The sequence below is a fragment of the Aplidium turbinatum genome, chromosome 1, assembly GCF_918807975.1.
Source record: "Aplidium turbinatum chromosome 1, kaAplTurb1.1, whole genome shotgun sequence".
Lineage (NCBI taxonomy): Eukaryota > Metazoa > Chordata > Ascidiacea > Aplousobranchia > Polyclinidae > Aplidium > Aplidium turbinatum.
This window is the reverse complement of record NC_137472.1, coordinates 8,932,281-9,076,459: the sequence shown is the minus strand read 5'-3', so window position 1 is coordinate 9,076,459 and position 144,179 is coordinate 8,932,281. Positions and strand designations below refer to the sequence as shown.

At 37.9% G+C, this 144,179-nt stretch overlaps 4 protein-coding genes across 4 annotated transcripts in view; 3 read left to right on the top strand and 1 right to left on the bottom strand.

The window, feature by feature from the left end:
* Window positions 1–14,178, bottom strand: part of LOC145773036 (beta-1,4-galactosyltransferase 4-like) — a 14,864-nt gene extending 686 nt beyond the window's left edge. The window contains exons 1-9 of the mRNA XM_082584779.1: window positions 14,077–14,178; window positions 13,426–13,710; window positions 12,084–12,203; window positions 11,155–11,271; window positions 6,646–6,856; window positions 5,802–5,952; window positions 4,556–4,676; window positions 3,580–3,682; window positions 1–1,119 (exon numbers count right to left, since the gene is read on the bottom strand). The exon at window positions 1–1,119 is cut by the window's left edge and continues 686 nt beyond it. Of these exons, the coding sequence (XP_082440905.1) occupies window positions 1,058–1,119; window positions 3,580–3,682; window positions 4,556–4,676; window positions 5,802–5,952; window positions 6,646–6,856; window positions 11,155–11,271; window positions 12,084–12,203; window positions 13,426–13,710; window positions 14,077–14,178 (1,272 nt within the window). The 3' untranslated portion in view covers window positions 1–1,057. The remainder of the gene's footprint in view (window positions 1,120–3,579; window positions 3,683–4,555; window positions 4,677–5,801; window positions 5,953–6,645; window positions 6,857–11,154; window positions 11,272–12,083; window positions 12,204–13,425; window positions 13,711–14,076) is intronic.
* A 28,944-nt stretch (window positions 14,179–43,122) lies between these two features.
* On the top strand, window positions 43,123–65,305 carry LOC145772243 (beta-1,4-galactosyltransferase 2-like). Its single transcript, XM_082584101.1, has 8 exons — window positions 43,123–43,326; window positions 48,745–49,191; window positions 49,704–49,826; window positions 51,983–52,099; window positions 59,261–59,471; window positions 59,771–59,921; window positions 61,116–61,236; window positions 62,888–65,305. The coding sequence occupies exons 1-8, from the start codon at window positions 43,186–43,188 to the stop codon at window positions 62,966–62,968; spliced, it is 1,392 nt and encodes a 463-aa protein (XP_082440227.1). The 5' UTR covers window positions 43,123–43,185; the 3' UTR covers window positions 62,969–65,305.
* Window positions 65,306–68,723: 3,418 nt separating this feature from the next.
* On the top strand, window positions 68,724–69,685 carry LOC145778560 (uncharacterized). The gene is made up of 2 exons (XM_082590073.1): window positions 68,724–69,165; window positions 69,313–69,685. The coding sequence occupies exons 1-2, from the start codon at window positions 68,912–68,914 to the stop codon at window positions 69,683–69,685; spliced, it is 627 nt and encodes a 208-aa protein (XP_082446199.1). The 5' UTR covers window positions 68,724–68,911.
* A 15,993-nt stretch (window positions 69,686–85,678) lies between these two features.
* Window positions 85,679–137,297, top strand: LOC145780702 (uncharacterized). The gene is made up of 8 exons (XM_082592324.1): window positions 85,679–85,882; window positions 110,168–110,345; window positions 110,687–110,845; window positions 128,852–129,016; window positions 131,088–131,237; window positions 134,114–134,242; window positions 135,052–135,192; window positions 136,868–137,297. Exons 1-8 carry the CDS (start codon window positions 85,742–85,744, stop codon window positions 136,945–136,947), a joined length of 1,143 nt encoding a protein of 380 aa, XP_082448450.1. The 5' UTR covers window positions 85,679–85,741; the 3' UTR covers window positions 136,948–137,297.
* Window positions 137,298–144,179: the final 6,882 nt, after the last annotated feature.

Here is a 144,179-nt window from a genome sequence, read left to right as displayed (position 1 = left end):
AATCCAAGCAACGTTGATTACAAATGTGTTAAAATTGAACTACCTTACGCCTCAAGCGACGTTGGCTGAATAGACTTTCACAAGAGTAACCTAATGAAGAGTGTGCTACAATGTCCCACACAGTGGGTATAACAAAAATGACAGAAGATTTTTGTACTCAACATTAACTCGTTTAGCGATTTGTATAGGGTCATCCTTCTGCTTTTGTTATCACACTTTCTTGCAATTTGCAGAGCATTGACAAAAAGGGTATAGCCTACGGTTTAAACTAAAATATTCAATCAATCATAATTAGAGCAAAAATACTGTTGAAAACATTCAGAACAAAGTGTCAACTGGGATAGTTTCAGGAACATTTGCACAACTCAAACATCAGTGAAAAGCGAAAGTTGAAATTACGGTGGCTGCTGGCATCGCAGATATTGTTAAAAGTGTCTTCCAGTGAAGGCAATATCGAACATAAATAGAACAATATAATTATAGGCTACCACAAGCAGTGAAATGAAGTTCGTCGCGGATTGGTTGATTATTTCTTGACTATTTCTAAATTTGAAGTCCATAGACAGATAACATCATTACAAGATTGAATTGCATAATTCAAAAAATAATTCAATCTTATAAAGCTGTTGTCAATTATCTGTTTAAGATTTTCAAAAACTATCTCTCTACCAAAGCTATACTATTTCTAAATTTAGGCAATGTACTCCATAACAGCCTACACTTAGGATAAATTAATTTAAAACAAACATAAACGTCTATGGTAGCCTACTGTCTGTACAACCATGACAAACTTACAATTAATAGCTTAATCCCTCTCCCTTTTAAAAATTGTTTTCTTATGCCACTGATGCAGTTATTACAGGCTTTGCAAGTCACAATTATTCTAGTTACAAAATGATTAAATAATTATGGTGCTTTACTTGAACAGATTCGTTAATGTGATCATTGATCAAGATTGTTTTTTCAAGATGTTGCAAAGATATATTGTCTTTTATAATTATTCTTCATCTTGGGTTGCTCTTGACAAGAAAATCCTTTAGCTTGGTATTGCTACACTTCATGGCTGGATGGTATTGAAGATCATTGATTTAAGTGCCTTGCTTAAACCTGGCCCCAAAACTGTCAATCACAAATATATAAATAAATAAATGTTAACCCAAAGAAATCAATAAAATCAACAATCTCTCTTGACAGTCCATTACCCATTTGTTATGCCACATGATAAACAATTAGTAGTTTGGCAAACAACATTGGAAAATAAATCAAGTTTAGCCTATTACAGTGAGACTGGTAAAATGAAAATTACATGAAGCTTTGAAAGTGTTTCCCTCAGCTTGATCAAGAAATGCATAGCCCAGTTGTGAGAGCACTGGTACGGCATTCAAAAGAGCGCAGGTTCGACACCGCACTTGAGCATGCGACTGTACCTTTAACAGGACACATTAAAGGCATGTCTGAATCTTGACTTCAGTTTAAAATCAAACACCTAACACTTCTAGAAAAATTGATTCTAATTTGATCAAATAGTTTACAATGTACACGTCTTAGTAAAAACAACACTATTGAGACTAAAGTGCACAAGAGGAAAATAAGGTTAAATTTGATAATGGTTTTTAAAGGGGAAATCCTTTTCATGCTATTTGCTTCTTTGGACCACTCTTTTAAATTGTTTAATTTCTCTTCAAATTCGTTGCCCCCTTTTTTTCTACAAATATTGTTTAAATCAAGAGTCTTAAACATGCGCCCCGCATGCTGCCCGAGAGAGCTTTTGGTGCGGTCGGCGATGCATTTTTAAACTTTGAAATAACTAACAATTACAGTAGATACTTTTTTTTCTATAGATTTAGAAAGGTAAAATGCATTGTAAAATTGCTCAAAAAATCTGAAAATGCCCATCAAACCTCACACGACTTTTTAGCACTACTGTCACGCCATTTTATCGCTTTCGAAAAACTCGTATTGTGACATCGCAATCACGTCGCCTATGCACTTATTGTGTGGCTATCGCAACAGTAACCTGTGTATTTGCTGAAGTCAGTTCTTCAACGGTTTAGTTTTTTACGCGCTTTTGAAAGTTGATTGCTAGACTTTTACTCTCCAGGTCTATCGTTTCGTTTGCGTTCTTTTTTGTTTTTTCTTCGTTTTTTTGCGTTTTTTGCCTTCGTACCAAAGGTAAAGAGGGAGTTTTGGAATATTTAGGAGCCAAAGTCTAGGTTTTCGGCCGGAGTCTGAAATTCTTGGCAAAGCAGGAGCAGGATTGGAGCTGGACTCTGATTTTTACCAGTTAGCTTAGATACTGAACATGCAAATATTTACACCTTGGGCTACTTGGCGCGGTTGTTATTTTTGTGAAGGTATGCTACTTCTATTACTTTATTTTCCAAGAAGTAATCCTTTTTCATTTAAAAATATGCTTTTCGTTTTATGACAGTGGATAGGAAAGGTATAAGTGTTATACGTAGAAGGCTGTAAACAATCTGGATGGTGGTTTATGCTTTGTGTTTGGAGTCAGATTGGAGTTTGGTGTCAATATTCTCAAACATTTGGAGCAGAAGTGGAGTGGCTGACTTCGGAGTCGGAGTGGAGCAGGAGTCCAAAAAACCTGACTCCGTTTCGTATTTTCTCCGTTTTCGTGTTTTCCATCTCTTTGCTTTTACTACTCTTTCTTGTGATCTAACTTTGTTGGTGTGTTTTTACTGCCTTTTTATTACGTTTTAACTTTGTTATTTTGTTTATTGACTTCTCATTGTCTAGGCCTATTGCGGCCCTCGGAAAAATTTACAAGTGTTCATTTGAGTTTGAGACCCTTGGTTTAAATGTTGTAATTATAGGTTAAAAATTATTTGTAACTTTGTTTGGAAGTTTGAAATAGTTTTGTTGAAACAACCTGCCTGAGCTTACCGCTTCGGCAGTTTGAGTACTTTGGCAAGATGGGTGAAAGTACCCAAATGTGTTCCTTGCGTATCACAAATAATAAAATTATTACGCTGCATAGCAATAAGGCATTCTTGTTTACTGCGGAAGCCACTTTAACCTGAAGAAATTCAGCTAATTAAAAAAAAAAAAAAAATCAGCTAATCAAACCCATGTCATGGAAATGACTGCTTTCTAGTCCTAACCCTTACGCCAACCAGCTGACAGAGAATCCATCACTTGATTTGCTTTATATAATCTTCTTTTCGCCATTTATCACGTCACGAAAAACGTAGCTTATGATTGGTTCGAAGATTCAGTAGCAACTAGCAATAGCTGTATTTTTTCTTGTTGAAGTGGCTACCGTTTACTACACTGATGAGACTTTCAGGTCGAAACGGTGGCGTCCTGTCTGCAGTTATATTAATAGTTATATGCTTAAAGCACTGAAGATGAAGACAGCATAGTTTTCGAAACGTTTGCTAAAGATGAGTCATTATCTACATTTTAGGCTCTTTATTTTTTTATTAGATATTGTTACTGATACATACTGTATTTATTATAATACAAGTGAGCATAGTTCACATCTAATTATGTCATAATAATTTATCATTTTAATACACTGTAGTAAAATGGTTGAAAACTATTGAAACATTGCAAAGTTACTTTTTAAATTAGAGGAATCTTGAGTTGGAATCATCGATGATGAAGGAGCCAGAACGTCAACTGTGATGTTAGTGTACAGTCTGTTCCTTTCTTTTGAAATACGCTTCAAAACCCCCACGGAGGTAAAAATAGCATTAGTACAATGGAAAAATATTTAAATAAAGATCAAAAAGTTAGGTCTCTAAGGGTTGTGTTTTTTTTTCAGCGTGATAATTTACAGAAATCGACAGATTGTTGGATCAGAAAAAGAAAGTTGTTGCGCTTGACAAGCAAACGCCTCATGCCGTAAAGCAACGCTTTTTAACTTTCACAAAGTGAAAAATAATTGGTGGAAATTTGATCAAAGAAATGCTTTTAGAAGGTAGAAAATTGAGATTAAAAGTTAAATTTCAAATCATATGTTGTTAGATCGGCATCTATGTTCATTTGAGAACATGCTACTTGAAAAAATTATAAACATTTCGGTCTAATAGTAGCTTTGAGCACAGTGATGTAAACAAGCCCAACAACTGGTTGGAAAACACTTTATTTCATTTTTATCTTTTTGTATCACTTCTTTCAAAACAGTTTTTGTAAAATAGCCAGATAACAAAGAGCCTTACAACATCAGTTTGTATATAATAATGTACATTTTACACATTTTTTTATATCCACGGCACATAAGTGTTTCTGCAAGCAATTTATAAGACATAAAAAGTTATCAGATTTGGATGAACCAACATAGCATCATTTACTGATTAAGCCGATCAGCAGATTAAACAAATTATTTCGATTTTTCATGCACTACCCGTAATCCTCAGATTGGAATTGCCTATTATTAATCTACCGATTAACTTAAAACAAACTGATGCTTAACTAACTAATGAAACAATTACAGTATCTTAAAAGTTGTTCCGCTGTTGATGCACCTAACCCATGACCAAACCCTTACAGTACTAGCTTAGACATGCTGATAACGAGAAACTTAATAAATCACCTTATATTTTAAAGTGTTCAAGCCGTCAACTGTTGTGCTGTTAAAACGTTCAAGAAGATGATCATAACGTTCCGGGTTTCGTTCATTTCCTTTGTCTCTTTCGTGGAAAATCATGAAGTATCTGAAATATGATTGTTGAATTAAAGTTTCCAAACTGTACGATTTATGCAGTAGTTGAAAGTTTAGATACAAGTGAAAAGGACAACTATCAAGTCCAACTTTGAATCTACCATCAAGCATACTATGACAACTAAAAACGATGATACAAAATCACTTCACTCTTGCAGGTCCAAACCCAATCACCGGCAACAAGGATGATAGCGGTAGACAAATTATCTTTTTATATTCATTGAAATTGAAATTAACGCTCTTTAAACTAACTGCCCTATTTCGTTTGCCGTTTATTTTTCCTTCTAGTATAGTTGTCTTTGAATGGAATTATTGCGCATCATGTGGCAAAAATATTTCAATTATCTTGATTTAATTGTTTGTAGAATTTCCATGTTGGTTTGTATTCTGGATAGTACATTTTATTCTTACATGAAATTCCACGGCAAACGAAATAGGGGCAGACCACCAAGAATTTGGACTAATGATATTGAAGACTGGTCAGGACTTAATTACAAAACTGCAGTAAAAAAAATCTCACAACAGAGAAACTTGGCGTCTCATTGCCTCCAACCCTCGACGAGAGGAAGGAACTTAATGATGATGAAACTAACTGCCAAATACCAAACTAAAGGAAAATAACTTTGTTTGTCCTATGCTTCTATTTGAGAGGCAGAAAGGTCGTGGCGTTTCTTCATCGCTTAACCGCCTTTTTACACAACTTCAAGCAAATGCAATCGCAAATTAGGCTTAGCGGGATTTTGGTTTAAAGTTTTAAACACATTTTTTCTGTCCGAAGATATAGATTTAATCAACTAATCGACTACACTTATCGCAGTTAGGAAGTAAATTTAATGAAACAAAAACAAAAAGAATGCACACGTTATGACTTGGAAGTATATGAAAGAAGTAAATTTAGGCTATCTATAGAAAGTCGAACATACGTAAACAAAAACACACCCTTAAAACTTCAAACCAGTTACCATGATGCCGCTATTGAAGGACACATCATTGTAAGCAAGACAGTAGTTGGGTATTGCTGAAATTATCGTCATTTTCGTTAGAGCCTTCAGAGCTCTTGGTTGATATGATAGTCTATAAATTAAAGTTCAGTAGTGCATTTAACATATCCAGCTACCTTGCAATTTCTGCTGGGTATCTCGTTGGCATTTTTTTAATCTTGCGCACTCGCAGTAGAAGCTCGTCGTCTTCACCTCCCCAACCCCAAAATGTATTTGAAAACCCATTTATTTCCTGGAATTGTTTTGTGGTAAATTCCGTCACCCCCCCTGCAAAGGTATTAAATCCATATTATTATTTAAATTCTTACCATGGAGACTAATTGCAATCAGTACAATGATGCACCATAGTGCAGGGCAAATGAAAATCTGAATCACGGTCTGCTTTGTAAAGAACTGAGATCAACGCATGTCTATGATAGATACAAACACATAACACGAACTATCATTATCAAGATGCAAATTACTTAAAGAAATAAATGATAATTTGGTGGCACAGTGGTTTTATGAAAAATCATCTGAGGCAGAACTAAACTATACGTAATCCTAATTTTAACCTAAGACATTTTGTTGTAACACAAATGACAACCAATTGGAACTAACATATGTAAACAAATTTTCTAGTTGAGGTTGCATCAAAAAAACAACCATATTGAAATACACTTTGACGCAAAACTCTTTCGTCTTGTTTTTATTTCTTTTGAGATTAAATTCAATCTTGTAAAATTTTTAGGGACATCTTTATGTTTCACGGTGAACATTACAACAATTCAAGCAGCGTGGCTCGATGACTGTGTGTCTTTTCGCTGCTTCCAGCTGTCTGCTATGTTGCATCTGAGTTTGAAAGACAATGTAAGTTCCCGTGATGAGCACAAAATAAAAACATGATTACAAAAATCATTATTATTATTACAGATAATATTCTATTGTGGTTACCAATAAACACTGTTTTACTACACCCACCAAAGTACTGCTCGTATGTGATGGTGTAGTTGTGCTTCTGCACTGCTGATACAAGATGAAGAGGTTCAGGCAAGCACTGGTACATGGCGTGATCGTTTTCAAGCATCATATCAACGTCATGCAGTACGACACAGTCGTAGTCGTAATCTTTCTTCATTTCAGTAAATCCAATATTGATAAGTTTGCCTCGATTAAAAGTACTGTTTCCAGCCTACCATAAGAAAAATTACGTTAAAATATTTTTACTGTTGGTTGAGGTTACGTTGCTGATCAAATGGTGATACCATTATAAAACGATTGCTGTATAACTTTGAGTGCCCTTGTGCACTGTGCAGTAGGGTGGCTCGTTTTTGAACTTTTTTTTTAAATTCTCTCGGGGTAGTGGGGAAATGGTGCCAATGAGTGAGAAAACGCTCATGACAAAATTTGAGATTCGTAAAAAATTGTCTTCAGCCTCCTCATTGGGCCCAAAAATTGAAAAATGGGGTCAAAAACGCATTTTTTTCAAAAGTATTTTAGTTTGGGTAGATACAATATTGTTTAGATATATCTAATTAGCCTAAGAAAAAAATTGGAGTAATTTGAACTATTCCTTCAGCTTCCTCACAGCTTTTGAAAATTTCCATTTTGCTGAAAATTTCGCATTTTTGTGGGTGGTTACATGATACATATTTGCGTTAGACGTTTTGCCAGCTAAAAAACGTCATTGTATTTCTCTTTATAGACCTGCCCTGAGCTGTTGCGTCATTTTTTAATGAAATTGGGTTAATTTGGTAGGAAAAAGTGACGTCTTTTATTTGAATTTACGTCACTGACGAAGTTTGTAGTTATGTAACCACAAACAAAAATGCAAAATTTTCAGCAAAATGGACATTTTCAGAAGCTGTGAGGAAGCTGAAGGAATAGTTCAAATGACATCAATTTTTTTTCTTAGGTTATTTAGATATATCTAAACAATATTGTATCTACCCAAACTAAAAATATATTTGAAACAAAATTTCGTTTTGACCCCATTTTTCGATTTTTGGGCCCCATGAGGAGGCTGAAAACAATTTTTTACGAATCTCAAATTTTGTCATGATTGTTTTCTCACTAATCGGCACCATTTCCCCACTACCCCGAGAAAATTAAAAAAAAAATAATTCAAAAACGAGCCACCCTACTGTGCAGTAGGGAGGGCCGTCGGAAACAGATCGCTTAGCAACTCGAGTTTCTTAGGAGGTTTGTCGAGTAAATGACGAAATCGAAAACCATTTTTTAATTGAACGCCAGGAAGACGGCGCACAACACGGACCTAATCGGTAAATCACCCCATTTCAGGGATATTGCCAGGGTTGCCATACCGTCCTTAACTCTAAGATTTGTCCTTTTGAAGAACTCTATCTTAGAAAATATTACTGTCCTTATTGCTAAGAAATGTCCTTCTTTTTGATTTGAGTCCTTATTTTCAACAATTAGTGAATAAACTTAGTGGAATGACAGCCAAATCCCTACTACAGTAAAAGTAAACCTAGACCTGAGTTGTCGTGAGATGCACATAGTATTTTTTTACGAACGATGAGTTGCTGGAACACATTGTTTCTGGCAAACAATATGGCATGTGATATATAATGGCTCGTATAAATGCTGAGATTTGTTCAAAAACGTTTGTTTTATTTTGTATGAAAATTTATTTTTTCTGTTGTCGTTATTTTGGGGTCCATGTCGATGGCAACCCTGGATATTGCAGTGGCGTATACGCCGCACACCCATCACACATGGTTGATTCATCAATCATCGTACAGTTAAACATGCAAGTAGGCTACTTGGTAGCCTATATAAATGGTGAAGGCAGGGTATACAAGTAGCCTAAGTATACTTGGTAGCCTATATAAAAGGTGATGGCAGGATATACAAGTAAGTAGGCTTCTTGGTAGCCTATATAAAAGGTGAAGGTTTGGTATGCAAGTAACTAGGCTCTCGGCAGCCTATAAAAAAGGTGAAGGCATGGTATGTAAGTAAGTAGGCTACTTGATAGCCTACATAAAAGGTGAAGGCATGGTATGCAAGTAAGTAGGCTACTTAGTAGCCTATATAAATGATGAAGGCATGGTATACAAGTACGGTAGCCTAAGTACTTAGTAGCCTACATAAAAGGTGATGGAAGGGTATGCAAGTAGGCCTAAGTAGGCTGCTTGGTAGCTTACATAAAAGGTGAAGGCATGTTATGCAAGTAAGTAGGCTTCTTAATACCCTATATAAATGGTGAAGGCATGGTATGTAAGTAAGTAGGCTACTTGGTAGCAGCCTATATAAATGATTAAGGCATGGTATGCAAGTAACCTATAAGTACTTGGTAGCCTATATAAAAGGTGATGGCAGGGTAGCCTATGCAAGTAAGTAGGCTACTTGGTAGCCTATATAAAAGGTGAAGGCATGTTATGCAAGTAAGTAGGCTTCTTGATACCCTATATAAATAGTGAAGGCATGGTATGTAAATAAGTAGGCCACTTGGTGACCTATATAAATGGTGAAGGCATGGTATGCAAGTAGCCTAAGTACTTGGTAGCCTATATAAAAGGTGATGGCAGGGTATGCAAGTAAGTAGGCTACTTGGTAGCCTATATAAAAAAGGTAAAAGCATGGTATGCAAGTAAGTAGGCTACTTGGTAGCCTATATAAAAGGTGAAGGCATGGAATGTAAGTAAGTAGGCCACTTGGTAGCCTATATAAATGGTAAAGGCATGGTAGGCTGTGCAAGTAGGCTACTTAGTAGCCTATTTAAAAGGTGAAGGCATGGTATGTAAATAAGTAGGCCACTTGGTGGCCTATATAAATGGTGAAGGCATGGTATGCAAGTAGCATAAGTACTTGGTAGCGCATATAAAAGGTGATGACAGGGTAGCCTATGCAAGTAAGTAGGCTACTTGGTAGCCTATATAAAAGGCGAAGGCATGATATGCACGTAAGTCGGTTTCTTGGTAGCCTATATAAAAGATGAAGGCACGGTATGTAAGTAAGTAGGCTACTTAGTAGCCTATAGGGCCTATAAAAAGTGAAGTCAGGGTATATGGACGACACAGGTATCAGATAAGTATCAGTGCTCAGTGAAGGCAGAACAGATAGGGTGTTACCCTACTGACTGAAGCAAGTACCATAATTGGGTTCTGTTTCAATGAAACATATAATCATAACAGTGAAGTGAAGGGATATTTAAAACACAATTCGCAATTTATTACAGGTATTCAGGACAGTAATTCGTAATAGTGCTAGTGGTAGCCTACCAGTCGTATTTTACGTTGATTGATTGAACGCAAATAATGACAACATACTCGTTGATCCGGTGGAGTCGGCAGAAACTCACTGAGCCCCCGATTCTACGCGATTTCAGCATCCAACAGCTCACAGAGCTTTTCGTCGAGACTGATGTTCCTACATCGATTGACAGTTTTCCATGCTGCGCACAAGCAGTTGAGCGCGCAGTCAAACTCGCCACCGAAGTGAGCGATGAAGTCATCGGCCATTGTAGACATGAACTTATTCTGACGCGAACTGCTGCTCGTTCACAGCGCCCACGTTTTAGTCAAAGAAAGATTACGTTCTGTGATTGTTTTTGACTGTTTACGTCGTTTTGTGTATTTTTTATTTTTTTAATTAGGCTACTTTTTTTTTGGAAAATTTTTTTTATTTTTTTATTTGGGTGATATTAATTTTTTTTGTGCGGCGTCTTCCCGCGGCCCGATCTAAAAAAGGTTTTCAGATTATTTGTTTGTGACCTAAACCTCCTATCTGAGCCGAGTTGCTAAGGGATTTGACAAAAAAAGTGCATTGACGGCCCTCCCTACTGTGCAGCCTTATTAGATAATAAAAAACTTTCAAGACAAGACATTTTCTTACCAGCTTCCTCCATTCTTAAAAGAATATGATAATTTCGCTTTCATTTTAAAACAAAGCTAAAATTATAAATTTCAATGCTTTATTTTTGTTACAAAAACTCTTTTTACATTTATTTACGTTTGATTTCAAAATGCTGTGCAAGCATTAATAGTATAATCTAAACAATAAATTGTATAATACTACAAAAAATGCTCAACGCCAAGCAAAAAGCCAAGCAGAGCAAATTATATCAAATATAGTTACTACTCTCTAAAATCTCTACAGCCTGCTTCACCAAAGGAAGATCATCAGAAGGTCTTTTTTCAAATAAAATAATTATTTCTATTTGAATAAGGACCTTCTGATGATCCCCCTTTTAAGAGGAAACAGGCTGTAGACTAGGTTTTAGAGAGTAGTAACTATACTGTATTTGAATGTAAGAATATAATTTATGTAAGTTCGAGAATCGAGTTATCATTCATTGAAACTACTGTAAATCATCATTTCAACCTGAAAGATTACCTGGAAGATTACGCATATTTTATTTTACCACAATCAACTTCATTAATTCCATAAGTCAGATAGCATATTATTGCACAAAATCATCAAAAATAACGCAACAACACGCATGACATGTCGAATTTGATGACGTACTTGATTGATGATGTAGATCCTGTAGTCAAGCTGCTGCCTTTGAAGAATTGGATGCATATGATATAGGAAATAATACAAATGAATGTCCCGATTCCGAAATGGAATTAAAATCGCCACCTGTACATAAACATGCTGAAGTGTAATAGATATGTGCCAATGTATTTAGGCGGATGCTACCAACACCTGCTAATGTGTGTAAGTGCGCATGTATGTATAAATCACTTAAATTAATGAAATCAAATAAATCAATTAATGAAACTTTTGCGGCATCATATAATAAATCATCATATAAATATTCCATGATGTCGTAAAAGTTTCATTAGTATCAATATAAAATTTCAGAAAAAACCAAACGAAAGATTTCGTAGAGCTTATCCGATGGTCTCCTAATCTTGATTGACGAAACGTTTCAACACCAGGAACAAAGTATTCCTAACGCTGACAATGCCAATCAAAGAGCTTGATGGGCTTTAATACGAGTAAGATTTGGATACTGCAGATACTCGGATACTGCCTTAGACGTTTTCAAAGTCCTACAAACAATTTCCTTAAATAACACAAAAAAATAAATAAAAATTAAAGCTTTAAGATTGAAAAGAAATAAACTTAAAAAGAATTACAGCAATACAATTAAGTATTCAACTTGCTAAATAATAAAATAAAAGACGATGTTTACGTTTATTTTTGCTAATGTAGTTTTCAATTGCTGCTGTGTTTTTTTTTTTTCTGTTGTGTTAAATCAGTCCTGTTTAGCAAAGGGTAATATGTAATAGTAGCCACCATATTTCAACACTGCTTTTACTGGACAGGACATATCTTGCAGATGAACTCTATAAAGTTTCTTCAAATAACGTTTTATGGAGAATTGAAGACAGGAAAAATATCTATACTGCACCACACATATGCTAACATTGTCATCTCAAACGTACCTTCCACTTCGATTTGCATTTTTTTGGTTTAAAGTGGCCGCCATCTGATACCAAAGGGTTAGCATTTTCTGTGTCTTTCAGAGTAGGAGTCTCATCGGGCATAAGAAAATCCTTTCGTCCCTGATAATTGTTTTGTAGATTGACCAATTGTATTTGTCTTACACATTCTGTCATTGTCAGTTTGTTCTTAATTTTGACATTTGTAAAATGAGAAAGCTGCTACTGTATTTCAGCAAACAAAGTTTTTTGCAACCAAGTTGTGCAAAATGTCGTTATGATGCATTTGAATGGAAGACAGTAGAGTATTTGCAAGGGTGGGTTTATGGAGATTAAAACCGTATCTAGCTTGATATCTTAAATTATTTTAAATATTTTGTTGTTTATACGATAAAATTTTACATTGGTTGTCTATTTTTTTCGTTATCGCAATCTACTGTACTGTATTTATGTTTTGCCTAATTTGACTAATGAATGATATCTTGCTTGCTGTGCAGGTTATGCCACATGATGGAATAAATAGAAGATAGAATAGAATGAAAAGAATAGAATGAAAGATTTCGAGATGGAAAATTGAAAATGGCAAGGATAGAAAGGGATGAAAGATTTAGATAACGGATATTGCATTTCCATTTTTCCGTCGGAAAGTAAGAGGTAAACCATTTCAACTAGCAGTTCATTGTATGTTAAATTGCCAGAAATCTACGTGATAAAAACGTAATCAACATAACAAATTTCTGCGTGCCTACTGTAGGAATGTGACGTGTTTACATTAACATCGATAAGTTAGGTTACGTTTCTTCGGGCCAGGGATTTATAGAATTACAAGATGACCAACTTCGCTGCGATATCCGACAAGTGGAGGTGAAAGTGCAGCCAGATATTTTTTATTTTTTAGAAAAAAATTTACCAAATTATTTTTAGAAAAAATGTTACCATTTTTTTACCAAACAGCAACGTCGACTATATTTCCTAGGCAATCATGTAGTAATCACTATTTAATACAATTATAAAGTAGTCGTACATTCTGTAACTGATTATAATTATTGGCCTACATTACTTTTTTGCGGAGTAACACCAGGTTATTTCAGTTCCAAATTAATGTAGCCTTATACAAATTGTTCAAAACTTCGTTCATATACATTTTCTGCCTACGCCAATAACGGACACATGCAAAGCACACGTATGTGTCGTATAATCTATGACCCATATAAATTTTTAAGACGTTATGCCGTATCTCATTGAATAATCTTATGCTCTATAATCTATTTTGGCTTCAGCATGTTATGATTATCATCCTCATCTCTAAAAATCATCATCATTATTATTATATTTGTGTACTCACCAACAATTTAGATTTATGGGAGCAAGGAGGCAACTTGGTCTGTTTAGGTCTTGCAGCAACTTTCGATGTGACCCTTTGGAGTTTCTTAGTGGACGTTGGAACATGTTGGTTGCTCTTTGTTATTGTCAATGAGCTTTTAGTCTTGTAAATGTTTTCTGTATCTTCTTCAAAAGATTCACTTACGTAATCTAATACAGAACGTCCTTGCTCAACCTCAGCGATCTCAGAACGTGGAACAATATTTTTGAGCTGGTGGTTCCAATTTTCTTCCACCATAGATTTTATCTGAAATTAAATTAATTTAACTATCATACAGCTGTTACCGAAATTATTTGTATTTTAATAGGATGATTGTTAAGGCTGATAAGATACGTTTGTTTAATGTACATGCAAGTTGTTCGTTGTCGTGTGAGCCTGTATTGATACTAGCCAAAGCTAAGGTATTATAAAACACGGCAACCGGCCATCGGATCCACACCAATGGACATATGGAGAGAGATTGAAACAAATTTGAGATTTACTCTCATACTTCTTATTTTTAATCTTTATATTTCAGTGGAACTTTCTTCACATAACCAATCAATAAGTAAAAACTAAAAAGCAATTATCAACTAAAAATGATACGTAAATGGTAAATGCAATATAACTTACCCAGATCCCACTTAAAAAGCTCATGCATCCAAATGATATTAATAGAAAAATTCGGTTCCGGTGCAGGGCTTTTCTAACATTGCACAAGCTCGCTAGTCCCATCTTTATCATAAACTGTTTCTTATAACTTGGACATGAAATGCATCAGAAATACTAAAAATATTGCATTTTTTGAATGCTGCACAAATAATGATCATTATTTTAAAACTCAACAACTTACAATTCAACGTCTTTACACGTTGAGTCAACGTAAAAGATGATAGATTTCTCTGTCTAGGCTATGGTCCCATCTAGGTTACCATAAACCACCTATCAAAATGTTTTCTAGTCTGAATTCCCCTTCAAAACTGAATAACCTGTCAATTAATATAAACATGACATTTCTTCTGCTTTGCTAAACGAAAAGTCATATAGAAATTGTCAGATTTATATTTCTTTCAGTTCGTTGTAATTTAAGGGCTGTGAAACAAATACATTATAAAATATTACTAAAGAGCTGAGTGATTTTTTTCACTTCACTTCTTTCTCGGCCACTTAGGAGCTTATTCCGAGCAACTCGAAGCACGGTTTTATGAACAAACTGCAAGTCCCATACACTTGGCAAACTATTATTGCGTACATACCAAAATCTGAACTTGTTGTACTTGCTCCAGTAACTTAATATAATGGTTGTTCAATGTTAAACAGATGCATGCAGAATCCACCATCCAAAACTGTATGATGAAAGTTGAAAGCAATTAAGCAATCAACGAATTTCCAGAAAACAACATGGTTTCTTTTTACATTACGTGAATGTGTGCAGACGTTCAAAGAAAAAGACGAATCTTGCTACTTGTGTTACATTGCTTCTCTTGCTAGCTCTTGACCGAGTGGTTTCGCCTTTGGCTTTGGAGCTGGTAAATCTGAGTTCAATTCCAGATCTGGTCGGTCCAAAGGCTTTTAAAACTGTACCGATTGTGTTCTTTCATGCACAAGGCAGTGAGAATAAGTTGGGTGATAATGTGATTGGGCTCAAGGGGCTGTGGAGAGGTAAAACCTTTCACAGACTGATTCGCAAAACAAAGCCTCTTGTAGGCTATGTTACTGATTCTTACAACCCAGGCGAAAGAACATGCTGAAGGGAACCCCAGCCTCTGTGTAGCAAGACCGTCCCAGCTAAAAACTGCGCGAGGAGAGCCTGCTATGTTAACCTGGGCAAAATAAAAAGTAAAGATGGTGAATTTTTTGGCAGAAAGATGAGGTATAAAAGTGATGGAAAGAATATATACTAAAACTATACAAAAACAAAGATCCTATCGGTAATGTAAAGTTTAAAACCGATACAGAGCCATAACTACTGCCAAGTGAAGTAAAATATGCTCTAAAAATTACTAAAAATAAAAAAGTCCTAGATTTGATGATATGCTCATCGAACTGTTGAGAAATATTGGAGAAAACGCAGCGAAAATTATTCATAAATTTTGTTTCAAAATATGGGAGAGCAACATTTGGCCAGATGATTGGGTAAAATCAATTTGTTTCCTTATCAAACAAAAGCGATATAACGGAATGCAGCAACAACACAACAATTGCCTTAATTAGTCATGTAAGCAAAGATTTCCATGGGAAAATGTGTTAGACAGGGATGCATAGTAATAACTATGCATCCCTGGTAATAACTGTAGGCATAGTATAGGCATAGACGGGTAATAACTGTCACCATATCTTTTCAATCTGTATATTGAACTCATAATGAGAAAAGTATTATACAATTTTGATGGCTCTGTGAAACTTAAGGAAAATAGTAACCAATTTTCGATATGCTGACGACATAGTGCTGGTCGGTGGAAGTCTAACGGAACCACAAGAACTTTTGAATAGGGTCAAGTCAAGAAGTAAAGAATATGGTTTACAATTACATTACACAAAAACAAACGTGATGGCTATAAGTAAAACAAAAGAAATTTGTCCAAGCTTCCAATTGTTGGTATATATTGGTGGAAATGCTGTTGAAAATGTAAGTAGTTTCCGCAATTTGGGCGGTGCCAAAACAGATAGGCTAGTTACGATGAAAGCACATAAATTAGAAGGCGAATTGCAATGGTAAAAACAGCTGTGACATCACTTAAAACGGTGTGGAAACAGGTAAACAGTTGGTAAGAACACAACGTTAAAATTAGTGTGAACCCCTTTCTTGTCCGCCCCGATAGCTCAGTTGGTTAGCCCGTGACTTCTGAAACGAATAAGCTTCAAGATCATGCGGTGCTGGTTCGACTCTCGGGGTGTGCGCTTGAGCAACGCATGTTAAGGACTGCTCTTCATTCAACGGCATCTCATGAATGGAATAATTTTATGCAATAAGACTTCAACAATCGGAAACTTCACTCTGTCAATCTTGGTGACCAGGCCTACGTCAGTGATTCAAAGCCTCTACAAGTATGCAAAACTTCCAGGATTAAGCTCTGCAAGAAGCTTTCCCAGTCCGAGGATAAAGATTCAATCAATCAATTCTAGCTGGTAGTTATAGATTTAGATTAAGCGGGAAGGTTGACGGGAAGGAAAGGAAGCCTTCGTGTCTACTTTCAGGCATGCCTTTAAGTGGGTAGCCACTTTAACAAGTCGAAATTCTGCCATTGCGGATGACTACAGTGCAATCGTCAACCAATCAGAACATGTTATAAGAGGCTACCGTCCAATTGTGATCCTTCTAGTACTCAGAGTTAATGCTTGTTTTGAACTTTATTTGGTAATTACAGAAGAAAAAGAGCAATAGCAGTGGTTGGAATCGAACCCTCGTCAATGAATTGACTACTTTCGAGCCCTAACCCTAACCTCTAAGCCAACCAGTTGACAGAAAATCCATCACTTAATTTGCTTTGTATCCTGTTTTTTTCGCCCTTTTTACGTCACGGAAAACGCAGCTTATGATTGGTTGGCGGTGTCATTCTAGTCATTTGCAGTGGCAGAAATTTGCCTTGTTAAAGTGGCTACCCTTTACGTGTCCTACTAAAGACACACACGCATGCGCTTCAGTGGTGTCGAACTGACGCCCTTTCGATTGCCGTTCCAGCGCTCTCACCACTCGGCTGTGCAGCCCACAATCTATCAGTAAGAATCACTGAATAAAATAATCAGGTTTGGGAACAAGTAACATTGATTTATAACTTTCTGTGTCGTGATTGTGGCTTTGCCAGTATTCCTATTTTCACTTTGAATGAGAATACTGACGAAGTCGTCATTATGGTAATAGTTCTACAGTGTTAATAAATGTACCGGTATCTATTATTACTGGACTGCTTCTTTTACCTCTTTAATGGAAAAAACTGTATCATTGAGTTATTTTAGAAGTTCTCGAACCTAACTGATTTTGTTTACATTTCATGATTGCCTTTACTAATTTTATTGGTTTGGTTGAATCGCCCAACATATGGATTCTATTAAAACTTATGATTTGCAATTCTGCGACATCCAGACGCCAGAACAAAGGTTTAAAAACATAAAAATCACTTTATTACTTTTTCTCATGAACATGAGAGTTAGTCATGTACATGAACTATCAAGCTGCTTCTAACCTTCTAAAGATAACACCTCCAACCATGCTCTGACACAGATTACATACAAAGCTTGTTCAGCACGTCTGTAGCTACCCTGTTGCGTAGTGGTTCAAGCCAAACTACTGAGCTAGTTCAACTTGTTTTAAAGTTAGAAAAAGTCAGTCGCCTTAGGCGTCTATTACAGCTTTACGCTTTGAGTTGTTTCCAGTCTACATATCACCGATTAAAAAAGTAGACCGTGCAAGTCAAGCTAATACGTGAAATATACAGTACAAGCTGATATGTGAAATAGTGATATTGTGGTTTTTACATTGTACTTTGTAGGAATGAGCCAAATCGAAATGGTTTTGTCGTTTCTGCAATTGTTTCTTATCATCTCATATGGTTAGTTTTTGTTATGTTTATGTAAATATTTTTTGCACCAAGCTCAAAACTCGAAAGTCCGATACCCGGAGGTTACTCCTTGCAGGCATATAACTTGCCTTCTATACAAAATCGACTTTGTTATCTTACTAACTACAAGTACACCCGCTTCGGGACCCGTCCACACACCCAAATACTGAGCAGACACGCCATGCTTACATGGAAGTTATCTATCAGGGAGGAGCAGGATTTACGACGGACTTCTCCCGCACTGGAAATGTTTTCGAAATTATTATTATTGCGTCATTGCATTATTGTGAATATAATGGCTTTATCTACACAAAGATTATCGCTTTATAATTAAAAAAACTTGAAAGTGTGTAAGCTTAGTTCAAAAAACACTTTGTGATAATCAAATTATGGTAAAACACAAAAACAGGATGTAGGTGTAGGCCTAAAGCAAGTTATAAAAAGTACGAAGTTACGCAATAAATGAAGTTTTATAAAAATGGTGACTTAAATTTTACAAGGCTAAAGAAAACAACGTTCTGTATTTGATGATCCTGTCTAAGGTAGTGTGAGCATAAGACAATTAAACAAGCATTTTGTGATTTTTACAACAATAATTTTTTCTTTTGTCAAAAATGCAAAACAATTAATAGTTTTTCTATGAAATAGTCACAAACAACTTTTTAACTGCCACGCTTTTTTCGGTGCACTTTCCAGAATTTGCCTTGAGGAAGGCTTTGATTTTAAGCTGCTGTCTTTTGAGCACACTGACAGCTAGAAAAAAATATCAAAACATGAAAGTTCTTGTACTTTTAGCGATCTTTTAAAATATGTTGTCAAGTGTAAATATGTAAATGGAATAATTCCCTGGCAACAACACTTCAACAATCGGAAAACTTCACTCTGCCAATCTCAGTAAGTGGCCCTGCGTCAAGAGCCTCTACAAGTAAGCGAAACTACCAGGAATAACCTATCAAGGCTTTGTCAGTCCGAGGATAAAGATTCAAAACCAAACCAACCAAGTGTCGCCAAGTTGTAACTATTTTGTGAGTCGTGCAAGGCCTGGTGCGTTGCGCTTGAAATGGCTTTGCCGTAGTAGGATTTCTTTGTGGGGTTCTGTTTTCCTGCCTTGCTCTTCTTTGCTATGAGCTAAACGCATTAAGACGTGTTCCCCTCACGACCATCAGCACTCTTGAGAACGCACCATGGCCGATCTTCATTGCAAGTGTCTATTTATACAAATCTTAAAAATATAAGCGAAGGCTATATTGGCTAATAAAGCTCTTGCCTAAATACATGTTGCTGTTTTTGTATTTTTATATAACATTTTATTTTTTTTCTATCTTAAATTTTTTTGAATGTGTTGAGACCGTGCCAAATTGTTTTCAAATTAAGAACTTATTTTAGTCACAAGCACGTTTTGACGTTTGCGTTTTGTCGATTTTACCTTTTTCTCTATCTTTGCTTTGTTGACGTGTATTTTTTTGCTGTGATGGATCGAAATAAAAACAATTGAACTAAACTGATGTTTACAAATTTTATGTACCTTTTCTTAAACATATTTTAAATGACTAAAATTTCTGACAAACTACAAAATTTTGCGTTTTTTTTAATAACTGACGCAGGGCCGGTTACCGAGATCGACAGATTGAAGGTTCCGATTATTGAAGTGTTGTTGCCGAGAAATTATTCCATTTATTAGGTGCCGTTGAATGGAGAGCAGTCCTTAGAATGTGTTGCTTAAGCGCACACTCCGAGAGTCGAACCAGTGCCACTTGATATTGAAGCTTTTTCGTTCACGAAGTCACACGCTAACCAACTGAGTTATTTATCGTTAATGCAAAAAGAATCGTTGGCCATAGCAGAAAGTGGGCGCACAATGACGCAGAATTAGCGAGAGGTCGTCTTCCTCATTCAGTTAAAGTTCCTGTTCTTATAAAACCAATCAGACAGAACTAACAAAAAGTACCAGATAGAAACAATCGTTTCTTTGAATTGAAAAACAGAGTAGATAGCTTTAAATATGAAGTTAAGAGGACAACTGCCATTCAATTAGCATAAAAAAAGAATATAAATCAAAAAAATAAATTTTTGAAAAATTAATTCACTGAATAGTAACATGGGGAAGATTAGGCCTATACTAGTAAAAGGTTACCAGTTAGCAGTTAACTATGGTTACTTAACAGCTATGCGTTTTTTGTTTTGGGCAGCTAGACATGAAGTTAATTTTGAAGTAAATTCTGCATAACATAACGGTGGGCACTTATAAAAGTAGGTGAGTAAAATTCTCTTCATCAACCGTTGGTTGTTGGAAAGAAAATCGTAAGTCTTTCACTTCCTATACAACTCGTAAAGTCTTTCACTTCCTATACTGATCCACCAGCTTAGGTTGCGAGGACCTGGCTGGGGAGTTTAGGTACCTGCGGAAGAAGAATGAGACTGAAAGTTCTATGCGACTCTACCGCAAAATTTAGAAAGGCAGAACGGTCCAGGGAGAAAGGCTTAGCTTTCTGCAACGCAGAAAGGTCAGACCACATCGGATCGAGCAGCTCCTCGTGTGGGGTAGCTAGAACCGACAGTACTTTGATAGCCGGGAAGTGCCTACGTCCCCACCAAACAGGTACGTTTGACTACTATACCCGGTCTGCCAGGATGCAGATAAACTTATGCTCTCCTACGAATAAAAGAAGCTAGATTTGTTACATTTCGTGAACTTCCGAGGATAACCCTTAATTTTTGTCGGTCTGATTGCAACCAACTTTTTTACAAAGCTTCATTACAATTTTTTAAACGCTTTAGCAAAGAAACAACCTATGTTTGCGGTTATTTGACGTTATGTTTCATGATGTTTCATAATGCTGCGCTTTGAATGTTTTAATCACGTAATCGTTTTAATCTCGTAAGCGTTCATAATTGCCTTACCTTAATTTCGTTCATCACAATTACAGTACATTACATATGAGAGCTTGCAAATGACGTGATTTTAACTATTTTTCATCTTCGCTTTGAAGTACTGCCATAATTATTATTACAATACAAGTCCTAAACACACCTAAAGCATACACCTAAAGATCATAAAGGTTTATCCACATTATTTGTACAATGTTTCTTGCTCAACCAACATAGAAATATCAATCTCACAAAATAACTAATGTAGTGTTGTTGATTAAAACTGCAGATCTTTTGGTTCTAGGCATAGGCTATAGAACATCACGATTTGAAATACCATATGTCAACGCATGTTTGTTCTTTTCCCCGTATACAATAGGTAATGCGGGCTGATCGCGTTTAAGTTAGGAAACTGTCTGTAGCCTATGCAATTGCATATGGACGTAAAATTATAGATCGGTTAGTATGTAGGATTTAATTAAGTTAATTATATAAAAGTTTTGTTAATTTTTTATCGGTTTGGTTGCAGCCATGCTTTTTTCATAAAGCTGTTTGCTTGCAGGAAATTGAAGATTTCGTTGTACTGTGATGAGTCTTTTAAGCAGGGGATTGGTTTTAATTTATTGTAAGGCAAATGATCAAAGGGTTGGTTATAATTATTGTAATCCACAACTTGTCCAAAAATCTTAATTAATACTGCATTTAATCATCTTGAACAGTAATAAATAGGCTACTTCATTTTATCATCTTTTCGGTTAATCTTCGTTTCGGTTTATGTTGGTTTCGGTATACCTTTATTTTACCAGGTCTCCGTTTCGCTGTAATAGTGGTTTCAACTAAACTTTTATACTAACGTTTGATAATAGCTTGGTCAAAACGACGTAACTTTAGGCTTATCATATAGGAATACATTTACGATTTTTGTTTTATGATGCTTATTACAACTAAACCACTCTATGATAATAACATGATGATACAAATCAAAACACAACCTCTCAATTAAGACAAAGAACCTCCTGCCTTAGTATTGTTCAGTTTAGATCTGTGTAGCATATCAGGTTCATAATTTAGCTAAGCATTTGTTTGATAAAGATCATTGAAACAGTGGTTTTAGGTAATCATTGATGGTAATTTTGATAAATGTAACTAACTTGGAAATTAAATTTGTTTAAAACAATGTAACTTTTGTCATTTGTGTTTGCATAAATAAGTTTTACGTTTGTTATTGCTAATAACAGCTATACCTTGTTGTCTTTTATGGAACGAGAACACCCAAGTGAACAGCTATGAAACAAATTGTTGCAACACATAATCACACTTGGTTTAAATACAGGTTTAAACTTTATAATTATGAAACTTGAAGGTCGTGATGCTTTGTTGTAGTTTCTTTAAAACTTGTAAAAAAAATACATAAAATTTGCTAAACTATTTTTCAGTTCGTGAATTATGGAACATAAAGTATGTAGTTAGTTAATAATATTTTTTTACTCTTGGTTTGTGCAATAAAAACTTTTGTTAAAATTATTGTTCAGTTTGTAAACGGATTAGTATTTTGTTTTCTTATTTCCAACAGATAATACATCTGCTTGTCTATTTTTTATATGTTGCACAATTCAGTTTGTAAAGGTTTAGCATAGAAAATCAAGATGAGGTATTTCCAACAACTTAAAGCGTTCTTATGATTTGCAAACTCTTAAATTGCTTTTTTTTATAATCTTAATCTAAAAATCATAAAACACTTTGGATGCGTCACATGAGACTTTTAAATGATAACACCGTTTACTTAAGGTTTCACCTTCGTTCTGTTGTGAATGTTTTATTATTGAGCTGTTGGATCCGTGATCGATCCCATGCTTCCATTTGTAAGAAGTATTAGTTGTCTTGTTAACACTGGGATCACAAGTACTTTTTTCACATTTTCTACCCCTGTTGTTTTTGTTAAACACACGCATGGTTTACTTTGTAGATGCTAACATTTTTATACTGGTAGTTTTATGAAGCATATTAGAATATATTACAATTCATCCGTAAAGATAATGATTACCTCAAACTTGCTGTTTTAAAATAACAACACAATACTTTTTGAATCGTGGTAAGTTGTATTGCATAAATCAGTTTTAAAGCTGTTTTATTAAAAACGTCTTTGTTTGGCTACAAACGTCTTTGTTTGGCTACATCTCCGTTGCATTTAGCAAACGCCAGAACCACTGCACGAGATTTGTACCTTCAAGTTACGTTCTTCAGTTTCACAAAGCTCGCTGCATAAACTGCTTGTATATTATATCTAACCTAATAAGAAACCTCTAACAGATATACCAAACTATTTTACTACATTGAAAGATGTTTTCTAGCAACCCATTGTTTTACACGTTCTATATACCTCTAACTTTATGTAATAATTTTTCCACATCTACTTATGAAGCATGCAGGCAGGTCTTGGAAACGAAAATTAATTTATGCCTGTCCTAATACATTGCCTTGCATCCAAACTACAAAATTTATCTGTTACACTGATTGATTCGTATAAAAACGAACCCATATTTCCCTAATTCCTATCAAATTCGTATAACGAAAGGTATAATACAACTTAATTGGATGACACCCTTTAATAAACTTCTAGCAACGCCTGTTTAAATAGCTGAGGCACATTCTACAGCATATAATTTCATGATCACTAGTTTTCATAGTCGGTTTATGACTTAAACGTCTTTGTTTTATCGTAGTCAAAACATTTTTTTTAAATAAAATTACAATAAACTGTTTTATGTTATTTAAAGCAGACCTAATATAACATTTTAGGTGGGTCATGCGTACTGAGCACTTGTTTATACCAAGCTAGATTGATCGAGTGATTTAAAGTGTTGGTCTTAAGTACCAACGGACTAGCGTCCACGTGGGTTCGAATCCCCTATGTAGTATTTCGATTTTGAGTTATTTTTTAACGCATAATTCAGTTTATTTTGTTTCTTTAACATCACTCCAGTTGCTTGTACACACCGTTGTGATTTTTTTTGAGTTATAACAAGATTCACTTTTTCACAAAAAAAGCTTAGAAATCTAAAAATTTATAATAAGTCATCTTTTGTTTGCTCAGATTCCAACATAAAGGGATAAAAAATCTCTTTACCTTTGATCTATTTTGCTATTTTCTGACCAGCATTCAGGTTTTGACAACACTTTTGCAACAACTTATTAAGTTTTTATGTGTGTTCTAGCTACAATCTACTCTTCACGAGTTCACTTATAATAAAAATGGCGGATAAAAATAAAGAAACTCAACTTAGAATTGTATAACCTTCGTGATTTGCGATAAGTTTGTACAAAATATCATTTTTGAAACTGAAGCAAAGTTAAGCACATATAACAATAACATTTTACTTGTTTGTATACAACTATACCAAAACTATTAATTATTTCCAGTCATATAACACCATCCATTCTGTTAGAATCAATTGTCGGCTGCATAGCCGAGTGGTGAGAACACTGGAACGGCAATCGAAAGGGCGCCGGTTCGACACCACTCAAGAGCATGCGGCTGTGTCTGTGGCAGGACACTTGAAGGCATGCCTGAAGGTGGACACGAAGATTGGCTTCCTTGCCTTCCCGTCCACTTAATCTAAATCTTCAACCACCGGGTGTAAGCCTGGATACGACAAACAAAATGTACCTTTTTTTTTAACAAGTCTGAACGCGTTTTATATGAGATTAGCAGGTTTATGTTAAATCGATCACAACAACGTTTCAAGTTGATTTTGTGACAATTGAGGTTTTTGTGTAGTTTTCGGTAAATGTTTATTTATTTACCTCATGCATAAGTACATTTTTTTTCATTTCACCATGTTATTGTTTGGTAAATTTTTGTAAATATTAGGACACTTAAAGGCATGCCTGAAGGTGGACAAGAAGATTGGCTTCCTTGCCTTCCCGTCCACTTAGTCTAAATATTTAACCACCTGGTGTAAGCCTGGATACGACAAACATATTAAATGACCCACGTGTATCAACCACAAACCAAACCAGTTGCAATAATTTTGTTTAACAACATTAAAAAACTTTGCGTTCGTAGATTTTAATAATTTTTCGGTTTGTAATCGACTTTACCGGTTTGTTTACCATCAACTTACGTTTAAACATAAGAAAATTACCTAAGCATTCTACTTGGTTACATAGCACTATAGCTTTTACGTGTGATTGTTTCTTGTAACAACTACAATCCAATGACGCCAATTTATTCAACAGAACCATTAACTGAAGATTTGTTTAGCATTATCCACAACTATTTCTATTGTCTTTTCACCATTGAACCAGTTCCTTAGACTTTCTTTTGTTGTATGTTATGTATTGTTTCATTCTTAAAAATATGTTATTTGAGAAATTTTCCACTTTTATGCTTATCCTCATCTCAAACAGATTGCTTGTGAAGACTGTATATTTTACTAGTTTCCGTATTTTAGTAAAGATTTCCATGTTTCATTTAACTCTTTTATCTTGCTCCTACATCTAAACCTATCGTTTGGCTTCTCTTGAACTGTCTTTTAGTCACATGTTCCTGGTGCTTCATCTTTATTACTCTAGTATCTCACTTAGAATGCTTTGGTTTGTGGTTAGTCCATGTAATACTGACATATGCACTAGTTTTTACTAGTTTGTACTAGTTTTTACTTTCAGGCAGTAGATTCATCCTCTTCATCTTCACTTGATTTACAATGCAACTACTCTAATTTCTTCCAAACACAACTTCTTTAGTTTTTCTCTAATCTTACTGGATCCAAACTTAATAAGTTTACCAACTAGTCTTTCTGTCTTTGCATATCCATAGTATTTTATCACCACTATTGTGTTTTTTTACAGATATTAACCCAAAGGTAAAGCCTTAATTTTGTGTAACATTTTCAAAATAGCGTTGAACAATTTTTTAAGATATTTACAAAATATCATCAAATTGTGTTTAAACCTAAAAACAAGAATAAAAAATGTAAGGTACCCGGCCCTAATATGGCCCTTTTTGATTTTGTCGCAAATTGATCATGAAATGAAAAAGCGAGTACCAATGTGTGTTTTATTGTGTTTTAGTATCTTTAAAGCACTTCTTTAGAATGATTTTAATAACATATTGAACACAGTTTTAAAATTATAGTTGATTTGCTAATTACTTATGATTGGGCCTTAAAAGGGCACTATTGCTGTAATAAGTCCAGCCTTCTAAACTCAATTTTTTTAACCATAAATTGCGGGAAAAAAACAATACACAGCATCAATACGGCGAAAAATCCCCAAAACAATTTAGTTACCATAGTTTATTACAAAAATAAATGTTAGACTTCACGTAGTTAGTTCATGTAAGTTCTTTTCCAATCATTCGTAAGTTCGCGCAAACAAGGTTTTTTTCAATCACAAGTTCAAATAAAAAAATTTAGAGAAATTCCTTTTCAACGTTAAAACTTTTACATATCACAATCAGGGCATACAAATTCGTCATCATCTTTTGTTAAACCAACACAGTCTTCATGGTTGCCTACCATATTTTGCAACTTTCACGTTGCCTCATGTCGGAGACTGTATTTTCTAAACATACTGGACAACACCAATCTCCTACACTTGGACGTCTTTGCATATTTACCGTTTTTCCCTTTCGCTTTTCCTTTTCTCTCCCTTTTCCATACGTGTCAAACAGAGACTTCGATACAGTTGTTTCTCGATAATTAATGCTCCTTTTTCTTTGCCCCCTCGCTTCTTGCTTAGGGTATTTGCTGACGGTGTAGCCATAATGCTATGACATGGTGTCCACCAAGCAAAGGTAGTCAAAAAAACAACATGTTCAAAAGAAACATATTATAACTACGTTATCCTACAAAATTATAGCTATTTATGTTATTAACACATAAATTATAAAATATATTATACATATTTAAATAAAATATAGTATTATATAATTAAAGTAACTTGCATTCTTCTGGTGACTGTTTACTAGGTTACCTCCTGATGTTAAAGATGATAACTAGCTTTTTGATTTTCCGACGCATCTTTAACATCAGAAGGTAACCTAGTAAATAGTCACCAGAAGAACGCAAGTTAGCCTACTTTAATTATCAAATGCCTGGTAAACAGTCTCACTCTGTTTTTATATAGTATTATATGTTATATCTATTCTAGTTTTTTTTCTTTTGTAAACATGTTGTTTTGTTGACTACCTTAGCTTGGTGATTGATAAATTGTCGTTAGTGTAACATCAATCACAAATACGTTAGTACACGCCAATAGAACAAATCTAGTGGAAGAACTATGCCATTGATAGACAAGCATTCGGGAAGTTTTTGTACATGTCTTAAAAACAAATCGTTCGAGTGTATTTGCAAAATGAAATTAACATTTAGCGGGAAAAGCACGAGAGCTTTGATATAATGCACTGAATATCTGAAGACTTGTTGTTAAATTGATTAAGTTTAAATTTTATAAGAGGAGAAGGACTCTATGGAGGAAATCTATTAAAGCAATCAATAATGAGCAATGTTCAAATGGGGAAGTATCGATTTAGTGCAGGTGGAAAGAACACAGATGTTGTAATAGTTCAAAGATAAAATATCCTGAACATGCAAGAAACAAAGTTGTTCAGGAGGAATAAAACAACAAATTTAGATGGAGAGGAGATGTAGGGTTCTTAGCTTCTATGTCCTCTTTTAGTGTAGGGTTTTGCCTAACTTACTGTCGTAATTTGTTTATAAAAATAAAAAACATATTTTAAAAGAATATTGAGAGACTCTAAGTCTCTAATTAAAAGGATAATTTAGGCTTCAGGCTGTCTAGTCTAGGGGTATGACTTCCTACAAAAAAGCAAACGAATTAAATAGAATGAATCATTTTTTATTAAATCAAAGTTACAAATTTGCTATTCGGGAATTGAAAATTGTCTTGGGAATTGTCTTCGTTGTTCCAACGTTTGGCGTGAGCGAGTTGGATAGTGCGGAGTTTTTCTGCAAAGGAATCGAGTGTAATTAAGTTTGCTAGCCCAAGTAATTGATTACTATCGTCTGACATTTCCTCATTTCTGTTTTCTTCCAACAGATGTTGTGGGAGTCCGGCTGCTTTTAATCGGTCAATTGATACCGAATCAGATTTACCGTTTATTGCTAAAACGAAATACTTTGATTTTTTTTTCTAATACAAAATAGGGTCTTCTATACGGCGATACTGACGTCCCTGCCTGCAGGTCGGTTCGTACAAAAACGTGCGTGGACTGCCAAAGTGCATTGTCGATGTATGGTTTCCTTGACGTGTTATGGTGGCGTGTCGCAGTGTACCTTAAATTTGACATAATTTGCGATAGTTCAGCGGCATAATCTGATTCATTGTGTGATGGCGCTATTTCCTCAAAAAATTCACCTGGCAGCCTTAATTGTGTGCCGTACAGCATTTCTGCTGACGAACAATTTAGGTCCTCTTTCACAGAAGACCTGATGCCTAGCAGATTTAAGGCTAGATGGGGAAACCAATTAGGGGTGCCTGAGCATGCTTTTAAGGAGGCTTTTAGTTGCCTATGGAATCTTTCTACCATGCCATTCGCAATTGGGTGGTGGGCGCAAGTTGTTGAATTTTTCGCTCCTAGTTTTTTACACATTTCTTGCCACACGTGAGATGTGAATTGTGCGCCTCGGTCCGTTGTTACTATGGCAGGGCATCCATAACGGGCGACCCAGCCCAAGAGGAAATGATCAGTAACTGTAGAGGCTTGTATGTCTCTTAGAGGTATTGCTTCGACGAAGCGGGAAAATCTGCAAATGCATGTTAATAAATAGCGGTAGCCATGGCTTTCGGGAAGAGGGCCGACGATATCTACATGTACGTGCTGGAATCGTTCTTTCGGCTGCTCAAACCTTTGAAGTGGTGCTACATTGTGACGCGTTATTTTAGAGCGTTGACAAGGGATGCAGGAGTTGCATCGCAGCTTGACGAAATTGCTCAGTCAGGCCATATAAATCGACGAGATATCAAGTCTTTGGTTGCTTGAAATCCTGGGTGCGACAAGTTATGATAAATGTCAAAAACAAGCTGTCGGTGATGCATTGGTACAAGTGGGCGGAAGTTTCCTAAACTGACGTCACCTTTTAGTACAACATTGGTGCCTGATAACGCCCTGTCTTCTATCACCATGTTGTTATGCGACTTGTTGAGAAGTTGACTTATAGAGGGGTCTGTGAGTTGGTCCTTTGCCATTTCTACATAGTTAAGCTCTCCCTCTGGTAATTGAAGTGAGTTAATCTCTATGCGTGATAGTAGGTCAGCGACGTGATTGTCTTCGCCTGGAAGTTATTTAATCTCAGAAGCGAATTGGGAAATAAAAGCATAATGGCGGACTTGTCTCGGGGTCATTGTGTTTGGCGGTCTGTGGAATCCAAACGTTAGGGGTTTGTGATCAGTAAAAATTGTAACTGATCTGCTCTCGACATTATTTTGAAAATATTTAACGGCGAGGTAAATGGCCAACAGTTTGCGGTCATACGTAGTGTAGCGCTTTTGTGCGGGAGATAGATTTTTGCTAAAATATCCGAGGGGTTCGCATACCCCGGCTTCATTTACTTGCTGTAATACAGCGCCAACGGCGACGTTAGAAGCGTCGGTGTTTAGTTTTAGTTCAGCGCCGTGGATTGGATGGGATAGAGCCGTAGCGTTAGAAAGCTTTATTTTTACGTCTTCAAACGCTCGCTTGCCTTGGTTAGTCCAAGGGACAGCTTTTTTGCACTTATTTGGATGATTACCCAGGTAGTTGTTGAGCTCTCTAAGAGTGCTGGAGCAGTTAGGAATAAACTTGCAGTAAAAATTCAAACAACCTAGAAATTTGCGCAGCTCGGTGATAGTTTGCGGCAGAGGCGTGTTTCGGATTGCTGCTGTCTTATCGTTTAAAGGCGAAATGCCTTCTTTGGAAATGTGATGGCCTAGAAAATTGAGTTCTGATACGCCAAACACGCTTTTCTCAGAATTTATGTTTAGACCATATTCATTTAGGCTCTCAAACAATTTTTTTAAGTGGCGAAAATGGTCGTCGTGCGATGTGGAAGCGATTAAGATATCGTCTATGTAAGGAAAGCAAAATGGCAGTTTTTCTGTTACCTCATTTATTAGTCTTTGAAACACTGAAGGGCAATTTTTAAAGCCAAATGGGGCGCGGTTGTAAGCAAAAGAACCTAAAGGCGTGCATATTGTTGTTTTCTCAATAGAGTCGGGGGCCACTGGAATTTGAAAAAATGCGTTTGTTAAGTCAATTTTAGAAAAAAACTGTGCAATCACGTAAATTGTTGCGAAAGTCTTGCAAGTTTCTCAAGGGGTATCTATCTGGTTTTGTAATATTATTTATTCTTCGGACATCTGAACATATACGTATTTTTCCATTTGCTTTTGTGACCACATGAATTGGAGAGACCCAGAGATTGGAAAAATTACTCCTGTCTCTTGGAGGCGAATTAATTCTGCTCGAACCTTTTCGAGCATTTCTCGGTGAAGTCTGCGTGGCTTGCTAAAAATTGGTTGCGAGTCATTCGTAATAATATGCAATCTGTGTCGATGCTTTACTGCTTTCGTACAATCGAATTCGGCTGTTAGCGCAGGAAATTCTGCCAATAGGGTGTTATAAGTATCTGCGTGTGAAGGGTTTGCGTTACCTGAAACATGATTTACAGAAAAATTTTTGGTAGAGTTACGTGCTAATTTTTTGTTAGCGATGTCAACGGTTATTTCGTTCGCCTTTAGAAAGTCGCAACCTAAAATTCCTTTGTTGATATTGCACAAGTAGAAGGTTTGGTTGAAAGTTTTCTGCAGTCCGATATCTATTTTTGCTTGAATCAATCCATAACATTTGATGCTTGGTCTACCAGTTACGTCGCTAAAGTGCATGATTAGTTTACGCTTAGTTTGACGGCTGTTGACTGGCAGAATTGACACTTCCGAACCGGTGTCGATTAGAAACGTAGACCCTGTATTTTTGTCGATAACACGTAGTAGGTTTGTGTGGTTTTCACGATTTTCCTTCCGAACAACCCTACTTATTGTTGGGTAAATTGAGGGTTTTTTTGGAAAGGGACAGCTGCCTTCGCATTTTCTTGCTCTGTGACCGAAGCGAGCGTGGTAAAAGCACGGTTGTCTCGGATTAAATTGCGCCCTATAACCGCTTTGATTTGACGAAAAGTTAGGTCGATTCCCGTTCTGTTGTAAAAAGTGCCGATTCCAAACCCTAGGTTTAGGTTGGGAAGGCGTACTTCGGTAAGGGGGTTGGAACGGTTGTCTCGAAGACCAATGAGAGGGGGAAGCGCGCGGGTTATTGCTTGCAACGTTGTGGTACGGAGGCGTATGAGTTGTGCGCTCTTGAAGATTTACCATTGTCTCCAATTTTTTTGTCAAAGTTAAAAGTTCTTGCTGGAGATGATCGTTTATCATAAAAAATTTATTACTTCCCATGATCAAAAACAGAAATCAGTTACGTTTGACAAGCAATAAATGGCGGCGTTGCGCTTAAAAAGTACAGTAGGCTACACAAAATTATTGTCGATCTAACGTGTGAAATGTTATCAAGTAACATGTTTTTAAAATATATTTATCAGTACGTGCTTTTTTTACCTCAGAAATAAAACATTGTAGCATAGCGTACTTACCAGATTTTTTTATAGCTAGTTTGGAGAAAAATCTCTCTAAACTTACTTGTCTGAGTGTCACCAATGTGGTAGGCTAACATTTATATTACATATTATGTTAAATTAAAGGTTTAATAAGTTAGTTATATTAAGAGTGTCTAATTATCTCATAAACTTCTATATATTTTGACTCCACTAAACCTTATTCACTCATTGGTTGTTCATTTATATTGTGTAATTAATTAAAAGTTAATCATCGTTTTGTTTGGACGAGCCCCCAATGTAGGGTTCTTAGCTTCTATGTCCTCTTTTAGTGTAGGGTTTTGCCTAACTTACTGTCGTAATTTGTTTATAAAAATAAAAAGGATATATTAAAAGAATATTGAGAGACTCTAAGTCTCTAATTAAAAATGGATAATTAAAAGGATAATTAACGAATTAAATAGAATGAATCATTTTTTATTAAATCAAAGTTACAAATTTGCTATTCGGGAATTGAAAAGTATCTCTAATCAATATAATTTATTGTACCGTTGTCAGAAGAGCGACATTCCCCAGTCGTGAATTTAACCTTCTTGTTCTAAAGTTCAGTCCGTTCGCTTGCAAGTCTATCTTCGAATGCCAAGTCTGAGTGTTTGCATTTTTCAATTCCCCGCTTATATCATAATATCCCGGTAGAGCCTTTTCATCAATAATAGCTATCGTAAGAATCAAGGGAAACGCTATACCGGTTTCATAGTTATGTCGCATTAGAAATACAGATGTGTTGAGCTAGATTCTGTGTGAGTGGCGTTTGTCAACAGGAAGCTTGACTTATGTTCTGTGAGAACGTTAGGTTTTGAATTTGCAGCATTGAAATGCATTTTGCAATAATGATAAATTTCGGTCAAATGTTAAAATATAAATTTGTTAGTTAAAAACATGGTACATGTTACAGAGACAAGGAAGTGTCAGATAGAAAGAAAGCTTCACTAAAGTATAAAAATTATGAAGAAATGTATTTTTCTATATAGCTATTCTAGTTTTTCTTGACAAATGCGTTTTGATGAATGTTTTACATTGTCTTAGATTTTGTTTAATAGCTTGGGTTTAGCGTAATATAATCATATTAAATACAAGTACGTTACCGTACCACAAATATTTCGAACAAGTGTTGTGGAAGAAGCATTATTTGGTAGACAATCACTGTGGGAAGGTGTGTACAAATATGTGACTTATCTAAAAGAAAAGCGTTTGTCCAAGTAAAAAATATATATAGTTTTTGTATAACAGAGAATAATTCAAAGGGATTATAATCAACTGAGCTGGACATGAGCAAGCGATTTCAGGTTCATTCTCAGAACAACACATTAGTTTAGTCGCTTTTTGTTTTAGTGTCAGAGTCGGTTTCCAATGAAGTATATACGTTTTGTTGTAAAAGTTTATAATTTAGCTTGTTAAAGTCAATATCAATTTCAACCTTAAATAAATCATCAAAACTATTAATATGCAGCTATTGTCCAGTACCTTCATCTTTTCTATCTCCTTTTACCAGTCCTGGTTTTTTAACCAATTTTTTCATACGAATTCTTCCATTGATGGAGTGCGCAAGAACAAATTTATCATCGCAATGATTTTTTATATATGAAAGCAGTTTAGATTTTACAGCGTTGAGGTCTTCTGTGATAAAAGCATTGAAGTCGTGGTTTGCCTTCAGGTTTTTGTTTGCTCAAATTATTTCGTTCCATTTTTTCAGTTGGAGAAGCGAACGATGATCGCTCTAGGCTTGCCTCCTGAGCGCTGTTTCCCAAGGCGATGCGCTTGTTGAATTTCATTCTTGTTCAAACTAACGTGTAGTGATTTAGCAATTTTTAGTATGGTTTCTTCTCCGTCGTCACTGTTAGAATTGGTTTCAGGTACTCCATGGATTCGTAAGTTTTTTCGTCTGCCGTATTGTTCCAATTCATCGGTCTTAGCAGTGGTCAGATTGAAGGCTTGTTGTAGTTTCAAATTTTCTTCGTTCAGTAGCTTTAGAGGGCGTTTGCTTTGGTTTAGTTCCGTTTTTATAATTTTAATTTCTTTAGCTAAACTCTTTACTGTATTGTTTATCTCTTTGAGTTCTTTTCGGTCTTCTTCGCTGAAATTAGTTGAAGTTTTCTTACCAGATGGCATCTTGATAGCGCACAAAATTCAACACGTCCGTTCGCTGAAATGACTGAGCTGGAATGCAAAAAAACGAGGGCTTATTACTCCCTCCTCCTTGTCTCACCTCATTTGAAACCTGAACATACTGGGAATAGTGACAACCCTGCTTCACTGCCATAGGTTGATTTGTATACCAATAATATAACAATCGTACAAATATCATTGGCACAGATCGTTCAATAAATTTTAAAAATACAACTGAATGATTTACTCGGTCAAAGGCTTTTGATGAATCCAAAAACACATTAAAAACAGGAGTAGCCTACCATGTTTAACATAATGAGAAACGAATTGTCTCAACAAAAATACACACATATCAGTATTGTGCTTTGCTTAGCCAAATTGACTATATACGCTGTAATTAAGAAAGGTTCAATTTGCTGCAAAATATAGTACCCAAAGATTTTAGATATGATGGTGGCAATTGCGTTCGGTCTGTAGTTACCAGTATTACTTATGTCGCCCCCATTGTTGTTTTTTACAGCAGGTACAATCACTGTATGCATACAATTGTTAGGTACAGATCCGTGATACAGACACATGTTAAAGAATGAGCTAAGATAGAGGTAAACTACAGGATAAGAGAACAAGACGTGTTCAGCTGAAAGCTTGTCGTCCCCAGCTGATTTGTTAACACAAATTTTCTTACACAGTGTTTCTAGCATACTAACATTGCAACAAGCCTACCGGTCAAAGTTAAGATAATTACATTTATTATTAATACTGTTGATCACTACACCCTTACAGTTTAATACAGTGAATGGCTGCCTGCGATATCAGAATCGTTTCCTCCATGGCTTTTGTATTTGGCTGAGTGTCCAAGTTCTGCAATTGGAGCGAGCTGCGATAGAAATGCAGTGGATGGAATTCTCTACTTATTGTGAAAAAAAAACTAGCGCCAAACTTTTTTTTATTTTTGTTGCAATAAATTGGAATTTAAAGTTTGAAGGAGGTTTGTGAGTTGAGATTGCACTTTATTTTTCATTTGTTCATGTTTTTTTGTTTTTTTTGATCATCAAAGTAAAAAACAACACATCACTAACCATAACATAGCAAGGGTATAGAATAAGGTAGAAGCGACAAAACCCGAACGTTAAAGCGTGCTGGAGATATAACAATGGTTTCTAAATTTAAGTATTTAGGCACGTCGCAATGCATAGCCGACATAACATAGCCTACTCGTGTTAGTCAACCTGCTTATGGCTGGGGTTTGTACCAGTGTTCTAGCGCCGGAGAAGAAGCTCGCTGCACCCTTGGGATCGTGCAGTAAGGTGAGGTTATTATTGGCTCACCATGAGGCCAGGCTATCTCCGTCAGTGTTGGTGGTATTGTAGCCCCAGTCAATGTGGTGACAATTAAAATCGCCAGCATAAAGGCTGGGTTGAGAGAACACTGGGATGGCTGTTGGTGTTAAGCGTGAGGTGGTGGCTTATAGACATTAATGATGTGATAACCTGATATGTCTACGCATAGCCACTCTATCTCCAATTAGGCATTGGACTGATCTATTGGCGTCCAACTCAGTTGCTCATGGACAAACGTGGCGAGGCCGTGTTTCTTGCTGATAGTTGCGCCTGCGAGTGTAATGTTGGGTAATACCAACTTATCTACAGATGTGCAGTGGGTCTCCTGGAGGAAAATATCGAGGGCCTGAAGTTTTGTGGCCAGGTACTCGATAATGCTGAGCTTGCTGGCAATAATGCCTTCGGTGTTCAGCTGCAGGACGGTGGGTAGTCGGTACTTTTCGACAGAGGAGCTGCCGCGCCCTGAGAAGGGCGTTTCCCTATTAACCCTGCACTGAACGCGGGCCTGGTTTGCTCGGGTGTGACAAGCTTTGTTTCGCATATCTCTTTTCTTTCTTGAAGATATGCTAATGACGGGAGGGACCACGAAAAGGTGCTTGTTCTCTCCCCCCAAATTTCTGATGTTAACTACACATATAAATAGGATAAGCTAAGATAGAAACTCAGTCCCATCTGGCTGCTTACAAATCCCGACTTAAACTACAGCCTCGAAACTTTGACGCCGATGCAGAGCATTCTGAAGCCCTTATAGAATTTTATAAACAAAAATAAATTGATGCCCTGATAGCTAAGAATAAATTGAAAAAGGAAGAGATGAGATCTAACTTAGCCATTCAAAACTTAAATGCTGAGTCTGAATTCAAGAAACAGCAAGTTAAATTAAATATCACCTCTGGTTGGGTGAAGATCACCGATCATTGCCTGAGTCGAGCACTAACCTGAAAAATAACGTTTCCTTTGATGACCCAACGTATCCGGAATTTAAGAGACGTGTTAGCTTTTGGGCCGCTAAAGATAACCCCATCAAGTTAACTTAAAAAAGGAACAAAAACTTAACCTGGGAAGCAGGCGCGAATCTAAGAGTTTTTTTCGGGGGGGGCCAGAAAATTTGAAAATCAATTAAAAAGAAAGAAAAGGCTAAACAGATATGAACAATGATACTACGACATATACGATATGCTATAAAATAGACATTAAAAGAACCATTTTCATCAATTGTGATGCCGAGGGACTAATATCAGCTGTTTAGAAGCTTATCAAACCATTTGATGCGGAAACATACAATTTCTACAATTTTTCACAAAATTTCGTGGGGGCCCTGGCCCCCTGGGCCCCCCCCATAAATCTGCGCCTGCTGGGAAGCCTTGCTTCTTGATAAAACCCCAGCAGTCTTTCGATCCCCTGAGCCTCATAGGCCCGAGACTAGCTTTTGGCACACCCAGACAATAACTCAGAACTTGGGCTGTAACTGAGGCAGTAACTTGGGCCTTAACATAAGTTGGGCCGTAACTTTGTACTTTAACTGTAGTCCTTAAACCGAAGCCCCTTGACCTGCTTATCCCACAGTTTTGTTGAGGTAGTTCAGGATCCTTAGCTATTTTAGGTAGTTTACTCGCTTGGTAGGTGGTGGACAACCCTACTTCCAACGTAATTTAATACAGTACGTTTGCTATAGCTCTACATGCTTTGTACCCTTCGTGTGTCTAACTTACGTGATGCCCTGTGTAGCGGTTCTCTTACGTATGCAACGCGCCAACTTGAGTACCCTTATGCAACCTTATGCGACGCTTTGCTTTTGTGCAACCTTATGCGACGCTTTGCTTTCTTATCTGTTCGCATTACGCCAAGTTATGTCGCTTAAGAACTAACTTCATTGTTGCTGTTCCTTGCCATTTGCGCTAGTTTGTGTAACTGCACTTCATAGTCGACGTTGTCTTGCTATTCAGCACTTTGCGCTATTGTGGCAAATCCTGTATGATTAGTGTTCGACTCGATGTATATGTACACTTCTAATTGTTCTCACCAGCCTGCTGCAGCAGGCACGTATTAACGTACATATTGGTGAATATTTATGTAGGCCTGGTAATAAACTTCTTCTTTAATCGCTTATAATTATGTGCCATAATTAGGGGCCGCAATGTTCCAGAGGCTAATTTACTTAAATGCTTCTGCGCACGCGTCACCTAAATCGTTAGCGCTTTACCTGTGGGAAGGCATCTTTTCAAAGGTAGAGCCAGTATTGCCACTGTTTACTTTCAATCACTTCAGTTTTTGTTTATGCCGTCCACATGGCAATATGAGATGCCATTATGATGAGATCTTTTGGTTTTGAAATTGTTTGGTGTTTGTAAAGAACCATCTGTAATCCTTTAAAAAGACAATCATAAGCTTCATAAATTTGTCCGTTGAACGAAGCTTTAGAAAAGGATAGAAAGACTTACAATACAAGCTTCCTAAATTTGAAAGTCTCCGCAACCTTGAGGGAAGATCCACCGTTCATGTGTTATGTTCTTTGCATTGATCGTTCTTTAAGAGTCATAGTTTTTGCGCCAGGGTGAGGTGAAAGGGGGGGGGGATTTTTGCTATTCGCTATTAGCCTAATTGCAATGTTTCATTTTTGCCTCAAAATATTATTCACACACAAAATTCTGTATCACAGTAGGTTATGGTTACTTTACATCATTAAAACATAGCATGATGCCCTTCCGTGCCATTGTTATTTGTATCCCGGACACTTATTGTATTATTACTCAATAATGAGCTGATAGATGAAGCATTATCACTATACCTTTATCTTAAAAGGAACGTCGGAACTTGCGAGCCACTTTTTTTCTTTTAGATGCATATCTTCTACATTTCTCAATATTTTTCACTAAAAATTGGTTTTGCAACGCATTGTAGTACTACCTACTTTACAACAAAAGCACAAGTTATTATTTCAGCAATTGTTTAATTTACGATAAAAAACATATAGGCTACAAGCGCCAAGCGTCTTATCGCACCTCACATTTGGGGAGCGAAAAGACACGTGTCGGGAGCGATAAGCCACAATTGCGTTACAAAAAAAATGTAGTATTTTTGCAAAGAAATCGCTTCATTATATCAAAAAATACAATTCTAAAACATAGTTGTATTATTTATGTGTCAAATCAATCTTCAAGCCAGCTTCCAAGCTTTAAATTTTGAAATATGCGATGGAAAATTTTCAAATGATTCCTTGGGATGAGTTGTCAGAATTTTCATGTGAAATAGTATAATCAATAGTTGCAAACGAAACAAAAGTCAGAATTGTGATATATCCTAATGGAAAGATGTGAAAGCAAAAAATGATGTCATATGACACTTTAACATCTACTATCACAGGCACTTGTCATGGCTTGCAGGTCCTAACACAAAGTGACTCAAGGCTCCCTACTTGATGTTTCAGAAATGAAACAACAGCTGACAAAAAAACTAACATTGCTATCCAAACAACTTTCAGCTTAATCTCATCATAAATACATCACCTACCATTACAAAAAAGTTCTTGAACATTTCTTGCATAACAAATGAGTTATTTTAAAACACAGTCAGTCAAAAATAAATTACTTTTTTAACACAAAACCTATAAATCCTCATTGCACCTTCATTTTTCAGTACAGTTTTGACCAAAGGATTGTGGAAAAGTTATCCAAGTATAAATAATGTAATGTTGTCAAAAAATGCAAAAAGAATACTTTATATTAAAAAAAGGGGGGTGGATTATGGCTCTCACTATGATCATAGGTCCCGACCTTCCTCAACTTAAAAAAGTGTTTTTTTCAGCAACAAAAGTGCTATTTTTTCATAATCTTTCCTTCTATTCAAAAATTGTTCCGGTACCCCTGTGTCCCACTCCCCACGGCATCACGCAAGCTCTTGCTCTTTCCTTGAATTGAGAGCATTTTGCTTTCACACCAGAGAATCCAGGCAGATGTTGTTTCGTTTGTTACTGTACCCGGTCAAGCAACTCTTGTTGCACAGCGAACGCCCCAGTGCGGCATTAAAGTCTTACTGGATCTCAGACGGTCGAGGCCAGTGGCAGATCCAGAAATTGCACTTGGGACGGCCTCCTTTCCTAAAACAGAAAAGTAACTTTATTGACAGTGTATTTGGTAGGTCAATTAGTGTAGATCTAAGCATCATTATGTTTTGTTTAAATCGCCATCCTCCCCCTCTCAAGGTTATTAGTTCGATCCGCCCCTGGCTGAGGCATTGCCTGTGCTTCCACGCTGTGTTTATTGGACTTAAATGTTTGCCTAAACTGTTGCGAAACCGACGAAACATTTTGTTTTATATGCTAAGATCTGGACATTCCAAATTTCAATAAGCTTATTGTTCAGAAAAAGTTCTTTTAACTCCACTACGCTTTCTAATTATGATATTATTGAAAACACGAGTTAATAAGAGACGAGATAATAAGGTATTGTGAAATTTGAATCCAGATGAAGCGGTTTCTACTGTGAAAGAACTATTCTTTTGACGCATAACAGATGGATAAGTCTCTTTTGTTGAGATATATAATTTTGTAGAGTTTATTACGAAATGCTTGAACTTTTTCAAAGTACAATAATTCCGTCTATACAGAGGCTTGTTTTTAACCTACGATGCTACAGCTCGAAAATGTGATATGGATACATCTTTTCAACGTGATCCGGCATTGCTAAACGTTGAACGGATGCAAAGTGTCCAAATTTTCTGAACGGCTTGTTTTTCTATGCTTGATTAGCCATGCTGACTGGCACGTCGTTGGAGCTTTCATTCCTCTTGTTCTGCTTGCTTGCATTTTTCATTGACCCAAATCAAGGCAACGCAACACAATGGAGTTGACAAACTTTGTGATCGATAGAGGCCTAAAGGTAGAGTGCAGCAAGGATAACGACAAGTAGAAGTGGCGTAACTAGAAATAATGTTTTAGTGGGCTAATATCATTTAACACAAATTATAATATTATTGAAACAAACATTTTGTCTCTATTGCTTCGACGATTGCCTTCCCTCAAGCCTGTCTGTGGTCCTTATTGAGTAGCGGGCTCTTGCATCAAGATGGTGATCGGACATACCTAAGGTTTCCGATGTAGACGAAAGCAAAAGATGTTTACTCTTCTTTGTTCACTTCATCTATGTTAAACAAATATGTCAAAGTCAGTGGTGTTGCTTAATTTTATTTCTTTTTAGATTTATAGTTTCAGGATCTAGTTTCTTTTGTCGTTCACTTCCCTTAAAACCAAAGCGCATAGAGCATTTCTTTAGTTAGTATTTTTTTTTATTGAAATAGGCTAACTTATTCCTTCCTTTCGCAGTGTCTTCCTTTAGAAGCATTTTATACACAGCAGACATTTACGTATTATTTATGAAATACTTTTATTAATAAAATTGTTGTTAACTTCAAACCAGCAAGTCTGCGACCTTATAGGTGAGATGTGTAATTCTGCAAACCCATGGGTGGGACTTCTATGAATATTTGTGGTTTCAAAGAAGGTTTTATGTGGTTAGATGGCGTGGCCAAAATAAACATTTTATACTTGTTATGCTGAGGTTTTCGACAACACCACGCTTTTGTATTTTGCCATAAACCTGCCCTCAACGTTAAAAAACAATAGAACTGACTGTTAAAAAAAGTATCTAAACTCTACAGTAAAATAAGCATAATATATTGTACAATCTAACAAATGTAAACTGATATTGGGGATAGACATAGTGGCTACCCATCCTGAAAACTTTTTTTTTCATTGATTCAACATCTGCAACGGTAAAAAAAACTAAAGATAGGTGGGCTACTGATTTTCTTGCCAGGTAGTTTCCTTTGAGAATGCGACATACATTTAAATCTTTTGAAATGCATGATTAACAGAGTATGGCGGTTTTGCTGTGCACAACGATTGTCTCAGAGTGGAAGAGGCAAACTAACGTGCCAGCTTCTTTCCCAGCAGCTAGTAGCCTAACCTGCAAAAGGCTAATGAATTTTGTAATTAATTCCATTAATGAACTCCAAAACACAGTTTAATGTCATTTGAGCTATCAAGAGTTTACACCAAGTATCCCTAAACGGCAAAATACGTCATTTTTACAATGATTCAACGTTTGCAAACGTTCATAAGTTAATAAGTTTATTATTCGTTTAATTTACGACCATGACAGACAAAATAATACTCGTCAACAAAGCGGAAGTCCAAGTAAAAGTAGAATGGACAAAAAGTAAAAGTTACAAACAAATACCTATGTTCGAGACTGAAATAAGATGACAAAGAAAGAGATTTGGCAGCATCGTAATCACTTCAGAAATAGTTTTCAGTGAAATCATGTACTTAACAAAAATAATAGTTAGATTATACATATAATTATAATAATAGAGCATTGGTAGAGAGTTAATCTTGTTGAAGCACATGGATGAAAAGGGAAGTAGCATTTATCGGTTTGAACATATTTAACCAAAAGCACAAAATATATTATTTATATCACTAAATAACCTAATTGTATGCGATTGTAGAAGTAGAGGCTTTGAAACAGGGCCGCTTACCAAGATTGGAAAAGTGAAGTTTTCGATTGTAGTGGAAATGTTCTTTTCTAGGAAATTATTTCCTCCACGGTTTGCCGCTGAACGGAGAGCAGTCCTTAGAATGTGTTCCTCGAGCGCACACCCCGAGAGCCGAACCAGCTCCGCTTGATCTTGAGTCGAGTGCGTAACCACTGAGCTAACGGGGTGGTCAGATGAGTATGAGAAATGGCTCGCGGCACCCCAGATTATTGTAAAGTGTAAACGGCACCAGATTGTGAACCACTGAAATAGGTTTTGCTTATATGAAAAAAAAAAAACTGACTTATTATTATACAAATATTATTTTTAATTGTTTGTCAATTGATAACTGCGAGAAAGTTACTTTTAGTTTGTGAGGTAACGTAACGTTAACAATGTTATGTAGTGTTGCAATATTGACGTGAATGCTTCTTGCGCGTTTGGAGTCTGCACTTGTACAGAATTCAAGCTCGAAACTTTGGTTGCACCTTGTAGGCTGTACTGTAAGTTTACAGAAGAGCACCAGAAATGTAATAAAAATTGTAATTGGTTATTCCGAATGGCAGAAACTTATCGTAAAACGGACTGCACATGAGTCTGCCTGTGTAAACCTATGACTACTTTTTGTGTTTGTTGTTTAATTTTCTATATTGTGCAAATGGCATCCTAAGTTCCAGATGCAAAATTGTGACAAAAGCCACAAGGATTCTATACAAGGATGCTGTATAAGGATGCTGCACAAGGATGCTATACAAGGATGCTATACAGTGATGCCGTACAGGAATGCTGTACAAGGATGCTCTACAAGGATGCTATACAAGGATGCTCTACAAGGATGCTGTACAGAGATGCTGTACAAGAATGCTATACAAGGATTCTGTACAAGGATGTTGTACAATGATGCTGTGCAGGGATGCTGTACAAGGATGCTGTACAAAGATGCTGTACAGGGATGCTGTACAAGGATGCTGCACAAGGATGCTGTACAGGGATGTTGTACAATGATGCTGTACAAAGATGCTGTACAAAGATGCTGTACAAGGATGTTGTACAATGATGCTGTACAAAGATGCTGTACAAAGATGCTGTACAGGAATGCTGTACAAGGATGCTGTACAAATATGCTGTGCAAGGATGCTGTACTTTTGTTGCAAGTATCTATCCTAGCTATGAAAATTAATGCTGCATTTCGTCCTGCTGTTTTGGTGCTTTCTATTGTACCTACTTTATCGTTACAAGATCATTAAAGAATACAATATTATCAGGAATAAACTTGGATGTTGCGGTGCCACGACATGCTCCAAAGGTCGCCGGTTCGAAACTTGGTAGGAGCACGTGACTTTGTCTTAGCAGCACATTTGATGACATACTTGAAGGTTGACCTGTAGTTTAGTCTTTTTCTGTTTAGTGAATCTGAAGTAATTAATTTATCTCCAAGCTATGGCTTGGATTGGATAAAATCGTAGTCATCGCTAAAAATACTTTAACTGTACAGATACACCATCAAACAAATTAAATACGTTATCAGAGAGTTAGCGAACTCTTGATTCTAATGAAGACGGTTAAAATTGCAAAGCAGTTTGTAACCAACTTGTTTTTTATTTAGAAAAATGTGTAGATTTAATATTAAGGTATGTGAACTTGAACAAAAGGAAAAATAATTTATCTGTCAAAATGGAACAAGCCCAATTCAAAGAAAATTTGATTTCAAAGACAAATCTACAAAATCTTCAATATTTTATTTACAAACACAAATACGCAATTATACTGATTTTTTGCATGGCCGTTGTAACAGAAGTTCTTTGTGGATTTCAGGTGAGAATTAAAAATGTTCCATCTCTATATACTACTAACTACCTACGTACCTTGAATATTTCCAACTACAGTACTTATTGTTATTGTGCCGTGAAGGAGTAACAGGTGAACTGTCGTAAAGTAATGACCTGAAAAATTAACAGCGTGATACCACATAGACATGACAGCGAAGCTCTGCCACCAAATAATAACACAAAAAGACTGCATTTAGTTTAAGTGCAACACGGCTATAAAAGTTTATCCTGAATGTATGCTACTGGTATTTTTCAATTTTCACTCAAATGCAATAGAACAACTACTTGATGTCACATTAAAAAAGAAAAAAGCAAACATAAAGAAATGTTCCATGGCACAAAAACTTTTGCTACTTCTTTAGTACTCACTCGGATTGGTTGAGATATTTTAGTGCTTGATGTGTGAAATTTCGAAATCGGTCAGTTTTAATCGTGAATAAATTTTAATCCATAGGCTACTAGTCGAGGCTTTCCAAGCGTTGCTGGTAAACAATCGATTATACCATTTTTACAAGGTTTTAACCATAAAACTACTGAAAAATTTTTACACGTAGAACGACGGTAGCCACTTTAACGTGACAAATCCCTGCAAAACTCTATCATACCCCTAACCAATCAGAACATGTTTAAGTGACTACTGTCCAATTGTGACTCTTCTAGCATTCACCCGGGGAGTTGCTTCTATGTTGTTCATCTATTTTATTACAGAAGAAAAAAAGTTAAGGTTTGGGTAGAAATCGAACACAAGTCATTGAAGTCATTACCACTGCTTTAACCCTCTACGGCAGCGGTCTGCAATCTGCGGCTCCAGAGTCGAATGCGGCTCTTTTATCTCTGTGGTCTGACTCATGTGAAATCGCATTAACTACGTGAAATAAATCATTGAAAAATATGTGTATGTTTATATCTGACCATGAACCGATTAGTTGTGTTTCCCAGTCATGTTAATTGATAGCTGTTGAAATGGTAACTTATACAAATCAGTTCTACAGGCTGCGGCCGAATAACTCGAACAAAAGGCTTTCCTTGTAAGCGTTAGGTTTTTGCTGTAACCGGTCAATTAGATGGTGTGGCTCAGAGCAGGTTTTAGTTTGATGGAGACGAGACCAAATGGCCCTTTCAATGCTAAAGGTTGCTGACCCGTGCTCTACGGCCTATACTAGCTTTGGAGTGCGAAACGCTGACTTGATTAACTATAGGCTATATCAGAATTGTTTTCTCTGATTTCCGGGCAACATTTGATTGGTTCAAACGCTGTTTCTGTAACTTCTAATTGGTCTAATGATTCATTCGTTTTATAAAAGTTTTTTTTTTCTTTATACCTAGAACGACAGCACTGGTAAATTGTCCGGTAGATGAGGATACTGGATAACGTTGTTTTGCAGGTGTTTACCAGGAAATTGATCTCGCTTGTAAGGTACAAAAAAAGCTAATGTCAGAGCAGTTATCAATTGAATTCGATTATTCCCTGCAGCAGTCGTATTAGGTCGCATCAGAAAAAAGTGCAAAGTTTGCAGCATTTTTCAGTTTGTTAGATGAAATTTGCTTGAGTTTACTTGTAATAGCCGAAGTTATCGGCATGACTAAGGGCAGCATGGATGATTTTCGGGTTACAATTGGAAGAGATGTTGTGCACCACAGAAAGACAAAGACAAGCCGCTGCATGTCAGCCTGTACATTTCACACAGCAGTCTGCAACTGCTAGCGAAGCCACAACAATTACAGCAGCATAATTATGATTTATTGATTAGGCCTGCCAGCACTTCACTTATGCCTTGAACAGTTCAATAGCCTACTCGTCAACTAGTAAAATAAGTTCAAAAACTGCTGAGCTTATGCTTATCTAGCACTTCCAGAAAACGTGATCAAGTTTAACATCTTCAAGTTTATTACATTTACATAAACATAAAACTACGCAACAAATTAAGTATCGAACGTTTTCGACATCACAAGATGTCCTCATCAGGAATAATATAGCCTACATACAAATTAACTACATCTGAAAAAAATACAATGGTCAACTAAATCTATAAACAGAAAAAAACAAAAAAAACTGCACAGTACTTCTGACTAGCTCAAACTCAACGATATAGGCTCCACGAGAATCAAAGGTAACTGCATCAAAACTTAATTTGAAGATATGGTTCAACAAGACAAACTCTCTACCGAAGCTCTATACTTCCAGAAAAATCGATCAAAAATCACGAAGAAACATGATTATTGCGTCACGCTGCCATACAATCATACATGCTACATAATTTTCTTACACCTGTATGCAGCCCTTGCATAATTTACCGTAGCAAATGATACAATTTTGAAGAACGTTTTACAAAGGATTTATAGAACTCTCTGTGGACCAACAGAAATTTCAGGTGGACCACTGGTGGTCCACCTGAACCACCGAATCACTGTCTTAAACAATAAATAACACTGGTCAACACACATTTTGGTGCCAAAAATGTTTTAACGGTTTTGGGGTATTTTGATGCCGCTGAATTCGAAAATGACTTTGGTTTTTACGAATTGGCTCTAATTTTTGAAATATTCTACGGTTGTACTGCAAAAAAGTGCTAAAAATACGCAAACTTTGACATTGGTACAGTATTTTCTTTATGCTATAACTTTGATGAGATCTTATTCTTACATTTTTGATGCGATTCTGTTAAATATGACAATTGTTATTGAAAAGAGCCTTCTATAGGCAAATCATGTTTTATGTGAAAATTAAGCAAAAATTCAAAACATTAAACAATGTTAGCAGTAAACAACAGATTTTCGTTTGTAAAAACAGGTGGCGTCAAAGCACAAATACTACTTTTAGTAACAATCGAAGTAGCCTACATTTCGTAAATTGTTACAGCACATTAATCAACCATACGATTCGAAAAGATTAGTCGATGTTTATAAATTTTCTTTGAAGAAATAGTGAACCTTGATACTCATCTTGACACCTAAACCTTTGAACTCGGAAAGCACATCGTCCACTAATTTCCAAGGAATTTCTGTGTGACTAAAACAAACGATGGCTATGCAACAGACTCCTTGTCTGTCATATAGACTGCACAAAACGTGCATCTTTGATGAGTTTGCGGATCTGAGGGCCTTTAAAAATGCCTGCTTTCAGCTTTTCGATGGTCAAAGCAGGAAATGCTCTCCAAATATAATTGAAGCAGTCGCCAGTCGTAGGCAAGGCTTTCATAAACTGCTTCATCAAACCAAGTTCGATGTGTAGTGGTGGAACGGCGATTTTCTCTCTGGCAAATAAAGGTTCATTGATGATGTTAGTTTCACTAACTCTCATGTAAGCTGTAGGTGGCCACCCTTTTTTCACCCAATGATAATTACAAGCTCGGCTATCCCACAACACATGAAACATAGATATTTTGTATAGCCGCTTTGCTGGCCAAGCAAAAAAATTACCATTGTCAAGTCTACACAAATTAACCACTGGTGAGAGCCGTAATCCAGTTTCTGTGATATCGTTTTAATCTTCTTTTAGTTTTGTTGAATGGCCAATTGGGAGAGATGCATAGCTGTTACCGATAAGTAACAATACACACTTGAATCTTCTTTTCGAACTGTCTGTGATCAAGCGCCACTCTTGAGCTCTATATTGTGGTACTCTCATTTACAGCAGTAGCCCTGCGATGTATTTGCAGTAAACAAATTCATCTTGCTGGCAAAAATATGGAAGCAATTTTTTTCTCTCGCTCATTAAAATATTATGGAAGCTCCGGTTCCAAGACAGTTTTTGTCTTTGAGTCAAGATGCCAAAATTTCTGCTGCATATTTGGATAGGTTGAGATCCCTGATGAGATCACTCAGCTCCTCCTGTTTGACTGTCTCTGGAATAGCTGAAATACTTTTAAACACATTTCCACCGCTGTCACTTGCAGAGCTGTCTTCCTCTTTATGAAACTCATCATATCCCATGGCTATGTCAAGTAAATCACTAAATTCAGGCACAGGCACTTGCATACAGTGAGGCACAGTTTGTCAAGCACATTCTAAGTCTGGGGAATTCCACATGCTTTCTTGTGACGATTGAATCCCTGTAGGTCTACCAAACAGAAGTAGCAGTCATTGAAAAATCTTTTTGGTTCCCTCCAAATCATTGGTACACCAAAATTAAGATTTATAAGTGTACCTTTAATTCACTTTCTCAGGCTTTCTACACATGCTTTGCAGACAGTATGCCCATGGCTTGGTAGGTGCCCATGGCTTATCTTGGTCATCTAGCCAAAATTTGAAAATATCGATATCTCAAAAACTGGAGCCAATTCAAAGAAACGGCTGTTATTTTCGGATTCAGGGACCCAAAATTGCCCAGAAACCGATAAAATATCTTCGGCGCTGGAAAAAAAGTTTTTTTGTTGTTGGCCAGTGTAATTAATTGAAACAAAATATAATTTGCTAGAAAATGTTGTAAATACAAATTTAGTCTTTCGCAAATAAGTAAGATGGAACTTTTTAAGTCATTACATTACAAAAACACAAAAAAAAAGACAAATCGTATCAATAATAAAAATAAGGCGACAAGGTAATTTTGTTTATCACCGAAGCTAGCTCTGGCATGTTTCAAAAGCGTAAATTTTTTACCCAATCTGCACCACATTGACAGATTTTGTAGAAAACTAAACGGTACTTCAACATAATGATAGCTGATGTATGAAAAGTGATTCCATAGTTGTATTTTGATTTTTATTGAACGTAAATTAATTTATAATGTTTCGCGGCAGTCTAGTGTAGCAAGACTTGACAGCGATAGATATGTGTTTTGCCCATAAGGCTGGGCTCATCAGTATCGCACCACTAATCCATGCCACATACTTAACTGTTGTTTTTGTCAGTCAATTGCATCCATACCTTTGTGCAAAGAAAATAACTAAACTAACTGTCGCCAAGGATATACACTGTTGAGGAGTGATCTTCCTGGCGTCAGCACTACCTGACTACTCACTATAGAACAGCGAGCATTTTGTTTCGCTAACCCCACCGGGGTAGCATCCACACTGTAGGCTAGCCATCAAGAGTTCAAGACTTTCTTAAAAAACATTTGTTTCTCGTAGGTCGAGTGTAGCAAGAACTGACAGCGATAGACACGCGTTTCCTCCATTTCAATTACCAGCAAAAGCAGTGGTTGACAACTATGTGGCATAAATTGTGGTGCGATACTGATGATTCCAGCTTCATGGGCGAAACACGTGTGTATAGCTGTCAGTTCTTGCTGCACTCGACCTACGAGAAACACACGTGTTTTTTGAAAAGTCTTGAGGGCTAGTGTGGACTGTGGAAGCTACACCGGTATGGTTAGCGAAACACAATGCTCGCTGTTCTATAGTGAGTAGTCAGGTAGTGCTGACGCCAAGAAGATCGCTTCTTCTCAACAAATTTATATTTTCAGGTTTCATTGTCTAGAGAAATACAGACAAGTCATTTTTCAAGCAATCCTATTTCTCGAACATTTTCTTCAAATAAGAAAGAAAGTTTTGATAAAGAAACAATTATCGGGAGGTTAAAAAATAGCAATCAAAACTGCACTGGTAGTAATTGTGATGCAAGATTGTTAAATACAAAAGAAGACCATGCCTTGCAACGGAATAACGCAAGTACTTTGCTGAAACGTACAACTGTTCAACCACGAGAAACAACGCTAGATGCTATACCACCAAACACCACAGCAAATGTACTATCACAGAAAGTCAAACCGGAAAATAGTACACGTGCTCGGCCAGAAACAATTAAAGCAGCTGGATCTTTTAAGATAACTGCCAAAAAATCTAATATTTCACTTGCTATAGACAATATCATCTCATTGCCTTCATGCCCCGAAACTCCACCTGGTCTTGTAGTAAGTAACCGTTTCCAAATTTATTGCGTATGGTTTTAAAAGTGTTTTTGTGACCAAGACATATCAATATGATTTGTATATTATACTGTTTTGGCGAACTCGGCACACGTAGACACAAATTAATTTATACTCTGTATTCTTTTTAAAATGAAGTTTTATAGCAATAAAAATATCTGATTTGTCAGGCTTTGTCCGTTAAACGACATGTTGATTTTGATTAAAAGGTGCATCGGGTTTAGAATTATGTGTTGACAACCTGCTATAGTGCAGATAATGCTTGCTAAATTCCTGCTGCAGTTAAATTATGTCGTTCATGATTCATCCAGACCAAATGTAGCATAATCACTTTCAGCAGTCGTTTTGGTATAACACATTGGTGTTTGCAATGCCTTATTTGTTCTTATTTGACTTAAAATGTTTTTGAAATTCGGAGTTTAATTGAAATGTACACACACTAAAGTACTGGAAGTCAATGAAGTTTTGAAAACACTAAAGCACTGTTTTTTTGTTAGGGGAGAAAGGATGCTCGTCCGCTACCAAACATCCCGCCCCCATACCAAGCAATTGAAAAAGAAAATCCTCTTGTATCTGATGGAGGTCACTACAAGCCACCCAACTGTATAGCTAGATGGAAGGTGAAGATACAACATGTACTGTAACTAAGAAAATCACATATTTTATTGCAACAATTTTATCGTTTACATCTTCTTTTTCCTCTTCTTTTTCTTCTTCTTCTTCTTCTTCTTCACGTATCACGAAGAAGAAGAAGAAGCGTTTACATTAAACGTTAAGCTTGCAAGCACAGATTGGCCCACTTGGCCTATATTTCGTGGGAAACCCGGCTTTATTTTTTTTATATTTGTTTTGTATTCTGGAGTATTAAAGATAGTTTGAATTTGCAACAAAATAAAGATGAAAAAAACTAAAAATCAAGGATTCATAGTGTAAGAATCGCAAACTCGTCTGGATGACTGACAAGCGGAGTGTGAAAGTGTTGCCAGATATTTTTTTAATTTTTAGAAAAAATATTATTTTGGCATTTTTAAATTTAGTAGTCGCCCAAAACTTGCCCGTAAATAACTATTTCAAAACTAATATAAAGCAATTTATTATTGCAAATTTAACCTCTTTTTTATATTTTATTTAAATTTTGTGCATAAATTCACATTCTTATTACAAAGTACAACTAAAAACTACTTTAACTCAATCTTGTACAACTTTAAACTTCAGGTTAGTTTTAAGTAGACAAGCTTTGGGTGACCATTACTCTTTAAAAATGCGAAAGAAAAAAATATCTGGCAACACTTTTACACTCCGGAAATTCAGCCGAGTTGGCAATCCCTATACTATGAATCCCTGCTAAAAATAATGCAACATCTTAATCTTACTTAACCGTATCTGTCACTGCTTCTATTTGGCGTCAAGAGTTACTGGCCGAGACCATCAGGTCTACGTCTCTCTTATTGCTAATTACTCCGTCGGCTTATGTCAAATAACAACAGGAAAAAGTATGCCCTTGGTCAAAAGCCTTATCTATCACTTCAATCAATTTATTTCTCAAAATATATTCGTGATTGTGTATTTTAGGTAGAAAAGGTGATAAAGACTCGGTTTTTGACCTATTTTCGCTATTTCTTGGTCAAATTTCTCAGTTCACAATTTATTTTGGACGTCTTCTTGCATACAACACAGAATTTCATCAATTTTGTTTTTCCATTTCTATGCAAACAGTATTCCATGCACTTTTTGCACTACAAAGCAATTTGCGCAAATAATAAATTACCTTCCTAATTGATGTCTACCAGCAAGGAATGACTCATATCGCGTCAAAGACCAACTCCCTACCCAGACAACCAAAATCGACATTGAATCAATGTAAAAATGACGGATTTTGCTGCCTGGGTAGAGAATGGAATTTTAGCGCCGTCGTGTTATGACTGACAGACACAAAATGAAACCGCACACTAATAGTAAACTGTCAATCAAGATATTGAATATCATAAAATTTGAATATCATGAATCTTGCATTTTATAACTGGCTGTGACAAAAGGTTTATTGTGAACTTCACAATTATCCGATACCAACATAATCGGGATTAAAAGTTGGGGCAAGAAAAAAAAGTAAAAGTCAAGAAATCTCAGGTTTCTAGCATCACTGTTTCTATTTGAAATTGCTGAATTAGCAGAGGGTGAGACCATAAGGTCTACGCCAGTAACAGATACGGTTAAGTCGTTTGACTAGTTGGTGGTGGCCAATTCTTTCCTAGCAACAATTGTCGTCATTCCTGTTCTCCATCTTCTGTTTGTCCTATATTTTTTCTTCAGCCTTTTTGTCTGCCCATTTTTCACTTGTTATTGGACTTTCCGTCCTAAATATTAGTGGTTTTCTTTCTTTTAATATCCATACTTCGTTGACGTATGTTACAACATTGCAGGTTGCACACAGGTCCAACAGACTTTTTCTTTTATTTAATGATAATTTTCTTCCGTATAGCATTTCTCTACATTTCCTGGACTTTGCCCAACTCAGCCTTGCCCATCTTGTCAAAGCTTTATCTTAACTAAAGATAACTGAAAATTCCCTTGACAGATTTAATTTCAACCTTCTACCTTATACAGTATACACAACACATTCAGCATCGTGATTAATGATCAGCATTATCTCAGCGCTTATACTGTATATTGTGCATAATCTACAAGGAAATAATTTATAGACTTTTGTTTGTTTAGAACGCTAAAAAGATTTCTTGTGTTCAGCGATTACTTCTTTTTACAAAATAAATCATTCCAGGTGGCAATAATAATTCCATTTCGCAACCGAGACACTCATTTACATTATTTTCTTCACTACATGCATCCGATATTGCAAAGACAGCAACTTGATTACAGGATTTATGTGATTAATCAAGTAAGTGAAAATACTCAGTTTAAACAAACTTCATTTGTTGAGGGCAAACAAATAATGAAAATGTAGAAATTGTGGTCACGTTCATTATCGTGAAATAGTGTCCATAGATGTCGCGCATTAGGTTCACTGTAGGCTACGTATCACAGAAAACCTGGGTAAAAATGCTGCAAGAAACAAATTTGTGTAGGCGTTTTTATATGAGCACTGTTGCGTAATATTGTGCTTATGACATAGTAGCATACGCGTTCTTCCATTTACTTAGACTTTATAGCATATGAAATGTGTGTTCTTCTGTAAGCGGTAAGATGAACATTTTCATTTTAAAGTTTGCAGATAGAGCAGTGATTGATAAATTGCAGTAGCATTGCGTGACTCATTTTTGTGTTTTTATTTTATTTTATTTTTTTAGAAAAATTTAGTTTACTTGCATTTAACCCTATCTTAGTACGAGCTGTTTTCGTAAGCGAAAAGCACGTCACGGCTATCTTAGCCCCGTGCTAATTAATTGCTAATAACGGGAGCTATGAAAATCACAGAGCCAAAATATTTTACAAGATGATTTCGCGTTCCTTTTAACCTTATCTTAATACGAGCTGTGTTTGTACGCAGAAAGCACGTCACGGGCTATCTTAGCTCCGTGTTAATAAATCGCAAACAACGGGGGGAGCTGTGAGAATCACAGAGCCAAAATATTTTACAAGATAATAGCCATGTGTATTGTGCGTATAGAAATTAACATTTACCTAACAAATATAATTATAGAAATAAAGTGCTTGAGATGAAAAAACTTAAGAAAGTCGGTTTTTATTTTAATTTCCCGAAAATAGCTTCAAAATTGAAATTTTTGAATTGTAACACAGAGTAATGCTAAACTAAACAAAAAATTACTTTTGCTCATATATATAAGGCATAAATATTACCACCTGAGACGAAATGCTTATTGTAAAGGACATGAAAGTATAAAAATGACCAGTGTATGTTTAGAAAATTCACAAAGAATAAAAATTAAAGTAACGAATTTTCACATTTTTAGCATATTTCCTTCTGCGAAATATTTCACTACTAGAGTGAGGCGTCCTCATGAAACCCCGTGTCGCGACAGATAGGGTTTAAAAAGGTCTAGGTGCGATTCAATCGACGCAGCTTCACTGTTTCTTTTTAGTTTGTTTAATTTTTTTGCTTTAACCCTTTGCTTTTCAACGTTTTTTTGGAAGTTAACTGCTCAAGGGGGGGCCGTTTTTGGATCAAATTCAATCAGCTGTTACGTGTTATCCGCTGATGCTATTTGAACAGAAGTTGCACTGGTGTGAAAGCAAATCATTTGTATATAAGTTTGAAAAGTCATTATTTTAAAATTTTATATGTTAAACTTGATATTTCAATTTTTGCAAAGGTACCCAAAAACGACAATTTTGATTTAACTTGCCGCTATTTAATTACCGTGCTAATCCGATTTCATGCAAACTTCTGAATAACAAAGAGCTCGATCGAACGCACGAAGTGTGTGTGCGGTGTGCCGAATCATTGCATTGATTAGAATTTACGACTTGCGAGCAAATCTTATTGTAAGCTACTCACTGATTCTAAAATAGTTACAATCAAAGTAACATTGTTACACGAATTTGAAAAAAAAACAAAACTGCGTTTGTTGTCTTACATTTTTATCCTAAACTAATGCATTCCCAAACTCATGGCTAGCTTCTAGTTTTATGGAACCAAATTTCTCATAAGTAACACCTTAGCCTGCTTGAATAGCTGTTTACATCTTCGTTTGTGTATTTAGGTCTACAATTGAGTTTGTAGTATGAATATTTTTAGTAGAGAGAAGACAGTTGAACAAGTTGTTGAAATTATCTGAAATTTCTAAGTTCAAATTAGGTGCTTTTGAAATTGTGGATTTGTGTCAAGTCGCATCACAAATATCATGCAGGCCACATCATAAGTCATTTCGCTTACGGGTGTTTATAAACATGACTCATAAATTACATCCACAAAAAATACAGCATTTATATCAACAAAGCTAAGTTCGAAGCTCACTTTTTATTGAAGATTGTGTCAATCAATTCGAAATAATGCAACAGCGAATTGCCGCCAGCGTCGAAATAATGCAACAGCGAATTGAGGAACGTGCGTAAACAAAGGAAATGTGAAATAACCCACAGTCAGCAAATCTACATAAATTTAACGTTTACAAATGTTGAATCAATGTAAAAGGACTGGATTGCTGACTGGGTCCTTATTGTTTGAAGCACTAAAAATACGCGTAATATCGACAACATCAGCAAGGCAGTGATTATGTTTCTGGCCAAAAAAAAAAAAATAACTTTTGACTTCAAAGATAAAAATGATTATAACGAAGCTTCAAAGTTTGTCGTAAAACATTTTACAGAGATACAATAAACATAATCATTTTGTGCCAGATTGTGAGAAGACTTCCTAGATTCTTTCCAACCATTTGCATGATTGCAAATTATTTTCTATAACTCTATATTGCTAAAAAATGGCTTCTTTGTTGAAACAACGTGGCTACAATTCTATAAGAAATTCTTAGGCCTACTACATTGAAGTAATGAAATTTTTTTTGTGATTTTGCTGATGACGTTTTACAATATCCGAGAAGTAAAAAATAATAATGATGAATTATTTTATAAAACCGTGGTTTGCAAGTGCTTCACAAAAAATTGTTGAGGGAAAATTTACTATTAGACGTAAAACGTTTGTAAAAGAAAATTGTCGGTTTACGTATTTATAATGTTTATTGCGCTGTTATCGAATTATAAACTGCCTGTATTGTCTACCTTTGTGGTTGCCGGCCAGCTTAGAGCAGCATGCAAACCATGCGTTTTTGGTATTTGCATCGTGTTATGATTCTCGAAAATCTCCCACAAGGTCTTTATTTTTATCGTGATATTTTTGTGCCTTGTCTGTCCTGAACTTGAAGTCATTGTGCAGCACAATCCACACCGGTTTTTAGACTCAGTCTTCATTGAAAATCTTTTGTGTGGTGCATCATTTCAAGTAGTGTCTTCCCCTAAACTGTTACACAAATCGCCCAGAACCAGAACCATCGTGTTATCTTACAGCAGTTGAGAGCCCGTTATTGTATGTGTGGAATTATTACTGTAGATGTCTGACTAAATTCATGCCAAAGTTGAGCAAATTCTGCTTTCGGGATCCTTGCCGTTATTTACGGTATTTTTTGTTGATAAGTTTGGGCAGCATTTTTCCAAGATAAATGAAGACATCGGTATTGTTCGTCACTTAGATTTAGTTTTCTCAGCATTGTTTATTCATTCTTTGATCCACTAGTTTGTCCCACTTTTGGTATAATCGGATCGTTTATAGCCTAAATGGCGGGTCTTCACAATAGCCGGCCTCTTATACATTGGCGCAACGTATTCAGATGTTGAATCAATGATGAAGAAAGCTGATTTGTTGTTTGTCTTATGTGACGCCTAACTTTATGCCTCGTCTACAGTACAAAATATTTTGTAATGTACATTGTGTACATTGTACATTTTGTTTGTAGGCCTACATTACAAAATATTTTGTAATGTAGATGAAGCATTATCATCTTTATTTTGCGCTCTTTGGAACAAAACACAGTGCACTGTGAAACAAAAATACAGGACATAACAACAAGTAGGCGACATAAATCAGTGAAGGGACGCCATCGAGTTAGCTGCTACGTGTAAATGAAGCCTATCTCATAATTTTGAGTATCTCACAATTACTGTTTGCAAAAACGCTATTTCTCCGGCTTCTCCCAAAAGCATTTGCAGTGATACATTTCCTCAATTGCAAGTTTTGTCAATGAGAGCATTTCCATAGAACGTTTATTTCGAAACCAAGTTTTCGTGTCTTTATCCAAGAGAAGATTTCTTATTGTAACGTTTTTTATTCGTCAATGAATATTATCTGCTTGAAACAACTGTTTTGAATAGTTTGTGGCCTCCATAGTCTACTATTTTGATCGTGGATTGCTATTCTTCTTTGTAGAGCTGATAACGCAAAAAACGTTTGCTATTATTGTTTCTAATTAACAGCTTTGCGATCACTGGCTTTTCTTTGTAGCATAAGAAATAACGCGCTTTGTATTATTGAGGTCAAACCAAACAAAAGAAAGCAAGAGAATGCTTCTCTCTGCTCGCGCATATCGATGCACGAAGCAATTATGAGCTTATGGCTTGTCATCGCAATGTAATCCATTTCACGCTTTGCTGGAAGTTAGCTAGAAATAGCAAAAATTCACCAAAATCTTGAATTTACAAGAAAACTACACAACTTTTAGCATCAAATTTAATATCATCAGATCCGCCTGGCAATTTTAGGAAAAGTCAAGAAAAACCAAGTGCATGGCGTTACTGTGCTTCAAATAATTAAAGGAAATATGAGGGGGGGGCCAAATCCGGCCTCCCTTTGAGGAGCAAAGTGTTAAAATACTTTTTTGAGTTTTTACTTTTCTATGAACTTTAAAAGCATATAGCTTACTTCTGAATTATTGTTCTGTCCTAGCCATTTTAACTTTTGATTATTTTAACTTTTAACCAAGAACAGTATATTGTACATGGGCAAAATGAGCTTTCAAACATTCTATCAAGGCTCGTATCGCCAGGAGGTAGAATAGAAAAAAAATGTGATGTTCTTTAATCAATTGACAAAAAGTTGAGATTTAAGGTTTGTTGTTGGATAGATATTTTAGATTCATGATTTGAACTCTACGTCAACGAATTATGCGTGCTGAGCATGGGCATTGGGCAACCCATTAATACATTTAGGATGGTTATAGGTGAATTGTTCGTAAACAGTTGTTCGTAAAGCAATTGTTCGTAAACAATTGTTCGTAAAATCAATTCTTCGTAAAGCAATTCTTCGTATAGCAATTCTTCGTATACATCAATTCTTCGTATAGGTGAATTGTTCGTAAACAGGTGATAGGTGAATTGTTCGTGAACAATTTTTCGCAACAGCAAGATTTGTATTGCAATTTCCGATGAAGGTGCGTAATGCAAATTTTCCTGAATAACCAAGTTACGACGACACAAAGAAATAAGCACAATGAAAAAGCGCATTTTTTGTTATTTATTGGAATACAACAATTGTTTGTGTTTAGCAATTCTTTGCTTACACTACTAATACTACTTTGAGTAACTTCGTACAAATTGTCCACGAGCCAAGTTTAGTATGAAGTATTGTGTGCAATTCCACGCAAGTAATCACAAATTTCATCATCTTGAAAATGTTGACGCCAAGTTCGGACAACTCTAGTTAGTCTTTCTGGACTGTCCTTGTACTTCTTTGGAGGGGGTCCTGCCTGGCCACTGACATACTGTTCAATGCGAACCTCATTTAGGTTTTGCTCTCGCTTGATTGCAGATATGAACTTCCAAATATCTGGATGATTTGCAGATACCTGGAACATGAACCCTCTGTGCCATCCTTCAATGCTATTATTAGTTTTAGGAAGGCCACTGAGGACGCCTTCATAGCAGTTCCACATTTGAATTGCAAACATTGAAGGAGGGCGCCCTTGACGACGATCTGGGCGTCCAACCCAAGTGTCTTCAAAGTAGTCAATTACTGGCTGAGCAACATCTGGTAATACATTCCCATCAGTGAGAATGTCAAAGGCCCGGCTGATTTCATCAATAGGCACAAAGGCCAGAGACGACAACATGCGCAGCCTCAGAGCAAACTCTGCACTTGTCTCGTACTGCTCCTTCAGGCCACTTGATTGCGTCTTTCTCCAAATGTACTGGCACAAATGGAAGAAACAGCCACGGTGAGTTGAAAGTGGGTACTCTCTGCTTACTGCATTAACCATGGCCATCTCAAAGTCAGTCATGATTGTCTCTGGAACAGCAACAGCAGGTAACAACTCCTTGATCTTTTGCAGCACATGAATGTATGTCCCTCTCTTTTTGTCCCCCACCAGGGCATACACCAGAGGCACTGAAGTGTTTTCCTTCAGTCCGTGTATTGTGTAAAGCTGTTCAAACAGTGAAGGCACTGTCTTGAAGGTGCCGTCAGCATACCAGTGCTTTGAACGGGCAAGGAGCTGCAGATTTCTTTCAGTGGCAAAGAGACCATACGGTTATTTCCAGGCCCAGAATCATAGGCCAAGAATGTTACACCAGCAAACGTTTGCTTGTACTCTACTGGAAGCACAATGCCAGAGAGAGAATGTGGGATTGCCGGGCTTGCATTTTCCTTCAATCGCACTTGGGTGACTGCCCTTTTCATGCTCTGCACACTTGACAGTTTTGCTGCCGTGGCTTGACTGAGTCCAATAGTTTTTGCTGAGACGAGGTAACTTGGGGCATCACGACTGTCTTTTGCTGCACAACAAATATTTTCCATAACCTTTGCTGCTTCGACATGACCAGCATCTCCAGCATGATTGTGCTCACCTCTGGATTGTACAATGGCTGCCATAGCAGTTGTTACTCGTGCAGGACATTTCTTATGAAAATGCTCACATTTCCAATAAGTAGTTTCTTGCCCTTGTGCGTTAAGTGCACTATAATCTTTGTAACAAAGCTGGCCACTATACAAAAGTTTTGGCTTTCCTTTTTCGCTGCTCACAAACTGTAATGCCATTCTGAATCAGGGACTCTACACTCTGTCTGCTCGTCTACACTCTACAGGTACAGCACGTCTTTAAGCACAATTAGCACATCTCTAGCATATAGGTTACCCTAATTGATTGTTCGTAAACAATTGTAACTGTTTTTTTTAAAAGCTGTAGCCTAACTTTTATAAACATTTGTTTACGAACAATTAGTATTACGGTCAACTGCATGCCCGAAGAATTGCATTATGAAGAATTGCTTTACGAAGAATTGATTTTACGAACAATTGCTTACGAAAATTGTTTTACGATAAACTGTTTACGAAAAAAACGTCAGACACCATTTAGGATTAATTGAAACACAATGTTGATGACTTACGTCAGTGAAAAGTAATTTGAGCTCGCAAATCGTTTTCGGTGGCTGTAATTCCGTTTAAGTATGGTATTTGAGAAAAGTTGTTTAAAGAATTATTTGTGCAGTGGAGTACAATCTCAGACAACCACTTTCTCTGATCCAATTCGTTACCAGATATGGAGTAGATAAAGTGGTTTTCTGGGATGTCTGTATTCTTCCTTGTTTTGTTGTTTAGTTTAAAACGGGTAAATTCAATCGAGCAAAACTTCTAAACGTCGGCTTTATGGAATCCATCAAAGATTACGATTTCCAATGCTTTGTGTTCCACGATGTTGACCTGATATTGGAAAACGACAATGTCTTGTACAGCTGTCCTAACCAACCACGACATCTTGCATCAGCTATGAGCAAATTTCAATATAAAATGCCCTATCGTGGTTTTTTTGGTAAGTGAATTGTTAGGCCAACTTGTTGAAAAGTTGAATTTAGTTGATTTGTGGATTTTTCATCTTAATTGGCTACTGAGAAATATTTTAAAAGTATGAATTTTGAAGTTTGAATTTATCATCTAACTTTTAGATTGGATATTGTTTAACTTTTTCATTTTCTTCTTTCTAACGCTTTAACTGCACTGGCTTACTTTCATTTTTACAAAATAATGAGTATTATAAGTTTGCAAATCAACGTTTGATGACTTATTTTGACTTTCTTGAAAGCTGACAAGATTTATTAACTTTGTCGGCAGGTGGCGCATCAGAGCTGACTAAAGAGCAATTTGAAAAAGTAAATGGTTTTTCAAACAAGTTTTGGGGATGGGGTGGTGAAGACGACGAAATTTATTTTAGAATCCGTGCAATTGGAATGAATGTAATCAGATACCCAATTGAAATGTCCAGGTGCAACCTATAGATAATTTACATAAGAAGCTAATTATTTGTTTGATTAATTTAACTCGTTGATTTGTGTGATGGTGTAAAGAAGCGACAAGGTCAATCACAGTTCAATATTTTTTTTTCTCTTATGTTGCCATAAAAAGGAAATCAGGAAAAATAATTGTGCGCCAATTCAAAATATCTTGTTTTAAACAGCCCAAACAAAATATTGTCAGTTCAAAGTGATCATTATTGTCAGATGACATTAATTTTGTTAGATGGTATCTATATAACAAATGATGCTAAGAAGGATGCAAACAGCGTTACTTTTTTTTTGTCATGGCTAATGGCTGACAATGCATTATTATAATAAATAATCTAATTCCCGACATTATAAAACATACTATTGATTGTTGGGGTTCATGTGGGCGAACAATAAATTCCACGACTATTTTACAATTCAAAATAACAGAATTAAACTTCAATTGGAAATTAGTATGGATGAATACAACGTTTGATCGGAACATTGCTTTTAACAATAAAAAACACCAACTACCTTGCTCGTTTGTTTGTTTTAGAAAATAATTCTAATGTTGCTTAGATGTATCTGGTAAAATGTTTTGTACAAGCAACAGTGTAGGCCCAAAATTTATCAGCAAAAATGCTACAAAAACGTTTCAATTACCCTACCGTTGATTTGACTTGACAATTTGGCTAATATTTGGAGGTGCCACAAGAAGGAATAATTTAGCAAATAAATTAGTCCATATACTTACATAGTTAGACCTTACATCAAATTCAGTTACTACTTATTACTAAAAAAGCTTAACAGATTGTTTAATCCTTTTAGGAATCATCAGATGAAAATTATGCAAAAATTATAAACTCGTAATGCAAAATTAGTAAACAAAAACCAATATTTTAGGTCTATTAACAGTAATACAATAATCGGTAAAATAAAATAGCATTAGCTATTTGTAATTTTTGCATGTTTTCCAGAACCTTATGATAATCCCCATAAGAGTAGAACAGTCTGTTTAGAGTTAGATTGTTCGTGAAAAGTAATTGTATTTCATGCAGTTTGCCCTGCTTGGGTTTTTTGCTTCACAATGAACACTTTTTTATATTATTAATAGTAACATACTTATTGCTTATATCAAGGCCTTATGTAGTTTATTTGTGAACCAATTTAGGTTTTTATTTTAGTTTTGTTTTTAGATACCTGATGTTTTCACACAAGCGAGATGTAGGAAATGAAGTAAATGAGCAACGATTTGGTCTTCTAAAAGATGTTGGTACGAAAATGAAAAGGGACGGACTTAATAGCCTAAACTACAAGGTAACCTTGCATAATTTTATCGAATTCCAAGAAACAGAACAAATAGTCGTATTTGCATTCAAATTCATCATTATCTGTTTTGCCAAGACGGTGGTCATAGTTAATGATGGAACCGACTCTTACAAAACTCAGCTTATTTTTTTACCATGCGGACCCGAGTTAAAAATGGTAGTATCGTTAGATCTGAATGTGATATCAGATTTAAGTGCTGTACCTTAACCTCGACAGGTAACATCCGCTTCTGATACCTTCTAAATCTAAGTAATAACAACATCATCAATAGCTTCATGACAGAAAAAGACAGTGAGTTAAAAGCAGTGATAAGTCAAGAAGTTTACTTTATGATGAATCAACAACTGAGGATGGATACTTTCTCAAATCTAGTTCTTTTAATGTTATTTCATTGCTGTAAAAGCACGGACCAACATAATTGCAAGATTTAATGTACTGTAAAGGGAAAAACAGATTGAAAATTATTTTTATAAACAAGTGTTGTAGCGAAAGGTGAAGCAAGTTAAATTTTAGGCTTAACAGCAGAGGTTCCAAGATATTACAAGAGACAGGGTGATGGACAATGGATGAATAAAAATGTGCACAAAGATTTAAAAAAGCTATAAAAGTAGATGCATACAAACAATTCCTGATTACCAGTAGACAAGAAGATCTCCCAGAAAGTAATCGTAAACAAAACTATAATACATCAGCCTAATAAAATGAATTTTTTTTGAGACTTTGAGAGGAATAACTAAAGCAATTGAAGTGGCAAAGCTACTAATTAAAAATTATTTAAATGTATGTAAAGTTTAACGTACGGTATTAAAGATGATATGAGTAGGATTGTTACCAAGTAGACAGAAATTACAAAGCGGTGGAAAAATTAAGCTAAAAGTCTAACAAAAAGTGGAAAGCCCAAACAAAACCCCAGATGCATAAAACATAAATAATTAGTGTAAGCTGAGGTAGAAGATGAAAAAGAAGACAATGAAGAAAAAGTAATAATAAACGCAATCGAGAAAGTTACTCCAAGAAAGGTGGTTGGTGTTAGAACAAGAGTTCTTATATCTGTTTCTTGGTGTAACAATTGATGAATTTTTGGCAACATAGTCTAATCAAAGTCTAATTTTAGCATATTATAATTAGTTTAATTAAGTTTAAAGTCTAATTTTAGCATATTAGCAACATAGTCTAATTTTAGAATATATATTCAAGCATTTACGCTGCCAGATAATATTATTTTTAAGCATCATCGCTTTGTCAATTAAATTGGGCGGTAATCTTATTGCATTTTTAAACTCTGGTTCTTGCAACTTTCTTCACTTGTTAATATGCTTTTGTGTTGTGCCATTTGCTAGTGAACAGGTAAGGCTTACTTGTTTCAGCTCTGTTAATAAAGTCAGTAGTGCTGACTGACGATAAGTCGGAAATAAAAGCTGGGTGTCATTGTTAGCAACAAGTGGTAGATTAGTGCAGTCACCAGAAGAACACAAGTAACTTTATTTTCAAATATGTTTATGAAGCTTGGTACATTAGACTACACTCTAAACATTCTGTTATTTCTTATGAAGAACATTTTCAAAAATAACATTATTTCGTTATTAAAAACATTATTAACAAATAACAACCATAATATTAATAACACATTTATTTGCAGAAAATGTTTTACGAGAAACATCCACTTTACACAAATATAACTGTGGATATAACATCTTCGGTAAGACCGCAAGGAAATTGATACCCCGGGCAAAAGTCAGCTCCCTTTTCTGTACACTACAGACTGCCTCAAGATGGAAATCACTGCAACGGATTGCCATCAGATTATGGCAGATTGCTAAAAAGAAAATGAAGCATCTGGCATTACTTGCTTATGAATTTAATATAATTGTCTCTACAATGTTTTCAAAGATATTTTTTGTAACAGTAACAAAGTTTTAATGGGCCGGAACTAGATCACGATCACTGTCCTCTCTTTTCTTCGTTTTTCTACATTTTTAGAATTTAAAACAATGACAATTATGTTGCTGCCATGAATGACATTTCGGAAGATAAACAACGAACCGCCACAACGTTGTGTAGTCTGATCTAATAAGCAAATTACTTGAATTGAAAAGTCATCTTGATCAAGCTGCGGATGCAAAAGTAGACCGCATTGCTGGCACAGCTGATGAATTTGAAAATTCACATGATGGCATTCAACAATCGTAGCAGCTGACGAAAAAGTATAGTATAGCAGGAGTGTCCAACTCACTCTCACTGACTGAATTTTTGTTTGTACTTGTGACGATATTCTTGTCCCTACATTTATTCCCATTTTGCAGCATTCGTATTATCTCATTTATTTTTCTCTTGTTTATTTTTTCTACATAATATCGACAGTCAAACCGGAACAAAGGAAGAGCAATTCAGAAAGATTTAAAATTCGTGGCAAGTTTGGCACGCGTGTCACATGTTGGACACCATTCGTTTATAACATTTCCTTCTTCTTCCTAAACATTGTGTTGCTTCTTCTGTTGTTGTATTAACTTATTTTATATTATATAAAGAGTTGAACAAAACAAAATTATTATTCCGGTGGTTTAATTCAACAGTTTTTAAAATTTGTAGACACGAGGATCTTTGCCGCAATATACTTACAGATTCCAAGATAGTTCATTTCCCTTACAAACTAAAAAACTGACAATCTTTACTGTTGTGCAAATCAATCTATCTCGGATAAACCAGACAACAACTTCATCAGAGCAAAGAATGCCGTTTTTTGCAACTTCACATATCACCAGTTTTTTGGTACAATTCTGGATAAATTCGTGTAACTTACATCTTGTAATCATGGCAATATGAATTGCCATTGCTGTTCATATTTCTATCACTTTATCGATCTTTTCTTTTTTTAAATGAGCTTAAAATGAACCCCACATTCGAAATTGTCTAGAACAATGCAATAGCATCTAGCACACGAACTATGCAAAATCAAATCTACAGCTACTCGAGTTTAAAATCCGGGACCATTAGCCTTTTCGACAAGGTTAATAGCCTACTTGCAGCACACATCGTTGCGCATTGGCTTAAGAATACCCATTTTACGTTACCAATTTAAAAAAAATGCTGGACTATACCTATTCGTAATTTCTTTGTAGCAGCTATATGATAACCGCCAGTCCGCCACCCAACCTGTTTTCTTGCTGGTTTTTAGAACAAGCTTCACATTTGTTAGAGAGCATATTGTATTGTATTGCCAAAAAGAGAAGGATTCAGTTGTGATATGAGATGGTCAATGCACCAATCTTTTGACATCCACTCTACAGTTTTAAATATCGTATAAGAACAAATCACGCTTCTGCTTTGTAGCGAGAAACACAAATAACTAAATTAAGAGTAAAGGGAGATATTCACCCAAGAGTGGCAATACATCGCAGTGATGATGTCACGCTTGCGTCACAATCTATGTTGATGTAGCTCCTGCATTTTTTTCTTTGCGGTATTATTGTGTTTCCTTGTATCTTATTGATGTTGTGATAACATGGAGGCTCTAAGTCTCTGTAGTTTCGCTGTAAGTCCATTGTGTCATGATTAGGAATATGAAACGTTAACTGGGTATTTGTGTGCTTCTTAGGAATTTGGAACGCTAACTAATAATTTGAGTGCATTCTTGCATTTGGTAGTTTGATACATAGACACGTAGTTTTATGTCTTTTTAGCATTGTGCATCAGCTGCATTGTGCATCTTGTGCATGCCATATTTCTTTTGTACATCGCTTGGAGCATTCCAATCACACTGAGTTTTTTCTTAAACCAACGCGTCTAGCGTTGAAATTCACTATTATGATTTTTTTCAGTCATTGAGTCGTGGCATCTTTCAGTCAGTTCACCACGCTTTGTTTGCAGTTATGGTGCCAGTTCAGTTGTGGTGTCAGTTTAATTTGTGTTACGAGTGATGATTTGATACAGTTCACCACGTTCTGTTAGTTAGGCATTTTTCAGTTGCAATCTTTTGATTTATTGCGTCCTGATGGTTTGAAGATTTGTTTTATGCAATAAACTCATGCATGTAGACATCCAGAGATCATTCTCGGATCACCCCACCACCGATGTGCTCGTGATGTTGCTGCAATAATTTACAGCTAGGTATAAGCGGATGCTTTGGCCTACTCGACATCCGCTACATTTGCAACACAAATTCAAATGGCTGGTCATTAATTTAGTAAACAACACCATCAAGTTACGGCATGCAATGCGTTCAGTTGTTGAAACGAAAACGAAGAAGAGCTCCTGAGACTTACAGGTTTGGGCCTCACAGGTTCATGGGACTCATTGGTTTATGGGACTTAAGTTTCTTCAATAAATTAGGGGTTTGAATAATCAAAATTGGTTGATGATAACGATAACTACATAGACATTGAGATGGTGCAGGGGATAAGGTGTTGGATTTTCTATATAAGCTTAGCCCGGTTCCTCACCCTATTAGGTTATTGGCAAATACCGCTCATCTCTACAGTACACAGAGTGTATTAAATTGGTTGGGTATAATAGCTGAAGGAAAGGCGACCGAGAGAAAGGAACTGGCCAGTTGCCACCCTACTCTCGTTAGTACTGAAAGCTTTTATGATAAAAACCTTATCTGAGGCTCAGCAACAGAGTGTGAAATCAACTTTTCTTGTGTTTGACTTTAAAAAGTGTTTCACTGATGACATACCGATATGGTTTCTATGCAATCTACTGTTTTGGATAACTAGGCATGTTTGGCTCACAAAGTTCCTGGCTTTTAACCACAACATTTTCTCAGACAATGTTATGTGCAAAAAGTTAACAATATTTTAATATGACGATGACTGACATCCAAAAGAACATTTTGCAGCTTGCTGTGTTTAAAGCAGAGGTGGCGAACCTGTGGCCCGCGGGCCGCATGCAGCCCGTCAAAGAATTTTGTGCGGCCCGCAAAACAATTTGACAATCGCTCATGCATTAAAGACAAAAGACATTTCAAAGCTGTTTCATGCCTTCACTGGTACACCTTTCGTTTGTTATTTTCTTGCACTAAACACTAACTTTCAAGGTTTAAAGTTAGAAAATAAGAAAGCTATAAGGTAAAGTTGTGAAAACACTATTCACCAACTTCACCTTGTATTTTTGGTCGATTCCAATCTATGACGCCATGGAATTTTGATTTCATATTAGGTTACCATTAAAAAGTTGTGTGGTTCTATAACTCATGTGTAATTGAAAAAGTGGCCCGCAACCGCAAAAAGGTTCGTCACCCCTGTAAAAGATAAACACGATTAATACCTACATTAGTTGCATGAGACACACAGTAGCCAACTCAAACGCACTAGTATACAGCAACTAACTAGATGCTTACAATGACGTAAATCACTGAGATCGCTGGCGAATACTTTTTCCTCTTTTTCCTACATTAGCTGTAGCATACGCTACTAGGACATGTTGTCGAGTTATGCATATTGGAGCCCTGCGGATGACACATAGAAAGACGCAGATTAAAAAAGATTTGCGCGATACATATCCACAATATACACTACAAATTTAAATGAAAGGCAAAAGTGGTACAGATGCCTCCACGAAACTGGCTAACAGACCAGGGCGGGGCCCGGTCCAGAACGCAGTCAAGCATTCCCCACAGGAGCAACGCACGATATATCTCTTAGGACCAGATTCACTTTGACCTCAACCGATGCATCAACCACCGCTGAGACTGCCACCTTGACGAGCCTGACAATCGGTTTTCCTTTCCTAATTTGGGAGATGATCTCATGGACTTTCCCTAAGCGGTACCTCCCTCTCTTAGTTATATCTTCTGGAAAATCAATCACCACTAATTGTCCAAGCTTTAGGTTCTCCCCAAGATGGCCCACTTATTTCTACCCTGCAGAGAAAGTAAATAGAAAGAGATCCATTTCTCCCAGAAATTGTGGGATAGCGCCAGGTTATACTTATAGTCTCTCTGTAACTCATCTCGGTCATACGGGTTGCCCACTGATGAAATTGGGCTCAAGAATGGTTTAACCTTTGTCAGACTGCATATTTTTACACCGCTAACAGGCGGCATGGGTACAATTGTACCCACGTACATTTTCCATTGAAATTTCCAAGTTAGTTATATTTTTTGTACGGTATGCCGTATTTATTGGTCAGAGCGTTTAAATACTGTGCTCTAGGGAAGTATAGCACGTGTTGCTGCACCAGTTCCCTCTCCATTCCCCTTTTATTTTTATCATCCTTTCTGCCCCTGCGATCAGCTATCGTCATCCCAGTCGTTCCACTTCGTTTCCTCTCCCTTCGTCTCTTGCCTTAGATAAGACAAGGCACGTGCAGTATTAGAGTTTTTGATTATATTTGAGTAGGACTAGTAGGAATTGGTAAGTTTTCTGCCGGAATTGGTTAGGTGTAAACTGTAGATTGAAAATTGGTTGTACTGTAGGCTATAAGTTTTGGAAGGTTGGTGAAGAAATCATGAGTGATGGTGATGCTGAATCTAGCATTTACGATAATCGAAGAACACGACGATTGAGGTCAGTATCATTTTGTGTCCAGCTTATAGCCTACTTTTGTAGTACCGGTATTTCACAAAGAAACATTATAGCCTACACATTTATTTACTTTTTTGCTGCCTTTCAGATATACGGCCGATGAAATAAGGCGTATGATTGAAGAATCTGATTCTGAATATGAGGAAGGCGCATATGTTGCATCTGACGATAAAAACTACATACCGGAAGCAGATGATGGCATTGAAGAAGCGTCCGACATTGAAGAAGAAATGGTGGTAGAACAGGAAGAAGAATACGACTCAGACGAGAGTGTTGAAGATGTCCCTGCCATGTCTCAACATGTTGATAGCATTTGGATTGCTAAGGATGAAACCGAATGGCATAGAGATCCGCTGCCAACTGCCCAAACAAGATCTCGTAACATCCTACGACAAAGAGGTGGGCCTGCAGCAACCAGCAATCTATTTACAGAAAAAGAGCTGTTCAAATCCATCATGAGTCCAGAGATGTGTGACATCATACTAAGAGAAACAAATCGAAAGGCTAGAAGAGTTTATGAAGCTTTCAACAACAATCTCGCAGAAAGATTTCGTAATGCTTCTGAACGGCCACCACTAAGAACATTCGAGCCCTTTACTGAAGTTGAGCTCAGTGCATTTATTGGCATCCTTATTGCTGCTGGTGTACACAGGAATAACAAAGAGAATCTGGAAGATATGTGGAAAGTAGATGCTTTGCCTCTTATACGTGCAGCTATGTCTCGTGACCGCTTCAAGTTGATGCTCAGATTTATCAGATTTGACAACGATAATACACGTGCAGAACGTGTGCAAACAGATAAAGCTGCACCAATACGAGATCTGTGGCTAATGCTGAATAAAAATTTGGAGAGAGCCTACAAGCCACATGAATGTATCACGATAGATGAACAATTGTTTCTATTTCGAGGACATACCAAATTCACACAGTATATACCATCTAAACCAGCTAAATATGGTATCAAGGTTTTCTGGGCTTGTGATGCATCAAACGCCTACCCGCTGCATGGTCAGCTTTATACTGGAAAACCAATAGATGGTCCCCGACAAACAAATGTTGGTGAGCGAACAGTTTTGGACCTGGTCTGTTTGTATAAAGGCTCTGGAAGAAATGTCACCACCGATAATTTCTTCACAGGTATGCAGCTAGCTAAAGTATTGAACACCTGGGACATGACTTTAGTTGGAACAGTCAGAAAAAACAAGAGGTTTTTGCCAAGCAACATGCAGCCTGGCAAGGAAAGAGCACTTCACTCGACCAATTTCGCCTACCATCGAGATGCAACAGTCTGTTCATATGTGCCAAAGAAAAACAGATCAGTTGTGCTTCTATCATCCATGCACATGACTGGAGAAGTCGAAGCAACACAATCAAGCAAACCAGAGATCATCACGTACTATAATAAAACCAAAGGGGGGGTGGACACAATGGACAAAATGCTGGGTGAATACACAGTAAAACGACGGACACTGCGTTGGCCTTTGGCGTTTTTCTATAACATGATCGACGTCACTGGCTTAGCGTCGTTTATCATCTACAGGGAACACAAGCCAGTGTTTAGGAAAAAGGACCAACGGAGAAAGTTCCTGAAAGATCTTGCGAAACAGCTATGTATGCCTTCAGTGGAAGCTCGCACTACCAACCGCATGATGATGAGAAACCGCTTCCTTCGAGCTGCAGTGGAAATGGTTCTAGGACGGCCCATTGCGACACCGCCAGAAGGGGCAGAAGCTAACCCCAAAGAACCCCATGGAAATCGAGGAGCTACACCGATTGTTGGCAGTTGCTATGTCTGCAGAGATCAGAAACGAAAACGACGTAAAACCAGGAAAGGCTGCGTGGCTTGCGTTCAGCCTGTGTGCGACGAACACTTCATAACAAAAACAAAGTGTATTACTTGTGACACTGACTAAACCCATCTCGACTAAGTTTTCTTTCATATTTCTGTGTCAAATAAATCATTTCTGTACTCTGTTTCATTCAACATTCAAAAAATTGTCTTTGTGTTATGTATACTGGCATTATTTAGATACACAATGTGCAAGGGTACAATTGTACCCATACCGCCTGTTAAGGATGTAAAAACAACTCGACCCTAAATCTCGGTAACGTGTAAAGATTTTTTGCCGACATTTAGTCTGCATAATCTAACACAGAAATGTAGAGATGTCAGGAAGTTTCAGGTCTTTCGGGTTTCTAGAAAAAAGACTGTCGTATTTTAAAATTGGAATGGGTACAATTGTACCCATGCAGCCGGACAAAGGTTAAGGAGTGCGGCTGGAGTGATAACAGTAGAATCCTTAGCTTAGGGTCATCACAGATAGGGCCTTTCTGGAGTTGTAAATGCAAAAAAAACGAACCGTATTTTTTTTTTTAAAACGTGTTTTTTTTCAAAAAAAACTTGGGCCAAAAAAACAAGCGTTTTTTTTTTTTCTGGAAAAGTTGTAAATTTTTTTACAATTTGCAGCTTAGTTTCATTATAGTGCTCTTGAAAAACATTAAACTAGTAAAAATGGTTTTATTGATGAGCTGAAATTCCTAAGTGCTTGTGCATGGCAGCAAAGATTTTTTGCATAGTCCTACGTTCTTTTGCTTTCTTCTTCATTTTCTGCCATGTTTGTGGCAGTAGACTTGAAAAACATTGAATTAATGCAATTTGATACATGACATAATGTAGATGAGTTAATTTATTTTTCCTTTTATGGAAGTTAGGCTAGCTAGCCTACAATGTTAGTATACTGGTAAGGTACTGGTTACTCTTGTACACGCTCAATGGGTTGACGAAATTTTGGCAAAAACAAGATGGCAGTATTTAGAACACACAGTACCTTGTTTGTGGTAGTTTACTAATGCAAGCTATTGCCAATAGCTTGTTTAAACATGTTTTTTAACTGATAGCTTAACATTTAGCAGCGGTGTATATGCTTTATAAATGTTGAAACAGAAGTATTCCTTTCGTGTGTCGTAAGGTCTTAGACACTTCGTCATTGATGCTTCTTGCAGATCATTTGTGACATAATGCAAGAGATCTTATTAGCCTACTGATATTTTTAGCTGTCAAAAGTAAGTGCATTTGTCAGAAAAGGTTTAGGTTAATGTTCCTTTCAAATGCCCACCACCCATGTTGACTATTGCTAGTAACTACCAACCCTGAATGAACAAATTTTCTCTTTAAAGTGGAGTTTTTCAGCACTGCTCAGTGTTCACATAGTGAATAAATGCTTCATAATACTTTTCCTTACAGTTTACCTCATAGTGGTGGGAACGACACCACTGCTTGCAGTTGGAGACTATACGGCTATACGCTGTACTGGCAGGCCAGTAGTACGCTAACTTTCTTAATTGAGCAACTGTTTAACCTGATATTTGCCGCAGGAGTCATAGCGGCAATGCAATATGACACAGTATAGTAGTTGAGTAGCATAATTATTACAATAGTCAATAGTATGTTAAATGAGTTTCAAGCAAAATTTGGGTAGGGGTCCGCAGAATTAATAATTTTTCTAAAGGGGTCCGTGACAACAAAAAGGTTGGGAACCACTGTGCTAAAGTCTCAAAGTCCTGCAAACTAGTTCAAAATGATGATGATGGCGTATGAGCGATCTTTCCAGGCTAGATTGGAGGGCAGGAAATCTTCAGCCACTCAGCAGTCTTGTCGTCCAGGATTCTCAGACCATGCGCACCGTGTGGAAGCCGGTGGATTAGGCAGAGGTGGATGACATGGTCTGCGGTCTGTTCCGTGGCACCACACTCGCATTCTGATGAAAGAGCCAGGCCCCACTTGTGCATGTCCGAACGAAAGCGGCCGACGCCAGTTCGCAGGCGGTTAAGCCTGACCCACGCAAGCCTTGCGAGGGACATCCCTGGTGGCCGGGGATCGACGTCGGGTATGAAGTCACGGAGCGTGGAGGTGTGATTTTGCCACTCCGTGTTCCACATGTGGTTCGTCCAGTGTGCCGCACTTAAACCAAGTTCTTCTGCGTTCTTAAGGAGTTGTTGTGCGGCAGGCACAAAGGGGCGTCTTGATTTCAGTCGCTGCTTTATAGGTGGTGGTCTCTTGAATGTTGCATGGAGGAGATGGTCCGGGTCCAAAGCGCGGCGAGCGAGAGAAATTGTGGCTCCTTTACGGCGTAGCTCAGCGGGTTGGATGCCTGCTAGGATGGATAGGCAGTCCGTTGGAGTGGGACGCAAGCATCCAGTCACAGTACGCAGTGCGTCGTTGATGGCGGTATCAATCTGGTGGGTGTGAGAACTACGACACCAGACCGGCGCGCAGTACTCAGCGGTGGAATGAACAAGGGCTAGGGTAGCTGTACGAAGAGTTTTAGCACCAGCTCCCCATCCGGAACCCGCCAATCGCCTCAAAAGTGCGACGCGTGTAGATAGTTTTTTGCGCAGTGACTTCAAGTGCCGGCGGTACGTGAGTGACCTGTCCAGGGTTATGCCGAGGTATGTAGGTTCGGTACAGTAGGGCAGGCGTTCCCCATCAATGTTAATGTTTATCTCACGCTGTGCCTCCCGGTTGTTAAGGTGGAAGGCCGCCGACACTGTCTTTGACTTGCTGAGCTGTAGCTTCCATTTCTGGAGGTATGCTGATAGTGTTTGCATGTCTTGGCTGAGGTTCCTCTCCACTGACTGCCAGTTTCCTGCTGAGTGCAGGAGTGCCAGGTCGTCTGCGTACGCATATTTCCTGGAGATGGTTGGGGGCAAGTCGTAGGTGTATATGTTGAACAGGAGAGGAGCCAAGACTGAGCCCTGTGGGACGCCGTTTTTAAGTCGGTGTAGTCTGCTTCGACGACCGCTACCGGTTGTGAGGGTAAAACTGCGGTTTTGCACAAGTTCCATCATCATATGGACCATGTGTCTGTCAGGGAGCAGACGGAGTAACTTGCAGGTAAGGCCGCTATTCCATACGGTGTCATAGGCAGCCGTGAGATCAACAAACACGGCGCCAGCCTTCTTCTTAGCCGAGAAGCTGTCCTCAATGTCTTGGGTCATAAGTGTGACCTGATCTACGGTTGATCGTCCGTCTCGGAAACCAGCTTGTTCACGGGGGAGCTACGGATCTATTATTGGTTCGACACGGGCGTAGATGAGTCTCTCGAGGATCTTGAAGGGGATGCAGAGCAGTGAGATTGGACGGTAACTCTTCGGGTCCCCTGGGGGCTTCTTCGGCTTCGGGACTGCAACCACAAGGGCTCTTCTCCAGATTCCGGGAATTCTCAGGTGGCACAAACAGCAGGAAAGGAAGTCTTTTAACCAGGACTTTAAGGAGGCAGCAGCATGGAGTATCAACTTCGGGAATAGGTGGTCAGGGCCCGGGGCTTTACCTGGCTTTATGTGCTGGAGGGCGGCGGAAAATTCTTCCGGGGTGAACTCACCCGAGATGTTGTCCCCGTCTGGGGTTGTTCCCCTCCAGAGGTCCGTCATTTCTTGCAAGACGGATCTATCTGATTCACGGTCTCTCGATTTGTATTTCCCGTTCTCCACAAGTTGTGAGGCGATGGAATTTGCTGAAACGGGACATTGTTGACGAGAGGCACGTGATCTGCCAGTTAGGTTGTTCAGTGTACTCCATGCTATGCGACTGGAGTGCGTGAAGTCGATTGATTCAACGGTTTCTGTCCAGCGCTCCTTCCTGTTTGAGTCCAGCCTTGCCAGCAGAGCTGTGGCTGAGCTGTTGGTGTCATTGCCCTGAGGGGCGTGGAGGAAGTCAGAGTAGAGGCTTTCGCACTCCTTATCCCAGCACGGTATGTAAGTCTTTCATCGGCCGCGGGAGATGGATTGTTTTGCCGCTGATGTTATTGCATCACAAAAGTCCTGGTAGGCTTCTTCCACGTTATTGGTGTGAGGGGATGGGAAATACTGTGTGGCTTCAATGGTGAGGAGGCTATAGTACTCCCAGTTAGCCATTCTGAAGTTCCATCGATTAACAGGCTTGCTCGGGACAGGCATTATGAGCGTTGGAGCCGTGATAATCGAGGGTCGATGTTGGGTCCTGGGGAACTTCTCTAGCACACGTCTGTCCGGTTGGCAATTATCGGGGTCATCACTTGTGAAAGCCAGATCGGGGTTTGTACCAGTGTTACAGCGTCCGGAGAAGAAGCTAGCTGCACCCTTGGGATCGTGCAGTAGGGTGAGGTTGTTATTGGCTGACCATGAGGCCAGGCTTTCTCCGTGGGTGTTGGTGGTGTTGTAGCCCCAATCAACGTGGTGGCAATTAAAATCGCCAGCATAGAGGCTGGGTTGGGGGAACACTGGGATGGCTGTTGGTGTTAAGCGTGAGGGTGGTGGCTTATAGACATTGATGATGTGATAGCCTGATATGTCTATGCATAACCACTCTATCTCCCATTGGGCACTGGACTGGTCTATTGGCGTCCAGCTCAGTTGCTCATGGACAAACGTGACGAGGCCGTGTTTCCTGCTGATGGTTGCGCCTGCGATAGGGATAGTAGATACCGGGATTGTTAACTACATCCGCTTTTTCGTTCATCCGCCACATTAGAAGGGTAATTTTTTTTTATTTACAAAATAATGTATTTTTTATGGGTTATATAAAAAGAGTGAAGTTGGTTTTGAAGTAATTTAAAGTTTTTAGTTGAAAGCAAGCCAGCAGCAAAGCGTGAAAAAAATGTCAAATTGGCAATTTACCCTTCTAATGTTGGCGGAACAACGGAGTTGCTTGTCCCGGTAATCTACTGTCCCTAGCCTGCGAGTGTGAAGTTGGGTAATACCAACTTATCCACAGATGTGCAGTGGGTTTCCTGGAGGAGAATAACGAGGGCCTGATGTTTTGTGGCCAGATACTCGATGATGCTGAGCTTGCTGGCCGTAATGCCCTCGGTGTTCAGCTGCAGTACGGTGGGTCGTCGGTACTTTTCGACAGAGGAGCTGCCGCGCCCTGAGAAGGGCGTTTCCCTATCCACCCTGCGCTGAACTTGGGCCTGGTTTGCTCGAGTGTGCCAAGCTTCGCTTCGCATATATTTTTCTTAAAGATATGCTAATGACGGGAGGGACCACGAGAAGGTGCTTGTTCTTCCCCCCCAACTAGTTCAAATTGGATGGATTAAGTGCAACCATATTTCTTTTAAACATGTCTATGACAGCACAATGGTGTGATTAAGAGAAAACAAACATGACTATGACATCACAAAGGAGTATTGAACCTCTTCAGGGAAAATAAAAAACATCAAAATTTTTTCATCTTTCACTACATTTAAATGTGATTTGGGCTAAAAGTTAGGACTTTAGCTCTACACTGCTTTTGCCAAACTTTTCATCAATTTTTCCTCTACCCAATAATTTTTTTTTTATAAAGTTACGCATCATGGTTTTGTTGGTGCGTAACGACAAGAAGTCAATTTCTTTTTATCTCAAAAGTAGTAGCCAAAACTTGTTTTAGTGTTCATAAACAGATAGCTCGCCATAGAAAACATGGAGGTAGAGCTAGAAATTATCTAAATATGTTGAGCGGTTTTTGAAATATGACCGTTTTTCTATTGCTCCTTATCTATGAAGCCACCTAGTGGCTATTTCACTTATAACTCGAGAACCGCTTGTGTGATTTTCATCAAGTTTGCACCAAATGCACATCAACTGGAACAACCTCTTGACGTTGTACTGGAAAAGGTGTAGAGTGCTGGTCAAAAGTGCCAATGTTAAGCAGAGAAACAGGACACTGACCACCTGGTCCTAACATGCCTATTAACCAATATCCCAGGTGGCTTCGAAACTGTACACAAGTGTGGTACTGCATTTAACAACTGGCTGGACCAAATTACAGACAATACTTGAGATGTGCCAACCATAGGACACTGTTACTACTATTTGAGACGATGAGAAATCTTTATGGATCGTGTGTTGAGACTTGAGATCTACAAAATTGCAATGAAAAAATATACCAGACATACTCTAAAAGTCTGATTTGAAATAAGTTTTCCGAGTTATGGGACTGTTTTTTTGTTGAAAGAGACGCTATTGCAATGAGTTTACCCTAATTGCTGCATATTGTGACATTTAATGTCAAATAAGGTTCAAAAAAAAAAAAAAACGAATAAAAAACAAAAATAAGATAAAAACATAAAAAACGAGCTATTTTTTCTTTAAAACAAAAAAAGAACGTTTTTTTACATCTCTAACTAAAGGTCTTTGGTTGACTATTCTTATGGCACTACCCGTAAATGTAACAAGTTCAACAAAGTTGGGTTTACGAGCTGAGTTCCCAATAGCGTGGAAAAAGGCAATTTTGAATTGTTTGACCATTGCTTCCCAGGCCCCTCCCTGGGCGGGGAAATACGGAGGGATGAACTCCCAGTTAATTCTCTTTTTTTCAGAGAAGTTTGAATTCCAAAAGACTCCAAAATTTCTGTTAGTCTTTTAGCTGCTGCTTAAAATCTGGTCCCGTTATCTGAGTACATGTTACGTATAGATCCACTCAAGTCTACAAATCTGGTAAATGCTAAAACAAATTCACTGTAAGATAGTTAGTTTGGCTGCCTACATATTATAAACGCTAAACTAAACAGTGCAATTATACTAACTTTGTAAACCTTTGAAATCTTGTTTATGTTTTCGTTATAAGCTATATTTTCTTGTAAGATTCACGGCACAAAAACAATTATCCAAAGTTGTCCTTGGTGTTAGTTTAAATCGCCCTCCTCTCCCTCTCAAAGCTACTTGTTTCATCCGCCACTGGCTGAGACATTGCTGGTGCTTCCACGCTGTGTTTATTGGGATGACTTTTAACTATATGCCCACACCATTGCAAAACGGAAGAAGCATTTTGTTTTATTAAAATGCGAAGGTCTAGTAGACATTCCAAATTTCAATGAACTTATTGTCCAGAAAAAGTTATTTTAACTCCGCTACGCTTTCTTGACGTATATCTTTTGTTGAGACATATAATTTAATAGAGTTTATTACAAAATTGGTTGGTTGGTTTTGAATTTTTACCTTCACACTGACAAAGCCTTGATAGGTTATTCCTGATAGCTTCGCATAATTGTGGAGGCTTTTCATGCAGGGCCGGTTACTGAGAATGACAGAGTGAACTTTCCGATTGTTGAAGTGTTATTGCCGAGGAATTATACCATCCGTTAGGTGCCGCTGAACGGAAAGCAGTTCTCATAATGCATTGTTCAAGCGCACACCCCGATAGTCGAACCATCGCCGCTTGATCTTGAAGCTTCTTCGTCCACGAAGTCACGCTCTAACAAACTCAGCTATCGGGGCGAAATGTTTGAACTTTTTCAAAGTACAATAATTCCCTCTATACAGAGGCTTGTTTTTAACTTACGATGTTTCAGCTCGAAAATGTGATATGGATACATCTTTTCAACGTGATCAGACATTGCTAAACGTCGAACGGATGAAAAATGTCTAAATTTGCAGAAACTCTTGTTTTTCTATGCTTGATTAGCCATGCCGGTTGCGGTTGCGCAAGTCATCGGGGGTTTTATATTCCTCTTGTTATGCTTGCTTGCATTTTTTATTGAACCAAATCAGGCAACGCAACTCAATGGAGTCAACATTTTCTGCTATCTAGATACAGGTGGATTCGACAAGTGAACTGGTTGTCCTTAATGAGTAGCAGTATCTTGCATCACGGTGGAGATCGGACAGGCCTGTGGTCTCCGATGTAGACGTTGTAGTTGTTAATTGTTAAAATTTAAATCTTTCTTTTTTTCTAACTTAATTCAAACTTTGCGCGCGATAATTTTGTCTAGAGTTGAATTTTCATTTTGCGTGTTTAGTTGGTTTCAACAACATGGTCCTGTGTTTTGCCATGCTAGACAGGTAGTCGCTACCTGGTCTAGCCCCTGAAGAAGTCAGTCGTGTCTGATTGACGAAACGTCGGAATAAAAGCAAATTGTCACTGTATACATCTTGTGATAGTTTAGCTCAATTTGCACCAGTAGAACATCTCCTATTATTTAATTTAATGCCTGGTGAACAGCCTCATTCAATTTTCAGCAAATCCAATAGTGTTGCTTAACTTTATTTCTTTTTTGATTTATGATTTCAGGACCTAATTGCTTTCGTCAATCAGTTTCCTTAAAACAAAGCGCATACACTATTTCTTTAGTAAGCCTACTTCAATAAAAAAATACTAACTCATGCCCACCTTTCGCAGTATCTTCCTTTAGAAGCACCTCATACACAGAAAACATTTCCGTATTGCTTGTGGAATACTTCTATTAATGAAATTGTTACTAACTTCAAACCAGCATGTCTGCAACCTTATTGGTGAGACGTGTAAGTCTGCAAACACATGGGTTGGAAGTGTAAAGCTATTTGTGGTTCCAAAGCAGGTTTTATGTCGTTAGATAGCACGGCCAAAATAGATACTGTACAATTGTAATCATAAGGTTTTCGACATCACCACACTTTTGTATTTTGCCATGAACCTACCCTCAACATTTAAAAGCAATAGAACTGACTGTTAAAGAAAGTATCTAAACTCTAAAATCAGAAGAATATATGTACCATCCAACAGATGTGAATTGATATTTAGGATAGACATATTGGCTACTCATCCAGAAAACATGTTTTTTTTCATTGATTCAACATCTGCAACGGTAAAAAAACTAAAAATGGTAGGCTACTGATTTCCTTGCCAGGTAGGTTCCTTTGAGAAGGACAAACATTTCAATCGTTTGACATGCATGATCAACAGAGTATGGCAGCTTTGCTGTGCACAACAATTGTCTCGGAGTGCGAGAGGCAAACTAACAGCTTCCTTCCCAGCAGTTAGTAGCCTAATCTACAAAAGAAGTCTTATAAATTTTGTAATTAATTCCGTTAAATAAAGCCACAACATAGTTTAATGTCATTTGAGCCAGCAAGAGTTTACACCAAGTCTCCCTAAACGGCAAAGTACGTCATTTTTCTATTGATTTAACGTTTGGAGACGTTGAGTCAATGTAAAAAAGGCTGATTTTGTTGTCTGGGTCGAAGCATGCAGCAGTCATTGCAGCTATAATTCATATCTGAAATTGTTTACAGTAGTTTGGACGCAATGAGAGTTATCAGATACATATGAGATACACTTTGAGATACAGGAAAGTTACTTTATTGTTACTTAAAATGGCATTTTGAAGCGACTTAGTTAGTGCATTTGCATGGTTTGGTTAATGTAACTTTCCAGTATCTAATGTAACCAAAACGCTATTGTTTATTATTAAAATCTTCCCTTTCAACATGCTATACTTACTGAATCTACCCCAGGTCTGAATCACGTGTCGACGACCTCATATGAATATTTAACATTTTCCTTAACCTTCGTCCGGCTGCATGGGTACAATTGTACCCATTCCAATTTTAAAACACGACAGTCTTTTTTCTAGAAACCCGAGAGACCTGAAACTTCCTGACATCTCTACATTTCTGTGTTAGATTATGCAGACTAAATGTCGGCAAAAAATCTATACACGTTACCGAGATTTAGGGTCGAGTTGTTTTTACACCCTTAACAGGCGGTATGGGTACAATTGTACCCTTGCACATTGTGTATCTAAATAATGCCAGTATACATAACACAAAGACAATTTTTTGAATGTTGAATGAAACAGAGTACAGAAATGATTTATTTGACACAGAAATATGAAAGAAAACTTAGTCGAGATGGGTTTAGTCAGTGTCACAAGTAATACACTTTGTTTTTGTTATGGAGTGTTCGTCGCACACAGGCTGAACGCAAGCCACGCAGCCTTTCCTGGTTTTACGTCGTTTTTGTTTCTGATCTCTGCAGACATAGCAACTGCCAACAATCGGTGTAGCTCCTCGATTTCCATGGGGTTCTTTGGGGTTAGCTTCTGCCCCTTCTGGCGTTGTCGCAATGGGCCGTCCTAGAACCATTTCCACTGCAGCTCGAAGGAAGCGGTTTCTCATCATCATGCGGTTGGTAGTGCGAGCTTCCACTGAAGGCATACATAGCTGTTTCGCAAGATCTTTCAGGAACTTTCTCCGTTGGTCCTTTTTCCTAAACACTGGCTTGTGTTCCCTGTAGATGATAAACGACGCTAAGCCAGTGACGTCGATCATGTTATGGAAAAACGCCAAAGGCCAACGCAGTGTCCGTCGTTTTACTGTGTATTCACCCAGCATTTTGTCCATTGTGTCCACCACCCCTTTGGTTTTATTACAGTACGTGATGATCTCTGGTTTGCTTGATTGTGTTGCTTCGACTTCTCCGGTCATGTGCATGGATGATAGAAGCACAACTGATCTGTTTTTCTTTGGCACATATGAACAGACTGTTGCATCTCGATGGTAGGCGAAATTGGTCGAGTGAAGTGCTCTTTCCTTGCCAGGCTGCATGTTGCTTGGCAAAAACCTCTTGTTTTTTCTGACTGTTCCAACTAACGTCATGTCCCAGGTGTTCAATACTTTAGCTAGCTGCATACCTGTGAAGAAATTATCGGTGGTGACATTTCTTCCAGAGCCTTTATACAAACAGACCAGGTCCAAAACTGTTCGCTCACCAACATTTGTTTGTCGGGGACCATCTATTGGTTTTCCAGTATAAAGCTGACCATGCAGCGGGTAGGCGTTTGATGCATCACAAGCCCAGAAAACCTTGATACCATATTTAGCTGGTTTAGATGGTATATACTGTGTGAATTTTGTATGTCCTCGAAATGGAAACAATTGTTCATCTATCGTGATACATTGATGTGGCTTGTAGGCTCTCTCCAAATTTTTATTCAGCATTAGCCACAGATCTCGTATTGGTGCAGCTTTATCTGTTTGCACACGCTCTGCACGTGTATTATCGTTGTCAAATCTGATAAATCTGAGCATCAACTTGAAGCGGTCACGAGACATAGCTGCACGTATAAGAGGCAAAGCATCTACTTTCCACATATCTTCCAGATTCTCTTTGTTATTCCTGTGTACACCAGCAGCAATAAGGATGCCAATAAATGCACTGAGCTCAACTTCAGTAAAGGGCTCGAATGTTCTTAGTGGTGGCCGTTCAGAAGCATTACGAAATCTTTCTGCGAGATTGTTGTTGAAAGCTTCATAAACTCTTCTAGCCTTTCGATTTGTTTCTCTTAGTATGATGTCACACATCTCTGGACTCATGATGGATTTGAACAGCTCTTTTTCTGTAAATAGATTGCTGGTTGCTGCAGGCCCACCTCTTTGTCGTAGGATGTTACGAGATCTTGTTTGGGCAGTTGGCAGCGGATCTCTATGCCATTCGGTTTCATCCTTAGCAATCCAAATGCTATCAACATGTTGAGACATGGCAGGGACATCTTCAACACTCTCGTCTGAGTCGTATTCTTCTTCCTGTTCTACCACCATTTCTTCTTCAATGTCGGACGCTTCTTCAATGCCATCATCTGCTTCTGGTATGTAGTTTTCATCGTCAGATGCAACATATGCGCCTTCCTCATATTCAGAATCAGATTCTTCAATCATACGCCTCATTTCATCGACCGTATATCTGAAAGGCAGCAAAAAAGTAAATAAATGTGTATAATGTTTCTTTGTGAAATACCGGCACTACAAAAGTAGGCTATAAGCTGGACACAAAATGATACTGACCTCAATCGTCGTGTTCTTCGATTATCGTAAATGCTAGATTCGGCATCACCATCACTCATGATTTCTTCACCAACCTTCCAAAACTTATAGCCTACAGTACAACCAATTTTCAATCTACAGTTTACACCTAACCAATTCCGGCAGAAAACTTACCAATTCCTACTAGTCCTTCTCAAATATAATCAAAAACTCTAATACTGCACGTGCCTTGTCTTATCTAAGGCAAGAGACGAAGGGAGAGGAAACGAAGTGGAACGACTGGGATGACGATAGCTGATCGCAGGGGCAGAAAGGGTGATAAAAATAAAAGGGGAATGGAGAGAGAACTGGTGCAGCAACACGTGCTATACTTCCCTAGAGCACAGTATTTAAACGCTCTGACCAATAAATACGGCATACCGTACAAAAAATTTAACTAACCTGGAAATTTCAATGGAAAATGTACGTGGGTACAATTGTACCCATGCCGCCTGTTAGCGGTGTAAAAATATGCAGTCTGACAAAGGTTAAATAAGTGTTCTCTCTGGTAGAGCCCACAGTATGCTTTTTACCCAGATGAATGGTAGGTTTCTTACCCCATAAGTATCCATTTTCTATTTTCTACTGTTGTTCTACGTCTTTGTGAAATCTGTCAATTTGACTCTTGCAGTTTCTGTTATGCACAATGATCTGCAACTCACCCAGAACACTTTTTAATTTTGTAGTTTTTTAATCAGTACAGTAGTAAAAAATTGATTCTTAAATTCTATAACATATTCTTGAAAAATTGAAAACTTCTTGCAGCAGCACTATTACTTGATACTTTCCGATCCTTTTACGTGCAAAACATATCCACAATGCATACCGTGTCGTGGCTGCAGTACAAAGTTATTGCACCAAAGTTTTTAGAAAAAAAAAACGGGGGATAGGTGTGTTTACTCCGAGTGAGCTTTTACCCCAGTTTACCCTACTTAACAAACTAAATATTAAAAACAGAAAATGACAGCCTACATCTTCCAAAAATAACTCTGAACTCTGAGTGATCATTTAGCTTTGTCAGTGGTTATCAGCCTTTTGGGGCATACGGCATCCTGCATCAAAGAAAAATATTTTGTAACGCTTTGTGACAGAGCAACGATCTTTCATCACAAATGCAGCAGATTGTTGGAAAAAAGCTTAACCGTTTCAAAACAAAAACTTTAAAAATTGTATTTACAGCTTCTGACCTTGCATTTCAGCTTTATTGCATGTGGAGAATAGTACTGTAGATTGTTTGTTGTGCTTATGAGATAGATAGTTAATAACATCTCCAAAACCAATAAAATGATGCTAACACAGCAACCTAACTTAGAGATTGAATGTCACTATAAAATGGCATTTTGAATAAGGAAAAAAAAAGGGAAAGTTTACTTTTTTCAAAGTCAGTGTGAAACTGCATATACCGGTAGCTTATTGCCCTTAGCAGACAAAATGTGTAAAAACCTGTCCATGCACAGCAGTCACATATTGAACTGCAATCGCCAATCTGAACAACTTTTACAGCCTTTCAATGTGAGATCACAAAGCCACCACAACGGAAAGGTGTCACACGAAGAATTTGTGATCACGAAATATCGCGTACAATAATATGAAAAATTTGCTCTAAATGATGTCAAAAAACAATCGAGCCTGAAAATTTCATCAACAACCATGAACCTAGTTGACGATGTAATGACAGATAACAATGGTTGGTTGGTTTTAAAGCATTTTCCTCGGACTGACAAAGATTTATTAGGTTATTCCTGCTTTGCTTATACGAATAATAATCTGAATTATAACTTTATTATTATTAATTGTTAGGAAATTGATAACTGGGAGAAAGTCATCTTTTAGTTTGTTGTTGGTAAAGTTATGTTAACAAACCATGTAGTGTTTCAATATTGACGTGGATGCTTCTTGCGCGTTTGGAGTCTGCACTTGTACAGAATTCAAGCTCGAAACTTTAGTTGCAACTTGTAGGTTTGCAGAAGAGCGTCAGAAATTTAACCCTTTCATTCCCAAATTTTTATTTAGGGCGGGAAAATTTTTCTAAAGCTCTCCTGGGGTAGTAATGATTTCAAAAAAAAAATAAAATGAAAAAAAATTGTTCATTTATGTCGTTTAAAATTTTCAATACTGTGCAAATGGCATCCCATAGGTTCCAGATGTAAAGCTTTGACTGACGTGTACAAGGATGCTGTACTTTCGTTGCTAGTATATATCCTAGCTTTGCAAATTAATGCTGCACATCGTCCTGCTGTTTTTGTGCTTTATATTGTACCTACCTTAACGTTACAACATCATCAAACAATACAATATTATCGGAATAAACTTGGACGTTGCGGTGCCACGTCATGCTCCAAAGGACGCCAGCTTGAAACTTGTAAGGAGCACATGACTTGTCTTCGCAACACATTTGATGACGTACATGAAGGTTGACCTGTAACTTAGTTTTTTTTTCTGTTTAGTGAGTCTAAAGTAAGTCGTCTATCTCTAAGCTATGGCTTGGATTGGAAAAAAATCGAAGTTATCGCTAAAAATACATTAATTACACAGATACACCTTAACCCTAGAAATACCGGATATTTTTTATTCAAAAACTATCAAAGGGGTCTATTGACCCTAGCACTTAACAATGCTTGAAAACAATTTCCTGGACACTTTGCTGTTGAAGTAATTCTAATTTAAATGTATCTGAAATCAGTTGAAAATAAACTAATTCATTTAGGTGATCAAAAAATATTCAATTAACACTTTAGTCAGAACTACTGTTTGATATCTGATTCAAAAGAGGTTTGAGACTGAGACGTCTGAAAAACGGCGTCCAACAGGGATCGGTCCTGGCTCCACTCTTTTTCAACATCTACAGCTACAACCTGTCAACCACTGTCTCCGCAAAATGCGCTTATGCAGATGACCTGGCAATTCTCCACTTCACAAAGTCGTGGTTAAAATCTAGAAGACACCTTGAGCCAGGACATGAAAACTCTCTCAACTTATCTCCAGAACTGGCGACTGAAACTCAGCGGATCCAAAACTGTGGCAGCAGTTTTCCACCTACACAATTGGGAAAGGTGGTGAGTTACATGTTCAAAACAACGGAAAATCTTTGTCCTTCTGCTCCGAACCAAGGTATCTTGGGGTGACACTGAACAGATCGCTCACAAACCACCACCATTTGATGTCACTGCGCAAGAAACTGACATCCCTGGCACGCTCTAGCTGGAGGGCAAGGGCTGACACTTTGCGTACAGCAGCCTTAGCTCTTGTCTACTCTTCTGGAGAGTACTATGCACCTGTTTGATGCCGCAGTACTTACTGCCATAACATCGACACAGCCATAAACAGCTTCTTCGCACAGTGACCGAATGCATGCGTCCCACACCATTGGACAATCTCCCCATTCTCGCGGGCATCCAACCTGCTGAGCTTAGTAGCAAAGAAGCCAATCTGTCCCTCTGTCGACGGGAACCGGAGCCTAACCATCTTCTCCACCACAAGATCTCTGCTCTCCCAAACAAGCACTCCGTCGACTGAAATCAAGACACCCATTTGTGCCAGCCGTTCACGTTCTGATCAACAAAGCTGATGAACAAGACATCTCTGCGGCTACTTGGGCGGACCATAAATGAAATTCTGAATGGAAGTCAAGGACCACCAGACTCTATTCGTTCATCCCCGACGCCGACACATGCTTCATCGGCCTGACATGACAAAGACAGGCATGGGTGCGCCTCAACCGTCTTCGTACGAGCGCCGGATTTTCCGCTCTACCATGCATCAATGGGAAATGGCTTCTTCCTCCTCCTGTGAATGCGGTGCCGAAGAACAGACCGCAGATCACATCATCAATGACTGCACCATCTTCAAACCACCTAACGGAATGGAAGGTCTGCGCGTCAGGGATGATGAAACCAAATACCGGCTGCTCTTTAGTAGTCTTCCAGTGCAGTCCAGGAACATTTGCAATTGCTTGCTGAAAGTGCTACAGGAAGCTCAATATCAGATCGAAATATTATCACTGGCTGAATAATACCACTGAGCAAGTATTAGCGGTATTTATTGCGTAACTTTGTTTTTAGGAGCTTTTATGCAAGGAAGTAGTTGTGGGGGTCAATTGGGGATCAATAACCAAAATAAGAAGCAGTCAAAAAATATCAACTTGCTATGTTATGTATGTTTAGTTTATTTGAGAAAAAACAAAGCAAAAAGGGTCAATTGACCCCTTTGGGAGTTCTAGGGTTAAAACAGATTAAATACGTCATCAGGAAGTTACCAAACTCTTGGTTTTAATGAAGACGGTTAAAAATGCGAAGCAGTATGTAACCAACTTGTTTTTTTATTTAGAAAAATGTGTAGATTTAACATTAAAGCATGTATACTTGAACAAAAGGAAAAATAATTCGTCTGACAAAATGGAACAAACTCAAGTCAAAGTCAGTTTGATTTCAAAGAGAATTCTACAAAATATTCAAGATTTTATGTACAAACACAAATACGCAATTATACTGATCTTTTGCATTGTAGTTGTAACAGAAGTTCTTTGTGGATTTCAGGTGAGAATTAAAAATGCTTGATCTCCATAGTCCATATACTACTACTAGCCTACGTACCTCGAATATTTCCAACTACAGTACTGATTGTTCTGTAAAAGAGTATCAGGTGCACTGTTATAACGTTATTGACCTGAAAAGTTAACAACGTGATACCACATAGACATGTTATGAATAGATGTTTAGCCACAAAATAATAACACAAAAACCCTGTATTCAGTTTACGTGCAACATGGCTGTAAAAGTTTATCCTGAATGTATGCTACTGCTACTTTTTAATTTTCACTCAAATGCAATAGAACAACTATTCGATGTCACATTAAAAAAGAAAAAAAGCAGACATAAAGAAATGTTTCATAGCACAAAAACTTTTGCTACTGCTCCCTTTGAAGGTTGAGGGGAGCTGTCAATTCTACTTTTTTGTATCAACAGTTGTATCTATAAAATCACTGAGGCTGCGACTACGAGATTTCTTGCCTTTTCTAAACTTTTATTTACCTCTATTGAGCTGAAATTTTGAGCGAATAAAGGTTATAAATTGAGAGATATAAGGCATTTCTCAGCACATCCTCTGAAATGCTTCATATTCTATTTTTCAAAATTTTCCCACCAGCTAGATGAAAGTAATTAATTTGGCCCATGTCTCGTTAACCCTAACTGTTTCAGAGCGAAATAAGTTGAGAATTAAAATAAAGTTTAACCAGCCTCATGTTTAAAAAGAATATATATTTTGCTACATAGAACAACTATTCGATGTCACATTAAAAAAGAAAAAAATAGATATGAACAACAATAGAATAATAGAAATACATAGAAAAGAATAGAACAATAGAAAAGAATAGATATTTTGCTACATAGTAATGAGCATCTTCAGTTCTGCAAACAAACAAATTACTGCAATGAATGCTGCATAATATTATAATAAACTGTTTCACAGCGTTAAGGGAATTGGCTGTATGTAAAATTATGTAAAAAAATTTTAATCTCAACATTGCAATGCATGTTCTTCATTACTCTACCGAAAAATAATGTGTAAACTCACGCTACAATTACAATCATAAGTGACCTCAACATTTCAACGTATATGAGCAGTTCTAAAATTCACATAGTTTTAATTTTCGGATATGCTCAGCGTGAATAACTTTACAAAGTGAATACCAAATTTTGAAACCATGCCCTAAAAAATAACAGAGATATCACTCTTAACCCTTAGGCGGTTGGGCTCTCTGGAGTCTTGCTCAGTTTGGGGGGGGGCTGTCGATTCTTCTTATGCTTTAGGAGTGATATCTCTGTTATTTTTTAACCCTTAGGTGGTTGGGCTCCTGGAGTCTTGCTCAGTTTGGGGGGGGGCTGTCGATTCTTCTTATGCTTTAGGAGTGATATCTCTGTTATTTTTTATGACACGGTTTCAAAATTTGGGATTCACTTTGTAAAACTATTCACGCTGAGCATATCCGAAAATTAAAACTATGTGAATTTTAGAACTGCTTATATACGTTGAAATGTTGATGTGACTTATGACGTTTGAATTATTTGGTATTTTTTGATAGAGTAATGCAAAACATGCATTGCAATGATGTGATTAAATTTTTTTGACATAATCTCAATTTAAATCATTTGATTAACGAGACATGGGCCAAATTAATTACTTTCATCCAGCTGGTGGGAAAATTTTGAACAATAGAATATGCAATATTTCAGAGGATGTGCTGAGAAATGCCTTATATCTCTCAATTTATAACCTTTATTCGCTCAAAATTTCAGCTCAATAGAGGTGAATAAAAGTTAGGAAAAGTCAATAAATCTCGTAGTCGCAGCCTCAGTGGTTTTAGAGATACAACTTTTGATACAAAAAAGTTGAATTGACAGCACCCCCCAACCTTCAAAGGGTTAAAGCACGGTTCCAAAACTTAGGATTCACTTTGTAAAAATATTCACGTTGAGCATATCCGAAAATTAAAACTATGTGAGTTTTAGAACTGCTCACATACGTTGAGATGTTGAGGTGACTTATGACGTTTGGGTTATTTGGTATTTTTTGGTAGAGTAATGAAAAACATGCATTGCAATGTTGTGATTAAATTTTTTTTACATAATCTCAATTTGAATCATTTGATTAACGAACCATTTGTTTAACGAGGCCAAATTAATTACTTTCATCCAGCTGGTGGGAAAATTTTGTTCAATAGAATATGAAATATTTCAGAGGATGTGCTGAGAAATGCCTTATATCTCTCAATTTATAATCTTTATTCGCTCAAAATTTCAGCTCAATAGAGGTGAATAAAAGTTAGGAAAAGTCAAGAAGTCTCATAGTCGCAGCCTCAGTGGTTTTAGAGATACAAATGTTGATACAAAAAAGTTGAATTGACAGCCCCCCCCCCAACCTTCAAAGGGTTAAAGCATAAGAAGAATCGACAGCCCCTCCTCCCCAAACTAAGCAAGACTCCTGGAGCACAACCTTCTAAGGGTTAATAAAGTGTAACTTACAAGGATTGATTAACATATTTTAGTGCTTGATGTGTGAAATTTCGATATCGATCAATTTTAATATTGAATAACTTTTAATCCGTACTGGTTGAGACTTTCCAAACGTTGCTGGTAAACAATCTGTTGTGCCGTTTTATAAAGCTTTTAACCCTAAAACTACTAAAAAAATTTTACACGTAGAACGACAGTAGCTACTTTAACGTGACAAATTCCTGCAAGACCCTATGATACCGCCAACCAATCAGAACATGTTTAAGTGACTACCTTCCAATTGTGACTTTTCTAGCATTCACCCGGGGAGTTGATTCTACTTTGTTTGATAATTACAGAAGAAAAAAGTTAAAGTTTGGGTGAGAATCGAACACAAGTCATCCAAACAACTACCACTGCTTAACCCTCTACGGTTCTACGCCAAACTGTGGACGACGAACGCTGACTTAATTTACTTTACATCAGCATTGTTTTCTCTGGTTGACCTGCAACTTTTTGGAAGCCACTTTAACAAGAAGAATTTCTGCCACTGCGAATTATTACAATGCAACCGCCAACCAATCAGAACATGTTATAAGAGGCTATTGTGGCCCTTCTAGCACTCGGTAGTTACTTTAACCAGGAAAAATTCTGCCACTGCAATTGACTAGAATGCACCGCCAACCAATCATAAGCTACGTTTTCTATGACGTGAATAAAAGCGAAAAGAAGATGATACAAAGCAAACCAAGTGATGGATTTTCTGTCAGCTGATTGTCTCAGAGGTTAGGGCTAGAAAGTAGTTATTTCATTGACCCGGGTTCGATTCCCACAACTGCTATTGCTCTTTCTTCTTCTGTAATTACCAAATAAAGTTCAAAACAAACATTAACGCTCTGGCTGAGTGCTAGAAGGGTCACAATTGGACGGTAGCCTCTTATAACATGTTCTGATTGGTTGGCGGTTGCATTGTAGTCATTCGCATTGGCAGAATTTCTACTTGTTAAAGTGGCTACCACAACTTTTGATTGGTTAAAACGCTGTTCCTGAAACTTCTGTTTGGTCCAAGGATTCATTTGTCTTATAAATATTTTTTCTTCATACTTAGAACGATAGAAGAGGATAACGTTGTTCTGCAGGTGTTTACCAGGAAATTGATCTCGCTTGTAAGTTATGAAAAAAGCTAATGTCAGAGCAATTATCAATTGAATTCGGTTATTCGCTGCAGTCGTATTAGGTCGCATCAGAAAAAAGTGCAAGTTTGCAGCATTTTTCAGTTTGTTATAAGAAATTTGCTTGAGTTTACTTATAATAGCCAAAGTTATCGGAATGGCTAAAGGCAGCAGAGGTGATTTTCTAGTTACAATTGGAAGAGATGTTGTGCACCGCAGAAAGACAAAGACAAGCCGCTGCATGTCAGCCTGTACATTTCAGTTACAGTACAACACATTTTTCTGTGTTGTTAATGAAATTACAAATACACGAATATAAATAAAATTAAAAAATATAAAAATATACGAATATATTTGCGGAAAAATTTGCAAAAACACAAAGATTTCCTAGTCAATTAACCAGCATAGTTCATGGATTAAATTACAGCAAAAGGTAAAAAAGCTTTGAAATTTACAATATAATGTAGCTTTGCATAATTATGTATCCAGCAGTATTAATTAGGCGTTCATAATCAGTTAGGCACCTAACTTTTTGATTAAAATAACTACATGCACAAGATCAAGCGGCGCTCGTTCAGCTTTCGGAGTGCGTTTGAGCAACGCATTTCAAGGACAGCTGTCTATTTTATTTTTTATTCTTCAAAATAGTTGTGTTTGTTTGTGCCAACTATTTTTGTTGTTAGTCGAAACGAAAGCTATCATTACTTTCGTAAGCTATAAATATTTGAAACAAAATATAATTTGCCAGAAAATGTTGTAAATACAAATTTAGTCTCTCGCGAATAAGTAAGATGGAACTTTCTAAGACATTACACAAAAAAAAGACAAATCGTACAAATAATAAAAATAAGGCGATAAATTAATTTTGTTTATCACCTAAGCTACTGTAGTTCTGGCATTTTTCGAAAGCGTGAATGTTTTACGCAATAGGCACCACATTGACAGATTTTGAAGAAAATTAAACGGTACTTCAGCATAATGATAGCTAACGTATGTATAGTGATTCCCTAGTTGTATTTGGCTTTTTATTGAACTTAAACTAACTTATATTATTTCTCGGCAGTCGATTGCAGCCTGACGGAAATCATTAATCCCTAAATCACTCTATTACAATATTAGGTAGATTCTGCACTCACCTACAATATAACCACAATTGCAAGAATAAAAAGATTTCACCCTAAATGTTTTTTTTCTGAAATGGCTTCCATCCGGTGTATAAAATTCGAACCGCATCATGCGCGTTCAGTCAGTGTGATATCATTTTGATGTAATGTTGCAAGCAGTTTCAGAAATATTTTGTTGTGTTCGAAAACATATTTTGTAACATATAGTCAACAAAACAATAGGGTTTTGTGTTGCTGGTAATGTTAGTACAAGCGTCAGAAAATAATACAGTTTAATATTTTCAAACTAAACTTACGTGTACTTTGTTTAGTGTCCTATAATTGCTTAGAAATTATTCTGTTCTATGAACTGATGTATTTTTTCTTCATAATAAACAACTAGTTGAATAATTTCACAACGGTGAAAGGAATAATCACTTGAGAGTAATGCAATTACACCAGAAAACAAAGTCCAGCCGGCGACATCTCCGCAATAGTCGATGAAAAGTAAAGCAATAGGCACAAAAGGAAACTGAACAAAAGAGTACTCTGCTGCGTCATGGGTGTTTCCCAATATCCGAGCAAGCAATAATGCGATGAAAAATACTGCGAGTGATCAAATTAAATACGCACAGTAAGGAGAGTTTCGAAAAATTAATACGCACTTAACGGGTCAATTGAATTCTTACCTTTTTGTAAAGAAAATGACTAAATTAACTGTCGCCAAGGATATGCAAGAAAAGCAGCGGTTGACAACTTTGTGGCATAAATTAGTGGTGCGATACTGATCATCCCAGCCTCATGGGCGAAACACGTGTCTATAGCTGTCAGTTCTTACTACACTCGACTTCCGAGAAACACACGTTTTTGGAAAAGTCTTGATGGCTAGTGTGGAGGAAACACAGGTATGGTTAGCGAAACGCAATTCTCGCTGTTCTATAGTGAGTAGTCACTAGTCAGTGTCACGATTTCTTTCTATCTCTTACCAGGAAAGAGGCTTGGAAAGGTTCAATGACGTAGTTTAATAGGATATTACCTAAAGGCAGTCAATTAAATGTCGAATAGTTCTACTGGTGAAATGATAATGGAAATTCTTGAAGGACTTTAACGAACGGCTTCTCAAATAGTGGTGTATTTTGCGTAATCGTTATTATTATTATGAGTTGATTATGAGAGTTATGTTATGAGTTGTGGATAGGTAATAGGTGCAGAGATTATTGTTGATTGAGAGTTGAAGTAATTGAATACAAGTAGATGAGAATTGGTGCTGATATAAGTTGTGCTCGAAATTAGAGTTATTTGAGAAGACGCTCGTTAAAGTCCTTCAAGAATTTTCATTACATTTTTACAGCGCCCAGAATGTCACGATTTCTTTCTATCTCTTACCAGGAAAGAGACTTGGAAAGGTTCAATGACGTAGTTTAATGGGATATTACCGAAAGGCAGTCAATTAAATGTCGAATAGTTCTACTGGTGAAATGATAATGACAATTATTGAAGGACTTTAACGAACGGCTTCTCATATAACTCTAATTTCGAACACAACTTATATCAGCACCATTTCTCATCTACTTGTATTCAATTACTTCAATTCTCAATCAACAATAATCTCTGAACCTATTACCAATCCACAACTCATAACACGACTCTCATAATCAACTTATAATAATAATAACGATTGCGCAAAATACACCACTATTTATAGAAGGTTGTTCGGTCTAGTAACTTCGAGAAGGTTACGTAATGTTACATCATAAGGAGTCATTGTTCTGTCAAGTTGCACTAAACGTAAACAAGCAAGTTTAAAGAAGCTTCTAGATTGGCACGTAGGGTAGAAGGTTCTAGAAAATACGTTACATAATAAAACTTTTGCAATCAGAGATCCACTGGTAAACATCCTTATGACGTCATGACAAACGACATTTGGCAATTGTGAAAAACAAAAGAATATTCCAGATTTGCATGTTACAGAATGATCTAGAAGTACGTTACATAATAAAGATTTCGTAATCAAAGGTTACTACAGGTCAGTAACCAATAATAACATATCGCATAAGAATTCCACAATCAAAAAAGTAAGATACAAATCTGTCAAGATACAAAGCAGCCCGTCGCGAGGCCTTGCACATTGATTGTGACATACGCCACCCCCTTAGAATATTGTTGCAAACAATATTACACACAATCAACACAAAACACACTACAAAACAATTAATTACTCAATAAAACAGTTCTCATAAGTTATCTTCAATGAGTCATTAGTCCATCGTTGCATGATCTACCAACGACAGCGTTTCTCAAAACAACAATTATCACGTTTACTGCGAAAGTTTTCACCGTCCTCAACGTCTTCAATGCACCGGCGAGCAAGATGACCCATCTTCTTAAATCGGAAACACTTCCTCTCCGGACAGTCCTTGACCAAATGACTTTCTCTGTGACAGTTGTAGCAAGCCTTTTCATCAAATAGGCAGCTTCCGGCTATGTGTCCAATCTCTCCACATCGGTAGCAGTGGTTGTCACGGCAACGTCTGTTTTTCGAATGTCCGCGTCAGTCTTTCCCGTTAACTGACTTTCATTAACCAAATCTCTCCTCACCATTATACCCGTAGAACCAGAATCACGTAAAACATTTACATTTTTGTTTCCAACTGTCCCAGTCACTACTGGCAAGTAATCTTCAGGTATTATTTTTTCGCAAGCATCTTTTTTTGTCTTCTTTTCCGTTTTCTTCTCCAACTGATCATCTTCATCCGGTCACTCCTCAAGCTCTGGTTCATGAATCATTATCGCACAACCACCTTGATAAACGTCTGTGTTTTTCCCGTTCTTCCCAGACTGATTGGATAGGGAAAAAGACTTGTCCTTGCATTCCTTCGCTTCGTGTCCTTGGCTAATGCAACGATTGCACCACTTCCTTGAATCTTGATGATTTCTGTTGTTCCTACTCAGGCAGTTAACAGCCTTATGACCTAAGCCATTACGGTTAAAACAACGTCCTTCTCTTGGAACAGCACCTCCTTTAAAATTATTTGTTTGCTCCTCGTCATTATCGAATAACAGCTTCTCTTCAACCGACAACTTCTCATCATGGGCAACTAAATACTGTTCGGCCACACTGGCTATGTCTTCTAGAGTGTTTGGACTTCTCTCCAATAAACAGACAGATCTTTTGAAATTGAATCTGTGAATTGTTCTTTAACTATAAGGTTTACCAATCCGCCCAATGATTGTTCGGCCCACGAAAGTTCAAACATTTTAACAAAAGGTTTCTTAATCGTTCAATGAATTGACCTAGGCTTTCATGTGACTCAGGCTTTGCCTCACGGAATTTTTGACGGTATCCATGCTCGGTAAAATTGTATCGCTTTAACAAAGCTAACTTCAATCTGTCGTAGTTCATGGCCTCTTCTTGGGAAAGTCTTGAATATACATCAAGAGCTTGTCCGAATAACAACATGCTTAGCTGGGTAGCCCACATTGACTTATCCAATTTGGCTATTGCAGCATATCTTTCAAATTTTAACAAATAACTATTCAAATCATCTTTTTCTTCAACAAATGATGACAAATCTGGACGTCTAACTTGCGCCACAATAACATTTCGAACATTATCGTTAGTAGTATTAGATTGCTCACCAATGTCCAGTTTTTGTCTTTCTAAATCAAGTCTTAATTTTTCCAATTCATATTGCACTTTTCTTTCTTCAGCCTCTGCTTCACGTAGTGCCCGTTTATCTTCACCTTTAGGTTGTGCCCGTTCCTCTTCAGCTTCACGTTCTGCTCTCTTCTTTTCAAGTTGTGCCCGTTTCTCTTGAGCTTCACGTTCTGCTCTTTTCTCTTCAGTTTCAAGTTGTGCTCGTTTCACTTCAGCTTCACGTTCTGCTCTATTCTCTTCACGAGCAGCTCTTCTTTCTTCTCTTTCGTCAGCTTCTCGCTGAGCCATTTGGTCCATTATCTTGTGATACTCTTCCATCACAAACTGAGACTTCTCATTACCACTCAGCCCCATTCATTCAGCCATGCTCCGTAAATCTTCGATCATCTCATTTTTGACAGTATCTGCCATTTTGACAGCTTGTTGTTGATATATTGTTCTTTGAAAATTATTGAAGGACTGTAAAGAATGGTTCAGCACTTCCAGCAACTAATCAAGTAATAGTAACAGTGAGCAGCAATAAATTTCAACGCTTACAACTATTAATCGAGTTTAAAGTGCCCCTGACAGGTTGGATCCAATTATAGTAACTTTTTAAAGCATTTCCTAGCGCAGAATTACACTTAGCGAACTTTTTAATCTTAACCTCGTAGCTCGACTGGTTAGGGCGTAATTTATATCAAACGACTGTTCCGCAGCGCCACCACAGGCGAAACTCCATATTTCACTGCTCTGGGACGACTTTGGTGGTATTACGTCATCCTAAGTGGACGTCGTTAGCAACGGATGAAACAAACGCTTCCTAGATGTAATTGGTGGATCACAGTTTGGTCGGAGTTGGTACAAGCGGTTGCTTTTTTCGAAGATTTATTGTTTTTTGCAGTTTAATAAAACTGTACTGGATACGTTCCTACAAAACCTAAAATATACTTTAAGTGAAAAATGAAGAAATCGTACGAATCATCATTCATATTTAATTCAACATCACTACTCAAAAATAAATAAAAGTTCTCTCTTTCTCTCATAACGTGCCTTCAGTTGGCCATTGAAATCCTGTGTAACGGCCATCTGGACTTGAAAATTGTTTCGGATTCGCCAAACAATGCATGACGGCATCACAATCCGATTGTTGCTTCCGAGAGCATCACCATGTAGTATACACTCCAACACATGCCTGTAGGCATTTTTACTTTAGTGGTATTAACAAAATCATCTTCAGTGAAGTGAACATATACGACTAGTTTTGTATGGCCCATCCCACTTTCGAACACTTGAAGAAAACTTTGACTATTTTCATCTCAGCACCTTGTTTTGTGGGAAAGTGGGAAAAGAAAGCACACGGTCTTTGTTACTGACAATGTCACATAAATAGCAATTTGTAGGCATTGCCTCAACCATAAATTAAAGGTGCTGTTTGTGAGATACTGTTGTTACACTACAAATGTCTATAGCCAGATTAGGACAAATAAAAAAGTATGAAAATTGTAGCCCTATGAAACTGCAATTTCAATTGAATTGAGATGCTGTTTGATAAAAGTAAACTCAACCTATTTGATCGAAACCTGATAGTAATAATAAGTTCACTTTTTCATTTCGGTAATTCTTAATTTGCACATGCTTTAGACCAACAGAGCCCCACACATTCACGTTTTGCAGTAGCCGTACCATACTTTACCAAGTCATCACAGAGAAAGAATGCATCCTTCCCGCTTACTGTGACGTCACAGCGGTGTTGCCGTTTTTATTTTCGCAATTAAATAAGTGCCAGATTCGCCGATGTCAACGAAAGTTTGCAAGCGTGTAACTTAGTTGCCTGTTGATATTTTTTACGATTTGCTGGTCAGGGAAGTTTGTTAGTGTCATCTTTTTGGTATCTTAGGTAAATTTAGCGAATTTATTTTCCTGTCAGAGGCACTTTAACGTAATTCACTCACAGCTTCTCATACGATTCTAATTTCAATCAGAAATTATATTAGCATCAACTTTACTTTACTCGTATTCAATAACTTCAACTCTTAATCAACAATAATCTTTGCGTCTATTGCCAACTACCACTACTACAATAATGATCTCTCAATAATTCATCATAATGCAATTCTCAAATTACACCACTATTTATAGCAGGTTGTTTGATCTAGTAACTTCGAGAAGGTTACGTAATATTACATTATAAGAACTCATTGTTCTGTCAAATTTTACTACTGGCAAACATCTTTATGATGTCACAACACCCAACAACTGGCAAGTCAAGCAAAGAACATTCTCGACTTGCACGTACAAAGCAATCAAAGATCCATTGGTAAACATCCTTACGTCATGACAAACGACATTTGGCAATTGCGAAAAACAAAAGAATATTCCAGGTTTTCATGTTTACAGAATGCTCTAGAAGTACGTTACTTAATAAAGATTTTGCAATCAAAACAGCACGCTCGGTCAAGATACAAAGCAGCCCACCGCGAGGCATTGCACAATAGGGTGGCTCGTTTTTGAACTCTTTTTTAAATTCTCTCTGGTTAGTGGGAAAATGGTGCCAATGAGTAAGAAAAAACTCATGACAAAATTTGAGAATCGTAACAAATTGTCTTCAGCCTCCTCATGGGGCTCAAAAATCAAAAAATTGGGTCAAAAACGCAATTTTTTCCAAAAATATTTTTAGTTTGGTTAGATACAATATAGTTTAGATATATCTAATTAACCTAAGAAAAAAAATTGGAGTCATTTAAACTATTCCTTCAGCTTCCTCACAGATTCTGAAAATTTCCATTTTGCTGAAAATTTTGCATTTTCATGGGTGATTAGTAGGGCCATTTTATATGACCTTAAAAAATCAATAATATGACTTTATTTTTTGGAAAATATGACTTTATATGACTTTATGTGAAAATCGTTTATTTTTACATGCAAACAACGTCACTCACGGAACTAAAGAGTAAAACATACGCAACATAACAGTAATACACATTCATTTTTATTTTAAACTACTGTTGTAGTACAGTTTCATGTAGAGTGGAATGTTAGAGTCTTTGAAGTTACGATTTGGACTTAAAAATGACTTTAGTAAGTTTTACAATCGCTTTGACTTTCGCTGCATTTGATTCTTTCACTTTTGGCATGCTGAACCAGATATTCTCTCTATGTCTAAGTCTCTGTATATATTTAACTGTTATATTCTTCAGTTTGCTACTAGTTGTACTTTATTTGTATAGAAGTAGACCAAGGTTGAGCTTTTTAGCTTGCCTACCCACTGACTGAACTTCACATGACCTCCCACTTCAATGCACAGAAGTAGAACAGATTGTGTTGCAACACAATGCTATGTGTGACCTCATAATGCTATGTGTGACCTCATAAAATATAGGTCTGTGACTGTAAGTGTTATGTAGGCTAATCCTACAGTTTGCCTTCGTTCAATCAGAAATTGCCTTACTTTCTTAATGCTTAATTGCTTCACCGCTTAAATTTGTACTTTTTATTTAAAGTATACAACGGTATGACTTTATAACTCAAAAATATAACTATATAACTTAAAAAGCTGATTTATGACCTAACCAGGAAAATATGACTTTATATGACTTCATAACTTTCTTAATATACCTCATAGGAATGCGGTTTTTGCGTTAAAATTGATTTCACGACTTACTGATGCATAGAAAAAAATATGACTTTAATGACTTTAAATGGCCCTAGTGATTAGCCTACATAATACATAATTGCGTTAGACATTTTGCCAACTATAAAACGTCATTGCATTTCTCTTTATAGACATGCCCTGAGCTGTTGCGTCTTCATGAAATTGGGTTTATTTGGTAGGAAAAAGTGGCGTCTTTTATTTGAATTTACGTCACTGACAAAGTTTGTAGTTATGTAACCACAAACAAAAATGCAAAATTTTCAGCAAAATGGAAATTTCAGAATCTGTGAGGAAGCTGAAGGAATAGTTCAAATGACTTCAATTTTTTTTTTTGAGGTTAATTAGTGGTCACAGCGGTAAACCATAATTCTTCGTGGGAAAATTGTAACATAAAGTTCCCGGATCCGTTTGTCTGTACGTAATGACCGAAAAATAAACACGCCTTCGAAACTAATAAACACACCTTCTATTCAAAGTGTATTCCAGTAAAATTAGCCCGAGGCTATCGAAATGGGGTTGCAACTCCTTGCACCTCTAAAACTGTCACTACGATACAGATTACTTGGATAAAAGACGGAGAGTTTGTCCAGCTAGCAAGCACCAAATAAACCAGTTAAATGTGCGACCGACTTCCAACACACGACTTCAAGAATGAATCAGAAAAATTTGTGATAACTCAAAGGCACGCCAGCAGTTCGTGACGCAGCATTTCATATCCAAACAGGCCTCAAACTGAAACAGGTTTAAACCAGTCTGACACGAGTCTTACTGACGATGGTGCAATTTTGGCTCATGTTTTAGGAATTTCCATGACGTAATATTCAGTAGACCCGAACGGTTTCTACATGACGTTTGACCAGGCGAACAACCGTCTGTAACATAGCGGCCCCTAGTTATGACAGTCTGACATGGCATAACTAAAAAAGAATTGACGACAATTGTGAGCCAATGAATAAAAACACATGAAACACAAATTGTTTGAATCACTCACGCTTAAGTTAATACGCAAATACAAAGGGCATGCAAAGAATGAACAGCAATAAGAATAAACACGACGATACATGAAATTGGTACCATAGGTAGTAGGTACACGCAAAAAATGACGCTATATACTATGGTTGCGATAATAACCGACTGTTCTGGGCTCAGACAAGTGTCGGCCACCGCAGACAAAACCAGGCTCAAACCCTAACACTTAGGTGTTCTTTACGGGGGCGAGGCACGAAATATCCCTCAACACATAGTCTACTTTCACTTTCCCCGTACTCTCATCATAGTTGCAGACGGCAACTTTAGCTCTACGAACCACAGGCTTCCCTTTCCTAATTTGTGGAACTACCTCATGCACCCTCCCAAGTTGATACTTCCCACGTTTACCAACGTCCTGGAGAGAACCTACCACTACAAGTTGACCAGGCTCCAAATTCTCGGCCATTTTTAGCCATTTTTTCCGGCCCTGAAGACCTGGCAAGTAAAAATCGATCCATTTACTCCAAAACTGCTGAGAAAGTGACAAATTGAACCGATAATCCCTTCTTAATTGGTCACGATCATGTGGTTGCCCAACAGCACAGTATGGGTCTAAGTATGGGGTCAAAAGTGAGGCAGGGGTGATGACAGTAAAATCCCTAGGGTCGTCACTCAAAGGTACCAAAGGGCGTTCGTTCACGATCCGAACGGCACTACTGGTGTACGTAAGCAGTTCAATAAAACTGGGCTTACGAATTGAAGAGTCCAAAATGTGAAAAAATGCGATTTTAAATTGTTTAACCATTGCCTCCCAGGCGCCACCTTGCGCCGGAGCATACGGAGGTATAAATTCCCAGTTTATCTCTCTCTGTCTCAGGGCATTGTGAAATTCAGCTGATTCTATCAACTCGGGTAACTTCTTAGATGCTGCCTGAAAGGTGCTTCCATTGTCGGAATAGATAGCATTAACCTGCCCACGTAAATCTGTAAACCTTGTAAAGGCAAGTAAAAAATCACTCAGCGACAATGACGTAACCAGCTCAACATGAATAGCGCGAGATGCCATACATGTGAATAAGAGTCCCCAAGCTTTTTTGTGACTCCTACCTTCAACAAAGGTCAATGGTCCAAGATAGTCCAAGCCGCAATCAAAAAAGGGTTTCCTATGGGCAGTTGTGCGAGACAAAGGTAAATCAGACATGAGCTGCCTTATAGGCCGAGCTTTCTCAATCGCGCATACACCACAATCATTAAGATACCTCTTCACGGAAGCATTACCATTAGCGATCCAAAACTTCTGTCGCGTAGACAACAAAGTGTGCTGTACTCCACAGTGCGCATTTCCATTATGATGCGACAGTACAACAAGCCTAGTGAAGGGGTGCTTCGAAGGCAAAACAATCGGATGCTTTGCTTCAAGAGAGATCTCGGGAGAATTACTTAAGCGCCCTTCAATGCGGATTACACCAGCGTCATCTACACAAGGTCTGTACTTTTTAAGTGAACGTAATTCTTTCAACCGTTCCTTCTCACGTTGCGAAGCGCCAACACTACCTCGCTTTATCACTTCCTCAAGGGCATCCGGCGATCGTTTGGTCATTAAATGTACCACATCGCAATACACGCTCTTCTGAACAAACTTCACAGCCAACTCTGAAGCACTGTTAAGATAAGATGCATCCAGTTTTGGCTTCACAAAGCTACGCTTTCTCATTTTACAGCACAGAAATTCAACAAAAGCAACCAAATAAGCGATTCTCTTTTTCATAACATACAAAGAAGGTGCGGCCTCGATCAATCTGTGAAGACCACCCTGTCCAACGTCAAGCGACTCCTCTTCGTCACGAAGATATAGGCTATGGACAGGTACTGGAGTGGCATTTTCTACAGATGGAATTTCCTCACACTGGTAGAGAAGACTAGAACCATTTAACCACAACTCTCGAAATTCTTTCTTTGTAATAAGATTTGGCCTTGTGCCAACATCAGCTGGGTTCATATTGGTAGGGCAAAAACGCCAATCCTGGGCTCCAGACAACAATAAAATATGCTCAACTCGACGCGTAATAAACTTATTCAAACGTAAATCAGGGTTTTTAACCCACTGCAACACAGTACGAGAATCACACCAAAAATGCTTAAGGCAGTCGGGCATCTTCAATGCCTCGTAGGCCTGCTTCACGAGTCTTGCTGTATTCAAAGCGGCAACAAGCTCTTTCCTAGCTATCGGCCAAGAAAACTGATTTTTTACAACAATGGTAGATTTACCCAGAACGAAAGACACACTCGGAACTCCGTTAACCAGTCTACGTAAGTAAACAACAGAAGAGAAAGCTTGATTCGAAGCATCACTAAACCCATGCAATTGATATGAAACAATATCATCCGGACTGCACACACCAGAGTTTGCAAAATACCATCTCGGTAACGAAAAATCCTTAAGCAGGTCCAAAGAGCGAAGCCACGACTCCCATTCTTTAACAAAGCTATCAGGGACCTCGGTGTCCCAATCAAACTTGTCTATCGCTAATTGCTGAAGTATAAGGCGTGCTTTTAGAAAAAATGGCGCTCCAAAGCCTAGCGGATCAAAATTTTGTCCAAGCTGACTGAGCATACTTCGGCGCGTGTGTTTAGCTAAGGGCTTTAAGGAACATGCGATACGCATCTCGTCAGACTCGGTTTGCCACACACAACCCAATGTCTTCGCTGATGGCAAAGTCATATTTTCAGTCTGAAAGTCAATGTCACGAATCAAAGGTGAAAGCATCTCATTATCCAAATTTGACAAGACAATCATATCCTCCTTGTTAGCACTCCACTTACCAAGTTTAAACCCACGGCTATCAAACAAAGCAATTGATTCATGAGTGATTTGCTGAGCTTCCTCTAAGCTATCAGCCGAAAATATAAAATCATCCATGTACATATTATTTGCAATATTGCAGAGAGTCAATTCACCAGCACTGCTGGGATTCTGCTCGATCATTTTCTTTATAGCCAAGCAAGCGATATACGGGCTACTCTTTATTCCCCAAGGGTGTACACAAAAACGAAATGGTACCATCCTACCATTTTCAAGGTCATCATCTTCAAACCACAATATACGAAACAAATCCCTTTGCGACTCAGGTAACTTTATTTGAAAGAAGCATTTAGTCACATCAGCCATGAGACCAAATCTACCAAGCCGAAATCTAGCCAAGACATCTACCAGAGGGTTTAACAAGTCAGGACCCGAAAACATTCCATCATTAACACAAGTTCCTCGAAATTCAGACTTGCCATCGTAAACAATGCGCTTTTTTAATTGTGACGTAACAAAGTATGGTAAATACCATTCAAATCCCTTGACATTTCCTGCTTCACCAGTACGCTCAATATAGCCATTTGATTTAAGATCTTTCATGGTGTCAGTAAGGAAATCACGAAGTTCAGGTTGTTTTAAAGCTTTCTTTCTTAAAGCAGCAGCTCTATCTGACGCCAACACAAAATTGTTAGGTAGATCAATATCTTCCTTCAACGGAACAGGTATCTCAAATCGACCATCTTTCAACTCAATATTCGGTTCAACAAGTTCTCTAGCCAACTTATCATTGCGAGACAATTCACAGGTTTCATTTTGCAACGTCAAATCCTGAATGACTTTATTCAGGTCTGCTATTTCCATATCACGAGACTCAATTTTACGCTGAAAGCCAGAGATGACATCCGACTCTGAAGACGTCTGCACTCTGCACACTTTAGCAACGCTTTCATCTAAGGGTGACTTACCACCACAAGCCAACCAACCGAGAGGAGTGAGCAAAGCATGTGGTTCACTACGATTTTCACCAACACGCTCTTTTTTTGCACACATCAAATAAGCGTTGTCGTTGCCAATCAGTACATCTACAGTACTACAATCATTCAAATGAAACATATTCACGTCATGAAAATGACGGAAACCATTTAAATTTTGTTTATGCGGTAAAGTTTTAACATCATCAGCCCAAGCTGGGTTAACCACCGAGGTTATATCACAAAACAGTTCATCTGTCTCTAACGACTGGATGTTGAGTTTGACAAGGTCAGCACAAGTAGCTTTCTGACCAGCCAGGGTATCCATTTTAAACGACGCTTTATCGTACGGTTTAAGATCAAGTTCACACACCAAATCACTCGAAACAAACGTCAACTGCGAACCAGGATCATGCTGACAATACACCAACTTCGATTTGCCAGTCATTGGATTCAAAACACGAGCAGCAGTAACGCGGTTAAAAGCTGCTTTAACATTTCCAATCTTAACATTACGCGCAGGAACTCTGGCACGAGCATCATCTTTCCCAACCGAATCCAGAGAATCACGTGACGTCACATAAAAATCATGCAGAAGAAAATAGTGCTTCCTATCGTTGTTAGGCCCACACTTACGACAGTTATTTGCATGAACGCAATCCCTAACCATATGCTGGCGCAAACAATTCAAGCATTTGCCAGCTTTCACAATGACATCTCTCCGATCTTTAGGTGTCAAGCGCAAAAATTCTTTACAATTAGACAAAAAATGATATTCAACTTGACCACGTGACGAACAACAAATGCATGCCGGTAGGTTTTTACGTCTGGCTTCACCACCGCGCGGTGCGCCAACAACAGTCGAGTACTGCGAACTCCCTGACATCACATCATCATGGGGTTTTACGGACGTCTGCCTAACCGGACATGAAGGCAATTTTCCTTTGCCAAACTTTTTAAATTGCTGCGACTCACCAGAATCGCCCATTAGCATAATGCTAAAATCAGTCGACTTACGCGTTTCCTCCTGTACTACAAATTCAAACAAACTCTGAAAAGTAGGCTCATCAGTGCCACCATACTGATCACCTAAAAAGTCAAGATAACGCTGCTTAGCGTCAAACGGGAGTCGCTTAGCCAAATCCAAAACAAAACGTCCTTCTAATTTATCACGCTGACCATAAGCTTGCGCGTAAAGCAAACACTGCGACAATTCATCTTTAAACTCTTTCAGATCACTGGAAGAGGTCGAAGTCAATTTGCTACCATAGCGATACTTTCTAATTTCCGGTTCTGCAAAAAGACCTCCACGAACCCCAAAACGCTGGGACAAGCGATCTAACGACATTTCTATCCTGTCTTCCTCTGACAAGCCAGGGGTGTCAGAAACCAAATTAGCAATCGTTTGCGCAGCTGTTCTAACACAAGCTGCTTGTAACAAAGTCAAACAAGTCCCCTTAAAGGGCGAAGCTGCCATTAAGGCCGTAACACGATTTTTAAAGAAGATAAATGGCATATTATTACCATCGTAACCAATCAAGGCCGCTTTATCGAAAAACGTCCTACTATTTTGGTATTCAAAAAAGCAATCCTGCTGTTGAGAACTCGATTTAGCGGGAGAAGACAAGCTATATCCCTTAAGGGGCTGAGTGGGCTCAGTCACGTGCACAGCCCGATCACGATCCTCACACACGTTAAAATCAGGAGACGCGATACGCCTCTCACAACCACCCAAATTACGTGTAGCTGGGCGATCAAAACCTAGCGGCGCAGAAAACTGTGAAGGGGGCAAAGCATTGCTACTAATGGCGGCCCCGTGACCTGTACGCTCTGGGGGAGGAGTTCGGTTGTAATTCGCAGGCCTTGGCTCTACAGCATTCGGAAGACCCTTAGCCGCGGCCCCGAGACCTCCTGAAACAGCTGGAAAACGTGTGGATTGCCCTGGTCCATTCACAGGTTGAACGGGCGTTTGGAAAAGGTTATGTAAATTAAACTGCGATTGATGTTCATTTCTGGAATGCCTAGAAGAGCCCTTCTTAGAGCTACGCCGAGAGCCCACCTCTGATCGATATTCAGCTAAAATTACCTCTTTACGTTGTTCAGCCCTCAACTGAGCGTCTTTGAGTGCGAACTCAGCAGCTCTCGCGGCTGCCTCAGCTCGAATGGCCTCAGCTCTCGCGGCAGCCTCAGTTCGTATGGCCTCAGCTCTCGCTTCGGCCTCAGCTCTCGCGGCAGCCTCAGTTCGTATGGCCTCAGCTCTCGCGGCAGCCTCAGCAGCTCTCGCTTCGGCCTCAGCTCTCGCGGCAGCCTCAGCTCGAATGGCCTCAGCTTGTATCTGGAGCTCCTCTCGTCTTAGCTGCAGGTTAATTTGTGCCACTATCCGAGACGAAGTCCTAGACATCCCAGTGCTTACATTTGAGGCGCTATCCTCAGGATGTATGTCAGCATCCAACATATCTGAGAACTCACTTTCTTTTTGTTCAAAGTTATTTTTTAACGAGTTAAATTCGGGATCTACCCTATCACGAAGTTCTGCCAAGATTGCAGAGTTAAAGATTTTACTCACAAGAGCATGGAAATGCCGTAATTCCTCTTCTAAAGTAGATAACTTAGATCTAAAAATTAACAGTTCCTGCTTATCACTCAAAGAACCTAGGGCTACAGAAAGTTTCCCAATTTGAGTCAAAATATCCCGTCTAAGATGCCGGGCCTCTCGAACTGACTTAGCCTCATCGTTATTGGGTCCCTCCCCAGAATGGCCTGCCCGACCGCAAAGAACATCATCAGGCTTAAACTCAGTCGAGTCTACGGCGGTCGAGTCCTTGTCGCCACCGAGTGTAGACATATTAAATGTTGGGGCTAAATTTAACAATTAAAAAAAATAAGTTACACAAACACACAAATTATTAGGCTACAGTAGTTATAAAAAACTTAACTGCAAAGACCGTAAAAATACAAAAAAGAAGTTAAATGCACGATACCGTAGCTGTACGAGTATGAAGTCCTAAAGTCCACAAAACTTGCTTGGATTCTTCCACTTGAATCTACAAGCACAGATGGATTGTCTTTTAATCTTCTTTTTTGCCAATGAATGTCAAAGTTATTTTTCTTCTGTACCAAACTGAGAAGAAATGTCTTTACTTTTCTTTGCTTCTGTAAGAGTGTAGACTACCAACCAACAAATCTTCTTTTATTATTTCTTGTACTTCTAAGGAGTTCTTCTGCACTAGCTGACAACAAACACGTCGTTTATTTTTATGCCTTCAAGTGCTTCTTGGCCTACCAGCTAACAAATTCGTTTTTTATTTTTCTTGCTTTAATTTCTTCTTGACCTACCAACTGACAAGAACTCGTCTTTTATTTTTTATGGTCACAGCGGTAAACCATAATTCTTCGTGGGAAAATTGTAACATAAAGTTCCCGGATCCGTTTGTCTGTACGTAATGACCGAAAAATAAACACACCTTCGAAACGTCTATTCAAAGTGTATTCCAGTAAAATTAGCCCGAGGCTATCGAAATGGGGTTGCAACTCCTTGCACCTCTAAAACTGTCACTACGATACAGATTACTTGGATAAAAGACGGAGAGTTTGTCCAGCTAGCAAGCACCAAATAAACCAGTTAAATGTGCGACCGACTTCCAACACACGACTTCAAGAATGAATCAGAAAAATTTGTGATAACTCAAAGGCACGCCAGCAGTTCGTGACGCAGCATTTCATGTCCAAACAGGCCTCAAACTGAAACAGGTTTAAACCAGTCTGACACGAGTCTTACTGACGATGGTGCAATTTTGGCTCATGTTTTAGGAATTTCCATGACGTAATATTCAGTAGACCCGAACGGTTTCTACATGACGTTTGACCAGGCGAACAACCGTCTGTAACAATTAGATATATCTAAGCAATATTGTATCTACCCAAACTGAAAATATTTTGGAACAAATTGCGTTATTGACCCCATTTTTCGATTTTTGAGCCCCATGAGGAGGTTGAAGACAATTTGTTACAAATTTCAAATTTTGTCATGAGTGTTTTCTCACTTATTGGCACCATTTCCCCACTACCCATAGAAAATTTAAAAAAAAGTTCAAAAATGAGCCACCCTATTGCACAATGACTGTGACATGCAACATGGCTGTAAAAGTTCATCTTGAATGTATGCTACCAGTATTTTTCAATTTTCACTCAAATGCAATAGCCCACGTCATTTCCATCATAGACTGGGCCTCCAAAGCCACATACGACATCACCATCCAAAGCCAAATTCGATTTGAATACAAGCCAATGCTCGGACACGAGCTGGAGACGACGAGTGCTTGATGTGTGAAATTTCGATATCGATCAATTTTATTATTGAATAAGTTAACATCTAATCCGTCCTGGTTGAAACTTTCTAAACGTTGCTGGTAAACAATCTGTTGTACCATATTTGCAAAGGTTATAACCCTAAAACTACTGGAAAATCTTGACTGAAAGAACGAAGGATGCCACTTTAACGTGACAAATCCCTGCAAAACCAGATGATACCTCCAATCAATCAGAACATGTTTAAATGACTACAGTCCGAATGTGACACTTCTAGCATTCACCCGGGGAGTTGATTCTACTTTGTTTGATAATTACAGAAGAAAAAAGGTTAAGGTTTAGGTGGGAATCGAACACAAGTTATCTAAACAACTACCACTGCTTTAACCCTCTACGGTTCTACACCAAGCTGTGGACGACGAAAAGCTGACTTGATTTACTTTATATCAGAATTGTTTTCTCTGGTTTCCCTGAAACTTTTGATTGGTTGAAACGCTGTTCCTGTAACTTCTGTTTGGTCCAAAGATTCATTTGTCTTCAGAAAAAATTTTTCTTTATAACTAGAACGACAACACTGGTCAATTGTCCGGTAGACGAGGATAACGTTGTTTTGCAGGTGTTTACCAAGAAGTTGATCTCGCTTGTAAGTTATAAAAAAAACTAATGTCAGAGCAGTTATCAATTGAGTTCAATTATTTGTAGCAGTCGTATTAGGTCGCATCAGAAAAAAGTGCAAAGTTTGCAGCATTTTTCAATTTGTTATATGAAATTTGCTTGAGTTTACTTATAATAGCCAAAGTTATCGGAATGGCTAAGGGTAGCAGAGGTAGGTACTACGACAGTTTATCGAACGACAGTTCATCGAACGACAGTTTATCGAACGACAGTTTATCGAAACGACAGTTTATCGAACGACAATTCATCGAACGACAGTTTATCGAAACGATAGTTTATCGAAACGACAGTTTATCGAACGACAGTTTATCGAACGACAATTTATCGAACGACACCGGGCCGTAGCCAGACCGCAGAGCAAGGGGGGCCAACTTTTTTTAAGGGGGGCCAAAAAAATTTAAATGGGCAAAATCATTATAAATGTAGCTGTTGCTCTTGAATGTTTGGATTTTGCCAGGGGGGGCGAATTTGTTTTTAGGGTGGGCGAGGCCTCCCTGGCTCCCTGCTGGCTAGGGGCCTGGAACAACAGTTAATCGAACACCTAACCCCTAACATAAAACCTATCCCTAACCCCTAACCCCTAACCCCCAACCCCCAACCCCTAACCCCCAACCCCCAACCCCTAACCCCCAACCCCCAACCTCTAACCCCTAACCACTAACCACTAACCCCTAACCCCTAACCGTAACCCTACCCCTAACCCTTAACCCCCAACCCTTAACTCCTAACCACTAACTCCTAACCACTAACCCCTAACCCTAACCTTAACCCTACCCCTTAACCCACAACCCCTAACCCTACCCTTAACCCCTACCCCTAACCCTTAAACTCCAACTCCCAACCACTAACCCCTAATTCTAACCTTAACTCTTAACCTCTAGCCCCTAGCCCCTTCGATGAATTGTCGTTCGATGAACTGTCGTTTCGATAAACTGTCGTTCGATGAACTGTCGTTTCGATGAACTGTCGTTTCGATAAACTGTCGTTCGATAAACTGTCTTTCGATAAACTGTCGTTCGATGAACTGTCGTTCGATAAATTGTCTTTCGATAAACTGTCGGGTCACGGCAGAGGTGATTTTCTTGTTACAATTGGAAGAGATGTTGTGTACCGCAGAAAGACAAAGACAAAACGCTGCATGTCAGCCTCTGCATTTCACACAGCAGTCTGCAACTGCTAGCGAGGCTGCTGCATTGTCTGGGAAAAAACAAGCACTTGCTAACTGTGTGAAAAAAACAAACTCGAAAGCGATGTTGCTACAGTACAACACATTTTTTGCTGTCTTGTTAATAAAATTAAAAATATACGAATATAGATCAAATTAAAAATATAAAAATATACGAATAAATTTGCAGAAAATTTGCAAAAACACAAAGTTTTCCTAGTCAATTAACCAGCATAGTTCATGAATTAAGTTACAGCAAAAGGTAAAAAAGCTTAGTTTGCGAAACTAGTTTGCGAAACACAACTCTCGCTATTCTATACTGAGTCATGAGCAACGCTTTTCAAGACTGCTCTCCATTCAGCGGCACATAGTGCATGGAATAATTGGCAATAACATGTTAACAATCGGAAACTTCGCTCTGCCAATCTCGGTAACCTGCAATTTGTCAAAATCGTTTACAAGAAACCAAGCTATCAAGGATAAACTATCAGAGGTTTTGTTAGTTAGAGGATAAAGATACTAACCACTAGTTTGTTATGTTATGTATAGGTTAACCTTGATTCTACAAATGATTTTAAAAATTTAATTTTGGTGTTTTTTGTTATGTTGCGAATTGTGAAGACTGTACTCACTTTACTGAAAGTGTTCTTTGCTGTAATGATTGTATTGTTTAATTTCAATGTCACGTTTGCCATCAGAAGTTATGATCAATGTTATGTCAGTTGTGTTATGTAAACTTGTTTTACTGTAACACCCGTTGAGTGTAAGATTAGAATGTGGTGATGCAATTTTATTTTATTAATTGAAAATAGATGTCACATTAATGAGGAAGCTTGTTTGTCTCTTCAATTTGAGGTATTGGTTTTATAATAAAGTAAAAGCAGTGGACACCAATTGACTAATGTGACATCTTGAAGATTGTTTGTTTGTCTCTTCAATTTGAGGTATTGGTTTTATAATAAAGTAAAAGCAATGGACACGATACTTACAATCTTGATACTTAAAATCATTGATACATTTTTGTTGTGTTGACGCAGGGTGAACGTAATAATAGGAACAGTATTTAACCTGGTAGCAGTAAGGTATAAAAACAAAACGTAAAAAATTGTTTATTGAAAATGTGTAATCCAACCAATAAAAAAATAGTCAGCAGTGCAAGATGTTTCTGATTTGCAACATTTGTCTACAAATGGATCGTTTGACAATAATTATTTTTCTTATATTATTTTTTTTATGTTTTTTCGTCTTACCCTATGGTCTTACTTTTCCAAATTTTATTTATCCAACATTTTACAAACTTGATTCAAACTAAAGAGTTTTTTTGAAGACAGAAAACTTGAAGTTTTTTTATTTTTGTTTTTTCATAGGTTTTTATGACTCTTGTAGTACCACCACCACCAACCACATACAGGAAGTGCCTACAATGCAATCAAGAAACAGACGCCAATTGTGATACGGGGACTGGTGGGACGGCGACACCATGCTCAAAAAATTCTTTGGCTGAAAACTATTGCTCTGTCAGTAAAACACTCACTTTGAAGACCGGTGAGAAGGAAATAACGAATAACTGTTTTGTTTTCAATACTTTATTAATGTTTTTGGCTCACAAAAATTAAACTTCCGGACGTTGCTAGAAGCATCATAAATCAGTTTTCAAAAGGAATGGAAGCTCTCGCTAGAGCTGCAACACCTTAATCCGAGCATTGGTCACAACATAGAGTAATGATTTACAGGCGTTGGTGATCAATCGTGGTCGGTCACTGTTTCAGTTGATACTCAATGGGACGTGAGATTATAAATTCTCAAACTCACTTATTCAACTTTTTCTAGCAAACTTATTCTGTAATAAATCTGCAAACGAAGGCTTACTGATTTATTGTTTTTAGGCAAAGTGATTCGTTCTATGGTCACTAGAGGATGTTCTTCGATCAGTCTTGACAAACAGAGCTGCCAAATATCAAGCTACAGGGAGAACGGACTTTCTGCCTATGACAAGTACATTTGCATTTCGACGTGTGCTGACGATGGGTGTAACACAGGCACACGTAAGAACATACACATACCGCGTTGATACAATCTGCATTATTGCATTAAGTGATTGTTTGCTCTTACTGAATACTTATTTGGCCTGACTTCAGAAAGACTGAAATTTTGATTCCATATACAACACAAAAAGGTATCATTTTGACATCCATGCAAAGTAAAGACCAAAAGTCGATTTGTTTGCTTTTACAATGAGCAACACAAAACCACATACATGCCAAACCTAATTACACAAGTGGCGTGTAATAGCGGCATGCTTTATTTGTACTTTATATAAATAAACCATTGTAAAGAATCCGTGAGTTCATTGTACGTGGGGGTATTCAAACACCTCCCACCGTTTAATGCAAACAATACAACTCATGCATTTTCACCGTTCACTCTAGCTTGGACACAAACTTTGGAGAGATTGATGACCCAGTTTAATCTTTAGTTTAATGAAATATCAAACGTCAACCAGTAAATTGAATATTAAAATAGTTCAATTTTTGAGACTGTTGACCGAAATTCTTGGCCTGACGAATGGTTAAGCACATGCAACAGACGAACGATCAATAACATCCAATTTTGAACTACAGTAGCTAATTTCCTCGAAATACTTATCACAAGTATCAAAATCACAATACTCCAAAAAGTTAGATTGCTATGTGTCACAATCAATGTGCGAGGTCTCGCGACGGGCTGCTTTGTATCTTGACAGAACGTGCTATTTTCATTATGGAATTTTTGAGCGATGTGTTATTATTGGTTACTGACATGAAGTAACCTTTGATTGCCAAATCTTTATTATGTAATGTATTTCCAGAACCTTCTACCCTACGTGGCAATCTAGAAGCTTCTGGAAACTTGCTTGTTTACGTTTAATGCTGCTTAACAAAACAATAGGTTTTTATGATGTAACATTACGTAACCTTCTCGAAGTTACTAGACCGAACAATCTTCTATAAATAGTGGTGTAAATTGATGAATTATTATTATGAGTTGATTATACGAGTTGATTATGAGAGTTGTGTTATGAGTTGTGGATTGGTAAAACGTGCAGAAATTATTGTTGATTGAGATTTGAAGTAATTGAATACAAGTAGATGAGAATTGGTGTTGATATAAATTGTGTTCGAAAATAGAGTTATTTGAGAAGCTGTTCGTTAAAGTCCTTCAAGCGTTTACATATATCATTTCAATAGTAGAACTATTCGACATTTAATTGACTGCTTTTCGGTTATAACCCATTAAACTACGTCATTTAACCTTTCTAAGTCACTTTCCTGGTAAGAGACAAAAAGAAATTGTGACATTCTGTGGGCTCGTCCGGGAAAAATACAACCGAAAGAACAATATATCAACAACAAGCTGTCAAAATGGCAGATACTGTCAAAAATGAGATGATCGAAGATTTACGGAGCATGGCTGAACGAATGGGGCTAAGTGGCAATGAGAGGTCTCAGTTTGTGATGGAAGAGTATCACAAGATAATGGACCAAAAATGCTCAGCAAGAAGCTGACGAAAGAGAAGAAAGAAGAGCTGCTCGTGATATAAGGAAAGCAAAGCTTGATACTGAAAAAAGTCGAGCACAACTAGAAGTTGAGGAGAAATGAGCACAACTAAAAGCTGAAGAGAAACGAGCACAACGAGAAGCTGAAGAAAAACGAGCACAACGCGAAGTAGAAGCTGAAGAGAAACGGGCGCAGCGGGAAGCTGAAGAAAGAAGAGCGCAGTATGAATTGGAAAAGTTATGGCTTGATTTAGAAAGACAAAACTGGACATTGGTGAGCGATCTAATTCTACTAACGATAATGTTCGAGATATTATTGTGGCGCAAGTTAGACGTCCAGATTTACCATCATTTGTTGGGGAAATAGAAGAGTTAGATAGTTATTTGTTAAGACTTGAACGATATGCTGCAATAGCCAAATTGGAGAAGACAGCGTGGGCTACTCAATTAAGCATGTTGTTGTCGGGGCAAGCCCTTGATGTATATTCAAGACTTTCACAAGAAGATGCGATGGACTACGACAGATTAAAGTTAGCTTTGTTAAAGCGATACAATTTTACCGAGCATGGATACCGTCAAAAATTCCGTGAGGCAAAGCCTGAACTTCATGAAAGCCCAATTCAATTTATTGAACGTTTAAGAAAACTTTTGTTAAAATAGTTTGAACTTTCGTGGGTCGAACAATCATTGGGCGGATTGGCAAACCTTATAGTTAAAGAACAATTCACAGATTCATGATCAAAAGATCTTTCAGTTTATTTAATGGAGAGAAGTCCAAAGACTCTAGAATACATAGCCAGTGTGGCGGAACAGTATTTAGTAGCCCATTGTTCCGGTGGGTCAATTGCCCTCTTGATCAGAATTGAAATTGTGATGAAATTTTGTTGACATTGAATTTGCGTTGTTTCTATGTTCTGCGTGACGTGGCTTGCCTGGCTGCAAAGAGATTTCACAACTGATTATCGCCTTTTGCTGCGTGCCGGGAGCCGTTGTTTCTGGACACAATTTTGCCTGTCTTTGTGCTGAGTTTCATTTCATTATCGAAAAAAGCAAGCTAGAGAAATGAATGTGTACCACGGATTTAAGTTGTCGTGTTAAAGCCATTGTAAGTTTATACAAAATCAAGTTTTTATCCCAACTCGCTCTCAATAAATCAAAAAACAACATGAAACAATTGCAAGTATGATTGAGGCAGACCGAGGAGGGATTGTAGGTAGGCAGTGAACACCTACTCTTGTAACCAAAAAATAAAAACTTGATTACCTTTCGACAACTGAAGTAAAGAAGTTATAAAGTATCTAAATAACGAAAATTGACAGAATTAAAAGAACAAGAACTAACTTAAAGACTAACAAATTTAAACTTCAATCAAGGAAGACTTCAGAAGGGGTGGTCAGCACTTCCCTGCAACGAAAGGACTTTAATAAACTTTGATTGTGCTGTAAACTGGAACTCTACTGTAGCCTAATTGTGTATAATAATTTGTTTAAAATACTGTATTGTTTGTCAAGAGGCTTGCGTCACCGTAACTCAGGGAGCGGTAAGTCCCTAATTAATGTTTGTTACGCTGTCTATTACGTTACGTGTGTCGCTATTACTGTGTGTAGGCTATAGTATACAGTAGTGTAATTTCTTAAAATTGATAAATGGAAGGTGACGGTGGCCATCCGGTGTCTCCTACGCTTCCCGTTGGCAGTGGGACAGGGGGCGCTGCGTCTGGGGGTGGTGTGGCGGAACACCCGGGCGTTGGGCAGATGTATCCTCAGGGAGTTCATGGCAGCCTTACCCATGCTGATTCCAGTGCAGAAGCTGTGCTCAGGGACGTCAGACATAAAAAAAGAGAAGTGCTGCAAGGGGTTGGAGAATTTAGGAGAGGTCTCCCCATGGTACAGGATGAAGCGTCGTTAGAGCAGGCCTTGGTTGATATGGCGGAGTTAGAGGGCATCTTTGGAGAACTGTTAGAACTTGCGAATAAACTAAAGGATAGCACTATGATATCTGAAGCTACAGAACAGGTCAGGTCAGAGATTGAGGAATTGAGACGTACTGTAAAACAGAAGCAAATCTCCAAGGTAGATACAAAATTTGGTACAATAAAAGGAAAATCAACCACCAGTGCCTCGAGTAGTCGCTCGCGCCGTTCAAAAGAAAAAGAGATCGAAATCCGGCTCGAAATGGAGAAGTTACGGTGGGAAAAACAGATGCAGGTGAACAAAGCCAAAGCAGAGGAAGCCAGAGCCAAAGCCGAAGCAGAAGAAGCCGAGGCCAGAGCCGAAATTGAAATGCAGATCAAGGCAGCCGAACTGAGAGCAAGGCAAAGTAAGCTTGAATTGTTTTCACAATGTGGATCGGACCAAGGGTCGGAGCGCGGGCAACGACGGCCTACGGCCAGTAGTCTTGGAGTCACCGACTACATCCCTACAGCGATAGAAAAGGTCCAGAGGTGGGACGCTGACATTGTCAATCCGCCTGGGAGATCCCATGACATTCATGGGGCCGCTAGCATAGATGCCCAACCTAAACAGAGCAAGGCTAAACAGGAGAATTTAATGGAACCGCCACATAGAGAAACTCCCCTAAGAAAGCTCTTTCTAGGGAACGCCCTCACAAACAAGTGTAGAATGTGGACTAAAGATAATTTTTTGGCTAAACCGCCCGGGGAGACCCATGGAGCCGCTGAAAGAGAACCTCATTATGATTATCAACGTGATTTTTATAGAGAGAAGGTTGTGAAACCGTCACAAACATGCCCCTTAACTGTAAGGAAAGATCTTAAAAGTGAGAGATGTAATATACCACTAGTTAAAGATGATGGCCGTGAAACTAGACATGTTATGACATCCCCGCCAGGGCTTAATGCAAACAGAGGCGCTGAGGATCAACAAAACTGGTTCTATAAATATCATAATTGTCGCACTTTCTATGACAGGGCCGCATTGATCAACTATGACGGCAACAACATGCCATTTATATTTTTTTAAAAACCGTATCGAATCACTAATGGAGAGTTGCCCATTTGAGGGAAATCGGCTGACTTTGCTACAGGCAGCCTGCGTACGTAGCGCCGCGCAAACCATTTCAAACTTAACATCGGATACTTCTGGTTGGAGCGAAAAGGAAAGGATCGATATGTCGCTGGATCGCTTGTCGCAGCGCTTTGGCGTTAGAGGCGGATTTCTCGCGGAGCCGGAGATTCGGCAGATACGGCATGGCAATAAATTATCTGGGATGTCATCATCCTCAATAAAGGAATTCAAAGACGAGCTGGCTCAGTGTACCCTCTTCGCTAGAGCGTATAACCAGCGTCATCAGCTAGAAGGACGTTTTGTAATAGACTTGGCAGGTCGATTACCTGGATATGCGAAGAAAGACTTTTTGTACTATCTGAAAGAGCAATATGGTAGCACCGAGGAACCAAGCTTCCAAAGCCTAATGGATTTCGTAAATTGCGAAGAGACGTGTCGCTCTACGGACTTCGCCATACGCTTAATGGAGGAAGTCGTTGCTAGAAAAGATACAAAAAGGTCGGCAAGTGATAATCACATTATGCGTATTCGTCAAACCTCAGCACAGCCTGTCAGAAATGTCACCCAAGGTAGCAGTCGCAGGTCTGGCTTTAGTTCTGGGAGCCGAGAAGAAACGTTTGGTAGCCGCTCCTTTGAGGGTACGAGGAAGGACATACTCTGTATCTATTGTGAGAGTAGGAATAAGCAAGAGCGTCACAGACTACCCAATTGTCCTGAGTTCTTAAACTTGACGCCGTCGCGACGCCGAGATGTCATCGCCACGACTGGTCGTTGTCTAAACTGCCTACGTCTAGGACACGAAGCGAAAAACTGCACCCAATCATGTAATTGTAGGCGCTGCGGCGAACATTTCCGATTTAAGCACTATTATCTAATGCACGACGCCTATGTGAACCCTCAAGGAACATCGGACAATGGCAATGGTCTTAGAACGGCACCTGCCGTCACTAATCGTAGCGTAAGCATCGCTCATAAGAGGGCAGTGTTTAATCGTGTCACGGCTGCGCGGGTCATAAACCCATCTAATGGAGAGACCACTCTGGTTTACTGTCAACACGACCCAGGCTCTCAGCTCACATTTGATTCAAGCCGATTGGTTAAAGAATTGTATCTAAAAGCCGCGGATAATGTCTCTTTCCGCATGGACACTCTAGCAGGCAAACAAGAAATACACTCTGATCTGGTTAAATTTAATATCCAATCCTTAGTTACTGACGAACTGTATGGTGATGTGGAAGCAGTGGAAAATGCACCTTGGAGTGACCATTAGGGTGGCTCGTTTTTGAACTTTTTTTTTTAATTCTCTCGGGGTAGTGGGGAAATGGTGCCAATGAGTGAGAAAACGCTCATGACAAAATTTGAGATTCGTAAAAAATTGTCTTCAGCCTTCCCATTGGGCCCAAAAATGGAAAAATGGGGTCAAAAACGCATTTTTTTTTAAATTATTTTTAGTTTGGGTAGATACAATATTGCTTAGATATATCTAATTAGCCTAAGAAAAAAAATTGGAGTCATTTGAACTATTCCTTCAGCTTCCTCACAGCTTTTGAAAATTTCCATTTTGCTGAAAATATCGCATTTTTGTGGGTGGTTTCATGATACATAATTGCGTTAGACATTTTTCCAGCTATAAAACGTGATTGTATTTCTCATTATAGACCTGCCCTGAGCTGTTGCGTCATTTTTTAATGAAATTGGGTCAATTTAGTAGAAAAAAGTGTCTTTTATTTGAATTTACGTCACTGATGAAGTTTGTAGTTATGTAACTACAAACAAAAATGCGAAATTTTCAGCAAAATGAAAATTTTCAGAAGCTGTGAGGAAGCTGAAGGAATAGTTGAAATGACTTCAATTTTTTTTTTTAGGCTATTTAGATATATCTAAACAATATTGTATCTACCCAAACTGAAAATATTTTTGAAAAAAATTGCGTTTTTGACCCCATTTTTCGATTTTTGGGCCCCATGAGGAGGCTGAAGACAATTTGTTACGAATCTCAAATTTTGTCATGAGCGTTTTCTCACTCATTGGCACCATTTCCCCACTACCCCAAGAGAATTTTAAAAAAAAGTTCAAAAACGAGCCACCCTAGTGACCATGTCGAAACATTGCCGCAGCATCAAGACTTAAATAGGTTTTCGCATTTCGATAATGTTGAATTGATTTCGTTACCTAACAAAATGTCGGTCGATATTCTAATCGGGAATGACCATGCTTACTTGATGCGAGAAATAGAAGAACGTGTTGGCATGACTCGGGAAGAGCCCCATGCTATTTTAACCCCACTGGGCTGGCTGGCTAGTGGAGGTCGAGGTTCTATGATCTCTGGTGATTCTAAAGTACGTCGTGTTGCCATTAATGGTAACGTCGCTGAGGAGTCACTTAGTCTTGACAGTTTTGATGCGCAGGAGATTGAAATCAGTCGTTTAAAACATGTAATAAAGGATTTAACCCTAACAGATGAAACGATAGAACTGTCCCGCAATGATGTCATAGCACAAAAATTTGTTGAGACGCAAATGAAAGTTGAAGATGGGAGATTTGAAATGCCCGTACCGTTAAAAACCGACTTTGAATTACCGGATAACCACTCTTTGGCTCTTGACCGTGTTCTGAGCTTACGACGAAAGGCTTTAAAGCAATCTGATGTTCGAATATTCTTAGTAGACACGATGACTGAAATGCAGTCCAGTGAGTACATTGAGCCGGTAAAAGACGACAACTCATTGGCATGTGTGTGGTACTTACCATGCTTTGTGACATCCCAAGCAAAAAAGCGAGTGGTATATGACGGCAAATCTGAGTTTAAGGGTAGGTGTGTTAATGATGTGATTTTGTCGGGCCCAGACATATTAAACCCTTTAACACAAGTTCTGGCTCGCTTTAGATTGGGAAAGTTTGGCCTAATGGCAGACTTAACCAAGTGCTTCTTCCAGATTCAATTACCAATGGAACAACGCGACTTGTTCCGTTTGCTATGGTTTGAGAATAATGATATCGAAAAGGGCAAAGTAATTCCGTTTAGATTTTGTGTACACCCTTGGGGGATTAAAAGCAGTCCATACGTCGCCTGCTTAGCCATTTAAAAAATGATTGCACAAAACCCCACTGGAGCCAGTGACCTGACCCTGAGAACCATTCGAAAAAATATGTATATGGACGATCTGATATTCTCTGGAAATAGCCTTGATGAGGTCAGTGAGATTGCTAAAGAAGCCATTGACTTGTTCGATAGCCGAGGCTTTAGTTTGGTGAAATGGAGTGCCAACAAAGAGGCGTTGGATGTTTTGTCCAATTTCAAAAAGGAGATGTTAGCTTCTTCCTTTCGTGATGTCGACCTCGAAGAAGACGGCACAGACTTACCAGTAGCAAAAACTCTAGGTTGTGTGTGGCAAACCGAGTCAGATTCATTATTCATTAAGTGCTCTCTTCGACCTTTGGAGAAGTACACTCGTCGCTCAATGTTAAGCCAACTTGGCCAAAATTTCGATCCACTAGGGTTCGGCGCGCCATTCTTCCTAAAAGCTAGGTTAATTCTGCAGCGTTTAACTATTGAAGGTCTTGATTGGGACACCGAAGTGCCACCCGACTACATAAAAGAATGGAAGTCGTGGTTTCATTCTTTAGATTTGCTGAAAGAATTTTCTATACCTAGATGGTATTTTGTAAACACCGAGCCGTGTTGCGCAGATGATATCGTATATCAGTTACATGGATTCAGTGATGCTTCCAATCACTCCTTTGCTTCCGTGGTGTATATACGTAGGCTGTGTAACGGAGTCCCTTGTGTATCCTTCGTTTTTGGCAAAAGTAGGGTTGTCCTCAAGCATCAAAGTGCATGGCTTAGTAGCCGCGCTTAATACTACGGAGCTGTTAAACCAGGCAGCTAATGCACTCCACCTGCCTGATCTTAGAAAACATTTCTGGTGTGACTCGAATACTGTCCTTCAGTGGATCAGAAACCCTGATTTACGATTATGCAAGTTTGTTACTCGTAGGTTAAATCGTATTTTACTCTTGTCAGAGGTGAGCGAATGGCATTACTGTCCGACACATCTCAACTCTGCAGACGTTGGAACCAGACCGAACGCCATCACCAAAACAGGTTCCAGAGAGATGTGGTTGAGCGGTCCATCTTTTCTCATGCAGGAAGGCGAGGTCCCAACGGTGAATGGAGCAGATGCTGCTATTCGTAAAATGGAACTGTCGCCGGAGATGACGGTAAGAGAAAATGCAACTGGCTCCATTAGCAAGATGATCGAAACCGCACCTACTTTGTACGTGTTGAAAAAGAGAGCCGCCCATTTTATAGCTTTCACGGAGTTCATTGTATCCAAATGCAAGAAACATGGGTATGTAAAACCAAAGTTAAATGCATCTTATCTAGAGGACGCTTTAAACAGGGTTGTTTCCTACGTACAGAAAGTAGTGTATAGAGATTTGTTAAGTTGTGACGGTCTGCCAGAGTCGATCGATGTGGTAACAAAACGTCTTGCTTCGAGCGAAACTGGCGCTGATAAACAGTGCCTGAGAGAGTTGCGCTCTCTAAAAAAGTATCGTCCTTGTGTGGACACACGGGGGAGACTTCGTATTGAAGGTCGTTTGAGTAAGTCTCCCGAAATAACTGTCGATGCGAAGCATCCTCTTATTTTGCCTTCGAGGCACGCATTGACACGGCTAGTTGTCCTTGACGCTCATTGTGATAGCTATCACTGTGGTGTGCAACAGACACTGTTATCTACTCGCCAACGTTTTTGGATTGCAAATGGTAATTCCTCGGTGAAACATTATTTGCATGACTGCGCTCCATGTGCCTTAGAGAAAGCAAAGCCTATCAGGCAGCTTATGTCGGATCTACCATTACCACGAACCACGGCCTATAACAAACCCTTCTTCAACAGTGGCGTAGATTATTTTGGTCCAATGACGTTTGTGGAGGGAAAAAGCCAAAAGAAGGCATGGGGATTGTTATTTACCTGCCTTGCGAGTAGAGCAATCCATGTGGAACTTGTGACGTCACTATCTTACAGTGAATTTGTTTTTACAGTGAATTTGTTTAGTGAAATAGCATTTACAAGATTTGTAGACTTGCGTGGATCTATACGTAACATGCACTCAGATAACGGGACCACATTTCAAGCAGCATCTAAAAGACTACCAAAAATTCTGGAGTCTTCTGAAATTCAAACTTTTTTGCGAAAAAAGGGAATTAACTGGGAGTTCATTCCTCCGTATGCCCCGGCCCAGGGAGGGGCCTGGGAAGCAATGGTCAAGCAATTCAAAATTGCCTTTTCCCACGTTATTGTGAACTCATCACGGAAACCCAACTTTGTTGAGTTTCTTACATTTACGGGTAGTGCCACAAGAATAGTCAACGAAAGACCTTTAGTTCCTGTCTGTGATGACCCTAAGGATTCTACTGTTATCACCCCAGCCGCACTCCTTAACCCCTTGAGCCCATTTTCATCAGTAGGAAATCCTCATGACCGAGATGAGCTACGGAGAGACTATAGGTATAACCTGGCTCTATCTCACAGTTTCTGGGAGAAATGGATCTCTTTCTATCTACCTTCCCTGCAGGGTAGAAAAAAGTGGGCCAGTTTGGTGGAAAACCTACAGCCTGGCCAATTAGTGGTGGTTGGTTCCCCAGAAGATATAACTAAGAGAGGGAGGTACCGTCTGGGGAGAGTCCATGAAATCATCCCCCAAATTAGGAAAGGAAAACCGATTGTCCGGCGCGTCAGGGTGGCAGTCTCAGTGGTGGATGAGGCATCGGGTGAGGTCAAAGTGGATCTGGTCCTAAGGGATATATCGTGCGTTGCTCCTGTGGGGGATGCTTGACTGCGTTCTGGACCCGGCCCCGCCCTGGTCTGTTGTTAGCGGGTGTCGTGTAGGCATCTGTACCACCCTTGCCTTTCATTTAAATTTGTAGTGTATTGTAGATATGTACCGCGCAAATCTGTTTTTAACCTGCGTATCTCTATGTGTCATCCGCAGGGCCCCAATATGCGTAACTCAACAACATGTCCTAGTAACGTAGCCTATGCTCTACAGCGCTCTCAGTGATCGGCCTCATTATAAGTAGCTAGTTAGTTACTGTGTAATGCATTTGATTTGTTTGCTATTGTGTGTTTCATGAAAATGATGTAAATACTAATCGTGTAAGTATTCGCCAGCGATCTCAGTGATTTGCGTCATTATAAGTAGCTAGTTAGTTACTGTGTAGTAGAGATGCAGCAAACCGAAAATTTTTATCCGCACACCGCACCGCAACTGACTCATCTATCCGCGCACCGCACCGCACACCGCAAATTATCTGGAACTTTGACACTGCACCGCACCGCACACCGCAAATTACAAAATTTTTACAAAATATTTTAACGCGTTATTTTTTAGAAAGTCAATTATAGCAAAAAGCACCCATGGCATATACAGTAACTGGTAACCTACCAGTAGCCTAATAGTTGTGCACTAATTGGCTAGGCTAACCAAATCATATTCTCTTATCAGCAATGCATCTAAGTTCTAAGACATAATACAAACTAAGACAAATAGAATGTTCCTGGATCCAGTATCAGAACTTTTGAACACTTTTTGCAAGCAATAATGCAATTTTAATGTCAGTGGCTATATGAACTACGGTACGGTACACACACAAGAGTAAAACTTATAGCGTGAACTCACTGGGCTAACTGTTATAGTAACTAATGCGGTAGTTGCGCTAAGCTTATAGCCTGGTAACTGGGAGCTGCGCTTATCAGCTAGGCTATTAACCAAAAACATTCGTACAGCTGCCCTGACAAGCCAGCCCCAAAACCCTGCAAACTGCAAGCCATTTGCAATTTGCATTTGCTTCATGCTTGCATAGCTTTCCAGCTTAGGGTTTCCGAAGGAAAAAAAACTGATCCGTGTTTCCAATTTTAATTTGAAATTTGATAACTGATTTTCTTTGAAAGTTTACGTTTACGAAAGTTTAATTTCTTGAAAGTTTACGTTTACAAAAGTTTAATTTCTTCAAAGTTTACGCGGCAAGCGGCGCGGCGCGGCTTTGTCATTTCAACCTTCCACGCGGCGCGGCACGCGGCGAAAAAGTCAAAAGCGGCCGCGTACGCGGCACGGCGCGGCGCGGCTTGCATCACTACTGTGTAGTGCCTTTGATTTGTTTGCTACTATGTGTGTCTCATGAAACTAACGTAGATATTAATCGTTAATCGTGTAAGTATTCGCCAGGCCATTGTGGCCAGGGTATCCCAGTGCTTTGCACTGCTAAAAAAGGATAGTCACCGTTTCTGTGTAGCTTTGATGTACATACTTTCTGTGTATTGCATTTCGGGAATCGACCCTTCTACTTCAACTTTGTTTGTAATTATGTGCCATAATTAGGGGCCGCAATGTTCCGGCGGGTCAATTGCCCTCTTGATCAGAATTGAAATTGTGATGAAATTTTGTTGACATTGAATTTGCGTTGTTTCTGTGTTCTGCGTGACGTGGCTTGCCTGGCTGCAAAGAGATTTCACAACTGATTATCGCCTTTTGCTGCGTGCCGGGAGCCGTTGTTTCTGGACACAATTTTGCCTGCCTTTGTGTTGAGTTTCATTTCATTATCGAAAAAAGCAAGCTAGAGAAATGAATGTGTACCACGGATTTAAGTTGTCGTGTTAAAGCCATTGTAAGTTTATACAAAATCAAGTTTTTATCCCAACTCGCTCTCAATAAATAAAAAACAACATGAAACAGTTGCAAGTATGATTGAGGCAGACCGAGGAGGGATTGTAGGTAGGCAGTGAGCAACTACTCTTGTAACCAAAAAATATTAAAGTTAGCTTTGTTAACCCTTTGAGGACCGCTGGGACATATGTGTCCCATGCACTTAACCGATCACCCTGCAGTTAACTTTAAAAAAATTGCCACTGCTGATACCCTAACATAGTATTAGATGTTTATCCTTCAAAATAAATATAAAAATTGGAAACTCTGAATCATTTTTCTTGGTGTTATTTTAGTTTGAAAACAGTGAAAAGTTGAGGTTACAAGTGCATTTTTTTAGTGACGTAATTGAGAAATTTTCATGTCATTTAAAAAAAAATTTTTGGTTGCAATGTGGTCTGTAAGACCTCTTTGTTGTTGTATGCCAGTTAGAATTAGGATAAGAGCGAATATTATGGCATGAAAGGAGATTTTGTTTGCATGGGACATATGTGTCCCATCGGTCCTCAAGGGTAATTTTTTATGTTTCTTTAGAGACTGTGTATTCGCTATATTCCAGGATAGAAACACAATTGTTAGGCTAACTGAAAGTTCTGCAGACTGTTAAAGATGATAATTTTTTGATTAAAAAACATTAACAGCTAAATTAGGCCTATTCACTATTTTAAGCTGCTAAACTGCAAATAACTAGCAAGCATTATCAATGCAAAAAAGTATCTCTTACATCCACAAGTTCAATTCTCTGCACACCTTTAATCAGTGCATTTGCCCAAATAGCCCAGTAAAGTTTGTACAGTTACATGCTAAAAGTTCTGCCCTTGCACACACTATGTTTTGTCAAAAATAGGCTATCTGTATACAGGGTAGTCTGTTATTATGCAGTTTACAAAGCTGTCCTTATGCTGTTGGCCAATAATGTGCTTATCTTTCATATGATTTAGCCTATTTCAAGTATATTTCAGCTTCATTCAGTACCGTATCTATATTTTACGATTTATTTCAGAAATTTATTATACATAATTGCATACACAACAGCTAACTGCTAAAATGCTATCTATTGCTCGTACAAAAATGTTTCATTTGGATGAAGAATCGATTAGTCAACTTCAGTATTGCGATGATGAAGATGTTTTGGTGCTTGATGAAGAAGATATTGCTTTCTTGGAAGATGATTTTAAAAATGTTGTCAACAATGGTGGTGATTGTCCAATTGAGGTTGTTATTGAACCTCTAGAACAAGTTCAGCTGGTCACACATCTCAAGCTGAACCACATGTGGTAGACCATTCTTCAATGAAAGTCAGTCACTGACAAGAGAATGTTCAAGATCCCACTTTGTTGACATGGAAGAAGTCTAGGCCTACTGGTGCACCTGTAGGCCTAGACTGTCAATTGTCTAGTCTAGGCCTACTGTGCACAACTAAAAAGTTGGAAAACAGGACAAACAATAAATGTGAAGAGTGCAATATTTTTCTTTGCAATGAGAATGGCAGGGACTGTTTCAGAATGTACCATCAAGTATAAGTGCATGTTACAATAGCTTTCAATGATACACTGTTAGACCCTAAATGTTCTTGATTGTGTATTACAATGTTCTGTTTTGTTGTTTTGTGAAATTACAAAAATTTGCATACATAATAGTACGCATCCTAAAAGTTACTTTTTTGCAGTAAATGCTGTAGGTGGTAGGCTACTTCAGGTTGGTAGTGGTAGACATCCACTGCAATACCATATAATACAAAGCCTGCATATGAAACAGAAGAATTTGTTTTGTAAAACTTCTGTCTATTGTGTTTTTAGCCATGGTTTTTAGTCACTGTAAGAGCAAAAATTAAAAAAACCAATGTTTAAGTATTGCGGATAAAAAATTACCGTTGAGGACCGATGGGACATATATGTCCCATGCGATATCTCCGGCATATGAAATATTTTTTTAATTTTTTTTTGATAGATGTTTTTTATATGACATATGAAGTGTAAACAAACAAATTCTACCTAAAAAATTTGTCGGGAAAATTAATGGTCCTCAAAGGGTTAAAGCGATACGATTTTACCGAGCATGGATACCGTCAAAAATTCCGTGAGGCAAAGCCTGAACTTCATGAAAGCCCAGGTCAAATTATTGAACGTTTAAGAAACCTTTTGTTAAAATGGTTTGAACTTTCGTGGGCCAAACAATCATTGGGCGGATTGGCAAACCTTATAGTTAAAGAACAATTCACAGATTCATGATCAAAAGATCTTTCAGTTTATTTAATGGAGAGAAGTCCAAAGACTCTAGAATACATAGCCAGTGTGGCGGAACAGTATTTAGTAGCCCATGATGAGAAGTTGTCGACCGAAGAGACGTTGTCATACGATAATGACGAGGAGCAAACAAATAATTTTAAAGGAGGTGCAGTTCCAAGAGAAGTACGTTGTTTTAATTGTAATGGCTTAGGTCATAAGGCTGTTAACTGCCGGAATAACACTAACCGAAATCATCAGGAATCGAGGAAGTGGTGCAATCGTTGCAGTAGCCAAGGACAAGAAGCGAAGGAATCCAAGGACAAATCGCTTTCCCTATCCAATCAGTCTGGAAAGAACGGGAAAAACACAGACCTTTATAGAGGTGGTTGTGCGATAATGATTCATGAACCAGAGCTTGAGGAGGGGCCGGATGCCGATGATCAGTTGGAGAAGAAAACGGAAAAGAAGACAAAAAAAGATGCTTGCGAAAAAATAACACCTGAAGATTACCTGCCAGTAGTGACTGGAACAGTTGGAAACAAAAAGGTAAAAGTTTTACGTGATTCTGGTTCTACGGGTATAATGGTGAGGAGAGATTTAGTAAAAGACAGTCAGTTAACGGGAAAAACTGGCCATGTGATGTCGATAAATAACACTTCAATCAAAGGACCGTTAGCGAAGGTATACATCGAAACTCCTTATTGTAGTGGGACTGTGAAGGCGTTATGTTTACAAAGCCCTTTAGTTGATCTTATAATCGGAAATGTTACTGAGAGAGATTCTGAAGTTACTTGTTATTCTTGTGGCAAGAATGGTCACTTTGCTCGAGATTGTTCTACAGATAATCAGCGACGATCTCACGATCACGGATACTACGAGCGCGAAGAACCGAGGAGAAGAGGCAGGCGACGACCATTTGAGGTTTGCTATAGATGCGGTAGACGCGGACACTTCGCCAGGGAGTGCGTTGCTGACGGCGGACATTCGGAAAACAGACGTTAACGTGACAACCACTGCTACCGATGTGGGGAGATTGGACACATAGCCAGGAGCTGCCCAATTGATGAAAAGGCTTGCTACAACTGTCACAGAGGAGGTCATCTAGCCAAGGACTGTCCGGAGAGGAAGTGTTTCCCATGTAAGAAGATGGGTCATATTGCTCGCCGGTGCACTGAAGACATTGAAGACGGTGGAAACTTTCACAGTAAACGTGATAATTATTGTTTTGAGAAACGCTGTCGTTGGTAGATCATGCAACGATGGACTAATGAGAACTGTTTTATTGAGTAATTAATTGTTTTTGTGGTGTGTTTTGTATTGATTGTGTTGTTATATTGTTTGCAACAGTATTCTAAGAGGGGCGTATGTCACAATCAATGTGCGAGGTCTCGCGACGGGCTGCTTTGTATCTTGACAGAACGTGCTGTTTTCATTATGGAATTTTTGAGCGATGTGTTATTATTGGTTACTGACCTGAAGTAACCTTTGATTGCGAAATCTTTATTGTGTAATGTATTTCTACAACCTTCTACCCTACGTGGCAATCTAGAAGCTTCTGGAAACTTGCTTGTTTACGTTTAATGCTGCTTAACAAAACAATAGGTTTTTATGATGTAACATTACGTAACCTTCTCGAAGTTACTAGACCGAACAATCTTCTATAAATAGTGGTGTAAATTGATGAATTATTATTATGAGTTGATTATACGAGTTGATTATGAGAGTTGTGTTATGAGTTGTGGATTGGTAAAACGTGCAGAAATTATTGTTGATTGAGATTTGAAGTAATTGAATACAAGTAGATGAGAATTAGTGTTGATAAAGATTATGTTCAAAATTGGAGTTATTTGAGAAGCCGTTCGTTGAAGTCCTTCAAGCGTTTACATATATCATTTCAATAGTAGAACTATTCGACATTTAATTGACTGCTTTTCGGTTATAACCCATTAAACTACGTCATTGAACCTTTCCAAGTCTCTTTCCTGGTAAGAGACAGAAAGAAATTGTGACACTATGCAAATGCCATCATTTGATGAATGCAAAATATCAATATAACTCCTACTATTAAATGCATTAATTTATGACACAATCTTGGTTTAAAGAGGTTGATCTGATTATGGGGATAAAATGTGTTGACGCATGTTGAAAAAAAAATCGCTGAAAATATCTATAATTTGTCAAACCGAAGTTGATTATGAGGATTTTTATACTGTGAATGAGCTTTTTGTAAATCACATGCTTGCCGAAACTTTGAATCTTTGAATCACTGAGGAGCAGGTCCCATTTCGCAGATTGACAGAGTGGTGTTTCTTCTTGTTGAAGTACTGTTGTGGTGATTTAGTTTACCTACTTGGTGTCGTCAGTTGTACAGTACATTAAGAAACTAAGGAGAAATTGAAGTCAAACAGTGGTGTCCTGTATTACAGTAACCTAAACAGCCGGTTTCACCTCATCTCGGTCGCATTATTACTTTGCAATGTGTTGCTGAGCCCTCAACGCAATAAGCTTTTCTTTAAATTCTGCTTGAAGTTTTTGTTTTCTTTTGAGGTGTAAGCTATTCCACAAAAGTCAATACTAGACTATTGCTTTCTGATGTAATCGCATTATGATTGTATTATTTCCGTCAGACTGCAATTATTATCATTGGAAACAATGTTCCTCGGTTCTTCAAGCGCTGTAATTGCGTCTTCCACACAAAGGGGAGCAGAAAGCGAATTTAAATGACATCGATTAGTTATGGTCGCGTTGCGCCCAGTGAGAGCTGTTGTCTCGAACAACAATTGTCGCGATCCGCATTTTAACAGCTTAATTTTACACTCTTATAATTGTTTGAATTGGTAGTAGGCTACAATCTCAGACAACCAGTTTATCTGGTCCAGATCTGGTAAGAATCTAGTCACATCCATACCCGATCTGGTTAAGATCTAGACCAGATGAAGCGGTTGTCTGGGATAGTTCACTAAAGTCCATCATTTAATAGACCGCGCTTTCTGAATGGACAATTGTCACCATAGCACCCATTAGAACAGGGGTCGGCAACCTACGGCCCGCGAGCAGTTCCAAGCAAAAGCACGCAATTCGGCCAGCGACGATAAATATGTTGTTTTTCGCATGCTAAAATCATAGTGCAACAAAACCACGGATACTACCTCGTGCTACAAACTATATGCTTCATTGCACACGTTTAATTTTTGTGCAAAAGTTTAACTAGACTGATTCAATAAGATGATGCAATCTTGAACAAGCCAGATGACATCACAATGATGGAAATCAAGAAAAAGGAAATTTTTGCTGGAAATCAAGAAAAAGAAAAAGGGAATCACACGACTGTGATTGCAACTGGTTGATATATTTCAAAATCATTCGCGTGTCAGAAAAGCTGTCCCGGCAGTTACGGCCCGCCAGTATATTTTATTTTATCAAATTGGCCCGCGGCTCAAAAAGGTTGCCGACCCCTGCATTAGAAGCATCAGCTGCACAGTGTGACAAAAATCTTTTCCATGAATAATAGGTTACTGACTACTACTATTTTTAGTTACTTATTTGCATTTCAGCTGATGGATTGGTCAATAAAAATGAGACAGCATTGCAGTGTATCCAATGTGAAGAATCTGAACACAATTGCAATAATGGCCTTACCTTCTGTCCATCTGAATCAACTTATTGCAAGTCAACTGTATCGTACTATTGGGATCAGAATAACTTTATGACTAAAAAAAGTAAATAAAATGTCTTGTTAATTATTTACCTTTCACGCTGTTTCAAACTATCATGTTACGTGATTTTTATTGTACAGAAACTATTGTCAAATAGTTGTCAAAGAATTGTCAAATAAATGTCATTATCCAATAACAAAGTTCTAAAAGAACAATCTTGGCTGGATAATGACTTAAGTTGTCTTTGCAAATTTTTAAAATAGTGCTATAGACAATCATGCTTTCAATGTGTTAAATGTGCATTGTGCAACAACATAGACATAACATGAATGGTTTTTTTTTCCAAAGTAATGTGTAAGTTTTGCTCTTTTCATCAAGTAATCTCTTTGTATGTGGGCCAACTGCCTGAATTATGTACCTTAAGCACTTCTTAATTATGTACCTTAAGCACAGTTTAAACTATAAATCATCCAATTACGAGTAAATTTTCGCATCTGGTAAAGAGGTCAAAATGACCACTACGGTCGTTCTGGCGTTAGAAGTAAAGAACATCTGTATGTACCGGAACGTTATCATGTTGCTACTTTGAAAAAAGACACTAAATATCATACATGAAGTTGGATACAAAGATTGCCTAATAATCATTCGCTATCTCGCTTGCAGCAGAATGCGCATCAACATGGGTTACTTGACATGGTTCCATGTGATTTTATGAGCCGCACTGCTTGCATGCTATCTCAAGGCAGATTGGAAGAGGGTGATATGTCACCAAAGATTGCCTACCCGCCTATTATATTCAGCTTCTTTGCATAAATCTTGAACAATATCTTCTTCTTCTTTTTATGCTTCTTCAGCCAATGTCAACTTGAATGTAAAAAACATTATCGCGTACATCTTTCAGGTGTTGTAGGCTAGTTGAAAAGTTAAATGAAGTAGATGGTGAGGTGAGTAAACCAATTTTCTTGTGCATCTTCAGACTTCTGATTTCACCAGGTTTTATAACTTGGCTAAAAAATCTTTTATTGAATAACTGAGCAATTAAAACCTTCCCTAGAGATCATAAAAGTCAATCATGGGACAAAGTTACTCCATTGATTCAGAGCGACAAACTTTACTACGCATTAACGCACTTTCAGTCAATGTAACTATCTTTGCTTTGATCTTGGCATTTGTTTGTTTGCTGCGCCATGTTTTTTTCTGAACCATCGCAGACAATTTTATGAAAACCGGCATCGCGTGTGACTCCAATACAGCTTTCAACTTATGTTTTTGAGTCATTAACATGCGGTACTACAAACACTAATATAACAACATTGCATACTTTTATCTGATATTGATTATTCTTCTCTGGAAATTAAAACGTGGCATACTATCAAACAAAAAGCCCTTCTGTTTAAAATGTTCGGTATTACCTTCTCCATTGTTTGGCAACTGCTGTAAAAATAATTGCTTCTGTGTATTACTTCAAGATATCAACGTCAGTTTATTTTGTTTACCTGAAGTAATGGCCCGATTTTTAACAAGGGTCCAAAAACCTTCAAGATGTGTAGAGAAAGTATGTGACCTATTGGACATGGGGATCAATTGGACATGTTGACAATATTTTTTAAATCTGCTTAATGCAGTGAGCCCATTAAAAGCTAGATGAAAGTGTAATTGGTTTTGAATCTTTTTATCCTTTGACTGACAAAGCCTTGATAGGTTATTCTTGGCAGTTTTGGATACTTGTCGAGGCTTTTGACGCAGGGCTGGTCATCGAGATTGGAAGAGTGGATTTTTCCGATTGTTGAAGTCTGGTAGCTAGAGAATTTTTTTATCCAGAGAAATTATTTAGAGAATTATTTCATCCACTAGGTGTCGCTAAATGGAAAGCAGTCCTGAAATGCGATTATCAAGCGCACACCACGAGAGCAGAAGCAGCCCCGAGTGATCTTGAGTCGAGCGCTTAATCTCTGAGTAACCTAAGTGTAAGAAACAATAAAAAGCTTTTGATTTTGACGAACAGATTGAGTAAAAAAAATATAAAATAAACCAACGTTTGTCTGATAGGTCCCAAACTTCCCCCCACTGCAAATACGACTTTCACGATATTCGATTTGATGGAATAATCATGTTTTGCTTTTATGACTTTTAGACTTGCCTTTGTACAAATTGATCAGTGTCGTTCGTGAATGCGCAACCGGCTCTGTAGAGCCGAAATGCTCTTTCACAACTGTTTCATCAAACCTTCAAACAGTCACTTGCACAGAGACCTGCACAACTGATGGATGCAACAATAGATGGCGTAAGTCTTCACGTGCGCAATATACGTACTTTTAATTGAGTGTTACGGTTATAAATATAGTTATATTCAAGTGAGATAACATACCACATTAAACTAAAAAAACAAAAAATGCATTGACATTACATACAAATCAAATAATTTGAATTGAACAGGTCGTTCGCAGTTGCTAGGTCGACGTTGATACTATTTTGCCTACTTTAAATTTGCATTGTTTCATTTATTGCATAGTGATGCAAAGGATACAGGAAAAACATATAATTTAAGCTGTTGTTATACATTATTTATAAACACAAAATGATCTGGCTATGTAACCAATGGCAAACTTTCCTAGCATAACGGCGCTGTGAAGTCAAATAAAGCTTTAAAATGCAAGTTTTACCGTTGGGGCTCAATAGACCCCAAATTTTAAATATTTGTTTTAGACAAACAATCAGCTCTGATGATAAAATTAAAGCTAAATGGAAAACGATATAACTCATAAACACTGCAGAAAAACCAAAAATGCACTAAATAAACGAACAAGTCATACAGTCATAGCCTATGCACAAATCAAGTTGATACGCAAGTGATCTAACTAATTCTTGTTGAGTAATGGTCAGACTATTGAGAGATTTGGCTAAAAAAAGCATCCAAACGCATATTACATGATAGTTCAAAAGGAAATATTGTGAGTTGATTTATTATCACATTGATTGCAAATGATTTGCGAATGTTCTTGGCAAACGTGTAATTTGCAGTAGTACACAATTGTTTGCATTTTTGGTCTTTTTGTCTTTCGCACAAATAGCATCTAGCCTTCTTTGGTCTTGGTGCCTGATCTTCAACAGCTGTTGCGTTTCTTTTATGTTGCTGTGGAGTTAGATGTATTGATGATGTTGAAGCTGGTAATCGAGCAAGCTCTTTTCTTAGATGGATCAAAAATCTTCTTCTCTTTTTCATGTTAAACTTGCTGCTACTTTCGCCTTGCAATTGTTGCCATATCACAAACGATTGACATCGATCATATTGTACAGTAGAATAAACCTACCGGCCATCTTCTCGTCATTCTCTTGGAGGTGTATGTTCTAATCATTCTGTCAAGAGTGTCGACTCCACTTTTGGTGCTGTTGTAATACAAGATTACTTCGGGCTTTTTCTCTGTAGAGTCTGAAGCTATTTCGAGAAGTAAGTGCATGGTTGAGAGCATATGATAGTGGACGATATCTCACGGCCTTTAGCAACAGTGAATTTTTCAGAAATCTCCGGTTTGTTTTTTCTGATGGTTCCAACAAGAGTAAGCTTTTTTTTCAGCAGATCACGTGCAAGTGGTACACTTGTAAAAAAAATTATCGCAAGTAATGTTTCTGGAAAAGTTTTCGATTTTTTTGACTAAATCCTTGACGACCCTGGTGCTTTGGTTGACTTCTCTTCCAACTGTAGTATTTTTTCCAGTGTATACTTGCATCTTCCACGCATAAGAAGTGTTGGCCTCACATATTGCCCAAATTTTCCCGGCTTTGAAGAAATGTATTGCCGAAACGGACATCTTCCTCTAAAACAAACAAGTTGTTCGTCAATCGTCATATGAGGCCCTGGAGTATAAGCATCCCGCAGATACAAGTCCCATTCTTCGAAAATATCTCTGATTGGCTGAAGCTTGTCAGCAGATCTATTCCTCCTTCGTGAATTCGCATTATCCAATCGAAGCACTCGAAGGATCTGTTGATATCTGTTTCTGCCCATTAGTTGATTGAAAATCGGTCTCCCGTCTTCCTTACTCCAAAGTTGAGCAACATTCTCATTGTTTGATTTGTAAACACCAATCAGAATAACTACACCCAAAAATTTGTCAAATTCATTTTGATGAATAGTAATCCAGTTTTCTTTGTACACTAGCGATCCCTCTGCATTTGTCCAGTTGCAAACTTTTTCTAGCATTTTGTTTCGAAACAAAAGCTTGAACGAATCAAACACTGTATCACATTGTGCTTTAGCATAACGTGAAGGCCCAGCTCGTTCGCGAAATATGTTGCAAGCCGCAGTTCGACCAGTGTTACATGCATGTGGAATCGATGACCAATTTTCCTTCTTGTTTCGAAAAACAAAAACTGACATACTGGTATCTTCAATTTCTTCATCAATATCTGAGCCATCAGAGGAAGACAAGTTTTCGATGCTAAGGTGATCGAATTCTCTATCGTCTGATGACTCACTGTATTTATCCTCGCTCTTCTTTACTCTCTTCCAGAAGGCTCAATATCTCCTCATCACATACGTATATTCATCACATACTTTTCTTTCTTCTTCAACGTTCCTGCAATTCATTTTTTAAACTTGTGGTACTCAAACAAAGTACCTTTTAATTGGTAAAACATAATATCACCAGTGAATTTTGGTTGTTTTAATAAATTGCAATATACGAATGCAGCAGGCTTTGGGTCCATTGGACCGCACGGTACAAGATGCTATTATTTTTTTCTGTGGTACAAACCTTTGCTTGAGATCAATAATAATTACATTCTCCTAACGATCAAGCAAAGCTTTGAAAAGTCAGGGTACATCAATATCGCTCCTGCTGCATGTCTTAGAAATTGCAGAGAGAATTTTGTTTTAGGGTCCATTGGACCCCACGGTAGACAGAGGGTTAAAACGATTGAATCTCTTATTATCATTTAGTACAAGATGGCTGGCATAATATAGTTTAATATAAGATTAAGCTAGTAAACTGTTGTTCTTAAATCGGTACTGTAGTGTAATAACAGTGGTGCTACAACTGTGGTGTTACAACTGTCGGTTGATTTAATATTTTAATGTTTGAGATACTGCATATTTACATATTACAATTGGATTATTGTAATCAATACTTTTTAAACACAAATTTATATTCAAATTTCTAGCCGCCCGACCATTGTGCTCTCAATGCAGCTCAAGCACGAGCCCAGTCCAATGCTTACACAGACCACCATTGCCTAAAATGTGCAATAACCCATATGATTCTCATTGCATAATACAGCACATTAATAAAGGTAACACTAGGTCATGCATACCCTTGACTAAACTACTGTTTCTTTTTTACTCTAAGGCCAATAAAAAGTCTTTGAAACTTTTTCAATAGTTGATTATATTTTAGAACAGAAGTTGTTTGTTAGTTTGCTGTATTTCCGTATATAGCTTGTCCTCCCCGTTAGCTCAGTGCTTATTTTCCCCTAGTCAAGAACAAGCGGTGCTTGTTCGGCTCTCGGGGTGTGCGCTTGATCAATGAATGCCAAGGACCGTTCTCCCTTCAGCGGGACCTGGTGGATGGAATTTTACAAAACTGCCAGGATTGAACTCTCAAGGATGCTTTCTCAATCCGAGAATAAAATCTTTTAATTATGCATCTGCAACTCTTGGAGTGGTATAATTTCATATTCGTCATTTAAAAAGGTTGGTTATTTGCAAACCATTAAAATCATTCATTGCTTGTTTCTTTACAAGTGAGAACTATCTCACGAAAGTGTGCATAATTCAGCTACTTTTGAACTGTGAGCAAATGTTACTGTTCAAAAAGGTAACATTATAAAATATTTTGGATTTGTAAACTTTTTTATATTTTATATATTATATTTTTATATTATATTATTTTATATTTTATATTATATATATTTATATATATATTTTTTTTTTATTTTATATTTTTTTTTATTTTATTACTCCAATTTAATGGAAAGAATATTTCAAGATTAACTATGACACTATGTAATGAAAATTTCATTGTCGTGGCTTTTTAACATAAGAATTTATTCTTCGTTAGTTTCTTTTAATGCAGATATATAAACACGTTCAAATTTTTCAGACAATGTCAAAGGATACGCTTCTTCCATTGAACGTGGTTGCAGTTTCTACAGCATTGGATCATCTTGTTCATCAACCACGTTCGGTGACGACACAATAAGTACATGCAATCGAAGCTGTACTACTGACGGATGCAATCAAGGTAGAGAAGCAATAAATTTGAAATCTATTCACCACTACATGTAATGTTCGTGCGTTTGATTACTGTTTAGGTACTGGAAGTCTTTAGCCGTACCTGTTACTGCTTCTCTTTGGCGGCAAGAGTTACTGGCCGAGACCATCAGGTCTACGTCTGTCTTATTGCTAATTACTCGGTCGGCTTATATCCAATAACAACGGGAAAAAGTATGCATTGGTCAAATACCTTATCTATCACTTCAATCAATTTATTTCGCAAAATATATTCGTGATTGTGTATTTTAGGTAGAAAAGGTGATAAAGACTCGGTTGTTGACTTATTTTCGCCATTTCTTGGTCAAATTTCTCAGTTCACATTTTATTTTGAAAGTCTTCTTGCATTGAACACAGAATTTCATCAATTTTGTTTTTCCGTTTCTGTGCAAACAGTATTCCATGCACTTTTTGCACTAAGAAGCAATTTGCACAAATAACAAATTACCTTTCTAATTATTGTCTGCCAGCAAAGAATGACTCATATCGCGTCAAATCGCGACTCCCTACCCAGACAGCAAAATCGACATTGAATTAATGTAAAAATGACGGATTTTGCTGCCTGGGTACAGATTGGAATTTTGCGCCGCCGAAAAACACAAAATGAAACCGCACGCTAATAGTAAACTTTCAATCAAGCTATTGAATATCAGGAAATTTCTTGCATTTCATAACTGGCTGTGACAAAAGGTTTATTGCGAACTTTACAATTATCCGATACCAACATAATCGGGATTAAAAGTTGGGGCAAGAAAGAAAAGTAAAAGTCAAGAAATCTCAGGTTTCTAGTGTCACTGCTTCTTTGTGAAATTGCTGAATTAGCAGAAGGAGAGACCATAGGGTCTACGCCAGTAACAGGTACGGTTAAATGCAATAAACCAAACTTTTGAAATGCAAAAAAGCAAAAGCCAGTTTTACTTGGAAAAAAATTAGACTGCAGGATACCTGTTTATACTTTTTATGGTGGTAGAGTCATGTGGTGTACTGTACACACATACGATCTTCTGGAGCTTTTGCCACAGCTTAAAATAATTGCCACATGTGTAAATCGATTTAGGCTAATAGCTTCTAATGGTTTCACTTATTGTTGTAGTACGAATAGAAGTGTAGCATTTTTTATTTAACTTATTCATAAAATCACCCGACATCGAATAGGATGAATAAATGTTTAGCCTACTAGATTGAGGTTGGAATCGCTATTATACTTCTAGAACTATACCATTAATTTTACAACGTATCCACATGGTGTTGAGTGTATATGAAAACCTTTTGCGTGAATAAACATCGCCATCAAACTGGTAGTTGAACAAAGTCATGTAAAGAGAGCAAAATTATGTAAAGATGTAATCTAAAAATGAAGACTTGTCACAATTGTTTGGTATCAAAACAGATCAAAGATTGTTTTTCCTCAATACTTTTGACCGTATCTAGGTTAAAATGACTCAAGATTAACGTTACATGTTAAAAAAAAAACGTCTATGTGTTTATCTACAAACACGTGATAAAGTGTTTTTCCAAAGAGCAGTGTAGGCTACTCTTAATAGCTATGAAACCAGTGCTTACTTTTTGGCCTCTTGGTAAACATCATTAAACTATTGATCTTATATTTTAGAATATAACAAAAGTTCAACTCTTTGCTTTTACAGGAAGCGGTGCGGGTGTCGTGCCTCCAAGCATCAGTTTAATTCTCATATCTATAACTTGGATGTTTCGGTTTAGATTTTAATGGCACAACCTAACGTCAAACACATTTGTTGAGAATGTCTCTGTTTTTTATAAAAAAAAAAAAAAAAACTCATTGAACTGTAAAGGATTGCAAACTACTTCGGAAATTTTGTGTTGTTACTGTATTGTGACGAAATTTATCTTCAAGCGATTTTGATACACAAGTTACTCAGAACGAAAAGCTATTGTTGTACCTATTGGTTTTGAATAGTGAAGTCGACAAGGCAGAGTTTTGAGGATAAAACCCCATTGACGATAATAGGTTATTATTTAAAACATTATTAATTGTTTCATTGCTCGCAATAGCTTTTTATATATTGTCTTAATAATGGTTTTGTTTAACCCATTAAAAGCCGCCACAAGTTCCCATTGCTCTTTTTAGGAAATATTTCAGCCACAAAGTTGTATTGCCATAACTTTTGAATTAGTTAAAAAAAATTTGACGATTTTTGCTTTTTTGATGCATTTTCTTGTTTGCCTTTTAAAAGAACACCGGCCACATAGTCAAATGTAAATCTCGCGATACCTTAACATAAGAAGGTGTTTGTTTCGGTAGAAATTTGTCAGATCTTTCTTGAAGGACGTTTCAAAGTTATTGTATGAACATATTATATTCACGATAACCATCGGCGTAGCTAGTGGGAGGGTGCCCCCCCCCCCCCCATTAGGCAGTCCCTCCCCGGTAGGAAGCTTGTAGCGGCAGAATATTTTTAAACCTAAACGAAAAAGCATAGTAAAAATATTTTTTGAAACAGATTTGGCTCGAATTCTATTTCCTGGTTCCTACTTTACGAGTTCAGGGGTGCAAAATCATGGTCCGCCACGGGCGGCACAAACCATAGCGATACCCCACTGACAGTCGTCGGCTCCAGCTCGTGACCGAGCATTGGTTTCGTCATCAAATCGAATTTGGCTTTGGATGGTGATGTCATATATGGCTTTGGAGGCCAATTTATGATGGAAAAGACGTAGGCAAAAGTCACATTGTATGGGGGGTATGGATTGTATGGAGGGAGGGACGTGGTAGTTTTAGCTTTTCTAGTGTTCGTTTTTCTTGGGCTTTTTGTATCCTTTTTTTTGAAAACTTCCGTGCCTTCCTTAGATCTTTTTCTCCAGAGTAATCTGTCACTAGCAAGGTTTTCCCATGAATCCAGATCAATGTTTGCATGGTTGAGTGAGACTTTCAGCTGATGTTTGTATCTCATTTTTGGTCTTCTGGGGGAGGTTTCCTGTCTCTAGTTGTCCCTCCTCGTTGTCCCTCCCATGACATGTCCTGTCCAGCGAAGGAAGTGTTGCAATATGGTGGCTTCTGAACTGGGCAACCTAGCGCGATCAAGGAGTGCATCTTTGGTGAGACAATCGTCCCAACGAGTGCCTAGAATTTGACCCAGTTTCTTTCCTCTGCTGAAAATTTTCAAGACGTTTGATGTCACGGCGGTATAATGTCCAGGTTTCACAAGCATAGAGAAAAGTGGATAGAACGACTGCCCGGAGGACCATAATTTTGTGCGGATAGATATAGCATGGTTGTTGAAAACACGATGGTAAAGTCTTCCATAGGCGCAATGTGCAACTTTTACACGATGTTCAATATTCTTTGACAGTGTTACAAACAAGAAAAAAAATGTGGCCATGTGGCCGGTGTCCTTTTAAAAGGCAACAATAAATATAAAGCAAAATAAACAAATAAAAGAAGCAAAACCTTACACAAATTAGAGTGTAGTAGGAAGCACAATATTATAAAGTGTCAAACTATGAAGAAACATAATTCATATCTATTACCAATAGGCAGTAAAACATGCATGTTCCTCCTCACGTCACTTCATCCGGCTCTGCTCATTTTTCAACAATTTTCAAACTTTCACAAAATTCAGAAAAAGTACGTTGTTCGCAAATATTTATCAACACCTTCCAAAACAGACCCTAAACAACTACTAGCAAGTCCAAAATGATTCAATCAAAATAAGATGATGCAATACTGATGCATTCAAAACGATGTCCTTTTAAAAGGACACCGGCCGTAAATGGGTTAAAATTGTGGTTAATAAAAAACATTATTTTTATTAAAACACACCTATGTTATTAATAAAAACATCATGTTAATATTAAGTTTAAATAAGAATAATGGACGATCGATCGTTGCGAAAAATCACGATAGCCGACGCCTTATTTAGCATGATGGTAATTTTTATTTGATATTGCGATTGCGGCCAAGAATTAGTTTGTGCCAAATCAAAGACTAAAAAGATAAGTAGGTGGTATTAAATCTATTAAGTTTCCGCTGGCATTTTGCAAAGTTTGCAACATGATTTATTTGGCTAAGTTAAAGCAAAAGTTGGTTTTAAATTTTGATTTGCGTTCTTCTGGCGACTGTTGATTGACTGCAGGCGAAACTAAGTCTAGCATAAAATATTGAAAATGACAACTAGCTTTATTTTTGACGTTTCGTCTATCAGCACGGCTAACCTTAACAAGAGAGCTGAAACAAGTAAACCCAACCAGTTTAACAGTATATGGCACAACATAAAAATATATTAGCAAAGACATTTATGAAGACAAGGTTCTGTTGTTTGCCGTTTGCTGGTAGTCTTTACCTGTCTTGGCCATGTTTATTTGAGGATTTGTTTGCCAGCCAATCACGATGTAGGCTCAAATCGACCATGCTAAATCTTAATTTATTCAAAAAATGGCATAACGCTATTTTATAGGCCGATGACATGTATTGTCGAGATAATTTGTGTTATTAAAGGTGCAAAGTGTTTATATGATTTGTAGAAATTGTAACCATCCTTAGTGGTTAGTGGGCCTGCTCTGAATCCATAGGCATGGGTTCGATACTTTGTTGGTCTTAGCAAACTTTTTTAGCGTGGTACTGATTTTTGTTTCTGCTTGGAACTCAGCAATAGAACGGATTCTGCTAATACTCAGTTGCACTTCTGTTCAGCTGCATTGACATTGTTTGATTTATAAAGCGCTGAGGAGCAACGTATTTTGGGATGGATACAACGCTAAAAAAGTAAAGGTGTTTTCATACTTGATTCAAGTGTTGGGTATGAGAAGATAATGTTCTCATTGTATTAACTGTTAGATGGTTGGGCTCCTGGAGTCTTGCTCAGTTTGGGGAGAGGAGGCTGTTGATTCTTCTTATGCTTCAGGAGTGATATCTCTGTTATTTTTTAAGGCAAGGTTTCGAAATTTGGGATTTACTTTGTAAAATTATTCACGCTGAGCATATACGAAAATTAAAACTATGTGAATGTTAGAACTGCTCATACGTTGAAATGTTGAGATGACTTATGACGTTTCGATTAAAGCAATTGTGGCGTGAGTTTACATATTATTTTTTAGTAGAGTAATGAAAAACATGCATTGCAATGTTGTGATTAAAATTTTTTACATAATTTTACATACAGACAATTCCCTTCACGCTGTGAAACAGTTAGGATTAACGAGACATGGGCCAAATTAATTACTTTCATCCAGCTGGTGGGAAAATTTTGAACAATAGAATATGAAATATTTCAGAGGATGTGCTGAGAAATGCCTTATATCTCTCAATTTATAACTTTTATTTGCTCAAAATTTCAGCTCAATAGAAGTGAATAAAAGTTAGGAAAAGTCAAGAAATTTTGTAGTCGCAGCCTCAGTGGTTTTAGAGAACAACTATTGATACAACAAAGTTGAATTGACAGCTCCCCCCAACCGTCAAAGGGTTAAGCCTTTGACACTAAGGAGAGTAGGGTGGTCAGTTCTCGACCGTTCGACTCGTTCTCGGTCGCCTTTCCTGCAGTAATTATGCCCACCCAATTTATTACCCCCCATGTAGAGGTGAGCGGGGTTTTCAACAACCAGTTGAAGCCGGGAGTCGAAACAGGATTGCATAATTGGAAAGCAAACGCCTTATCCATTGCGCCATCCCACTGCTAATGACCGTACACTGTACTGTATGTAAAAACAAGCATTATTATTTTTATTGTGGAGTAAAAGTAAACCACTGCAATAATCGTTCGAATACCCATTTGCTACGAAATACCATCCTACCGTAACGTTTATGAAATTACTATGCATAATGCTCCTTGTAGTAAACCCATCTACAATTCCTCTATTAGAGACGTTTATTCCGCTAAAAATGCAGCTAGGTTGTTCTGACGACAGAAACTGCAAACTGAAATCAGACTGAAAATAAACACCAGTAAAAGCGACAAAGGAACTTATGGCAACGTAGTAAAAAAAACAATCAGCAACAAAGCAATCAGCAACAACGTAAATTACAATGCAACAGCAATAACATGTTATTCACCCCTTCCAAAGATTAATTATCAATAGGGATCAACATAAAATCAATGACGTTAATACATTAAAGACACAAAATTAATTCACAAATCTGTTTGGCGGTCGCCTTGAACGTGATGAGCGCCGGGGCATGGGGCGCTCGCTGGAATCAGTCGGTATATGAATTTCCGATGACGGGGCAGGTGTATCTTCATTGACAGGCTCATTATCAGTTGTAATTTGTTCGGGAAATTCCACAGGTGGTTTGTTTATCCCTTCGTTTCCAGGCAGATTGTGTAAGTTTGAAGGACTCCTAGGATCCGGAAAACTAAGAGTCGACTCGTCCAGGCCACCACGAGCAGTTGGAGCAATGTCACGAATTGACACTGTAGTTCGGAGTTGCATGAGTCATTTCCACTTCTTCGACAAGCGGTTCATACTTGCTAGCACGAACGTGTCGTCTCTATAAAACCTTTTGAGGACATTTAACCCAAGTAGGTATCGAAAGACCTAGACTTGAACGACGCTGAAAATTAAAAAATCGCTCGTGTGGCCTCACGTTTGTTGCAGTAATAATAATAATAACATGTTTTATTTTGCGTCCATTGCGACAATATACAGTACACTGCGATTATATATTATGCAAAACAACAGGAAGCAGCGAAGGAACTATACAGTTATCGAGTCAGCTGCTCCAATTATTTTGGCCTTTAAGTGTCTTGCCGAGACACAGCCGTGTGCTCTACAGCGGTATCGAACCAACGTCATTTCGAACGTCGCGCAGACGTCGCGCAGACGCTCTCACCACTCGGCCACGCAAGCCGTACATAATAAAAAGCGCATGGAATGTAAAACATCAGGTAGAACACGCTCCCATTTAGAAATAGGAAGATCCCGAGTTTTCAAAGCAAGTTTTACAGAAGTCTAAATTACGTCGATATATCTTTTGCATTGGCCATTAGCCCGTGGATTGTATATAGAGGTGCTGCTGGTAGGAATACGCAAACTGTAGCCTACATGTAAGACAAAAAATCCTTAGACATAAACAATGCACCTCCATCCGAATGCACATAACCACATTTACCAAACATAGCAAAGAGACTAGACATGCATGAGATTACAGTTTAAGTGTCTACTTTACTACAAGGAAAGGCGAAAGGAAATCGAGAGTACAGTACTCATCTATTACAGTCAGAATGTATTTGTTATTAGTAGCAGAAGGTAAAGGTCCCTTGTAATCGATGCTTAAGCGCTCCATAGGTTGCGTAGCTTTTATCAATGAATTTTCGATTGGCTTGTAGAACTTAGGTTACAACTCAGCACAAATTTTACAAGAGGATGTCATTTTACGAAGGTTATCAATAGAATAAGGCAAATTCTTTGTTTTAACATAATGATGCATGTGAGTTACTCCAGGGTGGCATAAGGCCGCATAAATTTCATACAACGAATTGTCCATCATAGTTGCACAATACACTCTAGATAAAGTGTCGGGAGCAGTATTATACTTCCCTGCTCGATAAACGATTTCATAATCGTACTGTGATAGTTCCAGTCGCCATCTCAAAATGTTTGCGTTTTTTACCTTGCCATGGTTGTTGCTGTTGCACATGAATGCCACCGATTTTTCATCGGTGACAAGTTTGAATCGGCGTCCCGCTAGAAAATGACTCCATTTTCGAATGGCTTCGATAATTGCCGTCGCTTCTTTCTCTATGCTTGAGTGAACTTTTTCACTTTTGTTGAGTATCCTGGAAAAAAAGCAACAGGTCGCCCGTTCTGATTTAAAGTGGCTGAAATGGCAATGTCAGATGCGTCAGTTTCTACTGTAAATGATATTTCTTCATCTATCACCCCAAGCGTAACTTGGGCCAATTCAGCTTTCAACGTCGCGAAAGGGTTTAGGGCTGCATCATTCAGAGGTAAGGTAGTGTTTCGAATTAGAGGCTGAATCTTATCAGAATAACGCGAAATCCATTGCGCATAATACCCAAATAAATTGACAATCCTCTGCTGTTGTTTGCTACTTTCTGGAGACGGGATTTTCAGTAGAGATTCCACTCTTTCGGGGTTAGGACTTAAAGTACCTTTAGAGATTCTATATCCAAGCAAGTCGATTGTATCTGCCGAATAAGTACTTTTTGCTTCATTGAAAGTTAGATTGCATTCGCGAGTTACTGCAAGAAATTTTGATAAATTTGATCGTGTTCTTCTTGGGTTTCCCCGCAAATGGTAATATTGTCAAGATAAGCGTACGTACCTTTGGACTCGTAGTCTTTGAAAATGTTGTCTATTATCCGTTGAAAACCAAGTACTGCATTCGTTAGACCAAACGCCGTTTTCTTCCATTGCCACAAGCTTCCATTGGCTTCGAAAGCAGTGTAATTTCGATCTTGCAGAGGAAATTCTACCTGGTGGTACGCACTTTTTAAACCTAGCGTTATATAGATGCTGTTTCTAGCGACATTGTTCACTACGTCTGACATAAGAGGTAAAGGATAAGCGTCCAAACAAGTGAATTTGTTTATGGTTTGGCTAAAATCGATGACCATACGCTTTTTGTGATTTTCTTGAGTGACCACAAGAGGTTGTGCTCGCCATGGCGAAGGACTCGGCTCAATTAGACCTTCCTTATAAAGTCGCTGCACCTCTGAAGAGATAAAACTTCTATCGGCTTGAGAATACTTTCTAGGCTTTGTAGCAATCGGATGGCACTCCTTCCTTAAGTGTTTTAAAAGCTGTATTGAAGTAGACGTTTTACTAGCTTCTAATGATCCAATCTGTAACGTTGGCATAGGACCTCCAAATTGAATATTCACGCTTTTGTGCTGTTTCAAAAAAGTTTGTCCGATAATTAGGTCGGTGAGCAAATTTTTCAAAACATTGACTCCTACATTATCATACTCTTGTCCAAAAAGCGCAACTTTTACGTTATAGATTCCTAAACCACTGCGATGAACA

Excerpts from the sequence above, each read along its gene's own strand:
- LOC145772243 (XM_082584101.1), top strand. The coding sequence starts at position 43,186 with ATGGAACAAGCCCAATTCAAAGAAAATTTGATTTCAAAGACAAATCTA. Across the intron at positions 52,100-59,260 it reads GGATTTATGTGATTAATCAA|TTTAAAACGGGTAAATTCAA; the intron begins GTAAGTGAAAAT and ends TTTGTTGTTTAG. Across the intron at positions 61,237-62,887 it reads TTAATAGCCTAAACTACAAG|AAAATGTTTTACGAGAAACA; the intron begins GTAACCTTGCAT and ends ATTTATTTGCAG.
- LOC145778560 (XM_082590073.1), top strand. The coding sequence starts at position 68,912 with ATGCAGCTAGCTAAAGTATTGAACACCTGGGACATGACTTTAGTTGGA. Across the intron at positions 69,166-69,312 it reads AGCAAACCAGAGATCATCAC|GGAACACAAGCCAGTGTTTA; the intron begins GTACTATAATAA and ends TATCATCTACAG.
- LOC145780702 (XM_082592324.1), top strand. The coding sequence starts at position 85,742 with ATGGAACAAACTCAAGTCAAAGTCAGTTTGATTTCAAAGAGAATTCTA. Across the intron at positions 129,017-131,087 it reads TAACTTTATGACTAAAAAAA|ACTTGCCTTTGTACAAATTG; the intron begins GTAAATAAAATG and ends TATGACTTTTAG. Across the intron at positions 134,243-135,051 it reads AATACAGCACATTAATAAAG|ACAATGTCAAAGGATACGCT; the intron begins GTAACACTAGGT and ends CAAATTTTTCAG.